This window comes from Brienomyrus brachyistius, chromosome 7 (assembly GCF_023856365.1).
Source record: "Brienomyrus brachyistius isolate T26 chromosome 7, BBRACH_0.4, whole genome shotgun sequence".
Taxonomy (NCBI): Eukaryota; Metazoa; Chordata; class Actinopteri; order Osteoglossiformes; family Mormyridae; genus Brienomyrus; species Brienomyrus brachyistius.
The window spans coordinates 15,454,753-15,571,788 of NC_064539.1; the positions used below are offsets into that span (position 1 = coordinate 15,454,753).

General features: G+C 42.8%; 5 protein-coding genes across 25 annotated transcripts; 3 read left to right on the forward strand and 2 right to left on the reverse strand.

Moving 5' to 3' along the window:
• The first annotated feature begins 5,944 nt into the window (after window positions 1–5,944).
• Window positions 5,945–15,097, forward strand: LOC125745747 (torsin-1A-like). Its single transcript, XM_049018907.1, has 5 exons — window positions 5,945–6,163; window positions 6,761–7,026; window positions 7,256–7,431; window positions 12,584–12,711; window positions 14,122–15,097. Exons 1-5 carry the CDS (start codon window positions 5,986–5,988, stop codon window positions 14,364–14,366), a joined length of 993 nt encoding a protein of 330 aa, XP_048874864.1. The 5' UTR covers window positions 5,945–5,985; the 3' UTR covers window positions 14,367–15,097.
• Window positions 15,098–16,618: 1,521 nt separating this feature from the next.
• On the forward strand, window positions 16,619–21,557 carry LOC125745745 (torsin-1A-like). 2 transcript variants are annotated; one of them, XM_049018905.1, is made up of 5 exons: window positions 16,619–17,054; window positions 17,961–18,226; window positions 18,409–18,584; window positions 18,798–18,925; window positions 19,685–21,557. In XM_049018905.1, exons 1-5 carry the CDS (start codon window positions 16,856–16,858, stop codon window positions 19,927–19,929), a joined length of 1,014 nt encoding a protein of 337 aa, XP_048874862.1. In that variant the 5' UTR covers window positions 16,619–16,855; the 3' UTR covers window positions 19,930–21,557. The 2 variants fall into 2 exon arrangements, with proteins under 2 accessions (XP_048874862.1, XP_048874863.1); XM_049018906.1 differs by lacking the exon at window positions 16,619–17,054 and adding an exon at window positions 17,376–17,667.
• A 1,450-nt stretch (window positions 21,558–23,007) lies between these two features.
• LOC125745739 (formin-binding protein 1) lies at window positions 23,008–83,055 on the reverse strand. 18 transcript variants are annotated; one of them, XM_049018880.1, is made up of 20 exons: window positions 63,720–63,891; window positions 62,880–62,995; window positions 60,221–60,277; window positions 59,891–60,041; window positions 51,191–51,253; window positions 49,375–49,479; window positions 45,893–45,907; window positions 42,492–42,620; window positions 41,830–41,976; window positions 40,537–40,731; window positions 38,322–38,417; window positions 35,895–35,984; window positions 33,498–33,512; window positions 33,266–33,301; window positions 31,021–31,130; window positions 30,784–30,916; window positions 28,777–28,901; window positions 28,532–28,671; window positions 27,662–27,820; window positions 23,008–25,453 (listed from the first exon to the last, which is right to left on the reverse strand). In XM_049018880.1, exons 1-20 carry the CDS (start codon window positions 63,780–63,782, stop codon window positions 25,446–25,448), a joined length of 1,953 nt encoding a protein of 650 aa, XP_048874837.1. In that variant the 5' UTR covers window positions 63,783–63,891; the 3' UTR covers window positions 23,008–25,445. The 18 variants fall into 18 exon arrangements, with proteins under 18 accessions (XP_048874837.1, XP_048874840.1, XP_048874835.1 ...); XM_049018883.1 differs by lacking the exons at window positions 23,008–25,453; window positions 63,720–63,891 and adding an exon at window positions 82,837–83,055 and having other exon boundaries at window positions 26,736–27,820; XM_049018878.1 differs by lacking the exon at window positions 23,008–25,453 and having other exon boundaries at window positions 26,736–27,820.
• Window positions 83,056–84,901: 1,846 nt separating this feature from the next.
• On the forward strand, window positions 84,902–88,143 carry rexo4 (REX4 homolog, 3'-5' exonuclease). Of its 2 annotated transcripts, none has more exons than XM_049020528.1 (8): window positions 84,902–85,477; window positions 85,599–85,927; window positions 86,196–86,348; window positions 86,941–87,134; window positions 87,259–87,347; window positions 87,435–87,526; window positions 87,609–87,683; window positions 87,765–87,826. In XM_049020528.1, exons 1-8 carry the CDS (start codon window positions 85,268–85,270, stop codon window positions 87,802–87,804), a joined length of 1,182 nt encoding a protein of 393 aa, XP_048876485.1. In that variant the 5' UTR covers window positions 84,902–85,267; the 3' UTR covers window positions 87,805–87,826. The 2 variants fall into 2 exon arrangements, with proteins under 2 accessions (XP_048876485.1, XP_048876484.1); XM_049020527.1 differs by having other exon boundaries at window positions 84,909–85,477; window positions 87,435–87,509; window positions 87,765–88,143.
• Window positions 88,144–89,415: 1,272 nt separating this feature from the next.
• cacfd1 (calcium channel flower domain containing 1) lies at window positions 89,416–93,728 on the reverse strand. Of its 2 annotated transcripts, XM_049020531.1 has the most exons (6): window positions 93,423–93,728; window positions 93,003–93,164; window positions 92,235–92,307; window positions 91,324–91,449; window positions 90,719–90,826; window positions 89,416–90,329 (listed from the first exon to the last, which is right to left on the reverse strand). In XM_049020531.1, the coding sequence occupies exons 2-6, from the start codon at window positions 93,115–93,117 to the stop codon at window positions 90,239–90,241; spliced, it is 513 nt and encodes a 170-aa protein (XP_048876488.1). In that variant the 5' UTR covers window positions 93,118–93,164; window positions 93,423–93,728; the 3' UTR covers window positions 89,416–90,238. The 2 variants fall into 2 exon arrangements, with proteins under 2 accessions (XP_048876488.1, XP_048876486.1); XM_049020529.1 differs by having other exon boundaries at window positions 93,003–93,728.
• Between the last annotated feature and the right edge of the window lie 23,308 nt (window positions 93,729–117,036).

The window sequence follows — 117,036 nt, forward strand, 5'->3', positions numbered from 1 at the left end:
TGAAGTGTACCAGGTTTTAGCTTTTGTCTGAGCTGCAAGCAACCATCAGTCTGCTTTCTGGAGGGCCTGTGTCAAAGAACTCCTCCAGAAGCACCTCTGGTAGGTCCCGGATGATTCAAGCTGCTGTCCCAGTTAGCACGCGGCAAGCAAACTGGCCAAGTCTCATGGAGGAGGGGGTCTGCATTGTTATGGGGCCGATAAGCCCTGTCAATGTGCCAGGAGGTGAAGCTGATAAAAAAGGAGCATCAGCAGATGTATGGATGCACATAGGAGGCAGATCCTGAAGCCTAAATGAGTTACTTGGATAGGGAGGCGTTGTGGGACAGGGGGTAAGAGGACTCCTGGTTATTGGGTGATGTGGGAAGACAAAAAAAGGTCAGAAAAGAGACAGACAAGGAAAAGACAAATGATTCTTTTTTAAAACATTCTTTTGACATCCGTTTTTGTTATCTATATGTAATTTGCGTCTTATTTATCTTATGATGGAGTCTTTCTTCAATGAATCAGATATTTCTTAATACTGTACTTAAGATAAGAGTTTGGGGTATTCAGAAAGTAAAGTTTACTAATTGCTAACCTTCAAAAAATGTGGTTTGCTCCTTACAGAATAAGGATACCTGAGACAAATAATAGTTATTCTGTGGAGACTGCTAAAGGTGTTGCCCTGATTCTCCCCCAGGTCTTCCAAACTCCAGGCTGAATGCAGTGTGATATTTGACAAGGAAGTAATATGTATTTATGGTTTATTCACATACGGCAGCATGAAATACTGCAGCAACAAAAAATCCCATATTGGGTCATACTATTGTAACAGAAGAAATTGATAGTAAAGGCTCCACTTTAATAAGCAACTATCTTAGTTGAATTATAGTTTTTCTTTTTAAGTTTAATATTCTCCAGGAACCTTTTTCCAGATATGTGGGATTTGATTGTATAGCAGATAATACCAAGGCTTAGTAGCAGTGGACATTGTGCAGGTCTCAGCTTTCTGTTTTAAAGCAAATCAGTTAAATCAAAGGAAACCCGATACCCTTGCTTTCCGCCATTATCTCTGCTGTAAGACGTTCTGTTCTTTCTGAGTGACCACAGTCCTCATTAGCCTGTGCCCTCCAGAGGGCGCAGGGATCACTGCAGAGGTCCCCAGACTGGGCCATAATTAATGCCATTTGCACAGGGCAAAACAAAAACAGCAACTTAACAGTGATGCTTTCAGAGGGCTTGAAGAAAACCTTCCAACTTCAATACAGGTCTGCCCACTGCAGTGTTTATTCACCTCTACTGACTGATTGCTTGTCTAGGACCCCATGTGAGTTCATGACACTGAGTGGATGTTGATCTGCTCGCTGCCCTTGTTCACCTGCCACAGTGGCTGATTAGAGCCCTTTGTTACCTGGTCACAGGGAGATTATGTAACAAACCGGTCACATTACACATCTGTGTCAATTTGGACAGGTCAACAAAGCTAGTCCACAAATTATGTCTGGTTACAGTTTTATCCTCCTACCAGCCTCATAAATAACCTGTCATTGTCATGGCTTGGCATGGAATAAAGACGATCCATGGCGCAGCTTGCGGGCAAGAGGGGTTTTAAAAAAATATATTTAACAAACCAGAAAACAAAGGTATCACAGGGAGTCAAAACAAGTAGGAGAGCAAGCAAACATCTATGGAGAACAGGCAACAAAAGCAACAATAGGCATGGAAACAAGGAGAAGAAATACATGGCGAAACAGCAAATAACAGAAAAGGCTCCAACGCAAAGGCAAAGGCCTACTGAAGACTAGAACAGGCAGGCACTTAAATACACACATGACAAGAAGTAACGAGGGACCGGTGTGGACACTTAACAATCACTTAGGACTAGGAATACTGAAGCACAGGCGAGGGCAACTGGCGGCTACCAAAAGGCTGAAACACCAAGATAGACTAGAATTACAAAGGTAACTGAACATTACTATAAGCAGGGAGCAAAACAATGAGCCATACAGAAGAACACCAAATAATGACCAAGCGTTAAATTATAAACCCACAACAAAAAGGAATCCTGAATGACACCTGAATGATGCAGCCCATTAAGCCACATGGTGACCCAGGGAATGGGAGAACACACTAGGAACCAAGAACAAACATGATGGCCAGCGGCACCTGCTGGCCAAAACAGGGAACTGACATACAGAAAGGGGCAAGACGGAGACTGGCTCTGACTGCCACAGATCTTGATGTCTGCTAGCAAACCTAAAGCAGGGAATCTCTACTTCATGCAACAAAAGTTCAAGTTGATCAGCTTGATTGTGAACATTAACTATGACATTCTTATGTTTGCCTCCCTCACTCACATGTCACGGAGAGAAGAGACCGATTGTTAATTTGTTATGCTTGTTATTTATAAGCCTGATCACTTTCTCCCTTAAAAATAAAAACTTAATAGCATAAATAAATAGTATTACAGGTAGTGTCCTTGCTTGTGGAATCCACAATGAGATTGTTCTGAAATATGAGGGTGCAGAATTTACAGTAAACGTCAAATTCTGCTTCACTGTTGAGTTCAGAATAAAAATTTTCATTTTCATATATTTATATACAATCCTTCACTACAAATGGGTTTGTTAAATAACTGACTCCTAAAATCCATGTGAGGAATGCTCTCTGGGATTATCAGAGCTCCAAACAAAAAAAAAAAAACATTTCCTGTTTGTCTGACATTCCAGCCAAAACAAATATAAACATGAAGCCAAATTCCCAATTGTGTCAGATTCAGTTAATGAAATTCTGTGCAGCCTGTGAGAGACCGATGATGAAAATATTACAGATTTAAACCTCTGGATGTAGCTTTTATGGAGATATCCTGTTGTGTACATGAATAAGTCAAACTTCTGATCTGGGAATGGCCCAGTCGGTACAAGTATCCCAATCAGGTCCAGATTTTATCTTGGGTGATGTCAGTAGTCAGCGCTGGTGGGGGGTGCCATTTTAGGAATGGGATCAAATTGACTAAGTGCAACATCAGTATTTCCTATTGACCTGTCAGATACTTCATTTCGACAGCAACAGCTCTGCTATGCATTGCCATATGACTGGTGGTGAATGATTGGCACGGTGTTTAGGTGCTAGAAGAGTGGATGTCGAAATTAAGGCATTACAGCAAGCATTGAGAATTGGGGATTGAGAATTGGGCTTTGAAAGCTGCAAAAAAACATGCAGCTTTGGCCAAGCAAATTAATAACAGAAAATGATCATTATTTATGGTTGCTAAGATGTAATCATTACACTGATAACCACAGCAAGGCGGTGTAATGCATCGTGTAGCACAGGGCAGCATTTAGCCAAATCGTGGACCAGCCCCTGAGAGACAGCATTCCACCAGTTTAATACAAAAGACATGCACCAGGGTTAGAGATTCCCATTGCTGCTCGTATTTAAATGTTCAAAATTTGAGGCATGAGGTTACTTGTGTGTTATGTAGAATATACTTTTTATTTATATATGTTAAATGTTAAACGTATATAGATAATATATTTCATACATATTATACTTTTTTAATCATATATATTTTTTATTAATTTTATGATATTTTTTATTAATTTTATGAGATTTATATATATATATGGTATAATAGAAACCAAATATTCGGTCTCATGCTTAGACTCTTCAGTTCTGAGTAAAGTAAGAATAATTTCCAAAGGTTTGTCGCACAAAGAAAGGGGGCTGCAGGTCAATTGTCATTGTCATTTTCATTCCATATATAACGTGTGTTGACGCAAGTCAGCTTAACAGGATCGTCCGGCTATTGAGAGCAGCGGCGCTCACACAGACAGCTGGGGGGTGTTTTCAGTACGTGCATTACTCGTTTAGCCGGATGTACTTGCTGACGATTTCTCATGATCCTGGATCTGTCGGTTTTTCGAATCTCTTGCTGGATGTGTTGTGATAGCAGCACATCCAAGCCCACAAACCTGCTCGGATCAGGTTTGTTCTACGTAAACCAAGATTACCTCACACACTTAATCAGTGTCCATGCATGGAAATCCGTTCAGCCATGGCCTCGCCATTCATGGATGAGCGACCAATTGATATCGGTGCGCAAATTATAAGAAGAGAATTTCATACAGAGAGGGTTTTGCGCGATCGGCAAGATTCTTTATTGCTCCCGAAGGAAATTCTTTGCCAAAGATACCGCTTTAGCCGAGGGGGAATATTGTGCCTCAAAGATTTATTAGCACCTTATATTTTATCCAATTAGCATAGTTGTTATCGGGAGCTGGTTTAGAAAGCACATGATCCGAAAAACACAATTTTAGAGGTCACAGTTGAGGGCGAGGCAAGCATATTGGGGGAATGTCCCTCAGAAATCACAGCCTAAGGTGAATGACGTGTGCTTTTCATTATATTAGTATTAAGGTTGTAAATCTGTTATAAAAAGTGCATTGCGCCTAATTTTTATGTAATTATGTCTATGATATACTACTACAGTAAATCAAATACTTTATTACTTTATTCTATTTATTCTAAATACAAGTTCTATTTAATTTTCCTAAACAGTTTTTTTTCAGTTGTCCCACTTTACCAAATTAACTAGGAAAATTGGGACAGTATGTTTCAGGTAATGTGGGACAAGTTTATAGGCTCTCCCAAGAAGAGAGTAAGTACACATTTGTCAGGAGCCCCAACTCCTAAATATATTCAGTAACTATACATATAATATGATATATAAATAATTATATTTATTTATGAAATGGGAAAAAATTGCCAACTTGAATTTGTTCAATTGTTTTAGTGTATAGAATAGAATAGAATAGAATAGAATAGAATAGAAAGCCTTTATTGTCATTATACTGGAGCACGGATGCTACTTGATAGGAAATGAAGAGCTGCATTCAGTAAGTACAATGAACACTACTCCCGGGTTTTAATTTGTCGGACACTTTTTGTCAGCTATCTTTTCTGGTTTGGGCCGCTTTTGATGCATTTCCTTTAGTACAGTGGTTGTCAAACTCGGTCCTCTGGACCCACTGCCCTGCTTGTTTTCCAGCTATCCCTGCCCCACACACTGCTGATTACCTGGATCAGGTGTGTTCAGTCAATCAGAAGCTGAAAGACAGCTGGGACTTGTGTGTGGGGCTGGGATAGCAGGAAAACAAGCAGGGCAGTGGGGCCCGAGGACCGACTTTGAGAACCACTGCTTTAGTACGTATTAATTAAATCTTTGAGTTCATCATACCCCTCTAGTAAAAGGTCCTGCTCGGATTGCGTGAAAAATTGTGCCCTGTTTTTTACATCTTGTGGAAGCCAATGAGAGACTTGCGGATCAAGTTTACTAGACTCGATATGCAGTACATGGGCTTTTCAAGCAGCGCGGGCATGTGCAGTCATCGCGGATGGATGGATCCAGCAAGACCAGCGGTGTCCAATCTTATCCGCAAAGGGCCGGTGTGTATGCAGGTTTTTGGGATAACCTGTAGGTCAGGTGTTCAAACCCAGGTGTGAGGACTATACAGCCAATCAGTCCTCTAATTAGTAATCTAATTAGGGATTTGCAGCGAAAACTCGCATACACACCGGCCCTTTGTGGATAAGATTGGACACCCCTGAGCTAGACTAACCCACAGGTGCTAAACACAGGTAGACTGAGGTAGACTAAACACAGGTGCGTTTGAAAAACCGACTTATGCCGGATGAGTCTCATTGGCATCAACTCATCTAGGATGTGGCATCTGATCTCTGATGATTGAACGGAAAAATGACCCCCCGGAGTGCATTCATTAAACTGGTATTGATCAATATCAACATTATTATCGATATTATCAATAGGCCTACTTCGATCGGTCCGCCCACCATTAGTGACTCCGGGTGTGACAGTCGGTGCGTCACTAGTGAGACCTGGAAAGAGCACAAATAGTTTCCCCACTTCCGTAGCTGTTCTTTTTTTGTATATGCACGGCATATACCGGTTATTTTATTTTAAAAGATAAATTATAAGCCGTAAAAATGCAAAAAACATTAATTGCACTGTTTTTACTACCGGCCGTGTTAGTTGATGTTAATGCATTTGAACCATTTACAGCAGCGAGAAAAGTTTTGGAAGAAATTGCACAATTAAGCAAGACTGCATACAGTTTTTTTCCAGAAACATGCCATGACTCGTGGATTAATTTCAATTCAACAGGTGGGTATAATAACCAGCAGGATATTTTACAGAACAGATACGTAGCTGTTTCATTTGTCCCACTAAGCCGTCTTTGTACTTTTAAGAAGTTAGCTATGGGTGACTTGCGGTAGGTCGCTATATACTATAGTGACCCATATATTTTCCTCCGGAAAATGAAATAGACCTTAATTTTAATTTTTTAATTTTATTTTTACAACAACACAGTATGTTATTGCAGGGCTTTAGATAACCGGCTTTTCTGCATTATACGGACATTATTTTCGCTCACAATTCGACAAGCAAATTAGTAGTATGACTACATAATTACGTAGTGATATTAAATGAAAACATTTGCTATAGTAAATTAAAGCGTTTTAGTAATCAGTGTTATTTTCATTAAAATAAAAAGACGCCGATTTAAAATATAGATGGCGGGCGTATTAAGTACTTATTTATTTGCTGACCTTAATGCTACCTCTTATCTTATAAAATGATATAGCCACATTGGCTGAATGCACATTTTATTCTTATTGTCACCCAATGTCACCTTTAACGGGTGATTGATAGTTCTTTATTGGAATCGGTCATTGATTGAAAATTTCAAAACTCTCACAGGGCTCCAAGTCGACCTTGAGCAGAAGCTCTTCGGGCAGCACATAGCGTCAAAGGTTTTACTGAAGGCAGTTACCGACTTTGTAAACAACAAGAATCCCAAAAAGCCTCTTGTCCTTTCACTCAATGGATTGGTGGGAACTGGGAAGAGCTTCGTCAGCCAACTCATAGCCTCCAGTATCTACAAAAAAGGAATGTCCAGCAGCTTTGTGCACCAGTTCGTGGCCACTGTTAACTTTCCACTTTCAAGTGAAATTGACACCTACAAAGTAAGAACTGGAGGGTAATACTGGCAGATATTGCACATAACCCATGCTGAATTCCTTATTTATGTGACGCAGTGGCTGTAGTTGACTGTGAATTTGGATTACGTATTTCAGTACCAATCGAGCTATGATAACTTCCAGGTTTCACATTATTGTAGTGCGCGTGTCCATCCTGACTCTCCTGGCTTTCACTGACATGCATTCCTCCTGCTTTCTTATGGTGGTTCCGTAGACCCAGCTGCAGCAGTGGATCAAAGGGAATGTGTTCAAGTGTGCTCGCTCTATGTTTATATTTGATGAAATGGACAAGATGCCCACTGGACTTATTGACAGCATTAAGCCATTCCTGGATTACTATGACAACCTGGGTGGTGTGTCCTATAGACAAGCTATTTTCATTTTTCTTAGGTGAGTAACTTAAGTAGAATTCTTTTGTTTGTCTGCTGTTGTTTGATTCCTCTGGTATGAATGTGTCACACCCTGCTAGCCCGATCCTCCTGTGTGCCACGCCCCCTCGTTAACCTCGTGTGGAATCCCGGTGTCGTCAGCTGTTTCGAGTTGTTTCATTAGTCCTGTATATTTAAGTCCGCGTCAGAATATATTCCCCCAGTACTGTCATTGACGTCTCAGCCTCGTTAGTGGTCTCCCCGGTCTCCTCTATAATAAATCCCGAGTTGTGCCCTCGGTGTATTGTAATAGAATGCTGAATTTGCGACAGTTAAGACTGAAATGGATCATTCTATTTTGGTAGAATATTAGTTTTAATTGAATTTATCCTACCAAGGAGAGAAAGAGGCAACAGATTCCATCTAACAATGTCCTCTATGACCTTATGAAAATCTAGAAAATCTTCAGTATTGAGGGATACATTTACCCCTAGATACTTAAAGCCTTTCTGCGCCCAATCAAAAGGAGAGAGAGTGGTGAACCCACAAGAGAAGCAGTTGACTTTGAAATCGATTCTATATCCAGAAATTTCCCCAAATTTTTAAATAATATTTAATACAGCAGGTTCAGAAAACTGGTTCTGAAAGACAAAGTAAAATGTAATCTGTGTATAGTGAGATTTTATTTTGTATACTTACAATATCAACTCCCAAGACAGCCTGACTGGCACATATGGCCTCTGCCAGAGGCTTCATGGCTAAATAAAAGAGGGGACAGAGGGCATCCCTGTCGACAGCCTCTGGACAATTCAGACCTCTCTGAAAGGATACCATTCATACACATATGTGCGCTGGGCTTTCTATACAAGGTCCTATAACATATATTATATTAATATCTATATATTAATCCAATTTATGAATGTGCTACCCAAATTTAGATAATACGGAGAACAAATATGTCCATTCTATTGTATTGAAAGCCTTCTCTCTATCCGAGGGTACTATTAAAGTTTTAAGTTTATTACGATTTGAATAGTCAGTAATATTAAGAAGTTTGACCCGTATCTATCTTTTACAAAACCAGTCTGATCTGGATTTAGCAGGAAAGGTAAAACATTTTTCCAATCACCTTGTGATTAATTTAGCTAAGATTTTAAAATCAACTGAAAGCAATGAGATTGGTCGATATGAAACACGGAGCGACTATCCGGTCTCTCCGCTCGGCTATCCGCTGCAGCAGCCTCCGGAGATTCTCACGCACCTCCGCTAAGAGGTATGCGTCTCCACCTGGGGACATCCGCGCCAGAAGGTCGCCACACTTACTGGCCACCTCCAGCGCCACCGGGTCCTCCTGGACCTCAGGTTGTTTGAGCTAATATATTACTTTTTGCAGCAGACCGAGATACTGGCTCTCGGTCTGCTGCGGAATGTTGGTTTGCGGGTCGGTCATTCTGTCAGGATCCACGGGAGGACCAGCAGGCAGGCAGCGTGGAAGGAGGAGGCGGGTAGGCAGGATAGCAGGATAACAGGGTTTACTTGGGGAGACAAAGGAGCAGACCATCAACGGGGAACCGGGAACAGAACGGAGGGACAAAATAAGCACAATGGCAGAAGCCAGGACAGGACCTGAGACAGATCAGGGAACGCAGACAGGCAAATAAGGAAGGGAGACATAGAGGGGCCAGGAGCGGGCAAGAAAAACCAGACAGGAAAGGCTGGGGGAAAAAGGGGAGCTCGAGGGAGCCACAGCGGGCGATGGGCAGCAGCCGGAGGAGCCGTAGGCGACCGGGAGGCCGGAGCAGGAGGGGACCTCAGAGGGTCCGAGGGACAGGAATGAGGAGGGAGTTGGAGGGGACCGACGTGCCGAAATGGGGGGAACTGCGCAGGCGGCCGACGAGGCGCCGGAGGCGGGAGGGAGGCTGGGCGATGAGGTGTCTGAGGGGGACCCACAGGCGACCATCGAACTGGAGCCACAGGACATGCAGGCGCCCCCCGAGCCCCAGCCAAAAGGGGCAGGGCAGGTGGGACCCTGGCCCTGCGCCTGTGTCCTTTCCCCTTTCAGGACACAGAAAGAAGGGGTTTATGCCGGGAACAACCATGCCAGGGCAAGGGCATAGGATACATGAGGGAGGTCCCCGAGGGGTCCCATTCGAGCTCCTCCACCTCCAAGGAGGATGGAGCGGTGGTCAGACTGTCTGGGACCTCCTCAGAAATTGGGACCGGTGTTATGGAGACTGGAGCCGGGTCAGGGACTGGGGCATGGGGCGCATGGGCAGAGGGGCCGCGGGCGGAGGCAGAGGGGCCTCGGGCATAGCAGCAGCCGGAGGTGGGATTTCGGGTGCGGGCGGAGCTGCAAGCGGTGCAGCATGAGCTTGGGGAGAAGCAGGAGACAGCACCTCGGGCGGTACTGCAGGCGGAGGCAGCACCTCGGGCGGTACTGCAGGCGGAGGCGGCGCCTCGGGCGGTACTGCAGGCGGAGGTGGCGCCTCGGGCGGTACAGGGGGCGGAGGCGGCGCCTCGGGCGGTACAGGGGGCGGAGGCGGCGCCTCGGGCGGTACAGGGGGCGGATGCGGCGCCTCGGGCGGTGCAGAGGGCGGAGCGGAGCAGTAGCTGGAGGCGGGGCCTTGGCAGGTGTCTCAGGCAGAGCAGGCACCGCCACCTCTGGGCTGGCCGGGGGTGCCGCAGGGGCCAGTGCCTTGCTAGGCAGTTCAGACACGGGCAGGACAGGCAGTTCAGGTGGTGACAGAACAGGCAGATCAAGCGCCGGCAGGACATCGTGGGGCGCTGCTAGGGTTGGCGCCGTAAAAGCGGGCGCTGCCCCTTTTAGAGTCCTGGGGATGTGGGAAATAGCGTCACAAACGGCTCTAGCCCCCCTATTCGCCAGCTGCACCATCCTAAAGTGATACGCTGCCAGCGGTGGAGAGAGAGCAGGCGCCCAGGAGGATTGTCAGGGTTTCAGCTGGCCTCTCCATCAGTCTCCTCCTCCTCCTCTTTCTCCAGCCTGCAGTGGTGGAGAGAGGCTATGCCATGTCCTCCAGGTTGGGAGGCGGTACAGCAGCCTCCGCGAAACACTGACGACTATCTGGTCTCTCCGCTCAGCTATCCACTGCAGCGGCCTCTGGAGATTCTCGCGCACCTCCCCTAAGAGGTACGCGTCTCCGGCCGGGGACATCCGCACCAGAAGGTCGCCGCACTTACTAGCCACCTCCAGCACCACCAGGTCCGCCTGGACCTTGGGCTGTTTGAGCCAATATATTACCTCTTGTAGCAGACCAAGATACTGGCTCTCGGTCTGCTGCGGGCATGTTGGTTTGTGGGTCGGTCATTCTGTCAGGATCCACGGGAGGACCGGCAGGCAGGCAGCTAGGAAGGACGAGGCGGGTAGGCAGGATAGCGGGATAATAGGGTTTACTTGGAGAGACAAAGGAGCAGCGGCGCACATTACAACAATGACCGACATCAGACAGGGCAAGACGTGGACTGATATACAAGAGACAAATCGAAATAACAGGGAACAGCTGGGCACAATCGGAAAGCACACGTGGATGATGAGGGGGCGTGGTACACATGAGGATCGGCCGAGCTGGGCGTGACAAGATTGCTAAATTGGTTCGTTATTTCTTTCTTTAAAAATAAAGGACCCTTTTCCATTTTATCGGATGGCATACCCCCTTTACATTCTATGTAACCACATTAAGTGAACTTGCCATATTAAGTTACGCAAACAATTATAACAGCTACCATTAAGGAAAAAAAATAAACAAACAAACCAAAGTCACCAAACCCTCCCCGCAGCCCACAGGTAAAGGCCTTGTCCCCAAACAACATGGCCAACCAATTAGAGGCATGGATCTCAGCGACAGCGTGATCTCGCGTGCAACAATCTATGAATATAGTCTAGGGTTATACACGTTTGTCAGTATTGAGCAACTGTAACACTTGAACAGCACACATACTTTCTTCCTATTCTAGTTATTATACAAAAAAAGAGACCAGTCTTGATTTCAGCCACTGTCAAAAGATAGATAAAACAAAAAATACAGTATTAGGCTTTCAATAGACTCAGCATTAAAGGAACCAGTGTAATTCATAACAAGTTGTCAGTCTGAAATCTGCCCACTCCATTCATCCAGCATTCGAATAAGTGCTGCTGTAGAACTCATCTTCTTCCTTAGGGGAGGAATAGAGATGAATCCTTCCCTCATGGACGATCCTCAGTTTACAAGGTTGAGGATGAAAGCCGCGGTAGATACCTCTGTCCATGAAGAGCTTTCTCACAATGTTGAATTTGTGCCGCTGTCAAAGAGTTTTCGATGAGAAATCTTCGGTAAGATATAACCTTGCCCCCTCATGGAAGATTTTACGATTCCTAATGAAGCGAAAGACTGATTCCCTCTCCTAAAACTTAAAAAATCTGATGAGCACAGCTCTATGCTGGTTTGGCTTTATTGGAACTAGTGTGGGATGAACGATACATCGGATGACATTCTGAGTCACTGTGGAAGCATGGTGTTTACAAAGTCCAAAAGTGGACGTGAACCCTTGACTCTCTTTGAGCCCAAAGAGTTGGCGATTCTTTCTCCTCGCATGGTTGTCCAGGTTGTCCATCTTGGCTTGACCTGTTTAGTCACTGACACTAAAGTGGACACCGTGTTTTTAAGTTCGGTTTCCAGCTATGTGATACGACTTTCTGTTTCACTGATTTGTTTCTCATTTTATTCGACAGCTTGTTTAACTACAGACAAACTATTCTGCAGAGATTTCATGGAACTGGACGCGTCACTTTTGTGCCATCCAGCTTAGAGCTGAACTCTGTACAAAGTGCTTTGAGCTCAGTCAAAACACTTGTCAGATCTGCCATGTTAGCAGAACCTGTTTCAACAGTTAGCAGTTTCGCAGTTTTGCGTTTTCTTGTCGAAATTTCACACTGTGTACTTACTGGTGCAGTAAACATGATCTCACTGAACAGTTTTAAAGTTAGGGTTTTTAGAGTAAGTTTTATGTTAAGTTGCGAGGAGCATCTTACTCAACACGCCATCCTGCACTGGAGCCATGTGACCTCCCCCTTGTGTTTGTTTTTGAGGTTTGGCATTTTCATGTGCATTTTTTATTTAAGAGTTCAGTTGCTGGGTTCAGTGAAAATCAGTATGATTGGTTTCTTATCATTATTACAGTCATGCAGGTGGAGAGAGAATTCAGCAGGTTGCCTTTGAATTTTGGAAAAATGGAAAAGAACGGGAAGAAATTCAGCTGTCAGACCTAGAAGAAAATGTGCCTCTTGAGGTGTTCAACAACAAGTACAGTATGTTACTTTGTCTTTTACTCTTAGTGTCCTTTTCGTTTTTTTTTTTTTTCTTTTGTGTTTTTCTTATTGTTATTGTGTCATTATTTATTTTTTTTTGGGGGGGGGGAGCAGTGTGTGGCTCAGCAGGTTAAGCTTCTAGGTGTATGATTAGAAGTTTGCTGTTTCAAGTCCATAATCACATCTCTGTTGGACACTAACCCCCCCAGCCTCGCCCAGGCCTGACCCTGCATTCAGGCACCAGAATTGTTCGTAAATGTGTTTTAATAATGATGAATCCCATTCTCCTCGTAAATTGAAAGGACATGCTCATTGTTCATAATTAACATAGATCAATACCCTGCCAATTCCAATAAAAGAACCGGAGCCCCTCCAGGGTTCGTGTGCATACACAGAAATCACAAATATAAATTAATTTAAAAAGTTGAGAGAGAAATCAGGAAAGACCAAAAGAAAATCTTTTCTTATGCGTGACCAGCCAAAGAGCGGTTATATTTAGTAGCATCAGTAGTAGATATAAAATAACAGAAAGATGCATGGGATGCTGTTACTTATTCTGTAATAATTATTATTTGCTAAGTATTAATGATCGCAAAATATTTTAATAATTCTAAAATTATATTTATAGTATAATTATTTAAAATAGTAAGTATTAAACAGTTTTTTGAGACTACGGTAACCCCTTCACCAAGGGTGTCGCCGCCATTAAATCTGAGGGGGACTTTGTTTCTTAACAAACAGTACTGTACACCCCGCATGTCAAATTGTCATTTCCTGTCTAGACCTTTTCCTATGATATACAAACCTTCTATGTACAAAGTTATTACTGCATACGCTCTGGCAGCAAGAAACGCAAGATTCCACGGTCACAGAGACAATGTGTGAGTGAGGCTGGTCGCAAGACAAAAGTGTGTGGCATGTCCAAGATAGTAAAGGTCTTATTATGTGTCACTAATATTTACAGCCCCCTCCACAATTATTGGCACCCCTTGTAAAAATTTGTAAAAATGGTTAGAAAAAAATCTACCTTTTAGTGAAGTAGTTTCATCTCACACTGAAAAAAAAAATAGAAAAATCCAACCTTTCTTTGAAATAAAATTAGAAAAACAAGTTCCGAAAAAACCATCAAGCACCACATTCATTCTAACGTAGTCTTTGGATGGTATGCCAGAAAAAAAAGTTTTTTTTTTGTCAGTTAACCACAAACGTAAACACCTGGAGTGTTAGTGAAAGACTATTAACTTTGACTGGAACCAAAATCCAATGGTCTGATGAAACAAAAATGGAACTGCTCAGTTACCCTGAAGCGTATCCTAAACAGCACTCGGCACGTGGCAGTGGACATGCTGGTCCTTGGTATTGTTTGCCATCACCTCTCATGGTGCAATCTGTTTCTGTATGTCTCTCCAGGTGGCATGTGGCACAGCAGCCTGATTGATAATTACCTGATTGATTTCTTCATCCCATTCCTACCTCTGGAATACAGACACGTCCGCATGTGTGCCCTGGCAGAGATGGCCATTCAGAACATGGAACCAGACGAAGACATTGCAGATAAAGTTGCCAAAGACATGGTGTACAGCCCAGAAGAGGAGAGGGTATTCTCCTCTAAGGGCTGCAAAACCATTGCAAGCAAGCTGGTTTACTACAAGTAGAGCAGTTGGCTGAAAAGACAAAAAGACAAGAGTAATGATATGCGTTTACATTTGGCTTCTCACTTGAATGATGCAGATTTGCCACATCTGAAGATCTGTGTGACAAATAGAGAGGCCAGTTGACCTTGGACCCCTAATATTTTTTTTTTCTCCTTGGGAGTTTTTGGTTCCTCTCCTCCATTGTTGTCTGGCTTTCTTTAATTTCTTTCCTTCCTTTTTCCCGTTCTGTGTTACTACATCTCTCTAATGATGTTTAATGTATCACAACATATCATGTAACATGTAAAGTGCCTATATAAAAAGGCACTATGAAAAAATTAATTGAATATTTTTTTTCTTATATTTTTCTTAAAATATAAACTAAACAATGTGAGTGGTGCTGAGACATTTATCTGCACTCACATTTTATGCAAGAAATTAACATGATCTTTTACACAGATAATATTTCTTAGTCATTTTTCATTTATCTTTCTGAAGCCAATATCACTCCACCAGAGCAGTATGGTATCAGATTTCTTAGTGATTTTAGTGAAATTCAGTTTGTGCTACAATTGACTATACTTATCCATTAAAAAGAGAAACACTCAGGTTTCAGACTCCAGTGCAGCAGAAGCAACTGCTCGCTGTAAATTGTGCTAAGCTGACTAAAAAAAAACTCTAATTAGTTTTTTATTATGCCATTTTACAATCAAACCTGAAGATATTCACAACCTCCTGTAATTTGACATAAATGTGACAGTAACTTTTTCATTAAAACGCTACAGCAATGCTTTTCTTCTCGACAATGCTCGTCTGTGCAAATTCAGTTGCTTTCAGTCGCAAGAAGGGACTGATTAAGTTGAAAGATATTTTTGACACTTTGTTGAATTCATTTTGCTGAAATTTTTCTTCTATTCTGTCATCATATAATATAATACGGCGTTTAACTTCATATTCAGCACCATCACACCGGGAAATGATCTGACATCAATCCACAGACCAAAAGTCAGCAAAAGACACCAAAATCTCACCACTCACTCTAAACCCCTTATGTACAGTACAGCTAACAAGTCGTATTGCCAATCATACAGCCAGAACCCTTAACCCATCAGCAGGACCAGTATCTGCTCCTTTGTGCAAGGAGGAACAGGACGAACACTGCTGGAGCCCTACAAAATGACCTCCAGCAGGCCACTGGTGTGAATGTTTCTGGTTGTTTGGTCAGAGACAGACTTCATGAGGGTGGCTTGAGAGCCCAACGTCCTCTAGTGGGCCCTGTGCTCACTGCCCAGCACCATGGAGCTCGATTGGCATTTGCCATAGAATACCAGAATTTGCAGGTCTGCCACTGGCACCCTGTGCTTTTCACAGATGAGAGCAGGTTCACCCTGAGCACATGTGACAGATGTGAAAGGGTCTGGAGAAGCCATGGAGAACGTTATGCTGCCTGCAGCATTGCTCAGCATGACCAGTTTGGTGGTGGGTCAGTGATGGACTGTGGAGGCATATCCATGGAGGGACGCACACACCTCTACAGGCTAGACAACAGCACCTTGACTGCCATTAGGTATCAGGATGAAATCCTTGAACCCATTGTCAGACCCTATGCTGATGCAGTTGGTCCTGGGTTACTCCTGGTACATGACAATGCCCGGCCTCATGTGGCGAGAGTATGCAGGCAGTTCCTGGAGGATGAAGGAATTGACTGACCCCCACACTCGCTTGACCTAAATCCAATAGAACACCTCTGGGACATTATGTTTCAGTCCATTCGACGTCACCAGGTTGCACCTCAGACTGTCCAGAAGCTGTGATACCCTGGTCCAGATCTGGGAGGAGATCCCCCAGGACACTATCCGTGGTCTCATTAGGACCATTCCCCGACATTGTCAGGCATGCATACAACCATGTGGGGGCCATACAAACCACTGAGTTACTGTAATGAAATTTGGCAAAATGGACTAGCCTGCCGCATCATTTTTCACTTTGATCTTCGGGATGTCTTTGAATTCAGCCATCTGTAGGTTGATAATTTCACTTCTATCAAATGATGTGGCATCCTTTCGTTCCTAACACATTACCCAGCCTACATCAGTATAGATATCCAGCATGATTTTTTTCCGCATTGATATATGATGTGTTTCCTACGTGTTCCTTTAATTTTTCTGAACATATGTTGCCCAAAATCTATTTCTGAACTTCGGCCCGATGATGCCAGAAAACACACATAAGACGCACAACCTTTCACTGGTAATCGTGGCCGGAGTGACGTCATATTCACTCGCCGAATCCAGCACGCTGCATCGTAGCAAACGTCAAGTATGTTTTATACAAGGATACGTTATCAAGTGTAACGTGAATTGCCCGAATGAATCGAATGGTTTTGACCGCGCAGGATACTAAACTGAATACAACAGTGTAAAGTATTTTTTAATTACTGAACCAGATTATTCGGTCTTCTGTTTAAATATTTCAGTTCTGAGTAAAGTAAGAATAACGTCCAAAGTGGAATGCAGTCTCGGACAAGACTCGTCTTTTTTACCTGGGTCCTCTCTAATCTAATTTTAACCGCGGCCATCGAGCCTATTAGTACGGGCATCGCCGTGGGGATGGCAGCGGCTCTCACGGGCCTCCTGGCCAGTTACCAGAATGTGTTTTACTATTTCCAAGAGTGCTGTAGACCGGAATGGATCTCATTTAACAGAACAGGTATGGCATTTCTAAATACAACCAGATCTAATCTTCATCTCCTATACAAAACTGTCTGTAGTTTGTTTTGGTATAATAAGTCTCCAAGCAAATGTACACAACATCAGTTCGTTATTTTTCGTCATATGTTGTTCCATCGGAGTCGTTTATTTCCCTGCATGATTATTAGTCTGCGCGTCTTCCATATAAGACGTGTTGCCGCAAGTTACAGGATCATTCGTGTCCCTAATGCAGGACTAAATATTATGTGTAACGACAAGTCCCAGTGTCGCGAGGCTGGTCCGTCGCATTAATGACGACTTCTGGTGCGACAGTCGGTGCGTCATTAGCGAGAACACGGAAGTGACCAGTTGGCTCCCCGCTTCCGTAGCTGTTTTTTGTCTATGCACGGCGTATTCCGATTAATTTATTTTAAAACATGTATTGTAAGCCATAAAAATGCAAAAGACATTCATTGCATGGTTTTTACTACCGGCCGTTTTCGTTAATGTAAATGCATTTGAACCATTTACAGTGTCGGTTGTTTTGGGTGCTAGTGCACTTTTAGGGAAGACAATATATAATTATTTTCAAGAATCGTGCAGTGACCAATGGTTTGGTTTCAATTCAACGGGTGGGTATAATCACCAGTCGGTAATTTAAATTAGAGAACAGATAACTTGCTGTTTTATTTGTCCCACTAACCCGTCTTTGTCCTCCTTGAAAAGTTAGCTGTGGGTGACTTTCTGTAGGTCGTCATATATGTATTTATTCACTCATATTAATACTGCCTCATATATTATATCTTATAAATGTTATGGCCACATTGGCTGAATGCACATTTTATTCTTTGTGTCACCTTTAACGGGTGATTGATAGTTCTTTATTGAAATCGGTCATTGATTGAAAATTTCAAAACTCTCACAGGGCTCCAAGTCGACCTTGAACAGAAGCTCTTCGGGCAGCACATAGCGTCAAAGGTTTTACTGAAGGCAGTTACCGGCTTTGTAAACAACAAGAATCCCAAAAAGCCTCTTGTCCTTTCACTCCATGGATGGACGGGAACTGGGAAGAACTTCGTCAGCCAACTCATAGCCTCCAGTATCTACAAAAAAGGAATGTCCAGCAGATTTGTGCACCAGTTCGTGGCCACTGTTAACTTTCCACATTCAAGTGAAATTGACACCTACAAAGTAAGAACTGGAGGGTAATACTGGCAGATATTACACATAACCCCTGCTGAATTCCTTATTTATGTACCAATCGAGCTATGATAACTTCCACGTTTCACATTATTGTAGTGCACGTGTCCATCCTGACTCTCCTGGCTTTCACTGACATGCATTTCTCCTGCTTTCCTATGGTGGTTCCGTAGACCCAGCTGCAGCAGTGGATCAAGGGGAATGTGTCCAGCTGTGCTCGCTCTTTGTTTATATTTGATGAAATGGACAAGATGCACACTGGACTTATTGACAGCATTAAGCCATTCCTGGATTACTATGACAACCTGGGTGGTGTGTCCTATAGACAAGCTATGTTCATTTTTCTTAGGTGAGTAACTTAAGTAGAATTCTTTTGTTTGTCTGCCTCATCCTTTTGCTGTTGTTTGATTCCCCTGGTATGTATGAATTCAAATTTTGTGCTGTTCCTTTTGCGTCATCGTGCTTGTTTTTGAGGTTTGGCATTATTTGCATTTTTGATTTAAGAGTTAATTTGCTGGGTCCAGTGAAAATCAGCATAGGTGGTTTCTTATCATTTGTACAGTAATGCAGGTGGAGAAAGCATTACGCAGGTGGTCCTGGATTTCTGGAAAAATGGAAAAGATCGGGAAGAAATTCAGCTGTCAGACCTAGAATCAGCAATGTCTCTTGAGGTGTTCAACAACAAGAACAGTATGTTACTTTATCTTTTACCCTTAGCGTCCTTTTCGTTTTTTTTTTTTTTAAAGTATGTTTCTTATTGTGTCTTCTTATTATTGGGGGGTGACTTAGCAGGTTACGCTTCTGTGCCCCCCCACCTCCCAGGTCACTGGGTAAATGGCCTGACCATGGATTCAGCCACCAAAAATGTTCTTATTATGTGTTCTTATAATGATAAATCCATTTGTCCTAAGGGCACGCTAGTTGTTCTTAATTAGCATTGGTAAAATGCCCGGCCAGTCCCAGGAAAAGGACATGAGACTGCAGGGCCACGTGCACACAGAGAAATCACAAACACAAATTAATAAGAACAGCTGAGAGAGAAGTCAGGAATGCCCAAATGAAAATATAAAGACTGGAACAGCAGACTCCAAGCATAGGGAAACTTCAGGAAGTTAACAGCGAACAAGTGGTCATATATAATAGCATCAGAACTGGATATAAAATAACACAAAGATGCAGGAGATGCTGTTACTCATTCTGTAATAATTAAATTAATATATAATTACCAATGGTCAGGAAATATTTTAATAATTATAATAAAATTATATTTATAGTTTAATAATCATTTAAAATTGTAATTATTAAACAGTTTTTTGAGACTACAGTAACCCCTTCACATTCGCAAGCTTTCAGCTCAGGAGACTCGCCACGTGGCAGTGGACATGCTGGTCCTTCGTATTGTTTGCCATCACCTCTCATGGCACAATCTTTTTCTGTATGTCTCTCCAGGTGGCTTCTGGCACAGCAGCCTGATTGATAAAAACCTGATTGATTTCTTCATCCCATTCCTACCTCTGGAATACAGACATGTCCGCATGTGTGCCCTGGCAGAGATGGCCATTCAGAACATGGAACCAGACGAAGACATTGCAGATAAAGTCGCCAAAGACATGGTGTACAGCCCAAAAGAGGAGAGGGTATTCTCCTCTAAGGGCTGCAAAACAATCACAAGCAAACTGGAGTACTACAAGTAGAGCAGTTGGCTGAAAAGACAAATGGGCCTAATACTTGCTACCAAAAAGGTGTCTTGTTTGAAAATGTTGGCCAGGAGGAATCTGCAGGTTGGACAGAGAAAAAACTGGACCTAGAGTAATGACATGCATTTACATTTGGATGCCGATTTGGAAGGATGCCGATTTTCCACACCTGATGACCTGAGTGAAAAATGAAGAACTTCACTAGACATTATTTCTGACCTAATTAAAACTAGTAGTGCAGACTCTGGGATCCCCTGACATTATTTTTCTTAAAATATAAATTTAGAATGTGAACAATGCTGGGGCATTTATATGCAACCACATCTATACAAGAAATTAACCTGATAATATCTTTTTCAATTCTAACAGTCATTTTTCATTCATCTTCATAAAGCCAATATCACTCGCCCACCGCAGCACTACAATATCTGATTTCATTGTGGTTTTAGTGAAGTTCAGTTAATTTTACATTTTGCTGCTTAGCCATTAAAAAGGGAACATTCAAAACACCCAATTTTCAGATTCTGAAAAGTAAAAAACACCATTTGTAGCTTTTGCCAGATTTATCAAGTAAAAGTTAAGGGCTAACACAGGTGACACTTCCTGGCAGGTCCTACTACTATAAATTATCTGGGTGATCCATAGTTTGGTCCAGTGATAGGATAATTATCTGTACCCCTAATATGAAATTATTCATTCCCAACAGCAGTGTTGCAATGGTTACTGAAACCATTGTGCAAACATTGATTTTCTAATGCAATATTTTTAAAGAAATTCCTTAAGGTTTGCGATAATTGAGCTGGGTTTGGAACTAGAGAATAAATATTATTTGGACTGATTGCCAACGGATGTTCAGCCAATCTTATGCCTTTTGTGTTTAGATACTGTTATCGAAAATCTTTCATATATTGATCTCAAAATGGTCACCTGTGTACTAAAAGACTTTCTTTTAAATTATGGGATGTAATTTTATTTTTCCATGAATATGGTGTTAGTTTTTTCTGAATGATGATGATCGGTCATTAAAACTCATTTTACATCTTGGAAGATGATGGATACATGAAAGTATATGTCTCTTTCAGTTTCTCCTTAAGAGGAAGCAATCCTTGAGTGGATGTGACTACAGCTCAGGAATGGCAGGGTAAACGCTGTCTGTTTGGGAGCTAAGGGTAAACGCTGTCTGTTTGGGAGCTAAGGGTAAACGCTGTCTGTTTGGGAGCTAAGGGTAGATGCTGTCTGTTTGGGAGCTAAGGGTAGATGCTGTCTGTTTGGGAGCTAAGGGTAGATGCTGTCTGTTTGGGAGCTAAGGGTAGATGCTGTCTGTTTGGGAGCTAAGGGTAGATGCTGTCTGTTTGGGAGCTAAGGGTCGATGCTGTCTGTTTGGGGAACACGCTGAAGCTTTGCTCTAGAAAACATCTACTTTAGGTTTACAGCAAGAATGAGGAACCATCATGGTATTCAGGGCTCTCAGAATGGCAGCATTGTGTTCCACAAACAACTTTGTCACTTGGTCCGTCCATCTAATCTGAAGTCGTCCCATGCTCACCAACCTATACAATTTCTAGAAGTAGTGGATGGATCTCCTGGAAATGTGAATCTTAATAAATGTGTTTTTACATTAATAATCTTTGTTGTGAGATGTACGGTTTATACACTACTTATTTATATTTTATGGATTCTGTTATTGCACTGTGACCAAAATGTTCTGTGACATAACAGAACTCTGTCAGATGCTCCAGTGGTATATATGCACCTCTGAATTAAGTTTTATTTTTTCATTGATCACGATGAATTAAATTATGCGCACAAATTAATTTAGCGTTGCCAAGAAATTCTAAATTGAGCTCTAGAAATGCTTTGATGACCCAAGAATTAAATGGCATTAATCAGCTTTTTCAGAATCTCATGGCTTTTCTTCGCCACACCGTTATGCCCTACTGTAGCCAACTGGAGAGACATGCTCTTCTCCATTATGCCGTAGCTAACTGGAGAGACATGCTCTTCTCCATTATGCCGTAGCTAACTAGAGAGACATGCTCTTCTCCATTATGCCGTAGCTAACTGGAGAGACATGCTCTTCTCCATCAAGCTATCAATCTTCACTAAGGTTGCAGAATAAGGGAGGCCACCCCGCCCCACCTCTGCGAGTCCACGATGATAAAATATGCTGGGTGGGATTTTGGATCTGCCCCCCTATCAGAAAAACTGGCCCCTGTCTGCCTCGCCCCCCTCCAGTTGAAGATCTCCAGTTGCCACTGGGTGTTTCTCAGCCTATGTATTTCCCAGAGTCTAGGGAATACAATAAAGTTAAAAACCAACTATATTTGCTGAGGACACAAGTGCCATCAGAATTTAACTTACCAAAGTGTGGGCAGACATCAAAATGTAAATTCAGCTTTTTATATATTGTTGATCAATTCAGATCAAAAACAGAAAAACGTGCAAAGAAATAAAAGCGAAGGATATTTTTCTCCATCCAAGAAGAAATGTTTTGCTCTTTTTATTAGCTGTGATATGTGCCACTCTGACGTGTGTCATTGCCCACTAATTCACATCATCATTGTCCAGTGATTGACTTTAAATGTGACAAATACAGCCCTAAAAGACTACAGATGCTCCTCTACTTATGAACGAGATAAGCCATTCATAACTCGAAATGTTCATAAGTCATTATTCAACATCATTTCAAGGGTATATGGAAGTACAAAGAAGTATGATCCCGGGAGAACTCACGCTACATTGCTGTGCGGTGGGAGTAGCGGCCAGAAGTCGTACTAGGCGGAATTGGTCCTCAGAAAAAAAGAATTGATGATGTGGCCCGGAAACGGGAGCCCAATGAACATAATTTGGACTTACAGTCCTCTTCGTTCGTATGTCTGAAAGTTCGTAAGTAGAGAAGCGTCTGTATTAACTGACTGGACCTTGATTGGGCAGCTATTTCGCTGGGAAGCTCGGTTTTCATTCACTTTGCACATGAAACACACAATGGATCTGCATTTATATCTAATAGCAGGTTTTCAAGCCATTGCAGGTGTACAAAATAAACAGTGAACAGCAATTGAGGCAACAGAAGGCTGATGCTCCCAGATGTTTTATTTGGCACAGTTAATACAATGTAATGTTTTCAGTGCTCAGAAACAAGCGTCCCAAATGTAATGGAAAAGTGCATTTGGCAGACTTCACAAACAGAACAAAACCAAGGATCCTACGTAGCAAAGCAAATTTCTACAACTTAACAAAACTGCATTATTTTGTTTATAATTCTATTTTGTATATTGAAAACTTCAGTATTTCCAATTTGAACAAATAAACTGGACCAGCAGAGTTTCAATAGCACCCTCTAGAGGGTATGGAGGGTGGTGAGGCCTGCTGTGTTCAGCTGGACAGGAGGTGTTGCATTGGTTTACTTCTGCCTTCCGTGTAAAAAAAAATAAATAAAATAAAAATGGACAGTTACAGCTATGTTAGCCTTCATCTTGATATACTGTCACTGTTTCCAATAATGAGCATTTCAAATCTATTTTATGCCGATACATTTTTTGACAGCTGACTCACTGTTAATGCTACTGTAAAAGTCCAGTCCTTAAATAGAGAGAAAATGAGTAAAAAGTATCCTATCACATATCTGTCCCAGACATTCAAGTCATTGCTGTTTTCTTCAAACAGTCTAGCTATCCATTGAACACTGTTTTATCTGTTAGAATTAAGCTCTTACCCAGTTGAAACTGATTTATTATTAAGTGGAACTGGCAAACAGTGGTACAAATATATTCAGCTAAAATGGCTTAACTCTCTTTGACCCAGAAGTTAAAATTATAAAAATTATTAAAATCATTATGTGCCTTAAATAAGGAAAAGAACGTGGATTATGTGGATTGACAATAATGTACTGTCTGGTTCCACACAAAACAGCTTTCTCCTTGACGATAATAATAAAAAAACAACCTTATGTTCTTAATTAGACTCTTCACAGACAAAATGACATCTACTCAAATTATCAGCGCAAACAATTCAGTAAGAACCTGTTTGGCTTTTCCATATCCTTGGAAAACTGGAGGTGAAACACATGCACAGGAAACCTAGAAAGACAGGAAGCTACCGCAGTAATTTGCGATGATGTTGGGACTTTATGATTCACTGTGTTTTTTACTACATTGAAAAGGAGAGTTTTACATTGTATCCCAAAGACTAAATCCAGAGAACACATCAGCAGTCTTTTGTGGAACGCTGCTCAAATAACTTGCCAGTGATTTTTATATAGACATATATATATATATAAAATTTTATTTTAATATTTATACATATATATATATATACCAGATTTTAAGGTCTTGGGATCCATAACCTTTTGGTGTCCACTGTCGAAAGTGTCACGGTGCCAGGAGAGCTGAGCTTGAAGAAAGTTCAACACTGAAACAAGTGATCATGCTAGAGGCAACGTAAAAAAAAAAAAACAAATAATAAAATGAAGACAGGAAAATGAAATCACAGGCACAAGACACAACAGTAGCAAATTGGTTAGGACAATGTACAGACAAAGCATTAACCGAGAGGACACGCCCCCATTCAGGACTGGCAGAGGCAAAGAGAAGCATGGACTGCTTGGAGACAATGTCATTGGCTAGAGGGTCTAGCTGCACAGCACTCACAGGAGCCAATGGCAGCAGCCTGGAGGTGGGGTTTAGGCGTGGCCAGTGGCAGGAGCTGCGACCAATGAGAATGCTGCAGGGTGAAAGTGCAGTACTGGTGCTTAGCCAATGTGACTTGGCTTCCTCAATCTAACAGATGCACAAATAAGAAGTAAGCAAATGCCAGAAATACTGGCACCAATGATACATTTAAAGCATAATTGTATTATATTCTTGGTGTTAGACCATGTAAACAGCTTTAGGGTTGGAATCACCATTACATGCTTATGAAATGTAAAGTTAAAAAAGACTTGGATTTTGTCCCCATTGACAAGCCACCATAACTGTGGTGCTGCATTTGTCCTGTGACCATCCACTACTGGATGCCATTCCCCATGTCCATAGGGACAGGTACATCACATGATCATGAGATCGGAGCTCTTTGCCAGATACACAAATGAGACTATGAAGCTCGCAAAAGCTGAAGCTATGGCTGCAGTTTCATCTCCCACAGCTCACCCACCTGGTCCAGTCCTAAATCTGACCACAGTTGGCTGTGCTTGGAGTGGGGGGTTGTGGGAAATGGGGGAGGGAGGGGTTTGAGGGTGAGCTAGCAATTTCTGCGCACAAAAATGGAGGCCAAGTTAGTACATCAAGAAGCAAGCTACGCTGACATAACAAGCAGAGAGATGGCTGCTGAATTCGTTCTGGTCCGTTTGGCAACAGACTCAGAAGCAGCACTTAGCGGACTTCAGTGTGAAGTTAGACTGAATCGCTCACAACCTGACCCCCTTTTTGCAGTATCACTGCCTAAAGACGTTTAAAAACGTAGATGGTTTTCTCCGATGGAGCTTGCCCTGCCATTCCTGTGCCACGCCCACACTTTTAGGTATCTGCAATTTAGAGAATAAAATAAAACAAAAACAAATAAAAAACAAACATGTTAGAGAGGATGTATAAAATAAAAAGAACCAACCCAATATGATGTTTTTTTGTATCCCTTTTCACATGCAGACAATGCTAATCTATATGGTAACAGGTCATCAGCTAATGGAGATTTAATATTCAAAGGGAAGTTATCCCACAAATGTAGCTTTTCTATCTACACAAGCGATACCTACTGAAGAATATTTTCTGTTTGATATTCTCTTCTTTCACTCAGTTTTGAAAGCCATTGATCAAGCCAGAAATGCCACAGGAAAACATTTCAGCTTATATCAATGCCCGACATGCAAAAAAAAAATTGCAAATGAACACTAGCATGCTTTAATTTGCTAATGGCAGCATTTCATTTCTTCTCTGTATGCATAAAATGAGTAATGAAATGGTTGTGTGAATAACACTCGATATGAAATTTACTTACACTTTTCCCCTCAATTTCACAAAACAAAGTGGTGATATTACGGTCCATGGGAAAACGAAGAATCTCCTTGAACTGCATAAAAGATTTCAATTGTGCTCTACATCTCTGAGACACGGTCTGCTTATCGAGAGCAACATCACAGGGGAACCCGATATGTATATCATCTGACAGGTTGCAGGACTGCAGATAACGTGATATGTGTACAAATCCATGCATGTTAAATTAACTCTGCTGGACAGAAAAAAGGCAGCGACTGTTCGTAATGGGAGGTGTTTTTACGGGACACGATCAGCTATACATTCACATCACTGCAAGGTGACACTCAGCCTGCATCTGGAGATCATCCTGAGTGATCTACCCAGCTACGTCCTACAGAATAACACTCACCTTCTGGAGTGATACTGATTTATACTGTGTTATACTCTGCACGCCTGTTACTCTGACATCAGCGGGTGTGCAAGTATGAGTGGGAATGGCATTTTGATGTTGTTAAGTCGAAAAAAAATATTCTGATTTATTATATAATGGGACTTTGCCTCAAGTATGCAGAGATGCCTACAGCAATTACAATACTAGAGCAGCTATTTTTTTCTGCTAATTAACACAATAAATTAGCATTATTTACTACAGTGCAAAACAGCATGCATTCTGTTAAGTGCTCTGGAAACATTATAAAACAGTATGTAACCAACAGGGATTCATAAAATTTAAAATGTCTCAACTATTCATTGGAGTAGGAGACACATGGGCCCTACAGCATTGCAAGTCAGGAGCCAGCAATGTAATATATAGAGAATTCATATTAAAACACCTTTATGATTTACAGATACATTTATTTATTGTCACCCTCTGACAGTTAATAATTAATACATGTTATATAATGCAATATATACAGAAAGATGTATTCTGATACTTGACCTGGGTAATCAGTACAATTCTCTGCCTAACATAAAAGAATATTTTATTTGGGGAAATGTTTGGGAAACAGATGTGTAAACTTCATGTGTCGATTTGACTTGTCAAATGTTGCTGCTTCCTAAGATGGCGTTGCTGAGTAGAATGAGCAGCGGCGGGTCAGTAGCAGTTAGAAAAGCCATTATCATTTTTTTTTCTTTATAAATGAGAGAATCTTTCAATATCAAAAGGCTGTTATCTCCTGTAAAACATGGTTTCCTGTTGAGAATAGCGTGAAAAATGCTACTGACTACGCTACACGTCGGTGGGGACCGTCCTTCAGAGCTACATAAGCCATACAATCTCTAACAATAGTCATGTTCCTCCAGCCCCCTTCTGTCAATGTGACGAGCGAATGAAGCAAATGTATGCAGGCAATTTGACGACACAATAGCACACGGGCACATGGGCAGACAGGGAGAGGGAGCACAGACTGTTGGTGCTGGGGTCCTGCTCTCTCCTCTAACATGTCAGCGGCCATCTTCTGGCCAGCACCCCCACAGCTTTTAGCTTCTCCGATAAATTAAATACAATCAACATAAATAAAAAACACGGGACGATGTGGTCCTTAAGCCATCTAGCTGTCTGATCGGCCTGTCCAAGGGCTGCTCCTTGACGTAGTGGAACAGGGAATGAAACACAATCGTCCTACACTATGGTGTAAGACTTAGGGACTGGCGCTGGGTAGCCAGGCGTCCACCCCTTGGTTCTGACCTGTGCCCCCCGGCCAAGGAAGCAGAGAAGCCCCCAGCCCATCGCAGCACTTAAATGTATGTCATAGCACCTTTGCCATTGGTGTCCAAAAAGACGTCGACGTAGGACGTGGGCACGTATCCCTCCTCCTCTTCATTGCGGCGCACGCGGGTCCAGCCGTCACCCTTGTCCTCCTCGATCACGTACAGCAGCTCTCCCTCCATCACAGAGATGGTGCCCTCATTATTGCCTGAGAAGGTGGCCCATGAATGAATCAACACCCATCAACACATTTCTGCACCAATCAGATTACAGAATTCAACAATGGCATGGTGTTAATGCCCCAATCAACATACTTCTGACCAATCAGATTACATAATTGAACTGTGCCATGATATAAATGCCTCTAACCATTTTTTAATCAACACCCTTCCCACCAATCAGATTAGAGAATTCAACAGTGCAGTGGTATAAATACCTTTAACCATTTTTTTAAATGAACACCCGTTTGACCAATCCATCCATCCATCCATTTTCCGAACCGCTTATCCTACTGGGTCGCGGGGGGTCCGGAGCCCATCCCGGAAGCAATGGGCATGAGGCAGGGAACAACCCAGGATGGGGGTCCAGCCCATCGCAGGGCACACACACATTCACTCTCACATGCATACCTACGGGCAATTTTAGTAGCCTCAGCATGTTTTTGGACTGTGGGGGGAAACCGGAGTACCCGGAGGAAACCCCACGACGACATGAGGAGAACATGCAAACTCTGCACACATGTAACCCACTCTCAGGGAGACTCGAACCTGGGTCCCAGAGGTGTGAGGCAACAGTGCTAACCACTGCACCAACATGCCGCCCCGTTTGACCAATCACATTAAAGAATTCAACTGTACAGTGGTAAAAATGCCTTTTTGCTTTGCTGTGTTGCTGCGGCAGCCATTAGACGAAGGGGCACCTTCAAAGGGGTATATCGCCTTGCACGTTCCGATGGTGGGCAGCGTCTCCTCATCGTCAAATTCATCGTCATACTCCGCATTGGGCACCTTTATCTGGGCCTCCGAACTCTGCTCCTCTGTGTAGCTGCCATCCGGGCTGCTCAAGGAGGAACAAATACAGTAACTATAGCAACAGCACTACTCTCGGGGGGGCTCTTGGGTGAAGGTGGATGTGAACATGTCAGCCTCCTGTTCCCTACTGTACCTCTCTCGGTCCTGGGCGCAGTTGTTGCTGCTGGGCACGCTGCTCTGGGTCTCGTACAGCACACTCTGTCTCTGCGGAGGTTCACTCTTCACTGGCATCTTCCCTTCCACTTCTGCCAGCCAGCCCTACATCACAGTGTAGAATTTTGGAGCATAATTTGGTTGGCCTGGATTGGGGGCACAAAATCTGAAGCTTATTATGAGCAGCATAGAGCCCAGGACAGGGGAACACCAGTGATGGAATGCCAGGTGCTCTGTATATAAATAAAACATCCATCCATCCATTTTTTGTAACTGCTTATCCTATTCAGGGTCATGGGGGGGGGGGGTGGTCTGGAGCCAGCTCATCGCAGGGCACACTCACACATCAATCACGCACACATGCACGCCTATGGGCAATTTGGCCTCTGCAGTTACCCTTGGTTTTGGGGCTGTGGCGGGGAGCCGGAGCACCAGAGAGATAAAGTCATGTCAAGTCAATAACACAGTTCCCAGCGCAGCTATTCTTAATTATGACATTATATAAATAAATGTCTGTAATATAAGCATCCATTATTTTCTTTCTGGGGATTCGGACACAAAGCAGGACACATAAGGCATCGCGATGAAAGGCGATGGAAACGCTGCACATCCCGGCCTCAAATGAACTTGCTGTTACAGTATGTAAACAAGGGAGGTGAGGCAGAAGGAAAAAAAACTGCTCAAACAAAAAAGGAAACAAGAATATTTCACACTGAGCCATGATTCAAAACTAGCCACAATTAACAGATGTCTAAGTTAGAAAAATGTCAGAATATAAACCAGAGACACAGATGGCTTCAATGGCTGACACTCAACAGGATGCAAACGTCCAAAATACAGGAAAACAATGGGGGATAATCTAGCATTAGTTTATCCTGAGAATCGTTATTCATTATTTTGTTTTGCAAAAGTCATTCTAAAAATGTTTTATAGCTGGAGTGACTAAACACTAAATTTGAAGCAGACAGCTATATCATGCAAAACACACAGAAATCACTTTAACATCAGTCCCTATTATATTTAGATCTTGACACAGAGTCTACTTATCCAAAAGTATTTATTTAGTTCAGGGTTGTGGAGAGCCTATAATCCATTTCAGGAGGCAGAGGGCACAGGGCAGGGGCTGCCCTACACAGGGATGCCGGTCTGTCACAGGGCGTAGGGTAGGGGCCGCCCTGCACAGGGATGCCGGTCTGTCACAGGGCGTAGGGTAGGGGCCGCCCTGCACAGGGATGCCGGTCTGTCACAGGGCGTAGGGTAGGGGCCGCCCTGCACAGGGATGCCGGTCTGTCACAGGGCGTAGGGTAGGGGCCGCCTTGCACAGGGATGCCGGTCTGTCACAGGGCGTAGGGTAGGGGCCGCCCTGCACAGGGATGCCGGTCTGTCACAGGGCGTAGGGTAGGGGCCGCCCTGCACAGGGATGCCGGTCTGTCACAGGGCGTAGGGTAGGGGCCGCCCTGCACAGGGATGCCGGTCTGTCACAGGGCGTAGGGTAGGGGCCGCCTTGCACAGGGATGCCGGTCTGTCACAGGGCGTAGGGTAGGGGCCGCCTTGCACAGGGATGCCGGTCTGTCACAGGGAGCTTATTTACTTTTAAGTTTCATTTTCACCTTTGAGTTTTAGAAGATGAAGCAGAGAGAGTTTATTGGCGAGAAAACAGTCACGAAGCATCATCTTAATGAGGTGGCATCCAGCACTGCCCCCGCAGGCCGGGATAAGCAGTACGCTGGCCTTTACATGCTGTTCATTGTCCATCTGCTGTCTCCTTGTAGGCTGTGCTATATGCACAGCTGTTTTGCCGAGTCCTACTTACCGCATGACTTCCCTTTGTCAGCATACATCACAGATGGTGTCTGCTATGACTCAAAACAAATGAGCTGTCTTTACATAATAAAGTCTTCATTTTGCAGTATATACCCAGGAATACGGAAAGGGCTTGTTGGCACTCCTGGTGGACGGAGTTTACCAACTGAAGAAACATGCTCACCTGAAATTTCTGTGCCTCGAGCTGAAGTTTCTCAATATTCTGGCCAGTCTCAGCTAGCCGAGGATCCACACTACCGGGGTCTCCCATGTGTGGATTCTTTACATATACATCCTTCATTTTAAGAATAGCATCCCTGTAAACACCATAATCATGACATGGTTAGCATCTAATCTGTGAAATACAGCTGCAAGTCACCAAAAGCCCCACAGCCCTTGTTGAAACAAGGGGTTTGCTTACTTCTTGTCCATCTCCTTCTCGAGGTCCTTGTTGATGTCATCAACCTTGGCTTGCAGCTTCTTCCTCCTCTGTTCAGGTGGCAGGTGACTGAAATCTTCAGACCCAGCACCCTGAAACAGTAATTGCAGCAACAACAGAAAGAGAACAATCAGGGTCCAGTCAGAGCCGCATGGACACGGAGATGGCCGGCCTGTAACTGGCAAGTGCAGTGTCCTCTCTCCAGAGCGTCATATATACGAAGATATATACACACATCCTGCTTTACCAGAAAATGTAAAGGTCTATGTCACAGCAGCTATATAGTTGGTAGGTCAGGGCATATAGGTATATTATATGTCTCATTGTCTTTTCGGGATACATTCTGAGATTAACACAGCCTGATGAATAAAGAGGACACTGCAGTCTGACCGGGCAGCAAACCTCTGAGGTGAACCTATTCAGTCCCATGTACGCCAATGCAGGTCACTGGCATCTGAAGACCAAGCCATAATTATAGAAATGACCCAGAATATAAAGACTGTCTCCCAAGACTTCTTTGAAAATGCTAAAAGCTTAGTAAAAATCATTTGGAAAACATAAACTAATAATAATAAAAAAATAATTGCATTTATTCAGATTTTATTCCATAATTATTTTGCATCATTTTATTCGCTATCCATTTGTTCAGCTACTAAAATGTCACTTATTAGTGTTAATTGGTTGTTCAGCCACTTGGTGGCGCTATATAGCAACATCTCTTGCACATCATTGTACAAGAAAAACTGCACAAATTAAGTATAACGGGAATGTGAGACACTATAACCTTTTCATAGTCATTTGCTTTTATTTCATAAAACACTATATGACTTCAGTCTTAATTTTATGCGTGATGATGACATCTGAAAATCATCTGATGAAGATGAAACAGTCCTTCAGAATTTGTTTCATCACACCGAATAGTGAAGTGTAGTACAGGCCTGGACTGAAGAGGGAACTTCAGAGGTACCGTATGGAAACTGAAAAGACGCATAACAGAGTGTCACGATGCTAGAATGAAACTGTGTGAGATGCACTAGACTCCAGTAGGTTAGCAGTACAGAGAAATACTTACCTCCTTGCAGTAAATATTATTTGAATATTTCTAATCTAGATCTATTTGACAGATGAGAAATACATAAGTAATTCTGGATGAATTATTAATGAAGTATGATGAAGTGAAAATAATCAACTTACCTATTATTTTCTATAATTTTGTTATGAAAAACACTTTCGTGTTTTAGTTCTGCTATAATTTTGATGGTTTGGCACATTTGCTTTAGATTTTCTACGGTACTTCGCTAATAACAGCTTCGTCACTGAGCGGATATTTTTTATGAACACCTTTTTTTTGTAAAATCGAAATACTTCAGAACAAAGGTACTTTGCAATCTATGTAGCGTAACAAAATTGGAATATAGTTCACAACTCAAGGAGCTACACTCAGTGGTCATGCATAGCTAAAGAGCTAAATGTTGGGTAAAGTTCAGCGAACTGTCACATACTGTCCGTGTATGAGAATGAAAAGGAGCCGGTGTTTTGATGCATGACTTTATGTGACGAGTCTTTACTAACATACCTAACATGCACTGTGCTGTTGCCATGTGTGAGTGGTGAAATATTTTATCAGTATTCGCTTAGTCTGCACAAGTCACGAAATGCATGGCTCAGAAATGTGAGGCAAAGCCTCCTCATTTGATAACATTAGGAACGTGAAGAATCTAACATTTTGTTGCAATGATAGTATCACAATAACATTTTTTAATCGAGCAGTTATAATACACATTATTTGGGCTGCTAAAATTCATGACTTACTGTAATGCCACATATTACAAATATGTCTGCTTTAAATAACAACTTTGTTCAAATAAAAAAAAACGGAGACATCAGAATTAAAGTATGAAATACATGGCCAAGATTTGAACAAATTTTAATTTAAAGCAGTACTGAAATGTGTTTAATGTCCTTGTTATATGACTTTCAAAAGCACATTCTCTGTATTTTAACATAATGCCAGTCCCCTGAAAAAATATTCTGAATTACTCCTGCAGAACGCATTCATATTCTGGATGGTTCATTTCTCTTGGCCTGGATAGTTAATTTCCCCCTTTGTGGGTGACTCATTTTGGTGGCGAGTTTTGAACTGAACTCGAGTTCACTGTAGTGGTACTCATAAAAAGGACCCTGAGATTCGGAGAAACAAAAACATAAAATGAATAATTTGTATCACCTCAATAAGACTCCGGACCTGAGCATTGAGCGTTATCTGACAGAACGAACACAAGTGCAGACGAGGACAAAACGAAACACAAAAACAAACAACAACAACAAAAAAAAGAGACAATAACAAGTGTCGGCAATTAATTCTGATATGAACAACAATAAACAGAAACAACTAAATTCAGACAAAAAAGGAATCCAAGTATGAATAATATAAGGGTGCATGCTTTGATCATGCTTACCAGCTTGAGAGAAAGCTTCATGGTAGAAGGTAGAATAATGAAAAACAAAAGAGAAAAGACAAAAAAATGTGAAGTTGACATCAGCAGAAAATTACCTTGGACATTTCTGGAATTTCTGTTGGTAGTTTGGACGTCACATATGGGAAAAGGTACGGTTGTGTTTCTTATTGCCTTTGAAATAGAATACATCTACACGTCGTTTAGATATTTCCAAATTTTGCAGTGGCAAATACTTCAGGCGAGTTGCACATCTGTCAGAGTGAGATGATGCGTCACAGCTGCAGAAGGACAACCCACCGAAGGATCCCAAACCTTTTCGTTTACCCCTGAGGGCTTGTGATAATGCAGAGATCTGATCAAGAGATCCAATCGAAGGAACTGCATTCAGTAAACAGATCTTTAGATTTTAGAAACAGGTAACCAAAAAAACGTTGTGCAATGTATCATGGGAACACATCTGCAAAGCATCAAGGTCATTAATGAGAAACATCAATTAATATTTTTTCTTTTTTTGCTGTTATTAACTTTTAATTCTGAGATGAGAATGGCCAGTCAACTAGTCATGCTGCTAGTCAGCCAGCAAGAAGGATGGAATAAAACGAGAAAATGGCAATAACCAGGCCACGTGATCTGCACGTGCACACACACACACACACACACACACACACACACACACACACTCACACACACATGCACACATGCCCAGTAGTTTAAAAGCCCCAAAGCTGTAGGCAGGTGAGAGGCAAGGAGAGATGGTGAAAGAGTAGGCATGGCTTCTCCTAACAGGACCCTCTCGCATTGTCCTCACTGCTGCTCCCACTCAATGCAGTCACAGGAAAATGAAGAAGTGCAAATTTGTGCACAGCCCCCACTCCCATAAACAAAGGACTTCACACAGAGACGACACCTTTTTCTTCTTTATCATGATTAAAAATAGGTGCTTCTTCTACAATCAGTGAAAATGAAAGAGTAAATGAAGCCATGTAACATAAAACTATAAAAATATCTTGGCAAACACAGCCACTAACTATAAAAAAACTGCAACAATAAAATAAATAGAATAAAAATAATGCATAAAATCAGTAGATAGACCTTGCAAGAATAATATTTGTTTGTTGATTCAGGTTCCAAGAGGGATTAAATTGCTGCAACCCAGAAAAAGGTTGCTAAGTCAGTGATAGTGAAAATCAACACTATACAAAGGTCAAACAAACATTCTTCTATGTATTTACTAACTACTCCTGGGATGTATATGGCAGAGATAAGGATGCACCCAGGGTGGAATGTCATTAAACAGCAAAACTGAATAAAATCACATTTTTAAAAAGAATATCAATCACCTAGCATGGACTAGATTGTGCTTTTTTATAAGTTTAAAAATAAAATGTAAAACAAATACCAAAAATGCTGACCATGCTGTTAATGATATACAGAGAACCTTCACGGTGGTACCTGTCTACGTTTTATAATCGAACGTCATATCTTTATAATCATAACTTTATATCGATGGGCAATTAAAAATCAGAGTGCAGAGATCAGTAATTAAAGGCATGGATAAAGATGGCTGCTGTGCAGGGTTACCTCTGGGGAGACCCAATAAAAACGGACGACCTGGATTTACAGACGTGATATTGCCAGCACAGAGAAACCAGGAGGGGTAAATTCTGGCTGCCCTTGTATCTTAAAGTGTTACAAGCACCAGGAGATGCACAGAGGCAGATCACAGGTCAAAACTCCGGAAAGGCAGGGAAGAGACGACAGGGCAAGCCGAAGAAGGAGAGCAACGCCTGTCCGGCCGCGTCAGAGTGCCGCCTGAGGTCGGCCTCTGCTTTGCGCCCAGCCGCTGTGCTTGGCACACCTTTCGAATTAACCCCTTGGTCGCAATGCTGACACATGAGCAGCGGGGGGCAGCACAGAACAAGAAGCTGGGTGAGCGGAGCGGCTGATGAGGTTTATCGCGCATGGACATGTAAATCGGATGGTGTGTGTTACTGGTGCAGCCGCTTCCACAGACACTAGCCCCATTTACGGGACATAAAAAACACCACTTTAGGCAAAAAGATGACCAAAAAATCGTCATGATATTCAGTGCATAAGCTTGAAATCTTTCAGATGTGGAGATGGGGGATAGTACTTGGTTTGTCCAAAGGGATAGTGCGTGAAATAAGGAGTGTTAAAGGTTTCAAACAGGATGAGAGAGTCAGCTCTCACCAGACACTGACACTGCAAATGTTTTACAGCGGTTTAAAGTGTTTAGCACCTGGAGATGCTGCTCAGCGTTTGCTCGCCTGGCGGGCCACGCGGGAGGAAGCCACAGCCGCCCCCCCCCTCCCCCCCATCTTTTCAAATGCGGTTAGTGTCTGTGCAACTGCTTGCCGTGCGTGCACACACACTTACGACATACTGCCTGGCCTCGAACGCGTACGTAGGCTTGCCCAATGTCCTCTTCATGAGCTCTATCTGGTATGAGCAAGAGCAGCCAGCCTGCTGCAGGAACAGCGACGGAAGAGAACAGAGCTTCATTAATGGCCGATTCCGGAAGTGACACACAGAGGGACTACGGGACACGGCGGTGACATGGTGCGTGTGAGCATAGTCACACACACACACACATACTGACACACGCACACACATACGGAGTAACTGAATGCATACTGTGTGTCCTGGCAAACATGCACACATAAATACACACACAGATGTGCACACAAACATTCACACAGGCATACATACATGTAAAAACACACACATATGGATAAACATCAAAACCAGACACAGACTCTAAGAGATGAACCAACATGTGCACCACGTGCGCACGCAGAGAAGTACTACTGCGCACAGACGAACATGCGTACGCACAGCCAGGAGCAGCGATACCCAGTATGATAAAGGGCTCAGCAGCCCCCAGCTACTGGCATGAGATCAGAGGAGGGATCTGAGAGCTGTGACAGGTGGGGGCCACAACACCCGCCTGGAAGCAGCGGAGAGGTGGGGTGCCATGAAGGGGGGGTCACCCAGGGCGATCACCCGGGACACTGTGCCAAAACTCACCACTGCAGGTTTCTGCAGGTGGGGCGGCAACTGGAAACAATTAGATCCCATCTCGTTCCATGGATCACGAAGATCCCAAACATATTCCAGAACGCAGCCTGCTTTAGTACACGCTAACTCAAATACGATAAATGTGTTACTCAAATAAGGAGTGAACACTCAGCATATCGGAAAGTAAAACAAGAGTGGATTATGTAAAAGGATTCATTCCAGTGATGCTTCTGAACAAAATTACAGTCCAAGGTTTAGTTAGCAATCAACAAATGAGAACTTTCCAGAATAATATTGTTTTTGAATCTAGTTGCTCACATAGCCAAACTAATTCAGCAGCTCTGTCTGCTTCCAAGATTCCAGAAGCATGACTGCAGCAGGAGGATAAAGGTTCTCTCTGTATTTGCATATTTCAAAAATAGAAATACAACGACACAGAGATAGAGAAGAGAGAGAGATAGAGAGAGAGAGAGAGATAGAGAAAGAGTGACTGAGTTAGTTTAAGGAGTATTATCCCCAGTGACGGACGGTATATCTCATCCACATTTCAAAATATTCTCTTCTTGCAAACTATATGAATATGAATTGCTGTAGCTTTATTCCCTGACATTTGCATTTCCAAAAAAAAAATGCAGGATAATATGCCATTGTGCTGCAGTCAAACTTTCCTTGAACTGCAAGAAACTGCACTGTGTATGAAGTGATAGATATACTGTGTATGTATATATATGTGTGTGTGTAAGGCCCAACCCACCAAATCAGACACCGAACCGGCGATCACAGGCACAGAAGGCCCAACCCACCAAATTAGACACCGAACCGGCGATCACAGGCACAGAGGCTCAACCCACCAAATCAGACACAGAACCGGCGATCACAGGCACAGAGGCTCAACCCACCAAATTAGACACCGAACCGGCGATCACAGGCACAGAGGCTCAACCCACCAAATCAGACACCGAACCGGCGATCACAGGCACAGAGGCTCAACCCACCAAATCAGACACAGAACCGGCGATCACAGGCACAGAGGCTCAACCCACCAAATCAGACACCGAACCGGCGATCACAGGCACAGGGGTATAACCCGGTGAGCCACACACTAACCCCCCAAAAGCTTATATTACATTAAAGTTAAATTAATTATTCAGGACAGTGCTACATGGTTGAGGTTTGATCTGCCATCTCTAACATGGCTTTGACTGTTGGTTGAAACATACTGGCTACATTCATGATTATAGTTGGCTCATACTCAGAAGGACCCGGTGTGTTCGTAGGACAGCACTCAGATTCTGAGACCACCTGTCTTCCGTATGGTTTGCCTGTATGCTGAAAACACAGACATGTTTCTATAGAGAGGTTTTAAGAAACGATATTAATGATGAACATTTACGTCTTCAAACATGGACAAAGTGTCTTTGGGGAGGCATGCAGAAGCAGAGAGACAGAGAGAAGGAGGAGATGCTGTATGAAGGACACATTGGTTGCCCAAAACCAAAACTCACTTCTCAAATTCTTAATTCCATACTTAATAACATATAAAATCTTAATGATATTACCTAGTTTACTTTTCAAATTTGGTTCTCCAATCATTAATTTCTGACATATCTAACACTTTGTGCTTATATTTAATTGTCCCTTGCATGTTTAATTATAGACCCCGGAGGAGATTATTCCTGGGGAAAAATGTCTGTGTTTATGGGAATAATAAAACACAGGAAAGCAAGGGCACCACAGCAGCTGTCATGCAGCAGGAGACACACTAACATCTACAGGAGGACTTACCCCGCGTTTTAGGCTCCGGAAGCAGTGCATTTTGGGCTTGGAGGCCATGAAGTCGTTGAGGCGGAGTGTAAGGGCCTCCTTGTGCTGCTTGGGAGACTGGGGGCCATTGGGAACAGCAGAGGGCGACGGTAAGGCGGAGGCAGAGGCAGAGGCGGGGGGAGGGGGGGGGCGGGTGGCGGGGAGAGGCTAGCAGGGATATAAGCTATCGGTAAGAGAAATGGAGCAGCAAACAAAACAAATGAAAAGAAAAGAAAAAACAACACACAAAACGAGATAAATAAGGTTCTAAAAACCAAACACGGGATAGCAAACATCATCACACCCAGTTTGTGATTTTCTGGGGGTTATTTACATAGTTAAGCTAAGATCAGCAAAAAAGAAGCTAGAGAAAAACACCTTAAAAAGCATGTAGTGTTAAATGTTACGTCAAAGCTTTAAGCATGTTAAAGGTGAGTGACAGCAGAGTAAATAAGAACAAGCCCATGCAAGCCACCATCTGTCTGTTCGTCTCATACAGGCTCCCTCACTAGACACTCAGCATGTGCGGAAAAAGACACTTAAATTCAACCCCAGATCTTCACTCACATTCATCGCTTTTTTCCCATCCTGAAGAGCTTGTAAACATTTACTGACATACAGCAAAATTAGTGACGAAAAGTTACCTTCAAACCCACCACTTGTAGTAATAACCAATAGATACAGGTGGATAGTTCAGGTCCAGAAAGTAAACGTCGACACCAAGGTTTTCATTAAACAACCCAGTTGAGTACTTTGCGATTGTCACTCTTTACGCTCAACTGGTCAGTTCGAACAAAATCTTGGTCTGAATTTGTACTATCTGGACCTGAACCATCCATCTCTGAGTATTAAAAAAAATCAAACTGCTCTTTGTTACCAAACAAACCTGTGTACACCAACAAATATACAGAATGGATTAATTAACACTAAGCACTTTCGACAGGAGAGAGTACTGTTCATAAGTATACTTCCAGATAAGGTCAAAGTAAATATCAGATTCTCATTTCTAATTTCAAAATAAAATTTTACTGGTCCCCGCTGAGCTTTGTGAAAGACATGAATCACAAACCTTTTTGTACTGGGAAGCTGCTGTTTTCACATAATTCTGTTCTGTTTATTTAAATTCCTTTTGAAACCTTTCCACAAGATGACAATTACTTAAAAATGCTCACATCATCTTATGTGAAATGCTTAAAATTTTTCTCTCCAAAGGAATGCTTTATAGCAATCTTCCCTTTGGACTTAAATGAAAAACAAATAACATTTAGCAGTATGTACATGAAGATATCTAATGGGATCACATTCAGTGGATTTTCATTATTGGTGCTGTTTGTAAATGAATTCCCCCAGGGATCAATAAATTATATTATCTGAAAATGATAACATTGTGTTTTACCAAGAATAAGTTTAGCAAGTAATCGAAAAAATATCACAGGGTTACCCTTGGTCTGGAAACATTCAGGGGTGCCCTTCTATAGCCCCAGCAATCAATAGCATGCAATTCTACTGCAACAAGGGATTATGGGAAGCCATTCCAGGTAGGTAGCGAAGAGGAAGTATCTAGTTATTTAAAAAAGGATTTGGGGCATAGCAGATGGGTTTTGCATTGGAGGTTCACAGAGAGCCTCCAGTCTATTCTCAGTGTTAATGTACAGGAATTGCACTTTTGCAAGTTTCAAAGATGCCATTAGTGTGTTAAGGTTGGTGGATCCACATTACAGGGAGATGACCAATGGCATGTGGAGAAGGAAGACAGTGACAAATGGAAACACCATATTCATGATAAAATGGTACTACTAATGAAAATACACCTATACCAACATGAGTGAACACAAACATGTAAGTGACAAGAACAGCAACAAAAGAAACATACCAACACCAAAAGCGACAAGAACAAAAAATACAACTGAGAGCTATAACAAGGCATGATCATAAAAATAAAATAAAATAAACCACCAAGACTGACACATTAAAAGAGCCTTGCAGCACCAGATCTTTATATGATGAAATCCTTTTGTTTATGTTAAATAAGTAGAAAAAATGACAATGAAAGTAAAATGCTACGATAAAGTCACAAATCACATGTAAACTAGCTCCTGCCTGCCAGTGTTGTCTGGGTGTGATCGCATGTGCTCTTGTTTGTGTGCTGAGCACCATTCGTGTACTGATCCCTCAGGTAGGCCCAAGCCGACTTTACCTTACTCTTCTTCATAAAAGGCCACAGTTTGCCTTTGCTCTTGCCGGTGGGCTTATCGGGCTTTCCCTCTGCCCGTGAGTTTGACAGGCTGCACTCTGATGCTGTTCTCTTCATTGCCTGGCTGTAGTCCTCAAACTCCACGTCCCCAGGGGGCTCAAACCCAGATTTATACGATTCTACAACCTGTGACGAGTCCTGCGTGGAGGGTGGTGAGAGAAGACAGTCAAATTATGACCACAGTGCTTCAACACAGTTTGATTATCAATTATGGATTAACACCATTTGCCAAATGCATGCTAAAGTAAACTACTGGGGCTTGGTAGATACTGTTTAGCATAATATTTAGCTTTCTTAAGATGGAGTACTAATCCCGGTTATAAATATGGAGCATGAAACTATCAACTATGGCTGATAATAAAGACCATGACAAGAAAGTGAACTAAAAAGGAAACCTTAATTGTAAACAGAGTTAGAACACAAATTGCTGCACTGGCCCGATTATAAGGCGACTACGAATATGAGATGACCACAATTATAAGGTAACCCTGAATATAAGATGACCTCGATTGTAAGACGACCCCGATTATAAGCTGACAACGATTTTAAGATGACCCCGAATATAATACGACCTCAAATACAAAATGGCTCGAATTATAAGATGACCATGAATTTAAGACGACCCCGAATTTAAGACAACTCCGATTATAAGACGAACCCGATTGTGAGACGATCCCGATAGTAAGACGACCTTGAATATAACACGACCCCAAATATAAGACGACTCGGACTATAAGACGACCCTGAATTTAAGACGACCCTGAATATAACATGACCCTGAGTATAACATGACCTCGAATTTAAGACAACCCCGATTATAAGACGACCCCGATTGTGAGACGATCCCAAATATAGTAGGACTGCAATTGTAAGATGACCCCGAATATAATAAAGACGAGCCCCCCAGATTTTTCCAATTATTTTAAGAAAAACAGTTTTTGGAATACCACATATTACCTTTATGAAGAAAAATTATTTTATTGCACAAGAACATATAATAAGTTAACCAGCAACCACAGCATAAAAAAGCAACCATGGGCAACTGAATTACGATAAGTGTATTAACCTATCTATTCCCTTATTTGTCTAGACCCAGAGTATGAGACTTTTTCAAACTTATTTTTAGGAAAAACATATTCAGATCAACACAGTAGGAAGTCCTGTCACATGAGCTCCTGTGTTATGCGAACCCATGTGTGAATGTTGAACGAACACCTTCGCTGAGGCTCTACTCACATGTTTTGGTTCAATGGATTCTGCTGCCTTAGTCATACCATCTAGACATTTTCCCACAATTGGCAGAACTTGCCGGTCGACCTCAGCGAAGGTTTTCATGGACTCTCCCATTCTCTCAATCCGCTTCTCCTCCATCTCCTGGATTTTCTGTAAACGACAAAAGGGGAGACACTGGAATTGTTGAGAATTCTCAGGCATATTCTTCTAAAAGTTAATGTCAAATAGCCCGAAGCTCCTATGCAGCTTAGCCAATGAAATGCCCTCCCAATGTCGACCTTAAGGCTGGCAGAAGGGGGAGTATTATTATGATGCCCAGGCCCCGTCACCCGCCAAGACCAGCTGATATTTCCGAAGGAGTGGGACGTAACTGACGAACAGCAGACTCAGAGTGTGACAAATACCTATTGGCAGAAGCTACTGCGTAGCACAGAAGAACACAGTCTGTGCTCTCAGTAATACTGGAACCATAGAGGGGGGGATGTCGGTGTCCAAATATGAAACTGACGACTAAACCAGGATACTGGGAAGAGGAATGAGGTAGGGTACTGAATGTTTATAATAGCTTGCATTCTTGGTTACGCCAGCACAAAAATGGAGTATTCAGTTTCTCAATGGTTGTACTTCTTAAAGGTCAGCAAGAGAAAACGATCTTGGGGTCTTACCTGGAAAATGTGTGGGATCAGGGTGTGATAATGGTCATTCTGCTCCTGGTTGAACTTTTGCAAATATGATGCATACTCAGTCTTGCTGTCCGCAGCCATTTGATGCCTCGCCTGGGCTTGTTGCCGCGCCTGGAGAACAGAGCCATGAAGAAGAGAAGGTTCTCACACACAGACCCCGCTAATATAAACCAACACCGCCGACAATGACACTGAAATACACGGAGTTGGAACCACAACAGTGATAGGTGATGGAAACCTGTTTCTACTTAATCACACACAGATATTCCTGGTTGGCAGCAGGTGAAATGAAAGCCCAAAGGGTAGTCAACGTAATGGGGTCATGATGTTTGGAGGCAATTACCTAAAGGATGTTTTAGATATGATGAACCTTTTATGAAATGAATATATATTTACAGGATAAAATGGCAACAAAGACACATTTGATGCAGTCTAGAAAAAACGCCGGGATTTCTGTAAAATTCTTACATCCATGAGCCTTAATCAGGAAGTACTGAGCAAGTGAACCATCTCCATGCATCTGCCGTGGAAAAGGTTACAAATTTCCAGCAGCAGCAGCAACAGCAGCAGAGCACCAGTGGGGCAGCAGACCGGGTGGCTGGGGTGACCCCCTGGGGTGACCCCCTGAAAATGCAGTCCCTTCGGGATAACCAACCGTCACCTCAGCCTGAGGACACCTTACATAATGTGTGTAAGCTGAGAATGGAAGTGAATGAACTGGCTGCTCCTTACCCACTAGTTTCCAGAACATTCTAATCGTTGCTGCCATAAAAGGAAAGCTTAAAAAAATCTTCTGACAGAATGTGACTCAGCTGTAACCTGACTGCCCAAAAGCAAATGGTTACTGGCAAATATAATTTATACTGTGTAACACATGACAGACACACAGACATACATAAACATTAATATATGTTATGTTCTTCCTCAAATAAACATTTTCATTTTTTACAAAATTCATTAATTTCACTCTTCTACCCGGGACAGAAGTAACTGTATCAGAAAGACAGAGAGGTTAAAATAAGCAGGCGTCATATTTCTAGTGAAGGGAAATCAGCAGGATGCTATTCACTCCTTATCAAATGGTGGATTTTAACAGGGCAGGAAGTGTGACTGACACACGTTTCTTCTCTTTTTCTGCAGAGCAAACAGCAATTTGGACACACCTCACTTTACTCACAAAACCAAAGTAACCTGCAAAGTACTAAAATGTGCTAAAAGTAGCAGCCAAATGATTACAGCTGCACGTTTCCACTGATGAAACCCCCAAAGTTCCCACCGATGCGATACAGACTGGGCCGGATTCCCAATCCAGTCTATTTCATAGCAAAACACTCACAAATATGGAGACTGCAAAACAGATAGATACTGAAAAAATAACTCAAATGTCATAATAAAGTTATATTATATCATGGATTATCATTCATCTCCCAGCTGCTCACCCAGGTCAGGGTCTCAGAAGGCCGTGAGCCTATCCCAGATAGCAGGGGGCGCAAGGCTGGGGTCACCCTGAACAGGATGCTGGTCCATTGCAGGACACACACAGGCAATGGGCAAGTTGGGGAGTCCAGAGTCTTTGGACTGGAGATGGCCCCTTTCAAACTCCATATGTCAGAGCAGTGATGACAGTTGACCTCCCAACCATGGAGGCACCGTGCCCCCCCGTGCCCCCCCATATCATTTATCATGATATGATAAATATCATTTATCATATTGTGTTAATGGAAATAACTGTAGGAAAGACCAAAGACAAAATTTTGGAACAACTAACTGTCAACATTGCTAAAGAAATCTTTGGTTAACTTGCCAGTGTCAAACCGCTGAAAGTGGTTTCATAATTCGTTTCCATTGCATCACTTCCTGTGCCAAAAAGAGATATGCATGTGTTTTTAGGGAATTGTAAAAGAGCTAAGAAAGCACAGGAAAGATGCAGGCAAAGCCTTGTATGTGTGGGAATTCTCCTGAAGCAGATAACATCATTACTCATTCATATTCAAAATGGTTTCAAGTGCTATAAGACAGATATCTCCAGTGTCAAAGATAAAGACCACTGGCCATTCTGCTGTATTGTGAATGCACATTTAGGTGAGATAACAGTCAACGAGGCCACTGCATGGTCGTATACAGGATACTGTTGATGTGGTGATGTGAGGAAAGTCACTATTGGATAACCTGAATACTAACAGCAAACAGACGAGTGACAGGTTCCCAGAAGGCTGTTGTTTCAGGTTCGTTTTGATGCTGAGATCTGATAAATCTATATGTGTGTATCTAAATATATACCAGGTGAATATGAATAACATCCTGCCCAGTGTGTACCAGCCCTGTGCAGGGTGCTGCCTAGGACAGGCTCCACCCCTCATGATCCTGACCAGTATATGCAGCTGTAAAATGGATGGATGGATGGATGGATGGATGGATATGAATAATGTAAAGACCGTGAACATTTCTCCAAGGAAAAAAATAAATATGCCACATATTCTGGACATGCAGCAGGGTAGATATCAAAGCGAAATTTGGAGATTCTCTGCAAACTAAATTCTAATTTGTTTTATTTTTTGATTTAGTGCTGATATATTCTCAGATTCTTGGAACACAATGACAGGTGGGAGCAGGAATATCAAATGAAAATGCTAAAACTGTGCTTGATAAAAGAAAATCAGAAATTTAAAGTCACTAATTAAAGTGAGTCCGTGATACCAGGACGTTCAGGGTCTATGTCACATGCACAGAAGGGCACAAAGACACACAAGCGGACACAAATACACTACGCCGAACAACCAGACGCACGACAAGAAGGCAGAGCCTAAGTTCCCTTGTAAAAGAAGATTCTGGAATAGAACTTAGTGAGGTCTACTTGGGACAGCAGTAAAACCAAACCTCCGTTTACAGGCTTGGTTTCAAGAATCATACATAGACTTCAAAGACTACTTCAGTTGGTGTATTTTACATTCCCAATACTTCGCCAAACAGTTCATTATCATAACAAAGCACAAACACAGTGACAATATATGTGGCCACTATATTTTTTCTAAATCCTTAAAGGTCCCAGTTTTGATACCCTTTTAATGAATATTGTATTTAAATACATACTTTAAAAATAAAAAACTCAAGCTCAAGTTCATGCCTCAGTGATGAGACACAGAAGATCAAAGTGCAGAAACGAGAGTACAGAAGATTAATTCTCCTTGATCGCCCCTCGGCAGGATAATATCCCAACAGACCTCGTTCACAACAACAGCGAATAACAAGGGCAACAGGCTGCAAATCTTAAGGACTTAAAGATGCTTTTATGTAGTAATGGATTGAGCCTTGTTGTGTCTAGGGGTGCATGTCAAACAGATAAACAGGCCCCCACAAACACAAAACGCGCTCCATGAACCTACCTTGTGGGAACAGCGCTTCAATGCATGGTAGAAGACAAAAATATAGGAGTTAGCTTTACAGAGCTAGCATAGAGTTAGCTGTAGAGGGCTAGCATAGAGTTAGCTTTACAGGGCTAGCATAGAGTTAGCTGTAGAGGGCTAGCATAGCGTTAGCTGTAGAGGGCTAGCATAGCGTTAGCTGTAGAGGGCTAGCATAGCGCTCCAGAGATCCAGATATGCCTTTAGCCTCATAATGTCAACTTAAGACATAAAATATAACATTCTCAGAACAGAAACCAAATAAATATTATCATGTACTTATACAGAAAAGTATGAGTGGCAAGAAAAAGCGTGTACACTGTGGGAAGCTATTATTGACTTTTTTGAGTGAAAAACAAACATTAGAGGGAGAATAACTGTGACAATTCTGGCAAACTTCTTGGATATTTGAGCTATACCGAACTACATAATTAAACCTCATTTATTCTCTGGAAGTAATTCATCCAATATAAATCAATTTGATTCAAAAATCTGTCAAGGTGATGCTGTTCATTGGCAGACAATTTCTTAGACTAGTAAACTTAGCTTGAATAATAAACTAGCTTTAGAGTGCTCTAAAGAATCTGAATTTCAGCTTCTTGTGAGAGATCAAAGTGTGGAGTGGCTGGTAAGCTTGTGATCAGAAGCTATTGTATATAAATCAGGCAGGTCAAGCAGCTCTAGTTATACAGCAAATGCATGGGGTTCCATACACTGGCTCTTACAGATACCCTTGTTGGAGAGACCTACCCCCTTAATATTTTGCACCAGTTTCTGTTTTCTAGAGTCACCAAAATTTAAGATGCTCCCAGATAACCAAATTACCACTCACACTCAGTGTATAATAATAATAATAATAATAATAATAATAAAAATAATAATAATAATAATAATAATAATAATAATAATAATAACAAAGCAATGATAATAATAAGGTTTCAGAGAAAGAGTAACTGCTTCATGTTAAAACTTAAGAAGTTATTCATTTTCACAAACATTTTAGAAATTGTTACACTCTATTGTTAGTACTTGGCTAGTTAGTTTTAAAACCAAAATCCCTTAAATAAAAAATAAAAACTGAACTCCATTCGCAAGAAATTTTCACTTGCCAATTGGATATACGTTAGATGAAGGCTTAAGGAAAGAATTGGAAAGCAATAAAAACTAGAAACTGAAATAAATAGAAATTTAGAAACACAACTCCAGACACTAAACAGCACATTCTACACTATAACAATCCACACGCTGAATCGGTAAGATAGACAGTTTGATGACTAAAAATACCTTATGTTGTGTATTTCTACAGTCAACGCGCAGCCACTAATGAATCAAAATTAAATGCAGCCACATTCCATTACAGATTCAACCTGATTCATGCTTTGTGAGGTCAATTGGTCAGATAATAACAGCTGGGACTCTGGGCCATCAAAAACGAGAACAGGACTGCAATTTAATCAAAAAACTGTACTTTTAAAGTATAATGATACATGACAGTAACTACCAATTACCCATTCTACTGCTGTTTACCAAACTCTGGATTCGAAGTCTGGACTTTTTCCTTGGTAACCAGTGGGATCTTTATCCCCCCTGAATTATACTGTTTCAAGGCAGTATTGTGTGGCTGTCACAGCGGCAGCCCACTGAGTGCCAAGGCTGATCTTTTGTCTGCTCTCTCATCTGGTGCATCAGACATGTGCCAGAATATGAAGAATTTTTACCAAATCATCCCACCACAATGTTTTATGAAGAAGATAAGGAGAGCAGAATGAACGTGTTGTCAAGGAGGAGTAGGTGTCAGCAAGGTACAGCGCCTCTTATTACGCTCATCTGCTGTAAAAACGTGACCCATGAAAAACAGAAGGTGAAGCAAAAGTATGAGTGTATGCAAAATGCCATGCATTTCAGGTGGGGGTGTACAGCGGTATCTGGAGATAAATAAGAACTTTTAACAAAGCTGACCGAACTAACAAGTTACAATATTTGTTAAGAAGCTTCACAATACACCATTGTTTTCTTTTTAAAACGGTAGCATAATAGCTCGGAACTCAAAGGGAATGTTAAAGAAACATCCAGTGTGGGGGGGCAGACGCTGCTATCTGACATCCCTGTCAGATCTGCATTCCTCCAGTGAGACAGCCATAGCCCCGCTGACTCCATTTCCACAGGGAAGAGAAGGTCTGTTGTTCGGCCTCTCATTTGCATTCGGATAACGAGTGGGCCATCACAGCCATACATTCTGAAAGCTGCTCCATGTGCCCTTGCAGGTTCTTGAAATAGTGACGTAAATGTTAAGCATGATGGACATAACTGCAAGTATTAGACTGCAACTGTTAAAAAAAATAAAAAACTTTCTCTTCTTACTGTGGCAGCTTGGATATATGTTTTTACTACACAAAATGTCGAAAAAACTGTTGCCCATTCAGTTCTTTCATACAAAGAAGCACAAACCGAAGGTAATTTTAAAAGCAGCTTCTCTTGCTCGTCTCCAGTTAATGAGGAGCACAGCTGGTGTCAAACGTCTCAGATTATCAGTGACTCCTAATTAAGTCAAAATCCCCAAGTTTTTTTCCCCACCTAGATAATAATATAAACAGAATCAACTAATTGGACTTTTGAGTTCATATAACAATCTCGTTTTAAAATGTCATTACATTTGATAAGCTAATGACTGTGAAACTTTAAGTTTACATAGTCATGTATTCCAGCAAATACCGGCATTTGCACCTTCGCAAATTTATGCAAATGACGATGCCTAATCGCCATCTGTTATTCCCGGACACCTGGAACAGAACAACGCCGCTATTGAACTGATAAAATTATATACTTCAGAAGAAGATGCCTACTGATCAAACTGATGTGAAGCTAACAGCTGTCTTTGTTAGATAAGCAAAATTTGGGGAAAGTAAGGTTAGGGTTAGGGGTGCAGCTCAGACACTCCCACTGTGAGGGGACTGAACAGATTGGGATCTTTATGCACTCTGATATTTTTGGTCTTGTAAAAACACTTCAGTGTCCCCATGAAGTGTGGTAACAGCAGAGGTGGATAGTTCAGGTCCAGAAAGTAAAAATCCAGGCCAAGATTTTTTTTCAACCAACCTGTATAAAGAGCCACAGTCAAAGAGTACTCAGCTGGTGGATTGAAACAAAATCTTTCTCTGGAATTTTACTTTCTGTACGTGAACTATCCGAACTTCTGGATAACAGAGAGAAAACAGGGAGTACATTACAGTACATAATAACAGCCTAAGACAAGTGTGTCTAGAAGTGCCCGGAAATCAAGCCCCCTAAAAAAGCATCAAAAATCACCACCCGAAACGTCTACCTGCAGTATTTGTTTAGATGTCACAGCGGGGATGCTGATTTACTGCTATTCCATCTGAGATCTAGGACTGTGATTGTGGCCTGTGCAGATTACAGCCATCACATGCTAGATAAACATCACGGCACCATAGTCTGTAGCTCACCTTCTCTACATCCGCCTTTGTCACGTTGATGTCAGAGTCCATCTTCTCGAAATATTGCTGTGCCCTGTCCGCCTCTTTGCAGTCCCTCTCAAACCTTCGTTTGCTCTGGTGGGGGTAAAACATGAGGTGAGCGTGAGATCTCTGCTGCTTACCGCATCGAGCAGTGCCACATTGGCTTAGCAAGTATAAACTGGGGGCCAAAAGGCTTCTCTTTCAGAGGGCAGCAGTTATGAAGAGAAAATCAAAGAAAAAAGATAAAGCCAGCCATTTCATTGTTCTCGATTACAGTCTAGAGAGAGCAAAGTTAACTTTACAGTAATTAAAATTTCAAAAATTGGTCCTCCGACTGAAAATAGGGCGTACTTCCTATACGGGAGACTCATTTACGTGTCAGTTCTCAGTCTTTAGAACCAACGTAAAAAATCCTCTGTCACGCTGTACTGGTAAGTGGCTGGAAGGCGAATGGCTGATAAAGATAGTACTGGGGTTATTGGTGTAATTTTTAATTGTGCAATCACGTCCGTTTTGTATTTCTTCATGAGAAATTAGGGTGATCTAGTAATTAGGTTCTTTTGTGATGGTGCTGGTGGAATTTCTCTCTGAAGACTGTCCTCCCAGTTTTTGATCCAGCAAAGTTCTTGTAAAAAATTATTTCTCTAACCTCTAGAGAAGACTGTAGGAGGCAAATGTCCTCTTCCTCTGTGTCAACAGGGTTCCTACTGAGGATTCAAAACTAAGCCCTGAAAATGAATTAACTCACCCCCTGCTGGAATAAGGGTACGTCCACATTTTTGGACACTGGTACATAAAAACCTTGTTTATTCTGCGTCAGTGTACTTAGTCACACAGCCAAGATTCCCTCCCCTTCAGTGAAACAATGAATTCAATGTCTTAAACATTGAAATGGTAAAAAGGCGGTAATGGGTCTTTCATTGTCCTGGGGATGTACTCCACTCCACGTGCCGCTTTAACCACTCCTTCCATTCCATTTTGACAGATGCTGCCCGTAACTAGAGGGATGCATGAGAAGCTCTGCTCCAACTTTGTGTTGAGCAGATCTATCTACCTCTTCCTAGCTCATACTGTAACTTCACCTTTGGTTACTCCAGGGAACAGAATATCCTGCAAATGCTGCCTCCCACCTGCCCCACACTCTGCCTTTTATTAGTGTCTCTCAGCCAGGATATAATTCACTCTCGGTTGGTCCATAATAACTTAGGGAGGTTTGGCCTTCCTCATAAGCCCCTGATGCCCTACAATGTTGACAAGATTGTACAGGAAAACTTAACACTTGAGTTAACAGGGCCAATGTCAGACTGAGGTAATGAGTTCACCATCAGAGGCAGCTAGGTTCACCCACATATTATTATGGACTTTCCAGTTACAAAGACCCCTTTTGTTCTTCATAAATGATCGAGTTGAGGGATCTCGGTGCTTCGACGCCCACTGCTATGAATCTGATTATAGAGGTTAAGCATAAAAAACTGAAATAATTTAATGTGATTCACTCTCTGTAGTTGACTGCATCTGTTTACAGCATGCTTATCATTATTATTATTATTGTTTTTAGATTATATTTAAATAGACACTATAAACACTGCTCCAACACTACTATTCATATGTATGTTCTTTTAAAACTTTAAGGTGCAGTTTCCTTTGAAGAAACTGGCTGGATAAGAGCAGGAATGCAGCTCGATTATATCCAGACCTTGCAATTTGTATTTAGAAAGCAAACTGGCAGCTGCAACCACCGCTCTCCTTCCTTTTTGATTCCCAACGCAACATTCAAACATTAGAGAGAGAAAAAAACACTTACTGATTCCAGCTGCTTCCAGGAGTTCTCAATGTGTTGCTGTGCCTTGCGTCCATCATGGAAATGCTAAAAGAAAACAAATCTTAAATTACTTGGAAATTTTTCTCATTTGGCATGAAATGAATCAAAATCAGTCTTCTCAAAGTGGATTTTAAAAGTGGATGAAGGAAAGAATGGAAAAATTAGTTCATCAGACAATTTCTGTTACATACATTCTGTTACTGCAACTGAAAAGACAGACTTAATGTGTGAAATGGCAAAAACTAATGACAAAAATACTAACCAGATATGTGTTTCCGGCATCCCATAAGCATATCATTTATAACTGAAATCCATCACGTATATTGTACACATAGTCCAGCTAGCACGAAAGCAGCATTCAAAATGAGAATGTAAAATATTTACGGGAATCATAGTTATAAAATGATCACGCCCCCTTACCCTTTCTCTAGATGATTAATGCATAATGCTCCCAATTGCCAAAATATACCTAGGGAAACCGCTACTGCACCCCCCCCCCCCCCCTCCCAAGGGGGTTCGCAAAATATTACCCCATTGCAACCCTGCAAAAGTCACTGGGTCTAGGTCTAGTCTTACCACCCCATTGTACATACTCCAGCCCTGCCATCTGAATGGCTCGACTAAAGGCCCCTTTTGTTCTTCATAAATGATCGAGTTGAGGGATCGAGTTGAGTCTGTCACTGCCTGGATTGTTATGTGAATCGGGAGAACATTTTAGGAGTAATATCACTTTTTATTTTTTTTTTTAAATTCAGGTACCACCTGTGGAATTCACCTTCACAACAAACATCATGCTCACATCCACACATCAATTTGCTGAGGAGAGACGGGCACTATAACAGGAAGAGGGTGGGGGCACAACAGACAGGCAGCTGTTTGCTGAGGAGAGACGGGCACTATAACAGGAAGAGGGTGGGGGCACAGACAGACAGCTGTTTGCTGAGGAGAGACGGGCACTATAACAGGAAGAGGGTGGGGACACAGACAGGCAGCTGTTTGCTGAGGAGAGACGGGCACTATAACAGGAAGAGGGTGGGGGCACAGACAGACAGCTGTTTGCTGAGGAGAGATGGGCACTATAACAGGAAGAGGGTGGGGGCACAGACAGACAGCTGTTTGCTGAGGAGAGACGGGCACTATAACAGGAAGAGGGTGGGGGCACAGACAGACAGCTGTTAGCTGAGGAGAGATGGGCACTATAACAGGAAGAGGGTGGGGGCACAGACAGACAGCTGTTTGCTGAGAAGAGGTGGCCACTATAACAGGAAGAGGGTGGGGGCACAGACAGACAGCTGTTTGCTGAGGAGAGATGGGCACTATAACAGGAAGAGGGTGGGGGCACAGACAGACAGCTGTTTGCTGCCCAAAAATAGCTCATTATGCATTTGTACTTTAGTCAAAAGGTAGATTCTTCTTTTCATCCCAACAGCCATGATAAGCAATCTCAAGTTGGATGGATAGATTTTACATTAAAAAAAAGATTCATCTGATGTGACAGATCCTGCAAAATTCTTTTCGGTCGAACAATGCATGGCCAGGGAGGAAAAAGCAGGCCTGCAATTTAATGGAGAGACCCTGACCTGTGAATACTGCTGACAGAGGCGGAGCCAACAACAAGTCACATGGTCTGACACTTCAGCAGGTGGAAAAAAGACAAAAACAGTACAAACAAGCAAGCACAGTGTAAACCGATTTTTAAAATGACACTGTGCTTAAAGATAGAATCCTATTAAAGTTAGGAGATAAACGTGAAAATTAATATATGAACTTATACAAATGTGTTCCAGCTACATAACCTTAAAACATTGATATGATCATTTAATCATCATTTTATTTAAAATGAGCATCCGTGTGACAAAGTTTTAGGCAAAATGCTGTTTTTTTTATTTCATTTGGTTATAAGGTTTTATAGTATTATAAGATGTATTTTAATTTGGATAACTAGAAGGCATGCTTGCTTATTACAGACACCACTCCCATGCAGCAAAACCAACATGCTGTCTAGCCCACTCAAATAAGAGGATCAGTCAGAATGCTATTTTAGACATTAACGTGAAATAAACCATTTGAATTGCCTAAATCAGTAAGAAAGACTTACACAGATGTGCAAGTGTAGAAAAACAGAAGTTAGTATGTACACCATCTCTCTTGGGTCATATATTTAGGTCTTTACATATTACAGAAGGTATTTCTGGTATTCTTACTCCAGAGTTGTGACTGTACAGGGTATGAACTTTCTAGTACTGTCTGCCAAATGTATCTGTTATGGTTGCAAGGGGAATTCAGAAGTACTTTAAAGGATACAGCGTGAAATCCTGAAGCCAGTTAATTAGGCCAACTGCCTAGTTTCATTCACCGCTTCACGACGCGGGAACAAATGACATCATCAGTATGCTGAAACATGCTCATCGTGAAAATGCTTATCTCACTCTGCACGGTTTCTCATTCTGCACGCTCTCACCCTGCACGTTCTCACTCCATGCACTCTCACTCTGTGCACTCTAAGCCAGCAGGCTCTCACTCTGCACGCTCTCACCTAGCACCCTCTCACTCTGCATGTTTTCACTTGGCACCCTCTCACTCTGCACCCTCTCATCCTGAATGCTCTCACTATGTCCTTCATCTTTAACGTATAGTTCCTGAACACTGGGACTCCATTTCAGACTGAACCCACAACACAATGTTCAAACAGATAACCTGCCCAACCTCGCCCAAAAGACCCTCCCAGATGTAGGCTCTGTCAAAAGGATGATGGCATGGAGTTATGTAGCTCAGCTCTGACAGGCCGAGATGGACATCCCATAGAGCTCAGCCCTGATAGAGATGGACATCCTACTCCGAGGCTGACAGCCGTGACTCACATAGCTAACACCAGAAGCTCAGAATTCAAATGCTAAGAAAGAAAAGGGAGTGTTTTTGGAGTAGTTCAACCGCAAAATTTGTACCAAAATGTGCAGATGCCCTCAAATCGAATAGAAAGAGAACTAAATTAGAACTATGTGATACGTTATATGGACAAAAGTATTGGGACACCTGGCCATTACACCTACAGAAACTTCTACGACGTCCCATTATAAATCCACAGGTATCAACATGGAGTTGCCCCCCCCCCCTTTGCAGCTATAACAGCTGCCACTTTTCTGGGGAGGTTTTCCACAAGATTTTGGAGTGTGTCTGTGGGAATTTTTGCCCATTCATCCAAAACACCATCTGTGAGGTCAAGCACTGAGGTTGGATGTGAAGGCTCACAGTCTCCGTTCTAGTTCATGCCAAAAGTGTTCGATGGGGTTGAGGTCAGGGCTCGGTGTGGCCCAATCTAGTTCTTCCACACCAAACTAACCCAACCATGTCTTTATGGACCTTGCATTGTGCACTGGGGCACAGCCATGCTGGAACAGAAAAGGGCCTTCCCCAAACTGTTTCAACTAAGTTGGAAGCATAGTATTGTGTAAACGTCTTAATGTTCAAGCCTTAAGAGTTCCCTTCACTAGAACTAAGGGGCCTTGCCCGACCCCTGAAAAGCAACCCCATACCATTATCTCTCTTCTACCAAACCATACAGTTGCCACGTTGCTGTCATGCAGGTAATGTTCTCCTGGCATCTGCCAAATCCAGACTCATCCATCAGACTGCCAGACAGAGAAATGTTATTTGTTACTCTACAGAACATGTTTCCACTGCTCCAGAGTCCAGTGGTGGTGTGCTTTACACTGCTCCATTTGATGTTTGCCATTGCATTTGTTGATGTGAGGCTTGAATGCAGCTGTTCGGCCTTGAAAGCCCATTCCATGAAGCTCCCGCTGCGCAGTTTTGTGCTGGGGAAAATGCTAGAGGACGTTTGGAATTCTGCAGGTATTGAGTCAACGTAGGGTTGGCAAATTCGGTGCGGTATGCACCTCAGCACTCGTCATCCCCACTGTTACTTTCCGTGGTCTGCCACTTTGTGGTTGAGTTTCTTTTGTTCCTAAACTCTTCCACTTTGCAATAATACCACTTATAGTTGACCACGGAATCTCTAGCAGCGAAGCAATTTCACAAACTGACTTACTGCAAAGGTGGCATCCAATTACAGTAACATGCTTGACTTCACTGAGCTCTTCAGAACAACCCATTCTTTGACAAATGTTTTTAAACCCGACTGCATGGGTATGTGCTTGATTTTATACACCTGTGGCAATGGGTCTGAATGAAACACCTGAATTGAATGATAAAGGTGTGTCCCAATACTTTTGTCCATATAGTGTACATACTGTACGCAGGCAGTCCCCCGGTTAAGAATGTTTGACTTACAGACAGCTGATATTTATGAACACACTGCCATAAAGTCTGTTATATTAAAAATTTAGGTTAAACACAATGGTTCATATTAACGTGATCAACATTCGTGATGCTTGCTGAAACATTAGCCAGCTTCAGTGGTTTATCGCCTCAAGCTACAGTACAGTGGTGTATGTAGTAAGTGTCATTATTTTCACTCTATTATTTTTATTTACATTTATTTTGAACTTACCTAAAAATTTGACTTAAAGACAGATTTATATATATATATGCATGTCTATAATATCAAGTGTGTGTATGTATGTATGTATATATGTATATATATACATATATATATATATATATATATATATATATATATATATATATATAGTAGACTTGATATGTAAAAAAAAAATATCATTACAATTATTATTAGTATTTCACGACTCTAAATAGGTTTTCAACAACAAACAAAAATCACAACACAACATTACATCGTCTCAAAACGCTTTACAGCATCCTCACCCAATGCCCCCAGTGAGTAAGCCAAAGGTGACAGTGGCAAGGAAAAACTCCCAAGAAGGAAGAAACCTTGGGAGGGACCAGACTCAAAGGGGAATCCCATCCTCCAGGGGCCGGTAGGGAGAGTCAAATAGGAGAGATGGCTAAGTGCCAAGTCATACTGTCCAAATCATAAAATTTGAGACATGACCGGCGAGCAAACCGGGAATCGGAGCCAATGGACGTACAGATATTACACAGGCCTTCGGATTTCTGATCCTCACATGAGAAAAACTGACAAGCATTTGCATAGTTGCAGTCTGACCTTATAACAAACAGAAAATTGCAGCTATGGCTAAATTTGACTGACCATAAATGAAACGAAAAAAAAAGAACCTAAAAACTGCTTCAGCTTATCACAAGTGTGGCCTGGATGGGGTCAAGTGTGGGACGTCCCACTCCTCACTTGGAGTCGCTATGTGGTGATTTTTTCCATTCATGGTTCTAATTGGCTAGGACCCCGGCAAAACATCTGTGTGAGGGGGGGTAAAAATGTGCTTTTCCAGTCAGCCCACAATATGCCGAGTGAGCAGGTCAATGCTAAAAAAAAATGTGCGCAATTACTTGAGAGGGATTAATGTTCATTGACTCCAGTTCAACACTAATATCATACAGAAAGAAAAAAAACATTTATTACATTTTGTGGGTGCGAAGCTAGCAGGATATGTAAAATTCCCTATGAGTAATATAACTGACAACATGCATAATGTGCTACAAAGAAGGTGTACTTTCTTTTAAGTTTTCTTTTTCACATGACTGAATAGTTCACACAGTTCATAAGGTAAATAATAAGGATACATAAAATAAAGAGCTATTTTATGAAATATCCGAGCCATGGCTGGTCTTGAAATTGTTGCAGATAAGGAAATATTTTTGATTTATTTTATCGTAAATGGGGAACCCGATCTCGTCGTACACAATGTCCTATTGCTTTTCAGCTGTACCAATCAAGCCAAGTTCACTTTAACAGCTTTTGCTTTCCACTCTCTTTTCCAAGCAGATGTGTTTTTCGAGTACGTGAAAGTTTTTGCAGGTGTAACAAAATTCCAGGTGTAACAATGAAGAAGAAATCAGAATGACCCAATTTCACTGCTTTGAGAGCTAATTATAACAAAATACTAAATATATGTCTGACCTATAATTATTTAAAATTCTAACTATACTTACATATATTTAAACTACTGAAAGCAATAAACTGAGACGGTGTTCAGTTTACACAAGCTACACTGTCCAAAGATATGAGGTGACAACCACTAACAACTATACATTATATATAATATGTTATGTGCTATATATTTTTTTGCCGGAAGGATTTTTTTTTATTGAAAGTTTCAGTGAAAGACAATTTCACCAATATATCCAGTTGGATATTTTTGGTGAAGCATCTAGCTCCTGGTTGCTAGTAAAAGAGGAACATCACTCGTGTTCAGTTACGAGCATCTACCCTCAAACACTGAGGCCTGTGATGAAAAACCATGACAAAAAAACATGAGGCCCAAACGCTTTATCTTGTGTTTACGAAAGTTTCTAAAAGTTCACAGAATTTGAAACCTCTGATGCCTACTTTCTGCTTTGAATCGCTGGACTTTACTTTGATGAGAAAAGCTCTGAAATCTCAGCATTATGTGCCCCATCACTACCCTTCCTAGTCGTCATCTGTTAAAAAAACAGCAATGTGATTGTGAAATGTAACGTGACGCTAAGCATAAATGTAATAGAGCAGGAAGTATACATACCTGCAGTAAGATGTGGTAGAGTAAAAGTCAAAAGTGTCCATGACTAAATCTACTTAAGTGTAGATATGTGAAAAATGTACTTAAGTACAGTAATGAAGCAATTGTACTTTGTTACTTTCCACCACTGCTTGCTGCTTCCACTGGCATTAGAAGTGGCCAAATTTTAATTTATGACCAACACCCGAAACGCTGATACCAGGGGACTCTTCTGTACGAGGGATCCAGTGTAGAAGAACACAAACCCAACCGAAGGCTTATGCAACACTGTTTGTGAAATGAGATTCTGTAAATCCTGGCTTTCGTCATTTCAATTGAGGACATCATAAAACAGGCAATGAGAGTCCCCCTTGCCATCTTTCCGGCTCCCTGACACCATCTGAACCCTTACAAACAGGCCTTCCTGTCCGAAACTTCTTGTAGCGCTAAACATAGAACAGCAGAAAGGTCACCTGTAATGTTTGCTTAACACCCTAAGTGACTAGACAATACTGGGCCATTTTAAAGGCAGATGGTGTCCTATGATGGTGCCAAGATGGTGTCCTATGGTGGTGTCAGGTGGTGTCCTATGATGGTGCCAAGATGGTGTCCTACGATGGTGCCAAGATGGTGTCCTACAATGGTGCCAAGATGGTGTCCTACAATGGTGCCAAGATGGTGTCCTATGATGGTGCCAAAATGGTGTCCTATGATGGTGCCAAGATGGTGACCTATGATGGTGCCAAGATGGTGTCCTATGATGGTGCCAAGATGGTGACCTATGATGGTGCCAAGATGGTGTCCTACGATGGTGCCAAGATGGTGTCCTACAATGGTGCCAAGATGGTGTCCTATGATGGTGCCAAGATGGTGACCTATGATGGTGCCAAGATGGTGTCCTACAATAGTGCCAAGATGGTGTCCTACGATGGTGCCAAGATGGTGTCCTATTGTGGTGCCAAGTAGAGTCACTAACCTCTGCTCTGATTGCTATGCTGCCAGTGATTGTTACTGGAGATTACATGGGTATGTGCTTAATTATATATCTGTGTCAGCAATGGGCAATCTTTAATTATCCAATTCCTCTAATTAATAGGGGTATTCACATATTTTTGTCCATGTAGTGTCTGTTATGTGACATTACTGCTGCCGAGGCTCCTGGCATGAAGAAAATCAAATTCATAGCTATACATTTAAAGAAAACAGCCTTAAACCCTAACCTGTAAATAACATCACAAAGACAAAGGCTGCCTGAATGAACGCATACTCACTATAGTTTCCTCACATGCATAAAGTACTTTCCTGCTCTTTCCCCAGAGACCCTGACTCCACCCAAGAGAGAGAGATCTGACCCAGTCAGTGCAGTGATGTCAATCTTGCATTAACGTCAGTCACAACGTCCTTTACTGAGCATTTACATTAATATGCATTCCAGATAAATTAAGGAGGAGGAAGCTTACTAGATACACCCAATGACCTGGATAGCTAACTGTAATCTTATTTTCCTTTTGGATTAACTGGCCAACAGCAGCAACTGCTTTCTCATTAACAACAACACACATAAAATAATACTGGTAACAACGATGAGAGAGCGAGGTAAGGGACGGTCGCTGATTACCTCAGGGATGCGAACCTGAGTGCAGCCGTGTGACGGGCGATACTACAGCACCACCCTAGTCCAAATGGACCAGTGTGAGTTTTTCCCGGTGGCTGGAATCCTGCATGGCAACACTAAAAATATTCCTTTTGGAGATTTGTGAAGTTTATTCGTTCAGATTTATTGGTGTTTTTTGGGCTTCATTTAAATACATGCTAAAAAAAAAACAATCAGCGACAGATTCCTTAGGATACGTACATACATACGTTCCTTAGGCTTCTACACAATGTGCGCTTGCACAAGGGAAATAAATCCCCAACAAATCTGTACTGAATTCATGTTCATTCAACTGTGTTAGTCAATTTATTACAGGTTGTAGCAACAAGCAGGCATTAGAATCTCTAACCCTCCTTTTCACAAAACTGTTTCATTTTCCAAGAAGACAAGCAGGACATATCCTGTCAGATGCTATATCAGGGGATGTGTATCAAAGTGAGGCTCATAGAGGGAAACGGGGCTGAAAGCAGAGGAGACAGGAAGCGGCCATCTTACCGACTTCCTCTCTGCCTTCAGCTCCTGGATGTAGCGCGTCAGCTCAGAGATGATCTGCGATGTCAGGTTCTCGGCTATAACTTCATGTTGTCCTGCACAGTCGTTCAGCTCATTCAGAGTTGACAGGAAAGCCCGACATGCTGAGTACTTGCTAGAGAAAAGAACCAAAATTGAAATTTCAGCATAGAACAAACTATAAATTAATCTTACTTTTGACCAAAGCAGTTGCTTAAAATCAACAACAAACCCTATAAGTTCATGCATAAGAACGTTTTGCTTCTCATCAACATTGGCCTGAAAAACACCATGTGTCGTCTTTTAAAAACATACTTGTTTTCTTCCTCCTCTTTGGAATTCTTCTTAGGCTGATATTTTTTTGACAGATTCCTGCAAAAAAAAAAAAAAAGGTTTGTTGTTGCACAGTTTAGGCTTTGGGAAGGTGGCTGCAAGGCCAAAGGTCAAATTCCCTGAGAACCTCCTCAATCTCGATCAGAAAGGAAAATACTGAGATCTGTAAAATGACACTGAGAAAAGGCCAGAAGGCTCTGGATTTTATGTGAAAAACAAAATGATTTTAAATCAAACAAATTTCACTAAAAACTAAACAGCAAGTTAGGCATGTATGATAACTAAAGATCTTGCTAGTTATGTATCAAAACAACACAAAACGGTGCATTGAACGGTCTATTAAACTTGGAACATCCTTAGAAACAATATACCCCTTGCTCTGTTTTGCAAGTTATGAGTCATACACATTAATCCAAAGCGAAGCTAGTAGTTTGCAACAAAAATAGCTGAATGAGATGAACAAGAATGAACTGTATTTGTGCCAAAATGTACATCAGCATTTTCTAGTCCATCAGGCCAAATGCTTTAATGAACTAAATCATTATCTCTCACCTCCGGTCAATTTGGTTAAAAGTTAATCCACTAAATTTTTGTACATTTTTAATTTTTTAAATTATTAGTGTGTTTACTTGTCGGTGTTTATTAATGCAGGTGAAAAAAAACGTCATTACACTCAATGCCAGAGAGATCACTATGGATACAACTTCATCACCGGCTATTAAAGTGGGAAGCGGTGCTTTTGTAAATACACTTCATCGTTTTGCTGTGCAGCTGGCTACTGTAGCAATTTCATCTTTTTTTCTACCAGGTGAAAGCAAACTGAGAGCAGGTCAGGCAGAGCAGTGCACAGCTACAGGCTGGCTGCTGGCAGAGCGGATTTACCCAGCAACCGGTAACAAGCCAGCCAATTACGTTCAACCATTCAGCCAATGGATCACGCTGTAACAAAGCATGGCAGCAGATTACAGATTACATAGTGAACAGGTTAGTAAACACATTAGGGAACCCCTCTTGTTTGGGACAATGTACTCTCCTCGTCGTAAATTATGTTACAGCACACAATGGCAAAATTATCCACAGGCAATGCAATTTGCTGAAATATTTTCCGAGCACTACATGTATTTTATGCTTGAATTTGTTACTGGCTGCTTCTCCTGGTCGCAGATTATTAAAATGTTCCTCCATTAAATATCTCTGCCCTCTCCTCTGTTGCTAGGCAGATTGCCCTGCTGCAATTTTTTTTATCTTACAGCCACCTATCACAGCGGTGCACAGCACATAAGCATTCTACCCTGTTCACATGGCAGGCGATGCTTTTAGAAAATTCTACATAAATTACATATAACAAGTGCGATGTTGAGATCTAATGATAAATTAATGCTGCGAATACCACGTTGAGATGAATGATGTTGTTTATGATGACATTTAATTTAATACCAATTTGGACATGTACAAGCGGCAAGATGGCCCTCTGCTTCAGGGTTAGAGGTTTCAATCCCACCTCTGCATTCTTCTCCCTATATCATGTATGTTTCCTCCTGTAGCCTGAACATCCACAATTAGGTCATCTGGAGTTCCTGAACGGTTCATGGTGTATGAGCGTGTGTGTTTTACGATGGGGTGGTGTCCCGACTCGGGCGTTTCCCGGCCTTGTGCCCTGTGCTTCCTGATCAGGAAAACCAGGCTGCATGTTTGTGCATGAAGATAGAGAAGAACTAGAGCAGCATAACTAGTGCGATAAATAATCAGTGTGACCGAAATACTTGGGAACAGAAGCACAAAGGGTGTCACAGGAATGACTATATTTAAAATTTCTGATTTATGGTCAGTTACGGCATGACACTTGGCCTTAACAGAAAGTGCTAAATAATGTTAAAATAATACAGTCAGTTAGTGTCATTCATACATAACCCAAAATGTGCACATTGTATAACTGTACCAGCAAATCTTAGCACTTCACAAGGGAGCCAGTCTGCAGTTATCACCACCGCAAAATCTTATCATCTCATTTACCATGTCATACAAAATATAAACTCTTAGAAAAGCAATTTACACGCATTTCTTGAAAGTAACGATAAGAACAAAAGCACATTCTGATTGTGGTCATCTTCTATGGCGTAACGGCTGCAGTTCTTCCTTTGTTAGGTGACCTGATTCCAGGCTGAACTGGTTTAACGGAGAAGGTTAACCGTGATGTAGCTGTGAAAAATGCTGTAAAGTCACCCAGCTGAAGTGAGGAGGAGGCCATTAGCTATTGACTGGGTGACTCTGCTGAAACATTGCAGGGCCAGAGACGCTACAGTAGATAAAAAATTAACAACCACAACAAAAGTATCAACATTTCCTTTTAATACTTTTCCTTTCAGCTGTAGCTTTTTTCCAGACCTTTCCAAAGAATGGTAGCTTTAACCCACTCCAGGCAACAGTATTTTAATAATGCATAAATTTGAACGATGACTGTATATTCAACATTCAGCACCAGTGTCACCCTCCTCGAGGCAAGAAATTATATTATCAGCTACTTTATTAACTGTAAAGTGAACCGTCTGAGGAAAAGGTGAGTGGAATAAATACTTGGGTAATGACTCATGTATACCAATAAATGTAACCAAGTCTGTTACTAAAATAAGACACAACTTACCTAATTTGCTTTGCATAGCTGAGCTCGATCTCCGATCTCTCCTTCACAAATTTGGTGTATCTTTCGACAAACTCGATGCCCCATTGTGTGTGCTTTTCCAAGTTGTCAAATTGATCCTGCACAGCAGAAAAGATTCATAAATGTTGTAAACTGGGAAATGAGCTTCTTAGCCACTGACATCATGTAATGGTGTTTTTTTTTGTAGAAATGAAGACAAAGTATTTCCCTTTGTTTTGGTTTCACGTTGCACATAACATAGTGCTTTTTATGTCAGAAGTATCCTGCATTGAGCCATTTCTGATGGAAACTATAGTAGAATTTTAAATTATTAACTACAAAACAGTCTGTAAAATATTCATACTGGTTTGCCGATTTTCATTGTTTTCCTAACAAAGAGTCAAAAATTCAAATGAGAAGCAGGTGTCACATCTGCACAATTTCAAGCTAATTAATATTGATCACATTTTAAAGGCAGATGCTTTAAATAAAACCAAAAAAAAAATCCTCATTTCAAACGTAGCAACATGTATAACTGGTGACACTTAAGCTTTAGCACATCCGACACCTTTACCGTACATTTTTCTTACGTTGTTACCAAGAGAATTTATATATTAACACAATGCGGTCTGCTTGATCTTTAATCAGTCATCTCAGTTGTACGATGCTTATCGATAAAATGATTATCTTTATTTCCTAAAATACAGATCTTTCACTAAAATAATATACAAAAGCTTCTTAGCCAGCTTCTCACATGCTTCTCAGCACCACTTCCTGAATAAGTTCAGCAGGATAAAGCTCCACGGTAAGTGCGTCGCAGATGATGCGATGTATAAAAGTCACCTTAGTCTGGCTCCAGCAGCATCCCATTCTCTCCTCTACCATCTCCTGTCTAAATACTACCATCCAGCATTTTGGAACTTCAACGCTTCACTGCTGGACCTAAAATACCACTTATCGTGCTCAAGAAAACGAACCCAAAAGCAAACAGGAAGTGAGTTCTGTGTCAGCCTATAAGCAAAAGCACAGTGCAGGGACTTCACTTGCAACGTGCACTACCTTGCAGTACAGCTGTACCATGATTCTCCCAGTAACTGAAAGTAAATATTTCTAAATTACATAAGACTGGGTCTGTTTCAAACAATCATACTATGAAATAGTGATGCAGGAAAAAGCTATAACAAATATTTGCATTTAAATTTGCTAAAACGTCACCCATCCATCCATCCATCCATCCATCTTCTATCCAGTACAGAATGGGGGAAGTGGTACACAACTTAGACAGGTTATCAGTGTAAATATTCATTTAGTTTAAAAACTGGATGCACAGGAAAGATGACACATACATTTCTTCATAGTTTATGATGTGTGCTTTACAAAAAAAATGTACAAATGCAAAAAGAATTAGTATTCGTACTCTGTAGGCAGAAAGACATGAAGGCAGAACACGCCTTCAAGGTGCTTTCTCTTCCTGGCTTAGTACAGCTCTGCTCTCTCTGTGGTCGACTGGCTGACTATTCTCCATTCCGCTGAAGCACCCTGCGGAAGAGCAGAGCTCTTTTTACTTTCCGCCGTGGGTGAGCCTGGCCGGACCAGTTCTGTTATTCTCTCATACACCCCAGCAGTGGTCGTCAGAGATACGCTCAAGTTTGTCGACTGAGCTGCTGGACCCAGTGAACCATCTTCTTTATGTCTCTTGTACAGGCTGCATCCTGACCCAGCAGGGTGCAGTGCTAACCTTAACTGAGGTCACATGTCACTCTGACATTTGACCTCTTTTAATTTAACCAACATGCTGAATGTCACTTGAAGCAGCAGACATAAGGCTGCATACTTATTAATAGGTATTCATTTTACACCTCTTTATTTAATGCATAGATATTTAAACTTAAATATACTTGGATTTCCTTCCCAATCTGCCTGTTGTACACAAAGTCATAACATTTGTCATACAACATAAAGGGAAATAAGCTTTTGTTTTTCAAGGCAGAAAATTTAAGATCCTTAAATACGGATTTATAGCACCATACAACTTGGGAGGCAGAGACTACTTGACAGCAAAATGAGGAAAGACACTGTGAATAATTACATAATCCATCTTATTTTTCAGTGTAACCAAAACCTCTCATGAAAATAAAGTCAGTAATATTTAAAGGCTGCACTGATCACTGTAGCAAAACAACTTTATGACTTTTTCGAGAAAACTTTTGGATTGTTTGGATTTCTGCACGCCAGAAGACAGAGGTCAAAGAAACGTGCCCTTCAAATTCAGCAAAGGTCACATTTCCCATCGCCTCCCTCCTGCATCACAGTGCTTTATTTTTAGTCCGCAAAAGCTGGGTGAGGAAAATAGCCTTCGGATCATTTTGAAACTTAGCCAGCGTTTCCTGAATCTGCCAGAAACACAGAAAAGTCCAGGGATGAATTTTAAAAATACTTTTCAAGTGATCGCTTTAAATCGTAAGTGATAGTTATATATTCCTCACATTAGTTAGGTGCAGTGATTTTCCACAATACTTAAAAAAATAATTATACTGTTATGCAATGACTGTGACATACTACAAAAATTATCTTTCACTGAAGAAATATTTCCCTCTCTGATGGCAGCAGAAAGGGCTTTTCTGCCCGGAAATGTCACCAAGACTAAACACAGAGCCTTCAGTCTTGCAAATACTAGGGAGTTAATCTGATTTAATTATACTTTGGTGCTGGCTGGACTGATAAAGTCTGACTTTTTAAGCAGTGCCATATATTGTTTAGTAAAAACTTTAGGGAAAAAAAGGTATTGTTTATGTTTAATCCTGCTAGAGGACAGTGGAACATATTACTAAAGCTGCAAACAATTAATTTAGCAAAAACTTTCCACATATGGCACGATGGGAACTTCCAGTTAGCTAGCCTTCAACGTGACTGAAACATTGTAATCAAAAATACATGCTGTAACCAAACTGTACCCATAATGCATGCTGACACTCCATCACCCCCCTTCATCCCTCTCTCCATCACATCTTCCACTTACCCAGAGCAGGGTCACACTAGGCTAGAGGCCTATCAGAGGACTCACAGAGTATAAGGCAGTACAAAGTAAACGATTTCATCCATATACACAATATTTTTTCCTTATCATTTTTTTCCAATGCAGAATTAATATCGAAAAACCTCTGTGTAAAGAATTTTCATTGTTAGTTACAACTAACTCTGGGTCAAATTGCTTTATCCGATTAAGAATCAAGCATAATAAAAATCATTTTTTCCTGCAGTTTTGTGATAAACACACACTACCAAAAAGACAGCTCACATCACACTGTATTTCCACTGCACACACAGCTACCCATCCATCCATCCATCCATCCATTTTCTGAAACCAGCTAAATCTTACCAAAGTCAACCCGCTAAATGCATAAACTGGTCACTGTTTAACTTCCTCTTTCAAACGACGATTTTGGCAAAATGTCTGTGTTGGGCATCATTTACGATATTATATGATAATTCATTACCAGTGCACTGTGCATTTGGGCAATATTTTCTGCTTCTGTTCCAACTGTGGAAAATAAAAGGTGAAAACTTTAATTATGTCTTGAGTAGTTTTTGCATTTGTGTCATGAGTTGTAAACACAAGACAACACGTGCTCTCGCATCCTGGATCTGCATTGAACTGTAATGTTCTCTGCCCACTATCTCTACCCTGTGACATAGAAACTGACGTTTTATGAAAACATGTGATCCAAATATCAGAAATTACAGGCTGTACGCCACTGTTTTAGAGGCATTTTTAACAAAAAAACGTTACACGTACACTGTTTGTAAACTGAAATGCAAAATAGGCTCCGTAAACATACTCATTCATTCACATTTTCAGAGGCTAAGAGAGGTACAGAAATCCCAGTCTGGCTGTGGAATCGGGGAACTTCCATATGGATACCGTTACCCCAATGAAAAACAGGCCTTTCCCAGTGTAGAGTATTTCAGGGAACGAAGGGTGACTTTAGGGGAGAGAATGAGGGAAGTAGATAAACCACAGATGGTGGCAGAAAGAAACAAAATGTTTCTTTAAAGCTCATTGTTTTAGGGACAGTGAAAGTCATCTCACACCAATAAACCACTGGAAACAATGAGGAGGCGACTCGTTTCTACAAAATCTCTGAAAAAAGGGATCCTCCTCTTTTGAATTTACATAAAACAAAGCGACAAGGAGACTGGACACTGAAAAGCCTCAAGGATCTTCTCCTGAGACTCACTGCCTCTTACATACATCCCACTGTAGGCGTATCGCCATTAAGAAAAATATTTGTGAGAAATACTGATCCCCCACCTCCCCACAAAACACACAGTGTCTTTGTCTGTCGGTGGACCAGAACAATATGAATTCAGAGACAACTTAACCCCGCTGGGGCCAAGGCTTCCCAGAAAGGACGGCAGGACAAAGAAGCCAGCAGGCTGCGGATTCACCACAAACATCTGCCTTTCTGCGCAGGCAGCCTGCATGCATTAAACAGGGCTTTTTACGCAGGACCCCACTCACTGTCCATGGAATTATTCTACATGGATCGTTCTTATGGATTCCAAACAATGTCCGTTTTGTCGGCCAAAGCTTTTTCAGTCCATGCATCACATTGTGGCAATAGTCCTACTGTCATATCTCTCTTGATTTCTAAACAAGAATAAATACATAGCTATGCATGCTTAGATTTTATGGGTATGACATAATACGGGGGGGGGGAGGAGGGGGGAGCATGGTGCTGCGGCGTAGTGCTGGCGCCCCATCCTGGGTTGTTCCCTGCCTTGTGCCCTGTAATGGGTTGGCATCCCATCCTGGGTTGTTCCCTCCCTTGTGCCCTGTAATGGGTTGGCACCTCATCCTGGGTTGTTCCCTGCCTTGTGCCCTGTGATGGGTTGGCACCCCATCCTGGGTTGTTCCCTCCCTTGTGCCCTGTGATGGGTTGGCACCCCATCCTGGGTTGTTCCCTGCCTTGTGCCTGTAGCCTCCAGGATAAGCTTGACCCCCTGTGACCCTGCACAGGACGAGTAGCTTCAGGAGATGGATGGAACATAAAACAGTAACACTTTACTTGATGCTGTCTTCTGTAATGCACTGTACTGTAGATACTTTCATTAGCTGCATTATAATACCTGCATTATAATGCTCAGTATATGAATTAAAGCATTACAGCATCTGACAATCATAAGGTTACATTATACTGTTCATTATAATACTTCATAAGCTGCATTGCAGCCTGCCTGCCCTTCCTGCCCTGCTACCTCACCGATCCTGTTCCTCACGGCCCCTCGTTATCCCATCTTGTCCATCGGTGTAGGACTGACTTCCCCGGTACCTGACCTCTGCCTGTGACCCGGATTGCCCCCTTTGATTTATCAGTGTCCGGTTTCCGTAATAAACCTGTTTGCTTCTGCATTTCAGGGTCGGCCTCCTCCCTTCTCGCCTGGTGTCACAATATCAAGCATTATAATGCATTATGAAAGTATCAGGACTAGTAATGAACAAAACCTGGGAGCGAGAACTAAACAGCAGTCTGCATGCAGCGCTGAGACCTCGCTAAATTCCTCCTTGGCTTTACAGTCTATTGAAATACTGTAATACTTCCTTCAATAATCTGTTAATTGGCTTGTTTATTCAAGGACAGAAAGCTGATATATTATTAACTGTGGTGTCAGTAGGAGAATGAACAGAAAGAATCGCTAGGAAACTTCACTGAGAACCCAGAAGTTTCACCAGAATAAGGTTTCTTTAGCTTGTAAATAAAGCAAAGTAGTAAAATTTTGGAGAGTACAAGGGTTGGTGGGTCACTTGTACAGTTTGCTGCTGGTGGTGTGATTAATTTAACTGTAGATTAGATTTTCAGTAAGATTAATTCCTGTGTGTGTTGGGCTTTAGTGCTGCTATCGTTATCGTTGTTGTTGAAATACAGGTGGATGTTACTCTGTTTCTGTGACAAAGCACTGCTAAATTATTATTTCTAACACAACACTTAAAAGCACCTTAATAGAAAAACATATTTTTGTAAATTACAGATTTAATTACAATTTAATATGGAGAGTCAAATGAAACAAAACAAAAAAAAAAAAAAAACACGAAAAACAACAAAAATAAACAAAAAAAATATATACTTCTTGGGAAGTTAATAAAAATGAAACATTGTGCTACTAACAGGGAACAACTTCCAGCTATTTACTTTGGTTGTTGCTTTTCCCAGTAGATAAAACTATTTAAAATGCCTTCACAATTCTTAGCCTTATTGTTGCAATAGCATGGACGTCTATATCTACATCCTGCAATAAACTGAGCATGACACCTGTTAACAGCAAATAAGTAAGTAGAGCATGCCAGTCACCTCTTAACTCTGTACATGCATGTACATTGTGTAGCATAAACAGCATAACTGGACTGCCAGCCAAGAGCCTATTAATAGAGCTTTTCCTACATTCTGGCACAATGGGAAATGCTCCATTTACTGTATTCTCTGAGCTCGTAACCCCAAGGGCCTTGACTAGCGGGGCATGCAGTGCTATTCCTGGGTCCTCCGCTGCCCCTCTATGTGTCCTCCAGTCCGGCAAACTGCTGCAAAGCCAGACCCCCTTGTTTTTCCTGTCAGCGCATGACACTGATCCCATTTCCTCCTCACTCACTGCGCATTTCCACCAGGATCAAATCTTCACAATGGCAAAACAGACTTATCAAAAACTTCAAGTGCTTTGCAGATAATAGCCTGTGATATGCACTGTTCACACACTAACAACAGCTCAAAATGGGCATGAGCAGGCAGATGGCATGAGGTCATTCTATAGTTCTGTGAGTTATCTTGCCAGAACCTTCAGCAGTCTTTATATGGCTTGGAACCACTTTCATCTTCAAATAGAACTGCACCCGAAACTATGTTAGAAAAATCAATGAACTCTAAATCTTGACTATTTTTCTGATCTTACTGTCAATACCCAACACATAAACCTACCTCTCTCTGGTTTTCATTCTGCTAATCAGCGGCTGAATTTTCTAAAAGAACATTTCAGAATCATGATAAGTGCGGCCTATCTGCCCCCCCACCTTTCCACTTCCTAATCCTCAGTTTCCCATCAACGTTTGGTTCTGTGCAAAGATTATAGCAAGATTTCATTAATGACCCTCCCCCTCCTTGTCCCGAGCCTCATCAGATACACCTTAGTTGCTGAAGTATTTGCTCTGAAGATCTTCAGTGTGTTCCTGCCATCTTTGCTTAATCTTTTTTCCATCAGTTAGTAAGTGATCTTTGATATCTCTCAATCTACCCTCTCAAGGATGGGGCTTCATTTATTTCAATAAGACATTCAGAAAAAACTGCAATTTTTCCCAGGTTGATTTCTGTCTTCTGTGACTTTGCAGATGTTCTTGCAATACTGGCCTTCTTCTTTCCTGGTAGCTTTATGGAATTTACGATTTTCTGAGTACATTTCTGAGATGTTTATCTCTCTTGATTTTGGCTTCTCTTTTTTTCCACTGCACCTTCCATCATTCATTTTGAATTCTTGGATCTATCACTTTGATAAATCTTCTTTTCCCAATTCCTCTTGGATGATTTCTTGAAATTCCTTCCATAGTTCTTCTCAACTTAGAGAACCAGGCGCAAAATGAAGGATAATGTGAAGCACACAGAAGTGGCACACGACATACACACACACACACACACGTTATTGGTCTACAGTTTTAAGAGAGATCCTGCACTATATTGTAGTTCAAAGTTACTGAAACTGGGAAAAATAAATGTGTTTCACAGCAACAGATATTACTTCAAACTTACTAATTTACTTATTTTTTAGCTCAAAGCCATTTAATCCTCCATATTCCCATATATGTTATTGTCATTGCAGCAGATGTTTTGTCCATTGTTTTTGACATGCGATAGAGTGAATGCAGAGTCCGCAGTTACACAGGAGCTAAAGTCAACTCACTAATCCCTGCTGTCTTCTCTATCTACTGTAACTATCATCCATGGCGAACGACGTGCTGCGTCCATGACGTCGCGTGGCTGATGAGTGAACTGAGGCTGGCAGGATTTCCATTCATGTCACCTGTCTCAGTGGCTTCCATGCAGCACCTCTAGCTCGTGATGGAAGCAGCCATCCTCCCTGCTTTGCACATGGTTCCTCTCTGGCTCATTTTAGACTCAGACCTGCTTTCAGTCCCCAAGCAACTGTCCAAATATAAGACACCATTGGTCTTCTAACCACTACTCCCAGTTAGGGTTATGGGGTGGCCTGCAGACTGTCCCAGGCAGCAAAGGGCACGCGGCCGGGCTCACCCCGGGAGGGACGCCGGTCCGTCACAGGGCATGCAGCCGGGCTCACCCCAGAAGGGACGCCGGTCTGTCACAGGGCACCCGGCCGGGCTCACCCCGGGAGGGACGCTGGTCCGTCACAGGGCACCCGGCTGGGCTCACACCGGGAGGGACACCGGTTCATTACAGGAGACATACAGACACACATAGTCATACACTGTGGACAATTTTATAGCCACTTATCAGCATAACTGTAAATCTTTGGATTTTTGGGGGAAATCCATGTGACACAGGCAGAATCCAACACACACACACACACAAGCACAGACACAGAGCAGAGGTGCTATCTAAACCCTCAACCGGGAGACAAGAGGCGACCCGTCCCACTAAGTCAGCATGCCGCCTGTATGTGTTCTTACAGATACACCTAAATGTACGCCTGAAATAATTAGCTCTGTAAATCATGCTCGACATCGCACTTGTTATATGTAATTTAATTGGAATTTTGTAAAAGCATCCCCTGCCATGTGACCAGGGTAGAATGCTTATGTGCTGTGCACCGCTGTGATAGGTGGCTGAAAGGTTAAAAAAAAGAGACAGATCAGTCTGCCTGGCAACAGAAGAGAGACCCAGGGAGATCGAGTGAAGGAGGATTTTAGCAATCCGCAGTCTGGGTGTGACCTAAACCCCCAATCACAGAGTGAGAGGCAACACTGCCAGTCACCAAGGCTCTTTGCTGCCAGAGTCATTCACCAATAACTTGGAATTCCAGTATTTAGAACATCACAGTTGTAACAATGTAAGTGTGCCACTAACTGCTAAGAAATCCATGCAAAGCTATATTCACTCGGCTGTTTCATTTCTTTGATGCCTCAGGTTTATTACATCACAAAATAACAAGGTACAATTAGCTAAGGGAAATTCAGTGATGCACTTTTTAAAACCTGTTTAATCCTTTTAAACCTGTTTTAAACATACTCTGAAAGGTTTTCTGATAGCTGTAATTTTAGAGATCTCTGAATCTTTTTCGGTATTCATTTATCATTGACAGTGTGACAAACAGTGTAATTAATGTAAGATGCACATCTATAAATATTTTGAATTATTCATGACAGTATGCTCAAATTACTCCTACTATCAAATATACATTTACCCACAGCATACCTGGAGATGGGCTAACGATAATGATGTTCATCACGTTTTTTTTTTGTAATAAAATTTCTTTGAAAAACACATTCACAAAAAGGAAATTACAGAGATCTTTATGGGGTTAAAAGATATAGTAAAACCTGACCCAAAAAGAGGAAACACTGGTAAAAAAATACATCCACTCAAACCATTTGACATTTTATGGAACTAATACCAGAAGTGTGGAAAAAAAACAGAACTTGTCTAAGAAGAGGAACTATCCAAAGGAAGAAACAGGGTTGTGTGCTTAGCAGAGAGGGACACTTTGTTAAAAGAGGGAGAATTTGATAAAAAAAAAAATCTACATATCACACGGTTTTTTGGTCCCCAAAAACAAGTATCTTATTAAAGGATGGAGCTGTCATCACAACAGTGGGGTAACTGCAGCGTGAAGAACTCGCCTGCGTTCTGCCAAACAAAGGCTCTCAGGAGACAAATGTCACAAAAACTGAAAGAGTGAAGGTTAATCATCTGTGATGCCTGCATGTAGTTATCAGCAAGCTTTAAAAACCTCAGAGCTTGCTCTAACTTCACAGACACATGCTTTTTTATTTGCGCATTTAATGATCACAGAACCACATTAATTTATTTGAACTGCTTCTCACTGTAATTAGCAGATTTGCTCTGCCACATTTTTCTGCTGGAAACACTCTGAAGAATGGAGCGGAGGTCAGGGCTTAAGCGGCGTGTTGCCCAGGTTACAGGAGAGCCATGCTGAACATCAGCGCCATCAGACTGAAATAGCGGATAATACTGTTTTAGGTCATGCATGACCCATCACAGAGATACTAGCAAGTTCCTCTTCTGGTACCTTTCCACCCCTGTGAAAACTTTGCTAACGTCACTGATAAATATTAATGGATGAATGCGCATATTTTGAGCTGCATTTCACTGAAGCTTTCAGCCTCACATGATTTCTTTGAGCTTAATAATTGACGATGTACAGTTCACACTAATCACTAAGTATCTGGGCATCCTGTGCTTTTTGCGTACTTGTCAGACCAGCTGCAACTCTTTGATCTTAAACAGGTCTTCCGTTTTCCCTCCAGAGTTGCAACAAATGTTTACCCTACCTTGTAAGGTTGCTTAGAAACATGACACAGCAAGCAGAAATGCACTTTCCGTGAGGGACCTCTGCAAAGCCGATGCATTACTCACTTCAGCTTTCTTATCCAGAGTCATTAAAAGGGCACATATATCAGGGAATGGGGGAGCAGGAGCCTGTCCCAGCCACAGGGCACATGGTAGGGGCACACTTTGGATGAGATGCCCATCCAATGCATGGCAAACACACACACACACACACACAAGAAGACCTGTACTCATATCTTTGTAGGGACCGTTCATTCATTTCTATGGGCAAAACCCTAATCCCAACAAGCCCATCCCAAACAGCCAACCTGTAAACTGGGGAAGCCGTACTTAGCTGTTGATGTATTTGCTGTGAAGATCTACCCCTTCTCGCTCCCAAAAGGAACTACAATCCAGGCACACAACCAACCTACCGTGTTCTATCAGCCAAAAGAAAACCTAGAGAAAGAAAATTTGTGAAATCCTGGGCCCGGCAAACTGATTCAGAGTAAATGCATGCAAATTCTTCCTCTCTATCAATGCAGTTTATTTAAAAAAGTCATTCCTATGACCAAAGGAACTAGCTGGACACCATCCAGGCCTCTTAGGCGAGCTTTAACAACAACAGCCAGCAAGTGGCTGATGGAAACCCCATAGCCAGTGGACACTCCGTTGTCCAATAGAACGCACCCTTAAATGTCAACTGACTCCTTGATTGGTGCAGCTGTAGAAAAACACAAAGCCTTTAGAGCTGGGGTTTGTCTCATGAAGCCAGATTTCTTGCTTTGTCAGATTTAAGGTGCTCCATTTTAAATGGACTTTGTCTTCATTCACTTACATTTAGGCCAGGCTTCCTTAAATCTGACAAGTTATCTGGTTAAGCAAGAAGTTTGGGTTTCTGATACAGACCCCTGGAAATCCCTGGGTAACGACTCAAAAATAGTACAGCAAGTTTAATGGCAAAATCCCATTTTAAAAAATATGAAAATTAACTTCTTTCAATAAATTTGTACCAGTTGCACTTGCATGTAATGTGATTTTCAAGCTATGAATAGAAGTGGAAATCCTTTTTTTTTTGCTAAACAAGGGTATGCACACATCACGTTCCTGCATCCTCCTGAGCTCTCCCTTCAGGTGACTTGTGAAGCCTAATGTCTGTTAGAGGGCTCTGCGCTCTCACTGTGACATGAGACATGAGACAAGCCTGCAGGCGCGGCAGGGGCTGGATGGATATCACGCTCCACCAAATACCAGTTACAAGCCTAATCACACGCTACCAAATACCAGTTACATGCCTAATCTGAATGAGAAACACACCAAAAAAGAGGCTAACAAAACCAGAAAGACCAAACCCATAACCACAAAGCACAAAACTACATTTTTCAACGATGTATTCATAGAGCTACACAGTTTATACTCGGCGCCAGTATATCATAAAACGTCTTGTTCAAATTTGGGATGTGGAAGTCAATGCATTGAGCAATGGGAAGTTAATTGGAAGTTTTGTACAAAAAAACTGAATGAAATTAGTGAATGAGACACAAGGCTGATAAGATACTGTATGATGTAAAATGTAACTCCTAACTTACCTTTAATTGCTGGGCTTTAACAAACAGATCACCCTTACCAGTATCCATGGTTAATCTAATACCACCTGTAAGTTTCCTGACCTTTTCGTTTACAGAAAGAAGTGAAACATACAAAAAAACTTTCAACTTCACCCTTTAGGGTCACGATTTCAGGATTTGGGTTGAAACAAAGCAACAGGTCATTTTCTCATGATTGCGAGTTAATCAACAGTGACTGACAGGTATGTATGTGATCCTTTACTCAACTACTTAGAAGAGAGACATAGGATAGATGTTTCTTCACAGTAGTAGAACAGTTTATTTGTTTAAAAAAACGTGCACCGGTGCTTTTCCGGTACATTCAGTCCCCGGGTTACGGACAAGATACGTTGCCTAAGTCTGTCTTCAGGTTCATTTTGTGGATACAATGGAAAAATCATAATACAGTAACAATAATAATTATACAGTAATAAGAAAAGTAACTACATGCAGTACTGTACCTAACCTGGAAATCGCCTGCATTTTACATTATGGTTCATTTAAAAAGCAATCACAAATTTAATTTCACCACTTTTTAAGAATGAGTTCTGAATGAAATGTGATGTATTTCAAGTACCAAGGCCTGCAATCAAACAATCAATCACATGTTTTGCACATTGGACCGCCTCTCTGAATGGATGTGTTTGTGACCAGCGGCTTCTAGCACACAAACTGATTATCTCCTTACTAAACAATTTGTTATGAAACTACTTTCCTCAGCTCCTGAGGAAATTAAGCCATACTGCATGTTCCAAACAACAGATTTAGGCATTAGCAGGCTAACAGGCTTCATTGTACGTGCTCGGACCGGTAAACTGGCGGTAGACCACACAATGAAAATATACCAAGTGAACAACAGAAATAACTCATGCTAGGTTTCATGTTTCTTATAAATACACAATCAGCATGACAGAAAATATCTTGTAACAAGCCATCGAAATGGGTTATTTAATCTGTCAATTGTGTCCAAAATGATTCAATATGTTGAACACTCTACAGAAAATGTCAAAATACGCTAAGTGACAAAAAAGAGTTAAGCACCCAGAAGCCGATTTGGACGTAATTCGGTACACGTGCACAGCAGCGAAGGAACCAGCAGTGTGCCCATACTACCGACTTTGTTGTGCGTTTGATCTGATACTCTGATCATTGTGATGCAGTCACATGACCTTTCACCACGTGCAGTTTCATTTCTGCCGCTCCGTCTAAGTGCTTAACATTTTTTTGTCACTGAGTATAAATTGAATTCTCCCAAGCACTGTAAACAGACAGATATAGATATGACTGTTACTAAACACTGCAGCTTGTACTCTTTCTCTCTGTATTTCTCTCTGAACTACAAGATCAGAAGATGCATTAATATAAAAAGCCTGAAGTAGCTTTTATGTTATATTTCTCACCTGTTTGGCCTGCTGGGGTGATGGAATTGAGGTTACATATTTCACTTAGAGTCTAGAAAAGGAGGAGGTCTTCTGGGAAATGGGCCAGTGAGCTTACCATAACCACAGTCCCTTAACCAGTGTACTATCTGCTGTTTATTGTTTAATGTAATTTTTTCTCCTTCCAGATAAGAGTGCACATGATTAAAAATCAAAAAAGACAAAAGGCTGTGGACTACAGGAAGAAATTCTTATTTTCAATAAGGCTGCATTCTACACAACAGAAACATATGATATTTTCATAAATCCCAAAGAAACAATACAGAAAAACCACAATGTGGAACAAGGTTGCTAATAAATTTCACTTGAGAGGGCTTCCAACATGCTTGTTTATAAAACCAACTGATCATCATTAATCATTAATTCCTCCCCTAGCCGCCAGTAATCCATTCATAGTTTTGTGTGAGCCAGGAAACTTTAACACTTCCAAAGGGGTAGAGACAAGGGCTGCTTACATAAGTTTTGTATCAGACCCACAATCCAAATGGATACAAATACTTTGGACACTGTATCCATTTTCCTGTATCGATCCTTCAATAATGCCGCAAGTCTAAACACTCGACATCGACCATTCACCACACAACCTCTGCTCTCCCTGCCCAAAACCGAAAACAAACACTCAGATGCAACATAAGAAACAGACCAATAAACTACAGTTGATTTTCATAATTCCCAATCCCCTTAAATATACTGTGTTTTGAATGACTGGCACATCAAACCACAGTTGCGCAACAGAGGTCAGCAATCCATGGCATAGCAGGGAAGTAATCAGCACCATTCCTTTTCAAAGCTGGAACCTTTTGCAAACTGTTTTAATAGCAGGTTATCACAATTTATTTTACAGGAACTCAGATGTGTAGGAAATTAGGTGGGCTGGTTTTAAACCTTATGGGGGAAAAATGATTGGTTTCTATTTTCACACACCCCAGGGGCGTTATGTCCCATTTGCTGTTATAAGAAAATTTGGTTTCAATTAACTCACTCACTTCCTGTTTTATCCGCTGCACCAGTAAAGTACACCAAATGCAATCTAACATACTTTGATACTTAAAAATGAAACCAGAAAGACAACAAGAATATAGCCAAAACCAAGTGTTCAAAAAATATGTGAAAGGCACGCATTTCAATCTGCAGTAAACAGCAGGAGCTCAAGTCATTTTTGTGACTTCCTTCCTGAACCAAAAACATTCAGAGAAAAACGTGCCGATGTACGATCACGACAAAAACAAAACAACGTAAAATCCTACCAAATGTACATTTGCAAAGAGCATTAAAAATCAGCACTGTGACTCCAGGCTGTCACTGCCTGCAGTTGCTGTCTGCAGTGCCCTGTGTGACCACTTTCATCCTAGCGAACCTTCTTTTCTGCTTTTGCAATGTCAGAGCGATCGTTTTGCATTTTTCATTGGCCAATATATTCATGGTGGCGCAAGAGAGAGGCTCTCTTTCAATTTTGATTTCTAGAGTTCTAAAATGCAGTTAATTACATTAACAATCACCTTCCACCCAACATTAACCAACTCAAAAACTCAAAAAAGCAGCAAAAGTCTTCTGCAACTTCATATTTTAGATGACATTAACTAGTCTAGTCAAATTATACCTCTTATTTTTTTAAGAATGCCTCTACATAATCTAAATATTTTTGAGTCTATGAGTAATTATTACAACATATTAAAATCAAACTGATATAAGATTTTTTTTCAAGAGAACATCTTCAGTCCGGTCATAATTTTATGTTTAATTTGCTGGTGTTAGCTTTAGCTTCCAGTTCTTACTAACAAGTGGTGAGTGATTTATCCTGTCACCTGCATAGTGATGGAAGACATGTCAGAAGACGAAAATATGATTAAAGGAACATCCTACTAGTTATCTGTCAGGTTATTCTAAACTATTACAGCTGTTGAAATAAAAACAAAGAAATAGGCCTACATCCTTTTTATGTAAACATGTCTTGACGACGCTCGACGTCTAGATTTTGACTGAACAAAATGTAACAGTAAAGTGTCGGTTAAACCTAATCATTCAGATGCTCATTGCTATTCACTGTTATCCTGGAAGCTTCATAACATTTGGACAAAATGACAAACCGCCAATGACTGAAATCATTCTGAGCATCTCCAACGGAGGGACTCTCTAGCTCTCACGTTTTGCCAGAGTCAAGCGATCAGCGGCTGTAGAGGATCCCTGCAGCAGGGAATGGGTGTGTGTGTGTGTGTGTGTGTGTTTGTGTGTGTGGGTGGGTGTGTGTGTGAGTGTGTGGGTGGGTGGGTGGTCCTGCTATAAACTTAACACCTGCATCTAGCATAAGAGCAGGAAGGTGCAAGTACATCCAGAAGTCATGAGGCTATAAAAAGTAAAGAGTTAAAAGAGGACATCCGCTCTGCAGCCTGTCTGTTCGGGGACCGTGGAGCATTAGAGACTTTGCTGCAGTATTCTGGCCAATTTATGGCCACTTCTATCAAAGAGGAAGCGCTGCTGCAGATGAATATCTCTGCACAAGTCACACCCGCAGCAAGCCAGTTTTGTAAAATCGCAAAAACTCACAGTTATTTAGCATCAGTAAATCAACAGTTGGATCGTGTAACAGCAGACATCTTACACATGCCACATCTATATAGCTAAAAAAACTGTTCATTCAGCACCTGTGCTCACAGTCCTGATGTCTTTTCACGCTGTAAATGAGACCAGGTGCAAACACACACATCCAGGATGCATAGCACCGATATTTAATGGGAGATCACGTACTATCAAAAAAAAATGAATATCTGCTCCACCAGGTTGTAATTAACACCAAATAGAGTTTGTTTCTTGCAGAAAAAAAACTGTAGCAGTAAATTCTCAGAATACATGTCCAGTTTGGATTTTTAACGCTATTTTAAAAAGCCACTCACATTGCAAACACCACATGAAAACGATATGAGCTTCTAAAGCCACCTAGCATGTGTGGCTAGCTTGTTGACAGTGAATACCATCCATTGTGATAAACTGCCCTCCGTCATACCATCCAGCATGTTCCTCTGCTATCTATCCCACGCTTCATAAATAGGCTCTGGGCTTATAGTAACCGTGATCTGGATAAGTGAAAAGAAAATGGACGGTATCATTTCCTTTTCATTTTATTTTCTTTTTCCCTTAGCTATGAAAATGCAGTTCTATAAGCCACAGCCACACGCTCTCTGATCTGGAAGGAGCAATTAAACCATGTTTCGCGAATTCAAGGGTCTCAAACGTTAGAATTAAAGGCTACTTGGATTACCTGAAGAGGTTTCTGCATGAGTTGTCATGGTGAATGTTATTTATGTGTCTTTCTGTCACCACTGAACAATTATCACAATAAATCAAACGAAATAAAACTCTGAAAGGTTTCAAAAGTAGTTGTGGCTTCAAAGACACTGAGAACAATTTACATTCTTTAAGTATCTGGTGCTTATGTCAGGGAGGGGCAGCGTTTAGCACTGTTGCCTCACACCTCTGGGAACAGGGTTCGAGTCTCATGGTTGCGCGTCATCAAGGGGGTTTCCTTTGGACGCCCTCCAGCGACCAAAAACAGGCTGAGATTCATTAGAGTTACCAAATCGCTGACAGGTGTGTAAGTCAGTGGTGAGTGTGATGGGTTGGTTGGCACCTGCCTTGTGCCCATAGGCTCTGGACCCCCAGTGACCCAGAACAAGTGGTCATAGAAGATGCATGTATGTTTATGTCATTCTGAATTAGGGGCGGCTACGCGGGCAGTGCTACTGTCGGCTCAGCCATCCAATGTCGCTAATTTGGTTCCACTCCTGTTCTCTGTCTGATGTGCTCCTTTTCCAACAGGTGAAACATGAAATGTTGGCTGCAAAAGAGTGACTCTCTACGAAATAAGCGAAAATGGATGGATAATAATAATAATAATAATAAACATAATAATAATGAGACTGAATGAAAAGACAACCTGCGTCGCCTAGCAACAAGCAAAAGACATCCAGTGTCCTTCCTAAACCTCACAGCATAGATCCGGGTTTAAAAAGTGGGTGTCAACACCCATATAAACTGTAATTCTCTGCCTGAACTAGCGGTTAGCACTCTGAAGGTAAATGTTACAAAATAAGGAATCGAAGTTGAGCCATCTGCATGAAGCGGAATTGAAGCCATGGTGTCAAAAGTCAAAGAGATAAGCCTGTCACCCTTCTTAGGGGCCTCTCTGTACCACACTGCCCAGCAGCTGGTTTCCATGAAGGTGGAGATTCTCCCTGTAGAGTCGCTCAAAGATGGCCACTAACCCATCTGCTGGAAATTGCTCTCAGCTCTTAAAAGTGAGAATTAGCGGAACTCCCTCCACACATGGAGATGGGTGTGGAAATGGCTGGACTGGGCCCAGCACTGCAGCACGTGGGCTGTTAGTCAGTAACTGTTACTTAGAACAACTAATCATTTCCCATCTTACAGTACTTGCTCTCTTGCTATTATTTCAAGTGCCTTGTGTGTCTCACACATTGACTGTTGACCTGTGTCTTCATGTGATAACAGAATCGAAACCACGAATAACAGTCTGGCCAAAGAAAATCACCAGGAGGATTCCATGTAGAAATCCCTGGAGTTAATTTGCTATTGCAATAAGCATTTAGCTCAATAGATTTGTGCATGAACTGGAAATGCTAATTTTATAAGACATTTTTATTGGACTTCGTTGCTTATTAGTAAAAACAGAAACTGCAGTCCTTTAATCTTACACTCCCCATGCCGAAGTTTAAGACACATGTCTGGGGATATATGTGAATACAAGCTCAGGAATTTTACTCCACCACGAAGGACACACCACAAAAGGAGAACACTGTGAATATGAGGATAACAACAACATGAATATGACGCTAAACAGCAACATGAATATGACGCTAAACAGCAACATGAATATGACGCTAAACAGCAACATGAATATGAGGCTTAGCTCATTATTCAGCAATACTGATTTCATCTCAGAATGAAACATTCTCAGAGATTGTGACGATTGCAAATAAGAGACCCAAAGTTAAACTAATTCACCTGAGAAATAAGTGACCAAGCCTGCATACAGCATGAAGCATGTGAGAATAATCCTTTTGATTTTAACGCTAACCGCAGACACACAGCAGCAAATTCCCGAATGTTCCGTCTGAATTAAAGGCTTCAGAAAGATGATTTTGATGTGATCATCCCTTCGCCGCCCCTGGTGCCGGTCAGGCCGGGATGCTACACGACTAAGATCCTTTTCTGCCACCTCGAACGTTTATCATAGATTCGTTTCTTTTAAAAATTACAATTACTTTAGATTTTCAGATTGATGCCACATTTAAATGCCATTGTGTATCATAAATATATATATATATATATATATATATATATATATATATATATATATATATATATATATATATATATATATATGACCTATGGTACAGTGCTGTTTCCGTGGAAGTATGGGATTCATTTTCAATATAATTATTTGATCATGGCAAATAATTTTATGAGTAATAATGAAATGGTGCACTTAGGAAATGCTAGAGATATAAAGTATATAGTGTCCCTGGTATTTGCTACGTGTAACATTTGATATATTATCAAAAAATAGTACAACTCCCAGTTAAGTGCTAAATGTGATTACATTAGTTTTTAAGTTTTGTCTGCAATTTTGTTTCCTTTCTATATTGTTATGCTTTCGTTCAATAATTATTTTAGCCCACTGTCGTTTATTTTCTGATTATCAATAAAACCCAATAATTTCGCGATTCCTCTGAAAGGTATTCAGCGACATTTCAGGAAAAACGTGAGATGCCTGAGTATCACCTTAATACAATGAATGAAACCAGGATAGTACTGAGTGACTTAGATCAGTCATGACCGCCTTATAATCCGCGTCTTATTTACGATGCCCAGCTGTTTGCTTTTCAGTAGTACATCTTACATTTCTCAGAAAAAAACAGGAAATAGATGCTGAGTATTATAACGTTTACAGTGCGTTTAACGGATCGTCCTTTACTTCGAGCAAGAGAAATGCAGCACTGTGCTGAAATCAAAATTAATTTGGCAAATAATAATGATTGATAAAAGTTGCGGTGAGTCGCGCATCTGTGTCCGACGCGACCCGCACGTATAAAGAGCCGCATTTGCCTGTTTGTCATGACAGGCACGTTAGAGATGAGGCTGGCAGTAACTGCATGTCTGCCTCCATCCGTCCGCGGCTCCGTGATCAGACGCTGCCTTCCACTCACTTGTAGACACCCCTGAAAAACTGATGCTCCCCATGTTTGGCAAATCGATTTTCATAACCAAAGAGTTCAGTTACAATCCCTCAACAAAGAATCGGTCAATAACACTGTGAATCTGCTATGTCCTAAAATGAATACAAAACTCACATCGTATATACTTGACTTACCCATAGCTCTATCCCCCAGCTCATGGTTTCAAAGCAATTTCCTGGTAATAATCCACTGTGTGCACGAGTGTTTCAGGACAGCCGCCGATCTGTGTTGAATTTCTCGTACGCTTGCAAACGTTTCTCCCTATTATCTTGCTTCTGTGTGTAGGTCCTTCACCCCCTCATTCTGTGCTCTACAAAATGGCCAGAACCAGCAGCATAATCTTCCGAGCGCAGCGCGGGTGCGCGCCTCTAGCATCTGACAGCTGCACATGCGCGCTCCCGCGGCAGTAGGAAGCTGAGCGGCTCAAAAAGTGTCTTCTGCTGTGCCAGTCCACACATACATATTGTCAAAAATTTATTGTTTTCCCTTTTATTCGAATAGGTTTCATCCAAAGTAGGCCACGAATACCATTAGGCACGGTTAGCTTGAGTAACGTAGGCAACCGGTGATGGTAAGTGTAAACTAAGCAATAGGATCCATGTTATATGAGGGTTTGACAAAATTAATCATTTCAAATTCTATTACATGCTTTTAATTAAGAAGAAATCAGTGTGTTTGGTATGTTTTGATGTTTGCGCTCGTGGGATATGACTGTGAGTACAGAGCTGCCAACTTTGGTCAGCATGCAGCCTGGCGTGAGATTTGCGGGTCCACATGAGTCCGCACACACATTTACATGCATGTGACACCTTGGAAATAGTCTGTGGGGTTTGTAGCTAGTTTTAGGTTTATGATGGAAGAGGAGAGAGTCAGAAAGCGTGAGTGCCACGCCAGATGCGTGAGAGCCGGCAGACTTGTGTGTCTGTGCTGTGGTGGACTAGCATCCAGGGGGGTGAATGCATAGGCTATGCTGCGCCATGGGCCTCAGCAAACAAAGGGAAGAATGGGACGGCTGGATACATAAAACCTGAGTATCCATGCTGATGTAAACTTAGGGCCCATCAATTAATCCGTCTCTGGTGGTGTCCCGCCCAGCGTGTACCCCAGCCTTAGCTCTGTTTGCTTATATAGACTCCAGACCCCCATAATATCGCCTACCACACCTCTGTGATCTTGACTAAGGTTATAAGATGGATGGATGATTAAAACCTTATAAAAGTGCAGGGAAATATCAAATGATCATTTTACCTTATTTACCGTTTACCGTAATATTCTTCAGGCGTTATCTAGTCCCACCTGCTGGTCATGCTCTGCCACAGCACTCGATTAATCTGAATCAACAGCCCATAATAATAATGAGCTCAAGAATGCTAAAGGGCTTGGAAAGATTGATGGCCTATATGCATTATGCATGTACTATAATGGCAATAGAAATGGGTGGTGTGCAGCTCAGTCGGTTAGGAGTCTGCACATGAAATAAGGCGGGGTACACTCTGATCAGGACGCCAGTCCATCGTAGGCCACGTACATGCACACACCCACACACAATAATGCTGAAATCCTTTTTTTTTCATTAATATATTAGTATAGTTTTGAAATTATTTTATTTTCATTCGTTTTTTTAATTAGTCATTAATTTGGTTTTAAGAATGCATTAGTATATTTATTTTTTATGTTTTCCGAGAAAATTACTACTTCTAGTTGACTTTTTATTTGATTTCAGTTTTAGTTTTCAGTGCTATGGTGCAAGTCATGACAAAGGTAGGTAGTTAAAAAGAGAGACATAAAAATGCATGGTCTCTAATATGAGCTCCAAAGCGTACACCGCTAGTGAAATTAATTAGACATATAACTCCAAAACTTATTCGTATATTCAAATATACTGGCAAGTTTTTAATAGAAAGTCAATTTCTCTGCAAATATTCATTTTCCCGCCTGGTAATCTGTACAATATGGCAAGATTGCTAAAAAAGATTTAGATAATATTTTCAATACAGTTTAAGACCTTAATTTCAGAAAAATTGATTTAATTCTTGTTCCCATTTTTTTACGAGTACGGGATAACAGTTCCACACAAGGTACTAGGAATTACTAAGGAACTAGAATTACTATCCGTCTTCCCAGGATGAGTAATAGAAATACTATAACTAGCAATACTATTCAAAAAGCGTTCACACGCATTATTTCAGTACCGTAAAATGTTTCCTGTGGGAACCATTTCACCGCTGGACCACGCGGATGTACTTCAGCTCACATGTGCGTTTAGGAAGAAGTACGCGAGAGAAGCATCTTGAGTAGATTTTTATGTCTGTACGGGTAATTAATATTTCGGGCTCTTCTGAGAAGATGTCATATTGAAACGATATTGTGTTACAATAAAACAGGTTAAAATTTAACTTAGTATTACAGTTGAAGTGGCTTTATTGTAAATATGACATCACGAAATTTCAGTTAAGTCTGCTAACTTTCTAATGTTCTCTCGAACCTTAAGAAAGGGCTTGATTTTGTACTGTTAGCGAATATTCTAGGCTGTTGCACATCTGGAACATACATATTTTAGAAGAAATGTCCAAGGTGAAGGCGAAAAAAAAGAATTGCACTACGATTTCTACGACAATGCCACTTTTGACAAAAAAGCATAAAAAGGCGAAGAGGAAAAAATACGGGGGGAAAGCTGTGAAAAATGCTGTAGATGACGTGAAAATTAAGAGCAACGCTCTATTTCCACCGAAAGATTCCCAGCAATTTTCGGCAAACTGGAAGAACCTACAAGAGGTAAAATGAGTGTACTGTATTATCCCGTTTCAACACCAATAAGTAAATCTTCAGCTCAGTTCTGTATGCATCGTTCTTATTGTCTTTGTCCAGCTGGTTACATTTTTGCTGTGATTTACAGGTATTAAAATCGAACACAAAGGTGCAAGAACAGAAATGTAAACAGCAGGGCAGGGGCTCGATTTCGAATGAAAGCAAAGTTGAAGGGAAGCCCCTAAAAGACATTCCAACGAAGGGAACCAGTGCTAAATTAATAAAGGAAGAGAAGAATGGGAAAACGGCAAAACATGGATTGCTTTCTGCATCTACCCAAAATGACAGATTTGTTCATTCTGAACAGTCGAACACACGGAAAAGGAAAAGCATCAATGGACAGGCACCTATGTGCAATAACAGTCAGCAAAACAAAAATAAGAGATTTGATAAGGAAGCCGAGAAGAAGCTAACAGAGTACGGGTCAAGTAGTATCGTTTTTGTGATGACTGGTGCATTTTGGGTATAATGCTAATCAGTCAGATACCTTTTGACTTGCCAACTAATGAACTACTGGTGTAATGGTACTGCTAAACTGTCAGTTGCCTTTCATTTATTGTACAAGTAACATGCATTAATTTGAAGATTAATTTGATTTCCTCGCATTCGTTTGTTAAAAGTGTATGATAGTATTGAAACTAATTGCAACCACGTATGTCTTTTTATTTTCATGACATTTGCTCAGAGATGACATCTGGTTTGATGACGTAGATCCAGATGATATTGAGGCTGCTGTGGGAACAGATGCTGCTGATATAGTTCGCAGCCGGAAAGGAATGAGTAGAACAGATCAGAAGTCTATAGAGAGCAGTCTTGTGAAATGCAGGGCTTTTGAGGGGTAAGTATCACCTATATTAATAATAGTAATAGGTGGATTGGTGACTGTAAAGGCTGATTTATTCTGTGTACAGTCACATTACCTATGCTGTAGCCTGAAATTACATTTCTGAGGAGGTGCGTGTCAGGCTATGGCGTAGGGTATTTGGTAGAGTACTGCATGGTGTGTAGGGTTACATAGGCCTATGGTACTGCGTGAGGTACCGGGTAGGGTTTGTGGCTATGCGGCTACTTATGGTGTAGGGTACAGCGTGGGGTATACTGTTACACATACCTATGCTGTACCAATGCTGTAGATTTTGCACTGAAGTATAAATCAGCCTTAAATTGCCAAGAGTGTGTACCCTGTGACGGACTAGAAACCCATGGCCATGAAAGTACGAAACAAGCGTTAAATGATATTAAAAAACTGAAATGCCTATATATTTCTCCTGTCCATTTAGGAATTCTGTAATGTATATTTAAAAAAAAAAAAAAAACAATTAATGTATTTTACTTCTGACTTGGAACCAATATATACAACATTACCTGTCTGTCTTAGTAATGGAGATGTATAGATATTGACAGTTTTTTTTTTTATTCCGTCTATGAAGGCTGACAAAAGCAGTGGCGATGGACTGCGAGATGGTTGGAGTTGGGCCTGACGGGCAGGACAGCATAGTGGCCAGAGTCTCAGTGGTGAATCAGTTTGGGAAGTGTGTCTATGACAAATACGTCAAGCCCACCGAACGAGTGAGCGACTACAGAACACATGTTAGTGGTATTCGTCCGCAGGATATAAAGAATGGTGAGCAGTGGGAGACAGTTATCTATTAAAGAATTACTCGTATGAGAGGAGTTTGTGTGTGGAACAGAACTACAATGCACAAAAAGCGATGTTGCTCAGCAGTGTGTTTTTTAATGGATTACAGGAGAAGACGTCAAAACCGTTCAGAAGGAGGTTTTTGAGATTTTAGAGGGAAGAATTCTCGTGGGCCACGCCATTCATAATGACCTGAAGGTATACCACTGTTATTATTTGTTAGTGTTTGTGCAAGAATACAATAATCTTAAATAATTTCTGGGAGTGCCTGTTTTTCTCTGGCAGATCTTGCTTCTGGATCACCCCAAAAAGAGAATCAGGGACACGCAGAAGTACAAGCCGTTCAAGTCTATCGTCAAGGTGGTACAAGGAGAAAGGCATGAGGAATAGGGGGGAAAAAAACAATTTATTTGTCTGAAATAGATTTAACATCTTCTCTTTTTCTATTTCATCCTACAGAGTGGTCGGCCCTCACTTAAGCTTCTCTGTGAGAAGATACTCAATGTCAAAGTTCAACAGGGCGAACACTCTTCTGTAAGACCTTTTGCACGTTTTTACATTGTTGAGAGTGTGGAATTTGGAGCATGTTCTGAAACCCTGTGCCACATGTTGTAGGTACAAGATGCCCAGGCGACGATGCGGCTCTACACATTAGTGAAGAAGCAGTGGGAATTATCAGTAAAGGAGGGACACAGAAATGGCGCTGTGGACAAGTGTAAGAGAACACCAAGACCTTCTAATAAGAAAACAAATGCCTAAAAACTCTCACAAACTCCAGCCTGGAGCCTGGAACCATAGTCCACATAATTTGGTTTCTTTGATCATAGAAACACAACATTGGATATCTGTCATGGTACCAGATTGCCAATTCAGACTTGTTCCTACCTAAAATATGCAAGCTTTCAGAAAGCAATTTTTGGAAATTTGTGCAGTTATTTCAGTTGTTTTGTTTTAATAAATTAGTATCAATAAATTTTAACTTGAGGAACGGTGATGAGGTGAAAAGCTCCTTGTTTGGTGAAGGATAACGCGTGGGTGCAGGACTGGCATGTTTGGGTTGAGAACTCGTGATTCTTACAGTTTAAAGCCGTAGGAGATTATCAAGGTTCATTTTTTAAATTATGGCTTAAATTACAGCAGGTGTGGCATAGATTTTTATAAGCTGTATTCTTCGTCTAATAAATATCGTTTAGTTTCTTTGCAAGTCTGACAAATTATCATGCCATTTAAGCTTATATAAATGGGTACTTATTGAACACAAAGCATCTGCTCAGAAACCCACATCTGTTGCAGAGGGTAAGCGGAACCCTTCTGACTTCCATAGTCATTTCTGTCAACCCAGATATCTATGAAATTTTAATTCAGATTCCTTTATCAAAGTCCAGTTGTCTAGCCATCACAATTTGGGACTTGTCAGAGTCGCTCAGATCCTTAGGTTTGCCCATTTTTCCTGCTTCCTCTTATCAGGTGTGACAGTGTTACGCAGCAACATGAAACTGTAACAGAAATATAGCAAACTGGTGCAATAATCTTACTGCCTGGTTTAGTTTGGTAATGGATCTGGGTAAGAAGCTGATCTTCAGCCTAGAATTATAGGGATACTGATGGTAGCAGTACAAAAAGATGGTGAAAAGGGTGTGATGGGTTTTGTATAATGTTACCATACTCCAGGGTAGGTAGCTGGGTCCCCACAATTATGATGATAATATGGTATCAGTATCTTAAATGTGACCCATCACCACGAAATGAGTCTTATGGGTGTATTTCTACCAGTGCAACTTAAGGCTCATTTCGTGGTGATGGGTCACAAATGTGCCTCGTTTGAAGAATTAAATAGCAGAAAGTCCTGTGTGAAATTCTAGACAAAGCAGCTCCATGCTGCATTTGAAGCATTTGCTGAAGTGATGTTCACAGCAGAGCGGCTGCGTAATTTAACAGGCAAATGCAGACATTGCTGATCGTTCCCGGTCTTCAATGTTGGGGCTTTGGTTTTACAAATAACATTTAGTGCAAGACATTCAATTGTTGTGTTTTGCATATTTTTGTGTATACTATTTTTCTATGAATTCGTAACAGATTTGGAAGTTTAAACACCTATAAATATAAATAGTCTGGAAACACCTGCATGGCATGAAGACATTGGTTAAGATTTTTCGTGTTTGTGTTCTTCATACCAGCGTACTAGGATTAGATAGATTGTATACATTGACATGCAGCAAACTGGCAGTAAGAACAGTATCTGAAAATATGAAATCACAGCTGTGTCTTTTACAGTACTGAATGTTTGTCCAGCGTTTTACCACTAAATGGACGCAGCATTTTATTGAAGAAACACTACACAGAAACACACAAGATTCCCTGAATTGATTTAAAAAAGTTGTCACATCTGGCAGACACAATCCCAGTGGTTTACTCAAGCAATGAATAATTAAAAACCAATGAGCACTTTGAGATTAAAGAATACAATGGGCAGTAATGTTATGCAGTTGTTACTTTTAACACCACACTGAACTTCACCACTGGCTGTTCAGTCACGTTATCAAGCAAAAACACTAAAAAAGTTCCATACTTAGAAATCACTTATTCATGCATTCAGACATCATTAGAATGAGATGTTATAGCAGTTAGTATTCTGGTGATAAAGAAGCATTTAACTAACTGAACATGCACTTTTTCAAATCAATTCCCACAAGAGTGGGTCCAATGGGAAACTTTTCTAGTACCGACAACTGAAAATGTTGCTAGGGTTACGAACGATTACTGTGATTAACATCCTCAATATTCAATTACTATCAAAATATTTTTTGCACTTTCTTATTTAATCTTCATTTTTCTTTCTATTTTCAGTGTCTTTGGATAAAATCACAGTAGACCTGACCACTCACAAAATTAGTTTAAAAAAAGAGACAAGTTTCCACATTTGATAACATTTCAGGAAGATAAAACTTTTTTGGAAAATAATTTAAAATAATATAATAAGACCAACATAGAGAACATAATCCATGTGATTCCATAAAACAAGTAACTATGATCAGCAGCTGAAAGAGAAGAGAAGGTGCATTTCGGTTCTGGATTTTAGGTGAGAGAAATTACTGCGCCTCCCAGCTAGTGGTTCCTGTCAGCTTCTCCTCATCACCCTGCTTTTGGTGCTGGAGGCGGGCGTAGCTCACACCGTCTCCCCTGGGGGAGGTGTTAAGGAAAGGAATAGAAAGGGATGGGATGAGCAGAGGGATCCTGTAGCGAATACTCATTCCCACTATCGCCACTCTAGTATGTCTGTAAATTGTCATTACTCAGAGCTTTTACCAAAATATGACAAAATATTAATGTTTTATTAGTGTAACAGAAAACTGCAGCTAAACAAAATTTAATAGATACCTTAGATTTTTACAAATTACAATTCTTTATTAGAATAAATCTTATAATATAATTCTATTGTAAAAGTCCGTACAGAACACGAATTAGGTGTTGTAAACCAAAACACACCCCTCTGTAAAATTATCAGGCAACGTCTGTAATCACAAATCATTTTATCTTTTTTCTGACAAAAAGAGTGATAAAAATCTTACTTCTTGCCCAGTGAAGCCAATCCGTACAGGACCCCTGTTGCAAAGGCAATTGCATTTCCGAGCAGTGTGGTAAGGGACAGTCTCAGAAAGACAGGGAAGAGTGCCATCCTGTCCAGACACAGCATTAAAAGTTATCCTGAATGAGGAGTGAATCACTGGCATTATGACCATAATGTCAAAAAACAACATGCCTGCAGAGACCCAAAATATACAAAACCCCTTGTCTGAGTCTCATAATGGGTAACTCTGTAGGTGTAAGAAGTTACTTAATCTGAACTGTCCCCCCCATAGTCCAAAATAGTCTGTAAATCGATGCTTCCCAACCCGGTCCATGGGGACCTGCAAACAGTCCATTTTCTTTGCTCCCTCCCAGACAGTCCATATTTCTACTTCCTCCAAGTTCCCTACTGGACAGGCCACATTTTTCCTCCCTCCCACCTCCTCAGTAAATGACACATACCTTATGTATATACTCTCTCTCTCTCTCTCTCTCTCTCTATCAGTCACACACATGCACACACACACACAAACACATACCGAATATACAGGTAAATGACAGTTAAGCAGAAATATGGAAATGTCTATAAAAACAGCCGTAGCCTCACCCGCAGTAGAAGAATGCTTTCTGCCAGGGCTTGAGCTTGTCAGCACGGGCTGCCACCGCGTTAGCAAACTCGATAAACTGGCAGCAGAAGGGGACCTCACACAGGAACAGTACACAGGCATTCAGGCTGGGGAGCAGAAAGGGAGCCATTACATCACTGCCAGCGCTGAGGGCGCCCTGGGGGTTCAGTGGGGATTCACGAGTGAAAGGTGGAGTGTATCCCCGACAGCTGACAGCATCCAGGGGTGTGATCTGAAACTCTCTACTCTTCCTGTAAATTTTCATTAACTGAATGAGTGTGAATGGATATGTCTGTAAGCAAATCTCACATATGAATTTATTTACTGAGTAGTATGGAATATGCTAAATCTTTTAGTATATATATAACCCATATATGGGGGCGGCATGGTGGTGCAGTGGTTAGCACTGTCGCCTCACACCTCTGGGACCCAGGTTCGAGTCTCCGCCTGGGTCGCATGTGTGTGGAGTTTGCATGTTCTCCCCATGTCGTCGTGGGGTTTTCTCCGGGTACTCCGGTTTCCCCCCACAGTCCAAAAACATGCTGAGGCTAATTGGAGTTGCTGAATTGCCCATAGGTGTGCATGTGTGAGTGAATGGTGTGTGAGTGTGCCCTGCGATGGGCTGGCCCCCCATCCTGGGTTGTTCCCTGCCTCGTGCCCATTGATTCCGGGATAGGCTCCGGACCCCCCGCGACCCAATAGGATAAGCGGTTTGGAAAATGGATGGATGGATGGATAACCCATATATTTATTAAAGCCAAGAAATCATGGTAATTGCACTAATATAAAATGTTTTCAGTGCTTTCAGTTTGACACCATCACAGTAGTATAGCATTAGCTTTGCGTCGTTGGTGATGTATGTTTCTACTGAGAGTGCAGGATCTGTACTTACATCATCCACGCGCCTGCTGCGATGCTGAAGGGGTTGATGGAGACACAGCTCCATATTCCAGTAATAGCACAGGCTGTGTGTGTGGGGGGGGGGGGAAAAGAAATTACAATATTGCCAATAAACCAGTTGGATGATTTCCAGGACAACCCAAAATCTGTACATTGTCTTCTCATATCAGCATTTAAAAACCTCAATTCCAAAAAACTTTGGATAGTATGCAAAATGTAATTGCAGTTTTTTACGATCATTTTCACACTTGTCTCAATATCATGTCCACTTTATCATAACTCTTCACACAGTATGACTCACAAAACGCACCTGAGCACACCAGGCAACCATTGGTGCAAAATGCACTTCAACCACCCAAACACTTCATACTTCACCCAGAAGTGATTGATGCTGCCATAACCATAGCATACGCTCTCTCCCATAATACTACTGTGTCATTCATTGTACCATCAACTAAGAAACGCAAAATACAAACATTTCTGTGTCCTCTATTGTTGCAGTTTAGTGTTTAAGAGACAATGTAGCGAGCCTCTGAACTAAATTACAAATCTCAAAAGGGGTACATATAATTTTCATATACCGAAAACCAATTCAAGAAATGATGGTGTCAAGCTTCAGTAAACAGCTTTTTGTGTATTTGGCATAATTATTATTTGGTTTAAAAAGAACAAGCAGTGCTTTGTCGCGTAAGTGAGAGCGTAACAGTTTACATACAGCATTGCGAATAACGACGGAGAGGCACAGCGACGCCATACTCACACAGACCGCCCAGGACCCCCGCGATCTTGCACATCCATCTGTACCACCAGGACATGCCGTCGGCATCGGCGTCCGCGGCTTTGCTGCCGGCGGCTGATTGATCCTCCGAGCTCATTCTACTGCGGCACTTTATTCCCAATTACTATGCTGTGTGACCTACAGCTAGTAACCGCACAACAATCCCAGGGACGCCGGAAAATTCGTTCCGTTCAGAGAAAAAACAATGTTATAGTTTTAAGACCGCAGAACCTGTGACACGCAGCGCGCGGTATTTATTTCCTAATGCTACTCGTATGGCAGCTGCCTACTGTCACAGTCGCACAGATTAGAAAGCCTTCAATAACGAAAACAAACCGCCCCTTACCGAAATTCCTCGTCATTTTATTAACACATGATGAGCAAAACGTCACACTTACATACCACAGTCTAATTATGACTATAATTAATCCCAACTCTCGGTGTCCTCGCGCATCCACCCAGCTGACGTGGACAGGGTACCTACGGTTAGCGGAGCTCTTCTTAGCCTCAGTAATATAACACTAGAGACCGTCTTATGATATCTATCTACATGTTGGCGCAAACTTTAGTATCACATAAAACATTCTTAATCAATTAAACAATTCATATAATTCCTTTTTAAAACTTGTTAGGGTGTTCGTTGAAAATGCTCATTCTTTGTTCAGGCAACTGTACCGCAATGCATTATGGGTGGGACTAAAATAAGTACGTCATTGTGTGAAGACCCCCGGGCTTCTCCGGGGTTCCTTTCCCATAACGTCCGTAATACGTGATATCGACGGGTCTGCGGTGCCGGATGACATACACGATTGCCCCTTCATCGTCTCGAAAACATGCTTTATTCCTTTTATAGTCTCTGCTACACGAAGACATTTAGACGTATGCATCCCAGTGTATTTTTTTAAATAATTATTTTCTATTCCATGGAAGTTGCTTGAAGCTCCTTGCGGGGAAGGTTGCCAAGGCAACAGCGGCGAATTACTTATATCACATAATAAGGATTTACTCTGCAGTATCGTCACTTCGCTTTTCGACATTAACACGTCTGACTGTTCCCTGTCTGAAAGCGAGAAAAATCAAAATCGGCTTTGCCTTGGTGGTGAAATTATTATTTTTTTCACTCTAAAGAATTCAGCATTAGTCAAGAGTAGAATAAAATCTCACCTGCTCACTCATTCAGTCATTTACTAATGCCACTATATGAATTGCATGGTTTATGTCTTAATGAAAAAGACATACTTTTGACAAGTTATAGTCATAGGTTATTCTGATCAAAAGAATGATATCGTGATCATCTGACCAATCCTACTACTACATATATTTATGTTATAGTTTTGTGAATCTATTTGTAAATAACCCCAAGGTTTCACACGAGACTAATTAATGTTACAAAACATATTGTGTTGCGTATTGCATATTTTTCTTATATACGTTTGTATTTTGTATTAATTTGTATGCATTCATTTATGCTTATGTAGTTTTATTTCCCATGTTGTTAGTGGGACCCCTTTTTTGATGGACTTCCGGTTTTTTTCGGTTACCAGAACATCATGAAGCTAAGCTAAGCGGAGGACGCGTTTGTCTTTTGTAAATGGTTTAAGCACCCCCTGGTAAAGACACAAGCTCTTACGTTGGCTTCGTTTTTTGTAATTAATTTATTTTAAATAAAGCGTGAACCATCATTCAAGTCTTTCGGCCATCAATCCGGAGGGGAATGTTAGAGTAAGAGCTTTACCTTCGCCCGCCAAATCGCGCTGCTGACGGATTTCACGGTATAACTGCTTAAGGACAGAAGTGAGTTGCGGACGGCGTGATTGTCAGAGAATTCTCTAAGGAACAAAATCGTATTAATATCTAAAATATTGAAGAACAAATAGAAAATTTAGTGAAGGTAATCCAGGAAAAGGAAAAAGAAGGTACCGCAAGACTGGAATTAATAGAAAGAATTTAAGAAGTAAAGAGAAAATATTGGCCGAAATTACGTGTTTTTACACGGGAAACTGAAGAATTGCCTCGGCGTTCTGAACGTCCAAAGGTTATTACTGGGAAAATGCATGCTTACCAAAGGGAGGAATTGTGTAAAAAAAAGAAAAAAAGGTTGCTTAGCTTATACGAACATTGGAAAATTCTGACACGTAAATCAAGGAAAGGATTAAAGGAAAACATATCAGAAACTAATCTGGCCAATATAGCAGATATATCCTTGAAAGGGAAAAGAAAGAAAGTTTATGGAGAAATAAGGGAACGTGTTACACCGGCTAATGAATTAAGATGCAAGATTGATACATGTGAAGCTGTAACTAATGACATTATGATTATGATTAAAATTGTTTACGAAAGGTTGACTGCAGTAGATGGAGATTTTGATGTTGATCTTGAAGGACGTCGTCTGCATCAACTGTTAGTGCCTGACTATGCTCACTCAATTTATGGCGCTGCCTCCCGGTCAGTTGCCAGTCACCACTTGGAGTACTCTAGTATATTTGCGAAAAGGGCAGAAGCGGCTGCAGAGCTTGCACCAAAGGAGGTAGAGTATCAAATAGCCCAAGCGGAAGAAAGCAACAAGAAAAAATAAGAATAGTAGAGGAGCAACATAGAAAAGAATTAGAAGGTCAGAGATCTGAATTAGAAAATCCTCAGGCTGAAAGGCATATAGAGGTTGCTCGTGCCAGATTACAAGCCTATGACAGAGAAATTAAACATGAAATGGATGGCCAGACCTTTAAGTTTGACTGCAACAGACAAAGCACCTTAGACATAAACCTTTGCATGATGTCACAACACCATCCCTCACTGATGTGTCTTACCTGGCTCAAGCTATTCAGGACAGCATAGCCATTAACAGGCTCCCAGTGCCAGAGCCTGTTATGTTTACTGAGGATCCAATTCATTTTATTGAATGGAAGGCATCCTTTATGTCACTCATTCATAGAATAAGCTGTATTACCTTAAGAAATATGTCAGTGGGAGAGCTGGCAAAGGGACATTGCCAAGTTAAAGACCATAAACATAGATAGATGCTACTTACCTCTCAATTTTGGAAGGGTTGTGAAGAGAGAGTTACACCACTTCTCTGACGCAGGCACCTTAGGGTATGGTCAGTGCTCCTATCTGAGAGTCAAGAATGAGAAAGGAATGATCCATTGTGCTTTCATCATAGGAAAGTCCTGTGTAGCTCCCACAAAGGTAACCACCATACCAAGGCTAGAATTATCAGTGACAGTAGTCTCAGTTACAGTCAGCAATATGCTTAGAGAAGAGCTTAGCTATTCAAATGTGGAGGAGTTCTTCTGGACTGACTCCAAAGTAGTTCTGGGCTTCATAAATAATGATGCACGACGCTTTCACACGTTCGTAGCCAATAGGGTTCGCCACAGTACAGATCCTCAACAATGGCTTTATGTCTCAACGGAAGAGAATCCAGCAGACAATGCCTCTAGAGGGAAAACCATAAATGAGTTATTTCCTCAAATTGGTTTACTGGTCCAGGAAATACCGATAACAACAGATGTAGTATTGGAACCTCTAATAGGTGATCCAGAGGTGAGAGGAACTATAACACTGCATTCAGGGGCCACGGAACAAGTGAGTCTTGTTGACCGCTTTTCCGAGTTTTCATCATGGTTGCAGGCTACTAAGGCCATTTCATTCCTTTTATGATGAGTTAAAGGAAAAATAGATGGACCTGCTAATGTAAGTGCATTGGAAAGTGCAGGACATGTCATCATCAAAGACCTCCAACACCAGGTATACTAACAAGAAATAAAGTTACTGAAAAAGGGAAGTCAATTGCCAGACAATCACAAGTTGCACCACATAGATGCCTTTTTAGATGCAGATGGCATAATCAGGGTGGGAGGAAAGCTCAATCGATCATCCTTCTCCAACTTACTCAGACACCCAATGATTGTAAGGGTTTAGTAGGGGAAAAGACGCTATTGCAGAATCAGATGCAGAGTGACTTTAATATAAAAGAGAGCTGATATATCCAAGAAGCTGACAGGATCGTTGTCATGGGGCAGGCTGGGGTCGGGCGATGTGCGTCGTCGATCTTGGGGCTTGGCAAGGCTTGTGGTCTGGGTACAGGCAGGGTCAGACGATTCACGTCGGGCATCAATGAGGCTTAACAAAAACTCAGGATCAATGAGGCAGAACACGGGTCAGAAAACTCAGAGAGGCAGAAATTAGAAAATGCTTGAACTCAGAGAAAACTGAAGAAGATCTCACATCAGAGTGCAAGATCTGATGGCTAAAACAGTCTCCCTGCAACAGCTTGGTTGCACAGAAAACAGGTAAAACCAGACAACCTAGTATAGCTGCGCGAAACTGACAGTTCGGAAAAACGGAGAAAAGTGGATCAAGGAATCCCCAAAGGCGTGATCTTCCTGACGTCAACCCCCCGGGGTTGATCTGTGACAGTACCCCCCCTCCCCGGGTGAGCCTGCCGGAAATCCGCGATGAGAGAGGTGTCCAGAATGTGTCAAGCCGGCACCCAAGACCGTTCTTCAGGTCCATAACCCTCCCAATCCACCAGTTACTGCAATCCACGACCCCGGCGACGGGTGGCCAGCAGACGACGTACCGTAAAATCCTCAGCCCCATCTATCAGTCTTGGTGGCAGAGGAGGAAGAGCAGGAGACGCCAGGGAACTAATAGCATGTGGTTTAAGCAGGGAGACATGAAAGGTGTGGTGTATCCTACGCATAGCGGCTGGTAGCCGGAAGCGTACTGCAAAGGGATTGACGATCTTAGTAATAGGAAAAGGTCCCAGGAAACGAGCCAACTTCCGTGAAACCGCATGTAAGGGAAGGTCCCGGGTGTTCAGCCAGACCCGTTGTCCAACCCACAAGAGAGGTGCTCGGGACCGACGTTGGTTAGTGTACCTCTCCATCCGGGCTCTAGAGCGCAGCAAAGAAGTCCTGGCGATCCTCCAGGTGCGATGGCAACAACATAAAAACTGGTGGACGGAAGGGACCATGACCTCTGTCGCCAAGGATGGGAACAGGGGTGGTTGGTACCCTGGGCAGGATTGGAAGGGAGAAAAACCCGTAGATGAGACTGGTAACGAGTTATGGGCGTATTCAGCCCAGGTCAGGTACGAACTCCACGTTGCAGGCGAGTGGGAAGCCAGACAACGCAGCATCCGCTCCAGGTCCTGGTTGAGCCATTCCGTCTGACCATTGGACTGGGGGTGGAACCCAGAGGACAGACTCGCTGTGGCTCCAAGCAGCCTGCAAAACTTCCTCCAAAAACGAGAAACAAATTGTGGGCCTCTATCAGGCACGATATCCACTGATAACCCATGGAGCATAAAAATATGGTTGATTAATAATTAATATGCTGTCTCTTTGGCAGATGGCAATCTAGGAATGGGAATAAAATGGGCTGCCTTAGAGAACCGGTCCACAACCGAAAGGACCCCTGTGTATCCCTGGGAGGGGGGAAGACCGGTCACAAAATCTACCGATAAATGAGACCAGGGGCATCTAGGGATGGGAAGAGGTAGCAAGAACCCAGTTGGAGCTCATGAGGGGTTCTTATTCCGGGCACAGGACTCGTATACGGCCACAAAACTACGAATATCCTGGAGCATGGAGGGCCACCAAAACGTCTGCCCCAGTAGAGCTTATGTGCGGTGAGGCCAGGAGGGAAGAATGCCCCCACTGAAGGACCTGGGAGCGCAAGAACTCCGGCACGAATAAACACTTGGATGGGCACGCCTCTGGTACCCTAATGAGAGGTTGGACCGCCCGGACTGCCTCCTCGATTCCCCATGTGACTGTTCCAATAAAACATGTGGTAGGCAGGACATGACTGGGCTTCTCCTCCACCTCACCCACATCATGTTGACGGGACAGAGCATCTGTTTTGCCGTTCTTGGAGCCTGGCCTGTATGAGATCAGATAATTAAAATGGTTAAAAAACATGGACCACCTAGCCTGGCGAGTGTTGAGCCGTCGAGCAGACCACAAGTACTCCACGTCCTTATGGTCGATCAGGATTAAAAAAGGATCAGGGGTGCTCTCTAACCACTGTCTCCATTCTTCCAAGGCGAGATTGACAGCAAGCAACTCTCGGTTATGTCTCCGGGAAAAGAAAGCACAGGGATGCTATTTGTTGTCCGATGTGGAGTGTTGGGACAACACCACACCAACCCCAGTTCCTGATGCATCAACCTCCACTAAGAATTGCTGCAATGGGTCAGGCACCTGTAGGACTGAAGCAGAGATGAAACGGTCACAAAGGTCAACAAAAGCCTTCTGGGCCACATCCATCCACTGAAACAAGACCTTAGTAGAGGTCAAAGCAGTAAGAGGTGCAGCTACTAAGCTATACCCACGGATAAATCGGCGATAAAAATTTACAAAACCAAGAAAGCGTTGTAATTCCTTCCGAGACTGTGGCTGTGGCCACTCAGCCACTGCCTTGACCTTCTCTGGATCCAAGAACGGCCCGAACATGCTGAACATGCTCCTGCTCATTCTGTGAGAATATCAAGATGTCTTCTAGATATATGAACACATACTTATTCAGCATATCCCGAAAGACATCGTTAATTAAGGCCTAGAACACTGCTGGAACATTAGTTAGCCCAAATGGCATCACTAGATACTCATAGTGACCAGCAGGTGTGTTGAAGGCTGTACAGACACGCCCTGGCACTAAGGTGCCGTTGTGGTTCGGCCGGAGATAGGCGGATCCGATCAACCTGCATCGGCTCTGGTCCAGCATCTGAGGGGTTAATGGTGCTCGAGTACAGGGTGCGGGATACCTCCTTTGTTGCTCTTTGCGATGCTGCCGAATCCACATGCCCAGCCTTTAAGCTACGTCAGTCAGTGCAGATAGGGGATTCAGGAAGTTCCCATGTGGCGAGTTCGTCCTTAATTTCCTCGGCCAGCCCATTAAAATAGACGTCATATAAAGCTTGAGAATCCCATCTGCAGGACATTGCGTGGGTTTGGAACTGTATGGTATAGTCAGATACCATGTGATGACCCTGGCGCAGCTACATAATTTCTCGTGCTGCCTCTCTTCCGTGCTTTGAACGATCGAAGACTCGCTTCATCTCCTCTTGAAACCGGGCATGAGAACTGCAGAACGAAGCACCGGAGTCCCATGCTGCAGTTGCCCTCTCCCTCGCAGAACCGGTCAGAGCCATGATTATGTTAGCCAATTTAGAGTGTTCCAAAGGGAACGCGGAGGGCTACAACTCGAAAGCGAGGGAGCATTGCGACAGGAATGCCCTACACAAACCCGGTTCCCCATTATATTAACTGGGGGGCTGAATACGAGGCTCGCTAGAAGCGATCAGCAGAGCAGCGAGGTGTGTCTCCTGAATGCGCTGTACCTCCGTTGCCAGCGCTGTCAATCCCGCATGGAGGTAATCCAAGGATTCTCCCACCGCACTGATGTCCGTCTGCTGATGATGCTGGAGGGTGCCTTGTCTAGTGAGAGCGTCAGCCAGCTGCTGGACACTCACCTGATCTGCTGGGTCCATCTTCCTTTGGCGAAATCTTTCTGTAAGGGTTTAGTAGAGGAAAAGACGCTGTTGCAGAATCAGATGCAGAGTCACTTTAATATAAAAGAAGGCTGAAATATCCAAGAAGCTGACAGGATCATTGTCGTGGGGCAGGCTGGGGTCGGGTGATGTGCGTGGTCGATCTTGAGGCTTGGCAAGGCTCATGGTCCGGGTACAGGCAGGGTCAGGTGATTCACGTCGGGCATCAATGGAGATGAACAAGAACTCTGGGTCAATGAGGCAGAACACGGGTCAGAAAACTCGAGAGAGGCAGAAATTGGAAAATGCTCGAACTCAGAGAAAATTGAAGAAGATCTCGCATCAGAGTGTAAGATCCGATGGCTAAAATAGTCTCCCTTGATTGGAAAACCTGCAACAGCTTGCGGTAGGTGGTTGCGCAGAAAACCAGAGAAACCGGACAACCCGGTATAGCTGCGCGAAACTGACAGCTCGTAAAAACAGAGAAAAGTGGATCAAGGAATCTCTGGAGGTGTGGTCTTCCTGACGTCAGTAGGGGATCCCCGGGGTTGATCCGTGACAATGATCTTACCAAAAAAACCATCATCTGACAAAGCTGATAATTAGTAGAAAAATTAGAGTAAAACATCAAGGCAAGGGCTTTACCATCAATGAAATCAGATCCAATGGCTATTGGATTCCTGGAATAAGCAGAGCAGTTGCATCTATTATCTGGCAGTGTGTCACTTGCCGTAGACTCAGAAGACCTCTAGAAGGTCAAAGGATTAGTGACCTTCCAAAGGAATGTGTAGAGCCCTCCCCACCTTTCTCATATTGTGGCATGGACTGTTTTGGTCCCTTTACCACTAAAGAGGGAAGAAAGCAGCATAAAAGATATGGTTTGCTTTTCACTTGCTTCTGCTCACGAGCAATCCATATTGAAATGTTAGAGGATGTGTTCACTGATGCCTTTATAAATGGTCTGAGATGTTTCATTGCAATTCGTGGTGCTGTTCGGCAAATCCATTGTGATCATGGCGCCAACTTTGTGGGTGCAAAGATCGAATTGAACAAAGCTTTACAAGAACTTGACACTCCCAGATTCACCACCTTTCTACCCGAAAAACATTGTGATTTTGTTTCAGAATCAGAATGTGCTTTATTGCCATGTATGTTTCCACATACTATGAATTTGTTGTAGTGACATAAGCTCCACAGTGCAATAGAATGACAGTGACAGGACCAGACACGAAAAAGGATGTAATAAAAAAGAACAATATACAGTTATATAAGACATACAATGTGCAAAAATAGCAATAACTTTATGATATCCAAAATATAAAGTAAACAATTAGCTATGTACGTAAGGTGCAATTAGAAGTGTAAATAAGTATGTGTGTTAAATAAATAACTGGATAAGTGAATGTATGATAGTGTTGTGTGTTTCACGTTTATTGTGAAGTGTTCATGAGACGGATTGCTTGAGGGAAGAAGCTGTTCCTGTGCCTGGCTGTTCTGGTGCTCAGTGCTCTGTAGCGTCGTCCGGACGGCAACAGTTCAAAGACCAGCAGCCTTTTTGCTCACTCTGGATAAGTACAGTTCTTGGAGAGTAGGGAGGGTTGTACCAATAATTCGCTCAGCAGTCCGGACTGTTCAATGCAGTCTTCTGAGGTCAGATTTGGTAGCTGAGCTGAACCAGACAGTTATTGAGGTGCAGAGGACGGATTCGATGATGGCAGTGTAGAACTGTTTCAGTAGTTCCTCAGGCAGGTTTAACTTCCTCAGCTGGCGAAGGAAGAACAGCCTCTGCTGGGCCTTTTTGACAATTGCGTCAATATGTATGTCCCACTTCAGGTCTTGAGAGATGGTGTTGCCGAGGAATCTGAATGACTCCACTGTCATTACAGTGCTGTCCATGATGGTGAGAGGGGGGAGTGCAGGGGGGTTCTTCCTGAAGTCTACTGTCATCTCTACTGTTTTGAGCGTGCTAAGCTTCAGGTTGTTATGGTTGCACCAGACAGCTAGTTCATTAACCTCCTGTCTGTAGGCTGACTCGTCACCGTCCTGAATGAGGCCGATGATTGTAGTGTCGTCTGCAAACTTCAGGAGCTTGACAGAGGGGTCTTTGGAGGTTCAGTCATTGGTGTAGAGGGAGAAGAGTAGTGGGGAGAGGACACAACCCTGAGGAGCGCCAGTGCTGATTGTGCGAGTGCTGGATGAGAATTTTCCCAGCTTTACTAGTTGCTGCCTGTCTGTCAAGAAGCTGGTGATCCACTGACAGATGGAGGTAGGCACGGAGAGCTGAGTTAATTTTTGCAGGAGTAGGTTTGGGATGATAGTGTTGAAGGCCGAACTGAAGTCCACAAACAGGATCCTCACGTAAGTCCCTGGTTTATCCAGATGTTGCAGGATGAAGTGCAGTCCCATGTTTACTGTATCATCCACGGACCTGTTTGCTTGGTAAGCAAACTGCAGGGGGTCCAGTAAGGGTCCGATGATGTCCTTCAGATAAGCCAGAACCAGTTTTTCGAACGACTTCATGACGACAGACGTTAGCGCCACAGGTCTGTAGTCGTTAAGTCCTGTTATCTTGGGTTTCTTTGGAATGGGGATGATAGTGGAGCGTTTGAAGCAGGAAGGGACTTCACACAACTCCAGGGACCTGTTAAAGATCTGTGAGAAGATGGGGGCCAGCTGGTCAGCGCAGGTTTTCAGACAGGTTGGTGTCACACCGTCTGGGCCTGGTGTCTTTCTTCTTTTGTTCTTTCTGAAGACTTGGCGCACGTCACCTTCCCTGATCTGAAGTGCAGCGGTGGGGGAGAGGAGGGTTGTTGGAGGTGTCAATGGTGTTTTTTCAAACCTGCAATAAAACTCATTCAGATCGTCTGCCAGTTGTTGGTTCTTTACAGTGCTGGGGGGTGGTGTCTTGTAGTTGGTAATGACTTTCAGACCTTTCCACACTGATGAAGAGTCACTGGAATGGAATTGGTTCCTTAGCTTTTCGGAATAATTCCTCTTTGCCACTTTAATCTCCTTTTCTAGTGTGTACTTGGCCTGTTTGTACAAGACTTTGTCCCCATACCTGTAAGCATCTTCTTTGGTTTGACGGAGCTGTCTAAGTTTTGCAGTGAACCATGGTTTGTCATTGTTGTAAGTTAAATAAGTCCAGGTAGGAATGCACATATCTTCATAGAAACTGATATATGAAGTTACAGTCTTTGTGAGCTCGTCCAGATCGTTTGCAGCAGCTTCAAAAACATTCCAATCAGTCAATTCGAAACAGGCCTGTAAAACGTGCTCTGTTGCGTTGGTCCATCTCTTTACAGTCTGAACTACAGGTTTAGCAGATTTACGTTTTTGCCTGTAGGTTGGTATAAGATGGACCAGGCAGTGGTCAGAGAGTCCCAAAACTGCCTGTGGGACAGAGTGATATGCATTCCTTATTGTGGTGTAACAGTGATCCAATATATTACTGTCTCTGGTGGCACATGTGACATGCTGACTGTATTTAGGCAGTTCACTGGAGAGATTTGCTTTGTTAAAATCCCCAAGAATGATTAAAACAGAGTCCGGGTGTTTTTGCTCCGTGTCTGCGATCTGGTCGGCGAGTTTCTGTAGAGCCAGGCTCACATGAGCTTGCGGTGGAATGTAGACGCTTATGAGAATGAACGAGCAAAACTCTCGCGCCGAATAGAATGGCTTACAGTCAATGAAAAGCGCTTCTAGATCGGAACAGCACGGAACGCATTTTCAACGCATCTCACTCCTGTCACGCCGGAGGTGTGTGGGAGTGGCAGATAAGGACCATATGGAGTGTGTTGAACTCCACATTATCATTGGTCTCTTGCAGACTCAATGATACTTCTCTGCGAACGTTGTTTTATGAAGTCATAGCTATAGTCAACAGTCACCCACTTACTGTGGACAACCTGTGCAACGATGATAGTATGGAACCACTCACACCCAATCATCTTCTTACAATGAAGTCCAACATGGCTCCACCTCCGCCAGGGAAGTTTGTTAGGGAGGACCTTTATGGACAAAGGATTTGGCGCAGACTACACTATCTGGTGGAACAATTTTGGAGTCGCTGGAAAAGGCAGTATCTCCACAACATTATTTCAAGGCAGCGTCGGCACACACCCGAAGAGAAATTTACAAGTGGGAGATATAATGATGCTTGTGGATGACTTGTTACCCAGATGTGAATGGAAACTTGGACGGATTTTAGAGACTGTCACTGATGAAGATGGACTGGTAAGAAATAGTAAAATATGTATAGGAGATAAGAGACTGGATCAGTGCAGGTACGTCCAGTGCAGAAGTTAGTCTTGTTATTAGAAGCTACTTAAGAACATTTCACTGATGTTTATGGTTTATTTTCCAAATGATACAGATTTGAAAATTAATTAGTGTTTGTGGGTATTGCTTGGAACACACATAATTTTGGTGGGAGTGTAAATAACCCCAAGGTTTGACACGAAACTAATTAATGCTACAAAACATATTGAGTGCGTATTGCATATTTTTTATATACGTTTGTATTCTGTACTCATTTGTATGCATTCATTTATGCTTATGTAGTTTTATTTCCCATGTTGTTAGTGGGACCCCTTTTTTTGAGGGACTTCCGGTTTTTTTGGTTACCAGAACACCGCTAAGCTAAGCGGAGAACGTGTTTGTCTTTTGCTTTATGATATTTTGTAAATGGTTTAAGCACCCCCTGGTAAAGGCACAAGCTCTTACGTTGGTTTCGGGTTTTTTTGTAATTTATTTTAAATAAATCGTGAACCATCAGTCAAGTCTTTCGGCCATCAATCCGGAGGGGAATGCTATACTATTTGTGAAGTATTTTAAAGTATTTTATTTAATAAACAAAATAAAGAAAAAAAGTGACTTCGGTTATATTTCAGTTCCAGCTGTTAGGGATCTGATTGCGATGACATGACCTACACAGACTGACTTTTCTGTTTCAGGTAGTAAAAGTTTGTCATATTTGTATTTAGCAGAGCTGTTATTTTCACAAATCTGCATCATTCACGATATTCACAGTTCAGCACTGCAGTTCTCATTACCTATGGCAACTGCATAGGTATAATTTCATCAATTCAATACAGGTACTTGCAGTTGGATGTAACAGGAGTCTCCATACTGAACCTATAGTCATACGATAACGATAAGTATGTTCTGTTGTCTTTCCAAAACATGTTGCACATGAATGGAATGAAACAAGGTACTCAGGTCTGGTGTAGTAACAACAATAAAATAGAAACGAAAAGCAAACAACCATAAAATGAGGTATAATAATAAATATAATAATGACATTAAGATAAGTATATACATATTCTATATCTTCAGCAGTTTTTGTTAACCATTTATAAAATAACTCGGGAACCATGTGAGTGATGCGGTCCTTGCTGTTGGTCTTAGTGTTGCCCTCATGTGACATGACTAGTATAAGAAATATTAAATGCTTACTTGATGACTTGCTACCATCTGCTGACTGTAAGTGGGAATTACATGTTGGCTGAATGTAACTGGCTTCATTGCACAAGAGAAGTGTTAAATCTGGGTGACAGCTGCAGAAACAGCTGTAGAAAACCTGCTAGTGACATCTCAGGCCCCTCTGGGTCTGCTGCTACTGACATGTAAGGCTGCTCTGGGTCTCTGTTAGTGACATGTCAGACCCCTCTGGGTCTGCTGCTACTGACATGAAAGGCTGCTCTGGGTCTCTGTTAGTGACATGTCAGACCCCTCTGGGTTGCTGCCAGTGTGTGTGTCTCTCTGTGTGGTCCAGGTATACATTGCATTGTAGGGACCAATTTATAGTGTGATTAAAAAAAAAAACCTGTTATTTTGACGCTGTGGGGACCATTTTTTCGGTCTCCACTGGGGGAAACTCAATTTTATAAAAATCTGTGACTGCAATAAAAAAAAACTGCCAAAACTTGTATTTTGTTTGGTTATTTATGGTTAAGGTTAACTCTTGGTTTCACTCTTACAAATGAATGGCCAGTCCCCACAAAGATATGAGTATGTGTGTGTGTATGTGTGCGTGTATGCATACGTGGGTGTATGTGTGCATGTTTGCATGTATGGGTGGCTGGAGCCTGTCCCAGGCAGCATAAGGCACAAGGCTGGGGTTCACCCAGGCAGGATGTTAGTCCATTGCAAGGAACATACACACACAGAGAATATGGCCAAATTAGAAACACCATTTAGCCTACTGGTGTGACTTTAGACCGTGGAAGGAAACTGGATCAGCAAGACACAGAGAGACCCTGAAAAACTCCACAAACACAGAATCGGATTTGATCCCTCGTCCCCAGACGTGAGCTGACAGTGCGAACCAGCATTTCATTTATCTAATAGAGAAACAGCATAACTACAGTATGCATTATTCAACAAAATTAGAAACAACAGGGCAAGTATTTAGTATCTCAAACTGCAGGCTGCCAAAATCAGGTAGGTAATCTAGTACAATCAGTACATTAATGATTTATTCTACCCAAAGTCTGTGTGCTTTTTCCACAATGGTTAATGTAGGTAAGTAAAAGGCAGTAATTACAGCTGTAAATACTGCTGAGATGAAGGTGAGCGAAGCCAAGAAACCTGAAAGGATTAATCCACTAAAAGGCCAGGAGCACAGATAAGCTGTAGGTGGGGCGGGTTTTATGGCAGAATGCCTTTTTTGAGCCAATGAACTCCAGCTTGAGGTCAGGTGGCCTCAGCTCTGGAACAGACTGTACTGTAAACCCTAAGAAAACCTGCTCCATATTTTTACTGATTTGATAATTTCACTCCTACTGTATATAAAAAAGGAAGAAAAAAACTAAATGGAAGGTATATACACTGTGGCCTTTTTAATAAACTATTTCATCTGCCTGTACACTAACTATATCTGTGTTTTGGAGCTTGTTAACAAAGAGCAGCAGATTATGGATCCTTTATAGTCGCACAGTGAGCAGTGAGTGAATGGGTCACAAGGGGCACCATTCACCAGTATCACTGTATGAACAGTGAGTGAAAGGGTCACAAGGGGCACCATTCACCAGCATCACTGTATGAGCAGTGAGTGAAGGGGTCACAAGGGGTATCATTCACCAGCATCACTGTATGAGCAGTGAGTGAAAGGGTCACAAGGGGCACCATTCACCAGCATCACTGTATGAGCAGTGAGTGAAGGGGTCACAAGGGGCACCATTCACCAACATCACTGTATGAGCAGTGAGTGAAAGGGTCACAAGGGGCACCATTCACCAGCATCACTGTAAGAACAGTGAGTGAAAGGGTCACAAGGGGCACCATTCACCAGCATCACTGTATGAGCAGTGAGTGAAAGGGTCACAAGGGGCACCATTCACCAGCATCACTGTAAGAACAGTGAGTGAAAGGGTCACAAGGGGCACCATTCACCAGCATAACTGTATGAGCAGTGAGTGAAAGGGTCACAAGGGGCACCATTCACCAGCATCACTACAATGAACAGTTTCACAGCAGCAGTAATGTAAGGATGAAGAAGCTACAACCACTTGTCTTCCTCCTCTAGGATAAAATAACTGGGTTGTTTAATGCACTGTACTGATACTTGCTATGATAAGGAAGGGATGCTAGACAACATTCTAAACCTGCATTGCAGCCAGTTACAGTGACTGTTTTGCAAGGTGTTTTCAAACATTTTACCTAAACACTTTTAATTCAATAAAGTTCAGAATCAAATTAACATTACTGCCCAGACACATCTATTTTTATACATATATGTGCGAATTCTGTAGATTGTGTGTTTATAACTGAGGCACAGAGGTCACAGACTATTCTGGACAATGTAGCTCTGATGCTAGGAAGTAGCAGCATGGACATGAATACCTCAGCTTGTGTGTAAGTAAGTGAAATCAACAACAAACGTCTCTGGGGATAGTTGTGCCGAAGCTACATGACAGAGCATTAGCTATTTGTTCTCTCTCGCTCTCTCTGTCTCTTTCTACCTTTCTGTGGCTGCAGCAGAGGCCAGGACCTGGCAAAGGCCTACCATCTCCTGGAGCTCTCCTGTCGTCATCTGCACTTTCCAGTGGTTGCTTGCATAACCTGTCTGCTAAGCGCAATCTCAGCATGCTGTCTGCTGCATGGGACAATGGAAAAGGTCACCTCTCTGTCCCCAGAAGAGCACCACAACATAGGGCATAAGCCTTTACAACAACAGAACACAGCATGCCACAAAACAGTCAATGTGGGATGAGAACAAAGGCAATCCCATCTGGAACGAATCAATAGATGGGTTACTACAACACTAATGGCAGATAATTTTGATGATGGTCATGGGAGTAATGTGTTATGACACACAGGCCAATGAGTCCTGCTGCATATAGTGCTATGTAGCCGTTGGTTAGAGTGCCCATGCTGACCCCTGTTCGCCTTCAAGGGTGCCTACAATGGGGATGCAAACATCTGAACTGGATGCTGTCACAGAGGCGTCAGGAATACCGGCGGCCCTGTCACCGAGGCAGCAGGAATACCGGTGGCCATGTCACGGAGGGGTTAGGAATACCGGAGAACCTGTCACGGAGGTGTCAGGAATACCGGCAGCCATGTCACTGAGGGGTTAGGAATACCGGCAGCCCTGTCACGGAGGGGTTAGGAATACCGGCGGCCCTGTCACGGAGGCGTCAGGAATACCGGCGGCCATGTCACGGAGGGGTTAGGAATACCGGCGGCCCTGTCACGGAGGGGTTAGGAATACCGGTGGCCCTGTCACGGAGGGGTTAGGAATACCGGTGGCCCTGTCACGGAGGGGTTAGGAATACCGGTGGCCCTGTCATGGAAGGGTTAGGAATACCGACGGCCCTGTCACGGAGGCGTCAGGAATACCGGCGGCCCTGTCACGGAGGTGTCACGAATACCGGCGGCCCTGTCACGGAGGCGTCAGGAATACCGGCGGCCCTGTCACGGAGGCGTCATGAATACCGGCGGCCCTGTCACGGAGGGGTTAGGAATACCGGTGGCCATGTCACGGAGGGGTTAGGAATACCGGTGGCCATGTCACGGAGGGGTTAGGAATACCGGTGGCCATGTCACGGAGGGGTTAGGAATACTGGAGGACCTGTCACGGAGGGGTTAGGAATACCGGCGGCCCTGTCATGGAGGGGTTAGGAATACTGGTGGCCCTGTCACGGAAGGGTTAGGAATACCGGCGGCCCTGTCACGGAGGGGTCAGGAATACCGGAATATAGGATTAGTCATCCATTGCTGTCACGTCAAAAGCAGCACTTACACATTTGTTTCACTGCTTATCATTTGCCCCAGATGAGCCTCTACTCCCTGTCACGGAGGCGTCAGGAATACCGGCAGCCCTGTCACGAAGGGATTAGGAATACCTGCGGCCCTGTCACGGAGGGGTTAGGAATACCGGCAGCCATGTCACGGAGGGGTCAGGAGTACCGGCGGCCCTGTCACGGAGGGGTAAGGAATACTGGCGGCCCTGTCACGGAGGCGTCAGGAATACCGGCGGCCCTGTCACGGAGGCGTCAGGAATACCTGCGGACCTGTCACGGAGGGGTTAAGAATAGCAGCGTCCCTGTTACGGAGGTGTCAGGAATACCGGCGGCCATGTCACGGAGGGGTTAGGAATACCGGCGGCCCTGTGACAGAGGCATCAGGAATACCGGCGGCCCTGTCACGCAGGGGTTAGGAATACTGGAAGACCTGTCACGGAGGGGTTAGGAATACCGGCGGTCCTGTCACAGAGGCTTCAGGAATACCGGCGGCCCTGTCACAGAGGCGTCAGGAATACCGGCGGCCCTGTCACGGAGGCGTCATGAATACCGGCAGCCCTGTCACGGAGGGGTTAGGAATACTGCTGGCCATGTCACGGAGGGGTTAGGAATACTGGAAGACCTGTCATGGAGGGGTTAGGAATACCGGTGGCCCTGTCACGGAAGGGTTAGGAATACCGGCGGCCCTGTCACGGAGGGGTTAGGAATACCGCTGGCCATGTCACGGAAGGGTTAGGAATACTGGAGGACCTGTCATGGAGGGGTTAGGAATACCGGTGGCCCTGTCACGGAAGGGTTAGGAATACCGGCGGCCCTGTCACGGAGGGGTTAGGAATACTGGAGGACCTGTCACGGAGGGGTCAGGAATACCGGAATATAGGATTAGTCATCTATTGCTGTCACGTCAAAAGCAGCACTTACACGTTTGTGTCACTGCTTATCATTTGCCCCAGATGAGCCTCGATTCCCTGTCACGGAGGCGTCAGGAATACCGGCGGCCCTGTCACAGAGGGGTTAGGAACACCGGTGGCCATGTCACGGAGGGGTTTGGAATACTGGAGGACCTGTCATGGAGGGGTTAGGAATACCGGTGGCCCTGTCACGGAAGGGTTAGGAATTCCGGCAGCCCTGTCACGGAGGGGTTAGGAATACCGCTGGCCATGTCACGGAGGGGTTAGGAATACTGGAGGACCTGTCATGGAGGGGTTAGGAATACCGTTGGCCATGTCACGGAGGGGTTAGGAATACTGGAGGACCTGTCATGGAGGGGTTAGGAATACCGGCGGCCATGTCACGGAGGGGTCAGGAATACAGGAATATAGGATTAGTCATCCATTGCTGTCACGTCAAAAGCAGCACTTACACATTTGTTTCACTGCTTATCATTTGCCCCAGATGAGCCTCTACTCCCTGTCAGGGAGGCGTCAGGAATACCGACAGCCCTGTCATGAAGGGGTTAGGAATACCGGCGGCCCTGTCACGGAGGGGTCAGGAATACCGGCGGCCCTGTCACGGAGGCGTCAGGAATACCTGCGGCCCTGTCACGGAGGGGTTAGGAATACCGGCAGCCATGTCACGGAGGGGTCAGGAATACCGGCGGTCCTGTCACGGAGGGGTTAGGAATACCGGCGGCCCTGTCACGGAGGGGTAAGGAATACCGGCGGCCCTGTCACGGAGGCGTCAGGAATACCAGCGTCCCTGTTACGGAGGTGTCAGGAATACCGGCGGCCATGTCACGGAGGGGTTAGGAATACCGGCGGCCCTGTGACAGAGGCATCAGGAATACCGGCGGCCCTGTCACGCAGGGGTTAGGAATACTGGAAGACCTGTCACGGAGGGGTTAGGAATACCGGCGGTCCTGTCACAGAGGCTTCAGGAATACCGGCGGCCCTGTCACAGAGGCGTCAGGAATACGGGCGGCCATGTCACGGAGGGGTTAGGAAAACCGGCAGCCCTGTCACGGAGGGGTTAGGAATACCGGTGGCCCTGTCACGGAAGGGTTAGGAATAGCAGCGTCCCTGTTACGGAGGTGTCAGGAATACCGGCGGCCATGTCACGGAGGGGTTAGGAATACCGGCGGCCCTGTGACAGAGGCATCAGGAATACCGGCGGCCCTGTCACGCAGGGGTTAGGAATACTGGAAGACCTGTCACGGAGGGGTTAGGAATACCGGCGGTCCTGTCACAGAGGCTTCAGGAATACCGGCGGCCCTGTCACAGAGGCGTCAGGAATACGGGCGGCCATGTCACGGAGGGGTTAGGAAAACCGGCAGCCCTGTCACGGAGGGGTTAGGAATACCGGTGGCCCTGTCACGGAAGGGTTAGGAATACCGGCGGCCCTGTCACAGAGGCGTCAGGAATACCGGCGGCCCTGTCACGGAGGCGTCATGAATACCGGCGGCCCTGTCACGGAGGGGTTAGGAATACTGCTGGCCATGTCACGGAGGGGTTAGGAATACTGGAAGACCTGTCATGGAGGGGTTAGGAATACCGGTGGCCCTGTCACGGAAGGGTTAGGAATACCGGCGGCCCTGTCACGGAGGGGTTAGGAATACCGCTGGCCATGTCACAGAGGGGTTAGGAATACTGGAGGACCTGTCATGGAGGGGTTAGGAATACCAGTGGCCCTGTCACGGAAGGGTTAGGAATACCGGCGGCCCTGTCACGGAGGGGTTAGGAATACTGGAGGACCTGTCACGGAGGGGTCAGGAATACCGGAATATAGGATTAGTCATCTATTGCTGTCACATCAAAAGCAGCACTTACACGTTTGTGTCACTGCTTATCATTTGCCCCAGATGAGCCTCGATTCCCTGTCACGGAGGCGTCAGGAATACCGGCGGCCCTGTCACACAGGGGTTAGGAACACCGGTGGCCATGTCACGGAGGGGTTTGGAATACTGGAGGACCTGTCATGGAGGGGTTAGGAATACCGGTGGCCCTGTCACGGAAGGGTTAGGAATTCCGGCAGCCCTGTCACGGAGGGGTTAGGAATTCCGGCGGCCCTGTCACGGAGGGGTTAGGAATACCGGTGGCCATGTCACGGAGGGGTTAGGAATACTGGAGGACCTGTCATGGAGGGGTTAGGAATACCGGTGGCCCTGTCACGGAAGGGTTAGGAATACCGGCGGCCCTGTCACGGAGGGGTTAGGAATACCGTTGGCCATGTCACGGAGGGGTTAGGAATACTGGAGGACCTGTCATGGAGGGGTTAGGAATACCGGCGGCCATGTCACGGAGGGGTCAGGAATACAGGAATATAGGATTAGTCATCCATTGCTGTCACGTCAAAAGCAGCACTTACACGTTTGTGTCACTGCTTATCATTTGCCCCAGATGAGCCTCTACTCCCTGTCACGGAGGCGTCAGGAATACCGGCGGCCCTGTCACGGAGGCGTCAGGAATACCGGCGGCCCTGTCACGGAGGGGTTAGGAATAGCAGCGTCCCTGTTACGGAGGTGTCAGGAATACCGGCGGCCATGTCACGGAGGGGTTAGGAATACCGGCGGCCCTGTGACAGAGGCTTCAGGAATACCGGCGGCCCTGTCACAGAGGCGTCAGGAATACCGGCGGCCCTGTCACGGAGGCGTCATGAATACCGGCGGCCCTGTCACGGAGGGGTTAGGAATACTGCTGGCCATGTCACGGAGGGGTTAGGAATACTGGAAGACCTGTCATGGAGGGGTTAGGAATACCGGTGGCCCTGTCACGGAAGGGTTAGGAATACCGGCGGCCCTGTCACGGAGGGGTTAGGAATACCGCTGGCCATGTCACAGAGGGGTTAGGAATACTGGAGGACCTGTCATGGAGGGGTTAGGAATACCGGTGGCCCTGTCACGGAAGGGTTAGGAATACCGGTGGCCCTGTCACGGAAGGGTTAGGAATACCGGCGGCCCTGTCACGGAGGGGTTAGGAATACTGGAGGACCTGTCACGGAGGGGTCAGGAATACCGGAATATAGGATTAGTCATCTATTGCTGTCACGTCAAAAGCAGCACTTACACGTTTGTGTCACTGCTTATCATTTGCCCCAGATGAGCCTCGATTCCCTGTCACGGAGGCGTCAGGAATACCGGCGGCCCTGTCACACAGGGGTTAGGAACACCGGTGGCCATGTCACGGAGGGGTTTGGAATACTGGAGGACCTGTCATGGAGGGGTTAGGAATACCGGTGGCCCTGTCACGGAAGGGTTAGGAATTCCGGCAGCCCTGTCACGGAGGGGTTAGGAATTCCGGCGGCCCTGTCACGGAGGGGTTAGGAATACCGGTGGCCATGTCACGGAGGGGTTAGGAATACTGGAGGACCTGTCATGGAGGGGTTAGGAATACCGGTGGCCCTGTCACGGAAGGGTTAGGAATACCGGCGGCCCTGTCACGGAGGGGTTAGGAATACCGTTGGCCATGTCACGGAGGGGTTAGGAATACTGGAGGACCTGTCATGGAGGGGTTAGGAATACCGGCGGCCATGTCACGGAGGGGTCAGGAATACAGGAATATAGGATTAATCATCCATTGCTGTCACGTCAAAAGCAGCACTTACACGTTTGTGTCACTGCTTATCATTTGCCCCAGATGAGCCTGTACTCCCTGTCACGGAGGCGTCAGGAATACCGGCGGCCCTGTCACAGAGGGGTTAGGAATACCGGTGGCCATGTCACGGAGGGGTTAGGAATACTGGAGGACCTGTCACGGAGGGGTTAGGAATACCAGCGGTCCTGTCACAGAGGCTTCAGGAATACCGGCGGCCCTGTCACGGAGGGGTTAGGAATACCGGTGGCGCTGTGGTAGAGGTATTGAGAATACTGTTGCCCATCCACTCAGTGTCAGACACCCACTGCCTTGAAGGTCACACTCACAATATGGTCAGAACAAACAGCCGATTGATGCGACACACAATGCACTCTCAGTTAAAACCAAGAAAATATGAATCCTTATCATTCTCCAGCCCTTTATGACTGCTGAGCAGCCCATTTGCAGAAATAAGCCCTCACACATTCATCACATCTGAAAGGCTGAAATTTGAAAGGGACATACATGAGACAACCATTTTGATTCTGTTCATGAACATTTCAGTTCAGCCTTGATCTGAAAAGAAATGTAGCTCCTGAAGAAGAAATTAGACAGAAGGAAAATAGGATTAGTCATCCATTGCTGTCACGTCAAAAGCAGCACTTACACGTTTGTGTCACTGCTTATCATTTGCCCCAGATGAGCCTCTACTTCCCTCATTCTTTAATAATTATGTTTTGTTTACTGGGCAGTCATTAATAATGCAGACATTACGCAGCTCTGGGAGTGGGCACAGTCAGACAGTAGACCTGACCCTGAGGACAGCACAGACTGGGAACAGAGTGGCCCTCCTTCATTCTGTAGATCATTCTGTCCATCACAGCAGGGTTTGCAAAATAAACAGACCACTGTAATGAACATTCACGCAAGCATGCATGCCATACTTCTAATAGGAAACAACTTGACTTCTCCTGCACACAGAATCCGCCTTATTTCCTACACACATGCACAGGCATGGTAGCGCACTTTATATTTACACACGCAGTGGGTGCCTCCATTGCAGTGCACCCTGAGGTCCTGCTGGAAGGTCTCTGTATCCCGTTATATCACGACAGTAGTAGGCTTTGCTGGCTGCCACAGCTGACTGCACTCACGCATCAGTGCGCCACGGGAGTGATCTCAGCATGGCTGCCCGGCCAAAGCATCGCCACCGGGGATCTTCCAAAATAAATTTCTCAGGAGAAGCTGCGGGGACATCACACGTATCACATTTGGGGTAAAAGCACAGACTCAGAAAAAAAGACAACAGCCAGATCTTACTCACCACTATTCCCACCATCACAAATGCTTTTGGGACACATTTAAAGTCACATTTTAATGCTATAGAACTGTTAAGGATTATGAAGCTCATTTTCAAGAATTCTGATGAAATTTAAGCTGTTACAAATATTAACTAATAGGACTTACCAGTTGTATCAGCCAATGAAGTAATAACCAGGTAATCATTTTTGTGCGTAGTATTGTTCCATTTTTGATTTACAAATGTCATTACATTGTGGGTAAATTATGAATGAATGTTACATTTATAGAGTGCTTTTCAAGACACCCAGAGTGCCTTAGAACTAATGGGGAGCCACTTCAACCACCAGCACTGTGTAGCACCTAACTGGATGAGGTGACGGCAGCCATTCTGTTCCAGTACATTCACCACACAGTGGCAAGGGGGTGAAGGGCAGGAGAGAATTCACCAATTAGGCATAGGGGATGATTAGGAGGCCAGACCTGATAAGGCCACAGTGGGCAATGTAGCCAGGACATCAGGGTACTTTTGAAAGATGTCCAGGGATCTTTTATAACCTCAGAGAGTCAGGATCTCAGGACTCATGTTTACAGCACAGTATCCCCGCCAACCACTGGTGCATTGGGATCCACACAGAGCACAGTATGGGATAACCTGTCGGCCACAGTGTCCCTGTAACTCCACTGGGGCATTGGGATACACACAGAGCACAGGATGGGATAACCTGTCGCCAACAGTGTCCCTGTCATGCACTGGGGCATTGGGATCCACAAAGAGCACAGGATGGGATAACCTGTCAGCCACAGTGTCCCCGTCACTCCACTGGGGCATTGGGATCCACACAGAGCACTGGGTGGGATAACCTGTCAGCCAGTGTCCCTGTCATGCACTGGGGCATTGGGATCCACACAGAGCACAGGATGGGATAACCTGTCGGCCACAGTGTCCCTGTCACTGTAACTGGAGCACTGGGATCCACACAGAGCACAGGGTGGGATAACCTGTCGGCCAGTGTCCCTGTCATGCACTGGTGCATTACTATATTTGTTACTCTGTTAATTCTGTAAACCTTTCTGAACTAGTGAAGGAACTACTGAAGGAACAAGTCATGAATAACACAAGTGAAATACTGATCTCATGTTTGTGTAATGAATCACACGTTTTTATCTCAGCTAGACTGTATTTGCTCATGATCTGTACTTCAGTAGTAACTGAGTTATTACTAAGTATTTCTGCTCCGTCACGCAAGTTATTACCAATTAAGGCTTACTTAACCAATGGGATTTACCTGTTTCTCCACCCTTCAGCTATGCAGAAGTGATCTCTGAGCATTCAGAGCAGACATACTCACAAGCACACCCAAGAACATCATATTTTTATGTTTATTCATATATGTTTCAGAAATAACTTATGGAATTTTCCGGCCTTACTTGTTTCTCCGCCCTTCCTGCAGTAGCTGATG

Excerpts from the sequence above, each read along its gene's own strand:
- LOC125745747 (XM_049018907.1), top strand. The coding sequence starts at position 5,986 with ATGCAAAAAACATTAATTGCACTGTTTTTACTACCGGCCGTGTTAGTT. Across the intron at positions 6,164-6,760 it reads GATTAATTTCAATTCAACAG|GGCTCCAAGTCGACCTTGAG; the intron begins GTGGGTATAATA and ends AAACTCTCACAG. Across the intron at positions 7,027-7,255 it reads GTGAAATTGACACCTACAAA|ACCCAGCTGCAGCAGTGGAT; the intron begins GTAAGAACTGGA and ends GTGGTTCCGTAG.
- LOC125745745 (XM_049018905.1), top strand. The coding sequence starts at position 16,856 with ATGCAGTCTCGGACAAGACTCGTCTTTTTTACCTGGGTCCTCTCTAAT. Across the intron at positions 17,055-17,960 it reads GATCTCATTTAACAGAACAG|GGCTCCAAGTCGACCTTGAA; the intron begins GTATGGCATTTC and ends AAACTCTCACAG. Across the intron at positions 18,926-19,684 it reads GGTGTTCAACAACAAGAACA|GTGGCTTCTGGCACAGCAGC; the intron begins GTATGTTACTTT and ends ATGTCTCTCCAG.
- LOC125745739 (XM_049018878.1), bottom strand. The coding sequence starts at position 63,782 with ATGGTAGTATTTAGACAGGAGATGGTAGAGGAGAGAATGGGATGCTGC. Across the intron at positions 60,042-60,220 it reads AAAGAGGAGGAAGAAAACAA|CAAGTACTCAGCATGTCGGG; the intron begins GTATGTTTTTAA and ends TCTTTTCTCTAG. Across the intron at positions 41,977-42,491 it reads TGATCCCACACATTTTCCAG|AAAATCCAGGAGATGGAGGA; the intron begins GTAAGACCCCAA and ends TGTCGTTTACAG.
- rexo4 (XM_049020527.1), top strand. The coding sequence starts at position 85,268 with ATGTCCAAGGTGAAGGCGAAAAAAAAGAATTGCACTACGATTTCTACG. Across the intron at positions 85,928-86,195 it reads GCCGAGAAGAAGCTAACAGA|AGATGACATCTGGTTTGATG; the intron begins GTACGGGTCAAG and ends ACATTTGCTCAG. Across the intron at positions 87,135-87,258 it reads TCCGCAGGATATAAAGAATG|GAGAAGACGTCAAAACCGTT; the intron begins GTGAGCAGTGGG and ends AATGGATTACAG.
- cacfd1 (XM_049020531.1), bottom strand. The coding sequence starts at position 93,117 with ATGAGCTCGGAGGATCAATCAGCCGCCGGCAGCAAAGCCGCGGACGCC. Across the intron at positions 92,308-93,002 it reads GGGGGTCCTGGGCGGTCTGT|CCTGTGCTATTACTGGAATA; the intron begins GTGAGTATGGCG and ends CCACACACACAG. Across the intron at positions 91,450-92,234 it reads GCAGCAGGCGCGTGGATGAT|CCTGAATGCCTGTGTACTGT; the intron begins GTAAGTACAGAT and ends TCTGCTCCCCAG.